Here is a 144,179-nt window from a genome sequence, read left to right as displayed (position 1 = left end):
GGAGGGAGAGGTAAGAGAGGTCAGGTCACCAGCTGGTCTGGTGTCATATAATATACACAGACAGGAACGCACGCACTCATACACACACACACACACACACACACACACACACACACTTCATGTTACAACTAAACCAAGGCAGCCACTCACCCAGTGTTCCAAGGACAATACGCAGCTCAGCTCCCATCACAGTGCCATTGCCCTCCTTGTCAAAGACGCGCAGACCCTCAACGTAGTCATCGAAGGTTCCCTTGTTTGGGTCGTTGACAATGTGCTGGAGCATGGGAAGGAAGGCCTCAAACTCCAATCGCTTGGCGGCCATGTCTGTGGGCAGCCAGAGTGAGAGGAAATGCACTATAAGTATACAGTACGCTACTGGGTGAAGTTTCGCCTAGGTACAGATCTAGGATCAGCTTTTTCTCCCCCTATCCTAACCTTAAACATTAGTGGGGAATATGACAAACTGACTCCAGATCAGTGCGTGGGCAACTTCACCCTGGCCCACATCATACAATACTAGCAGTTATACCATTGAGGTGTGTGTGTGTGTGTGTGTGTGTGTGTGTGTGTGTGTGTGTGTGTGTGTGTGTGTGTGTGTGTGTGTGTGTGTGTGTGTGTGTGTGTGTGTCTGTGTGTCAAAATATAACTACATACATAGATGGGCAGGTAGGTAGCCTAGTGATTAGAGCATTGGACTTGTAACCGAAAGGTTGCAACAAGGCAGTTAACCCACTGTTCCTAGGCCATCATTGTTCTTAACCAACTTGCCTAGTTAAATAATGGTAAAAAAAGAGATACTGTACATACATGGTGAAATAACATAAAGGTATATCACGTTTCACACTGGCAGGTATTGTAACCCAACTTCAAAGACCTTCTGCAGCTACTCAGGCTTAACAGCACCGATGGAGGGATCTGTCAGCTATTCAGGCTTAACACCACATGGAGGTCCATCATGACAGGTGCTGAATTGTTACAATGTGCTATAAAATGGATCTGACAAATGGACATTGTATCTGTCCCATTATGGCGTCTGTGAGAGCATGAGCAGCGACGGTAGTCAACTTTCTTCTTCTACTACTTCTATGAGTTGGCAAACAAACTGAAACGGTGCATACTGCCTCCTGGAGTATGTTGTTTGAACAGTTATAAAGCCAAGGTTGGCGATTTACTGCCACCTGCAGTTGTGGAATGTTTGCTCACGAGTATAATTCATTGGCTGATCCCTCCTGATGACCTCGGTTGAAATATATGATCCTTTCCTAACCCATAGGAAGTACTACTCAGTTGACTACTTCAAAATGGTGGAAGTCCTCAATGGCGCAGCCCATGCCAAAACCGTCCTTTGTCTTCTATCTATCTCTATGGTGTGGTCACTTATTGAAGGACATGTTCTCTTCCCTAGTGTGCTGTAGTAGGACAAACTTGTGTGTCCTTGTATCCGTTTGTGTATGAGTGTGTGTGCGTGTGTGTATGCCTGCACTTGTGTGTCCTTGTATCCGTTTACGTACTGCATATGTGTGTGTCTTACCTTCATCGGAGGGGTTGCCCAGGACTTTGCGCACCTCCTTGTTGGTGGGGTTCTGTCCCAGGGCGCGCATGATATCAGCGACCTGGTTGTAAGCCACCTTCGCGTCACCCACCCTGTCAAAGAGACCGAAAGCCTCCTTGTAGTCTGTGGTGTGGTGAAGTGAGATGAAAGAGAGAGAGGGTTTTATTATCCTCAGAGTACCTGGGCTAGAGGCCAACAGAAGCTATTATAATAAACCAAGAGATCTATGAAACAAGCATGCAGACCATTTGGTCTTTGGTGTTTTTGCAGGGATTATTGTAAAACTCTCAAATCAATGATGAGAGTTTCGCCCTATCCTTTTTATAATTGTATCTTGATGTAGAATTGCCTCCTGTTTATATTTGATTTAATCTGTACTTATCCAGGAAGTCCCATTGAGGTCAAAATACCTCTTTTACAAGGGAGACCTGGCCAAATATATCATTTCAATCAAGCAGAGCAGGTAATTTATGAGAAAATGGATCTAGGTAAATTGAGAGAAATATCTTTGTAGGGCTGCTTTCTGTGTCAGCACATGCGCACTTGCGCAGCAGCAAGCTGTTGCAATTATCTACTAGGTGGGGTGCGCACTTCACTCTTCATCCTCACTAACAGTAGTGGAAAAAATACTAAATTGTCATACTTGAGTAAAAGTAAAGCTTTAATAGAAAATGACTCAAGTAAAAGTGAAAGTCACCCAGTAAAATACTAAGTCTAAAAGTATTTAGTTTAAATATACTTAAGCATCAAAAGTAAATGGAATTGCTAAAATGTCATTAGGTATCAAAAGTGAAAGTATAAATAATTTCAAATTCCTTATATTAAGCAAACCAGATTGCACAATTGTCTTGTTTTTTTATGGATAGCCAGGGGCATACTTCAACACGCAGACATAATTTACAAAGGAAGCATTAGTGTTTAGTGAGTCTGCCAGGTCAGAGGCAGTAGGGATGACAAGGGATGTTCTTTTGATAAGGGTGTGAATTGGACCGTTTTCCTGTCAAAATGTACTTTTGGGTGTCAGGGAAAATGTATGGAGTAAAAAGTACATTATTTTCTTTAGGAATGTAGTGAAGTATAAAGTAAAAGTTGCCAAAAATATAAATAGTAAAAGTAAAGTACAGATACCCCCCAAAAACTACTTAAGTAGTACTTTAAAGTATTATTACTTAAGTATTTTACACCACTGCTCACTAACAATTGCGCACGTGCAATGGGGAGAGACGACACCAGCCCGGGGAGAAGATAACAAGAGTTACCTACCTAGCCTAAACATTTATATGGGCTTATGATGGAACTGGACATTTATATGGGCTTGTGATGGAACTCAATTGAAAGTGATCCGTTGAAAGATGAATAGTTCTTATGTGATTTCCTGCTCGCGCGAGCCCCAGCTGTCTCTTTCTATCTCTTGCGGGCCGCCCAGGACGAAAGCATTTAAAGCACCAACTTGGAATCGATACTGAAGAGAGAATATGAGCCCCGCTCCTTTATAAGGCAATGCTGTGAATGGCCTGAGTAAACCAAGAGAATGCTGACAGTTGCGTAACCAACAACCAGCCAGGGCGATGACTGAGCTATCGCCTGCTGACGAGGGACGTGAACAGGGTGCGGGACCAAAGTTGAACTTTATGCAAATATTCTACAACATCGGGTTGCTATTGACCAATCGAAGCTCACTATAGTTTCCAGCCCCTACTGGATTGGCTGTTGATATCTAGCACTACCTAGTCTGCTTGCTAGCTTGCTTGCTAGCACCAACATGAGGGCGAAGCAACTATGGATTTCCGAATTTAGGAGTTAAAAAGGATCTCAGTTGGCATCCTCCAGGGCATTCTTTGGTAATGAGCTCCGCTTTATCAAAGGGTGACAATATGAGACAGGATGCATTTAAGTCTTTGACATTTAGAATGTTAATGAGAATGGAATAAAAAATTGGAAATCCTACATGTGTTATTAGGCCTACGGATACATTTTTTTGCTGTTCCATATTGCTTGACAACTTTAAAACCTTTTACTGCTGTGAGCTAAATCAAGGTGGGCTTAACACATGGTTATGGGTTTTTAAAAAAGAGCACACCTGTACCATGTCAGATATAGAGTTGAAATATATTACATTTTGAGTTTGCATCCCAATATGACACTTTATATACAGTACCAATCAAGAGTTTGGACACACCTACTCATTCAAGGGTGTTTCTTCATTTTTACTATTTTCTACATTGTAGAATAATAGTGAAGACATCAAAACTATGCAATAACACATACGGAATCATGTAGTAAGCAAAAAAGTGACAAATCAAAATATATTTTATATTTGAGATTGTTCAAAGTAGCCACCCTTTGCCTTGATGTCAGCTTTGCACACTCTGGAATGAGTAGGTGTGTCCAAACTTTTGACTGGTACTGTACATCACAGAATACTTTATCACAAAAGCAATTAACATAGAAACACCGATTTTCAGCGTTTAAAAAAAATAATGTTAATTTATTATGAAATTATGACAAATATTTATAACATTCCACCCATGAGGCCACTGATTTGGTCAGTTGACTGCAATTAGCATTTATGTTAATTGCAGGTTATAACTCATTGTGACACAGTTTATAATGGGTCAAGTGGTTCCCTAATCTGTGGTCCAAACAGATATCAGATACCATGAATTTAATTGAATAGTTTTGTTGTTTGTTTATATAATATATCAGGCTTTTTCGCCCAGTGTTAATTTAGCCATAATGTTTTTACATTCATATAGAGGGGTGAACTGTGTCCTAAGAACCTTAGAGGCTTGACCATTGCAATTTTGGAAAATGTATTGAGATTGGCTGCAGGTGCATGTCATTTGAGAACGTTCACCTCCATAGGAAATATCAAGTTGTAAATACCCTCTCGAGGTTGTTTAATGTTACACGTTTTTTGGGTTATTCAGATCAAAAGTAAGCCTAGTCAAAATATTACTATTGCATTTTTTTTGTATTTGTTATATTTTTTAAACACTACTTAGTCCAGGTGTAGGAAAATTAACATTGAGATAGAAATTAGTGGCAGCTAATCCATGTTGGGTAAATACTATGTAAAAATACCTAAAGTGGATTTATTATAGTGGGTTTTATTAGGCGTCAGAGGTACAGACCTGGGTTCAAATACTATTTGAAATCTTTGCTCTAGCCTGCCTGGAGTGCCAGGTGAGCAAGGTTTGCGGTTCTGGGATTATTCTATTGGTCCATTAAGCCAGGCACACTCATAAAAAGTATTTGAAATGATTTCAAATAGTATTTCAACCCAGGTCTGCGAAAGTGCAGTGTTAGTGATCTGTTTTACAGCAGTGATAATGATCACTTTTTACAGCAGTGATAATGATCACTTTTTACAGCAGTGATAATGTTCACATTTTACAGCAGCGATAATTATCACTTTTTACAGCAGCGATAATGATCACTTTTTACAGCAGTGATAATGATCACATTTTACAGCAGTGATAATTATCACTTTTTACAGCAGCGATAATGATCACTTTTTACAGCAGCGATAATGATCACTTTTTACAGCAGTGATAATGATCACTTTTACAGCAGTGATAATGATCACTTTTTACAGCAGTGATAATGATCACTTTTAGAGCAGTGACAACGATATATGATATATATATTTTTTTTACAGTAATAGTAATATGGCCGGTTTTCAAGACACATATTTAGCCTATAGTATTGGCCTAAGAAACACTTTCAATAGATAATTTAACATGCTTTTTAAACTGTTCCTTAGTAATATGGTTTAGTGAACTTACCCTCCTGCTGGTCGGGAGTGAACTCCACCTATAGAGGAAAGCAGAGAAAAACAATCAGAACATTGAAAGAAAGTGGGGGCCCACTTTGGAACATTTACAGCCAGTGTAGTAATACCATCTCGGCACAATTCCACTGTCTGCTATCAGATCTGAGACTTTCTATGGACTTAAACGCTCCTATTATACTGTCTAGGGAAATTGTTGAGTAGCCTCAACTACAGCCTTTCTATATCTCCCCAGAACAGTTTCTCTCCTAAGCCTGATTCTGGAACGAGAGTCTTGGTACTGCAACCACCAGTGTAGTAGGCTAACTCCACTTTACGTAATTCCACTTCCTGGTCCAGATATTGACTTACAGGGGGCTTGGGTCATCTCCTTACTATTTTACAGTCCATCTCACACAACAATGAAACAGAGTGCCATAAGAAGGGGATGAGGTTTTGGGGTACCCGTCTGCAATAGTCTCCCAGTTTTACTTTAGGTCTCATACTGTCTAAAATGTGAGGCCATCTGCTATTGGGCTGTTGGAGTAGGCCTAGGCTATACACACTAGGCTCACTACCTTGAGATCAAACACATAACATTTTCAAGTGATTATATACCAGTAGATTTTCCTTTGACTCCCTACAGTGTAGAAAAACATTTGACAGTAATTTTGCAAATGACGAACTGCAAAAGGGATATATAGCCTAACATGCATCTCTTAATCTCGTATTGCTGCATAAACAATACTGGTTGTATTGTAGCCTGCTTTACTGTGTATAGGTTATTTTGACAATTGGATTTTGCTTGATAATAACAGTCAAATGGATTATAAATTGGACTAATCCAAGAAAAACACCACATATCCCACTCTGCAAAGACATAAATTCAACATCGATTCCACATTGGTTCAAAGTAATTTCGTTGAAATTATGTGGAAACAACGTTCATTCAACAAGTGTGGCCCAGTGGAAAGCAAGTAAAACAAATTTTTATAAAGAGTTATGGTCCCATCAGCTAAGAAATATTACCCTACAAATCCTAGAGACAAATTTAGCTCCACAGCTATACTCTTACGATTGTACTCGGTCTTTGAGGTCCATCTTTAGATACTTGAACATGTCCACATTTGGTGACAAGTTCCATTGCCATTTCACCTTGTTACAAACTCTTTCAGCCTATCAGGGGAGCCGAGGGGCATAGGGCGTGGCTTGATGAGCGCGAGCAGCGCCTCTCCGGAGCTATCCGAGGTTCTAATGTCTCAACATTTTTAATCCCGCTTCAGAATTACGTCCGTCTCAGAGAGCACTCTTAACATTTGCCATAGAATACATTATGAAAAAAACATGACAAAATAATCCCAACATAATTATTTGTCAAAATGCAACAGTAGGCATACTTTGTTCAAGTTAAACTATTTCAAAACTGTGGTAACTCCATAGGTTTAAATAGGTTGCCTAATAAGTAACATTTGCCTACAATATCCTAACAGCACACAAATAGATTGGTTATCAATGTGTATATTTACATTTAATAGGGATTTACATTCCCATACAATGTGTAGCCTAGGCCCATATGATTGTAGCATCAAGCATGTAGTGATATGGCCCTTCACTGGCAACCATACCATACTGTAGCTTCAGAAAAACACACTCCCAACGAACGACCAGGCCAAACACCGGCTACATCTCACATATACAACGGAGAGACTCTAAAGAAGCATAGTAACAAATAAAGCCTAGTAAATGTAAATATTGAAATTATATTGTGACTCATGAAAGAATAGCATAATCAACATTTTTATTTTGCAGACCGACAAAGTAGCCTATAGGATAGCGGGAGGATGCAGGGCATAGGCTAGAGGAGGTAGGGTAAGGCAGAAAAAACATAGTTACCTTGACTGTGGACAAGTCAAGTGGAGGGGGAGCAGCTACCACATCAGGCTCGGGTGCGGGAGCAGGTGCGGCTGCCTTTGCAGGCTCGGCTTTCTTGGCGGGTGCCTTAGCGTCCTTCTTGGGTGCCATTTTAGCAGAGAGTAAATTAGTTAGCTACTTCACCGACAATTCAGACAATTCCCGCGTAAGCTTGGAGAAGACTCGGAGCATGAAGGGAGCATCTGGTCGTATATATATGAGTATATTTTACACAGTAACCTCGTCAAAGCAGCCCAAGGGACGGGATTGGGCAGCGCCAAGAGAGGCGTGGGGGGCCGTTCTATACATGGAATAGGGACACCCCATGTAAGTCGCGGCCGAGGATGAGCGTCAGAAGATGCTTATTTTAAACAATGCTAGCTGTGGGAAAAAAGAAAAACATGGGAAGCGGTGATTGAGGTCGCCCGGGGTTACCCGGTAGCCTAAAGTAGCTTTCTATTCTTCCAGTCAGATGTGGGTTATGTGCATGCAGTGAGATCCACCTTTGTTTATCTCTGCCCGTTTTCTCATTCATGCATTTGCCCTATAGTCAAGGCTACTTGATGAACAGAATAGAAATAGAATAGAATAGAAAGCATTACAATAAGTGGGAATAGAATATAACTTTTTGACCAGCCAAGGGTGTATTCATCTTTCATGGGCTTCACCAAACCTTCATTTTTAAAACTACATAAGCTAGAGAATAGAGTCAAATAGGCCCAAGTAGAGAATAACAAATCAGGGATAGGACTACTTCTAATGTGGTCTATTTCTTATGAAAACCAGATACAGTAATAAGTATAAGGTGTACTCTTTCTATTTCATTTGGATTCTCAGCTTTGAAGGTAACAGATGATCATGATTAGTTCATAACATTTAGTAGATGTACTGTAAATGGTGATGAATGGACCATCCTTCTTCCTGTGGTGGTCCTAGCCACAATACTGTGTCATTGTCACTCAAGTTGATCTTGTCTGCGGTTCATTCCTCTATTTATCACATGCTATTAACCTTGACTTTCTTTCCTGGTAGTCTTCTTATTTCCTGACTGTCACAGCTCACTGTTTGTTTGTCAGTTGTCTTTAACTTTTTGACATTCTGAGCAGAGGCGCTATAGAGCAGCCTATGAGAAGACCAAGGATAAGTACAGCAGTGTGTTGGATGATCCTAGAAACCTCCTGGCTAAGGAGAACGCCAAGAATAGCCAGGTAAAGCTACGATTTGGCCTGCTGCGGAGTCACGCCCCTGTCCGCCTCCGCCTACTCTGGGCCTATCAGAACGCCTGCTTCTGAGCCCGGTGCATGAGGTCATCTGACTGCAGGCCTTTCGGGAGGTCGTAGTCGCATGGCTAAGATGTCAGCGTTCGTATTCACCTCTCTCTCTCTCTGTCTTTTTCCTTACACCGCAGGTGTCATACGCTGCTACTCAAATAGCCCTCTGGGGTGGTTTGAGTGAGCGGCTACACTCTCATTGATCTGTGCACTCAGTGTTGAACCCGTAAACTTGGTTGAACCCTTTTCTCATGTCAGTTCTAATGACAATTGTCAAAAACAAATTCAGCATTGTCAAAACCATGAAAGCTAATAAAAAGGCATATACATGGAATAGGGACACCCCATGTAAGTCGCGGCCGAGGATGAGCGTCAGAAGATGTTTATTTAAAACAATGCTACTGTAGCTGTGGGAAAAAAAGGAAAACATGGGAAGCGGTGATTGAGGTCGTCCTGGGTTACCCGGTAGCCTAAAGGGCAGCCGCCCGGTAACGATAGCCTAATTTTTACAGCCACTGTTTTATATCGGCTGAGCCAAGGAATGCATCAGTCTTGTGTGTGTGATGACACACAACATTGCGCATTATCTTTCCCGTGTCTCTCGGTATGAGGAAATGTATCTATAGGGCTATCAGTGACAATAAGATGGTTCAGTTTTCAATGTTAAAAAAATGTAGCTTTCTATTCTTCCAGTCAGATGTGGGTTATATGCATGCAGTGAGATCCACCTTTGTTTATCTCTGACTGTTTTCTCATTCATGCATTTTCCCTATAGTCAAGGCTACTTGATGAACAGAATATAAATAGAATAGAATAGAAAGCGTTACAATAAGTGGGAATAGAATATAACTTTTTGACCAGCCAATGGTGGATTTTTTTCATGGGCTTCACCAAACCTTCATTTTAAAACTACATAAGCTAGAGAATAGAGTCAAATAGGCCCAAGTAGAGAATAACAAATCAGGGATATGACTACATCTAATGTGGTCTATATCTGATGTCACTGCCCCTGTTATGTTATCACTTCTAGTATAGCCTAGGCTATTTTCATGTCTTGAGACGAAATGTAAAACCGGAATGTAAATGCCTTCTTTCTCCCTCTCTCTCTCACTCACACAAACACGTACACACAGTCAGAGACATACAATCCCACATTCGGTGACACATCTTATATCTCTCTATGATTAATGACAGTGAAATCAGCTCCTCACTCATTCGTGCTTCATGGGTTGTCAAAATGATTATGTGAAGGCAATCACTCTACTTGGTAGAAATCAATCAGAAGACCTCAGTTTTAAAAAAGGAACAGTTTCTATTTGTAGTTGACCTAATGACAGGGGCATGGCACTTCCTGCAGTTGACCTGAGGGGATGATGGGGGAAATGGGGGAGTGGGTCACACAAGTAGGTCTAGGCTACCATGTGCAAATTTCTATTTCAACTAGATTTTTATGGTAATATGTTTGTATGGACTTCACAAATTGTGTCCTTTATCTTTATTGTAGACTATTTGTTTCTCTTTGAAGATAAAAAACACACAAACACACACACATAGTAGATTTTAAAAAAATGTAATGGTGTCCAGATAGAGTAATGCATGTTTTAGATACTGTCTTGCTGCAATGGAAGAGAGTTTCATCAGTACATTTTGATAGCCTGTGAATGGAGTAATGATCCACCTCACTGATCTGTCTTCTGGGGATGAAAGTTAAGAGGGTGGACAGGGGTAAGCTAGTAATCTTGGAACCCAGAACCAAGACTAGGGCTACGACCCAAATGGCACCCCTTTATAGTTCACTACTTTTAGACCAGGGCCATAGTCACCCATGACTAGACCAGGGGAGGCAGGGGAGGATTGGCCAGCTCCCTTTGAATGACCCCATATGGGGTCGCAAGGCAAGGGAGGGGGTCAGAATGACCACTGAGCTTTGGGTGTCCTCCATGTCTGGGAGATGTGCGAGGTATTAGGGGTAGGAGACTCAGCTGCCGATGCCAGTAACTAGGCAGGACCAACGGAGCGAATTCTAGCTCCTTCCTCTTGTCTATATCAGTCCGAAGAGGCCGGCTGGGGCATTAACCCCACCCATTACAAGGGCCTCGTAAATATGATACCGAAGAAATACCTCCACCCTTCACCCTCCGCCCCCTGCTCACCCGCTTTCCCTGACCCCATGGCTGCATGGAGGCAGAGCCAGAGAAAGGCTCACTCCCTCAGCTGTCATCAGTCCTCTCTCCTGGCATCCTACAGCACCTTACTCCAACAGGACCCCCACCTCCACCACTCCCCCAAACCTTACACCCTCTCTCCCTGGCCTGCACCTGTCCCTAGGGTCCCAAACCCACTTTAGATGTTTTTATGATTTTAGCAGCTTTAATAAGGACGCAAGCAGAGCCTGCCAGCCTGGGGAGGGGGGTGGTGAGTAGCACACCTAACACCTGGTGTCCCAAGATTGCTTCTGCCCGGTATTCCACCGGAATTGTCCACTAAAGTGGAATGGGTTTAAAAATAAACAGTCGCAAGCCGTCACCAAACTGTAGTGAGGAACACCTGCTATGTTATTATGGGCAGGGGAGAAATTACAAATCAGCGCATTCCTAAAATGGGGGCTTGTAAACTAGAGCCTCCCAGACTATTAATGTGTTATGTTAAAAATGTCTTTACTTTTATTCAATGCACTGAGGGTGGTTTTGTATGATTGTTGCTCAGCCAGAATTGTCTTGATATTTATTTTGACACTTTTTTAAAGCCCTGAAAATAATAAAGAATTTGCATACCATCTGTTAGGAAGTTATTTACTGTTACTTTGTAGTTACTTGATTCTTTTAATATCTTCGAAGAATCAAGGGTGTCAACCATCAATAAACATCTTATAGGTAGTAAATATAGTATATTCTTTAAGATAGATATTCACAAGCAGCACTGCTCTTCCTTCAGTACTCATTCAAGGGTTTTTCTTTATTTTTACTATTTTATTACATTGTAGAACAATAGTGAAGACATCAAAACTATGAAAATAACCAAAAAAGTGTTAAACAAATCAAAATTGATTTTAGATTCTTCAAAGTAGCCATCCTTTGCCTTGATGACAGCTTTGCACACTCTTGGCATTCTCTCAACCAGCTTCACCTCAAATGCTTTTCCAACAGTCTTGAAGGATTGTTGGCTGCTTTTCCTTCACTCTACAGTTCAACTCATCCCAAATCATCTCAATTCGGTTGAGGTCGGGTGATTGTGGGGCCAGGTCATCTGATGCAGCATTCCATCACTCTCCTTCTTGGTAAAATAGCCCTTACATGGCCTGTGGGTGTGTTGGGTCATTGTCCTGTTGAAAATCAAATGATAGTCCCACTAAACGCAAACCAGATGGGATGGTGTATTGCTGCAGAATGCTGTGGTAGCCATGCTGGTTAAGTGTGCCTTGAATTCTAAATAAATCACTGACAGTATCTCCAGCAAAGCACCCCCACACCATCACACCTCCTCCTCCATGCTTCACTGTGGAAACTACACATGCGGAGATAATCCGTTCACCTACTCTGCGTCTCACAAAGACACAGCGGTTGGAACCAAAAATCTTACATTTTGACTCATCCGTCCAAAGGACAGATTTCCACTGGTCTAATGTCCATTGCGTGTGTTTCTTGGACAAGCAAGTCTCTTCTTCTTATTGGGATCCTTTAGTAGTGGTTTCTTTGCAGCAATTCGACCATAAAGACCTGATTCACAGTCTCCTCTGAACAATTGATATTGTAATGTGTCTGTTACTTGAACTCTCTGAAGCATTTATTTGGGCTGCAATTTCTGAGGCAGGTAACTTTAATGAATTTATCCTCTGCAGCAGAGGTAACTCTGGGTCTTCCTTTCCTGTGGCAGTCCTCATAAGAGCCAGTTTCATCATAGCGCTTGATGGTTTTTGCGACTGCATTTGAGGAAACTTTCAAAGTTCTTGAAATCTTCCGGATTGACTGACCTTCATGTCTTAAAGTAATGATGGACTGTTGTTTCTCTTTGCTTATTTCAGCTGTTCTTGACATAATATGGACTTGGTCTTTTAGGTTACGGACAGGTGCAGTCAGGTGGCAGGAGGGGTGGAGTGCATGACACTCCATCCTGGATATTACAGAGTTTTCCTTAACCCATGATTCCACCAGGTAGAGTTCAATAACTAAAGGCACATGTGAGATGCAGGAGGATGGCACTCTTCTCAGATCACTCTGTAGGCTACTGACCAAGGAGGAAGGAAGCTTTGCATCGGACAGTGTCCTACAGAGTTTTATGAGAAGAGAGCAATTGCTGAATTTATGTAGATATTCTAAACTAAGTGTTTCCTTTAACTTTCAAATAAAATAAAATGTTATTGGTCACATACACATATTTAGCAGATGTTATTGCGGGTGTAGCGAAATGCTTGTGTTCCTAGCTCCAACAGTACAGTAATATCTCACAACAATACACACAAATCTAATGTAAAATAATGGAGTTACAAAATATATAAATATTAGGACAAGCAATGTCAGAGTGGCATTGACTAAAATACAGTGGAATAGAATACAGTATATACATATGAAATTAGTAAAGCAGTATGAAAACATTAAAGTGACTAGTGTTCCATTATTAAAGTGACCAGTGATTCCATCTCTATGTATATAGGGCAGCAGCCTCTAAGGTGCAGAGTTGAGTAACTGGGTGGTAGCCGGCTAGTGATGGCTATTTAACAGTCTGATGGTCTTGAGATAGAAGCTGTTTTTCAGTCTCTCGGTCCCAGCTTTGATGCACCTGTACTGATCTCGCCTTCTGGATGGTAGCGGGGTGAACAGCCAGTGGCTCGGGTGGTTGTTGTCCTTGATTATATTTTTGGCCTTCCTGTGACATCGGGTGCTGTAGGTGTCCTGGAGTGAAGGCAGTGTACCCCCGGTGATACGTTGGGCAGACCGCACCACTCTCTGGAGAGCCCTGCGATTGCGGGTGGTGCATTTGCCATACCAGGCGGTGATACAGCCCGACAGGATGCTTTCAATTGTGCATATGTAAAAGTTTGCGAGGGTCTTCGTGGCCAAGCCAAATTTCTTCAGCCCCCTGAGGTTGAAGAGACGCTGTTGCGCCTTCTTCACCACACTGTCTGTGTGTGTGGACCATTTCAGATCGCAAGTGATTTGTATGCCGAAGAACATGAGGTGTTGTTTCCTACCTTCACCACGTGGGGGAGGCCCATCAGGAAGGACCCAGTTGCACAGGGTAGGGTTCAGACCCAGGGCCCCCTAGCTTAATGATGAGCTTGGAGGGTACTATGGTGTTGAAGGCTGAGCTATAGTCAATGAACTGCATTCTTACATTCCTCTTGTCCAGATGGGATACGGCAGTGTGCAGTGCGATGGTGATTGCATCGTCTGTGGATCTATTGGGGCGGTATGGAAATTGAAGTGGGTCTAGGATGTCAGGTAAGGTAGAGGTGATATGATCCTTAACTAGCATCTCAAAGCACTTCATGATGACAGAAGTGAGTAATATGGGGTGATAATAATTTAGTTAAATTACCTTTGCTTTCTTGGGTACAGGAACAATGGTGGACATCTTGAAGCAAGTGGGGACAGCACACTTGGATAGGGAGAGATTGAATATGTCCGTAAACACTCCAGCCAGCTGGTCTGCGCAAGCTCTGAGGACCCGGCTAGGGATGCTGTCTGGGCCGGCAGCCTTATGAGGGTTAACGCGTTTAAGTGTTTTACTCACAGCAGCCACGTAGAACGAGAGCCCACAGTCCTTGGGAGTGGGCCGCGTCGGTGGTACTGTGTTATCCTCAAAGCAGGCGAAGAAGGTGTTTAGCTTGTCCGGAAGCAAGATGTCGGTATCCGCGACGTGGCTGGTTTTCCTTTTGTATTCTGTGATTGTCTGTAGACCCTGCCACGTACGTATCGTGTCTGAGCTGTTGAATTGCGACTCCACTTTGTCTCTGTACTGACGTTTTTCCTGTTTGATTGCCTTACGGAGGGAATAACTACACTGTTTGTATTCAACCATATTACATGTCACCTTGCCATGGTTAAATGTGGTTGTTCGACACTTTTCAGTTTTGCGCGAATGCTGCCATCTATCCATGGTTTCTGATTTGGGTAGGTTTTAATAGTCATAGTGGGAACAACATCCGCTATACACTTCCTGATGAACTCAGTCACCGTTTTCAGTGTATACATCAATGTTATTCTCAGAGGCTACCCTGAACATATCCCAGTCCGCTTGATCAAAGCAATCTTGAAACATGGATTCCGATTGGTCAGACCAGCGTTGAATAGACCTTAACACGGGTACTTCCTGTTTGAGTTTCTGCATATAGGAAGGGATGAGCAAAATGGAGTCATGATCTGGATGGTGTGCACGCCTCCTGAGTCGGATTAGAAGTCCACTCCAAATACCTCTTCTCCGACGGCGGCGTCTTGGAGCAGCCTCTGGGGTAAGTTCAATTACCTTAAGGTGTTGGAACAAAGGATCCAAATCGGGAAAGTCGTATTCCTGGTCGTAATTACCGCCACTCTGACATCCAAAAGTTACTTCCGGCTGTATGTAATAACACAAAAAACTTTCTGGGCAAATAATGTAAGAAATACCGCGCAATAAAACAAAATACTGCAAAGTTGCTTAGGAGCTAGAGCTGCCATGTCTGTATGCGCCATCTTGACCAATATCCTATAGTATGACTATTTGTCTAGTGTAACAGTTCCATGTAGAATAAATCACACTTCACATAATACTGTAGAAGCAGTGCTCTGCTAATATAACAATGTGCAAATAATATACGTCTCTGTATAGTGTCCCATATAAGACAGGTGTTCCCTGACATGTTTGAACATTTACATTACATTTACGTCATTTAGCAGATGCTCTTATCCAGAGCGACTTACAAATTGGTGCATTCACCTTATGATTTCCAGTGGAACAACCACTTTACAATAGTACATCTATATCTTTTTTGGGGGGGAGGGTTTGAAGATAGTACCATTTGATTCAATAATAACAAATGACAATAAAAAGTAATAGATGTGTCTTGTATCATTTTAATACTGAGTGCAAGGTCTCTCCTAATTCAGACATCAGTATCAACCTTTCTTTCAGTCAGAGAATTCCATTTCAAAACTATCTCTTCTGCCCATCTGTAGAAAGGCGAGGTGCAGTTGATGAGTGACACCTATTGAAAGGGTGATATTACTAAACACGTGTGATGTACTGTCTTATTAGTAATCCCCTTTTGTCCCTTCGGTGGTGTTTGCCAACGCCTGACGGGCATGGCAGCATAGATCAGCTCCAGTCTCTTCTCATCACAGAAACTGGTAATAATAAGCCCGACCTTGGCTGCTATATCCCTATATAAGACCCAGCGCCTGTATCACAGAGGGATGGGGAGAGAGTGAGAGAAAGACTGTCACCATACAGTCATGGAAGCCAACAGTAAATACACGGTTGAACATAGCCAATCAGAGATCCTGATTCACAGCTAATTCCAAGAGTACTTCATTGGCACAAGTGGAAGAGGGGATCTGTCATGCCTACTCCTGCTCCCTCCCTCCCTCCCGCCGGTCTACTATCCAACGGTCCTGGCAACCCACATTATGCACATCTGGCAACCATATTTGCACACACCTGCTCCCCATCGTTACGCACACCTGGAATTTATCATCTCCCTGATTACTCTTCCTTTATTTAGCCCTTCAGTAGTATCAGTCATTAGGTTGTATTGTTTCTTTTCACGTTCAGTACGCTTCTTATGTTTGTTGATATGCATTGTTTCACCTTCTGCACCTGCTTCCTGACTTCCGGCGTATACATTGTAGCACCGCCTTACAACATACAAGACACACATATACACACAGCACTGACTACAGGTGAATTGGTTAGGTGACTTGGTTAGGTGAATTCCAGGACAAATAGTATTTGACCATTGACCAGATCAAATGTGACCAACCTGATTCAAGTGTCCTCCATTACTCTGAAGCGGGACTGGTGTCTGGCCACTGCCTCAGCCTTGATTGTGAGTTGAAAGGAGTTGGCTAGCAAGCTAACGTTAGCTTGCCAGTTCGAGTTGAAACACTATTGAAAGCAAGCTGACTAAATCCTATGATTAGCTAGACATTTTACATTTCCATTTTAGTCACTTATCCAGAGCAACTTTCAGTTACATTTTACAATTCAGTAATTTAGCAGACGCTCTTATCCAGAGCGACTTACAGTAGTGAATGCATACATTTCATTTCATTTCATGCATTTTTTTATTTAAATTTTTTGTACTAGTGCATTTATCTTAAGATAGCTAGGTGGGACAACCACATATCTCACTAATTTTTCCCTCAAAGTAGCTGTCAGCAAAGTCAATGCAAGTAGGGGGGAATGTCAAGTGCGACTGTTATTTTTTTGTTAAATTTTTTTTGAGGGGGGATGTGAGCGGGCAATGTGGTCTCAGATCATTTCGTATTATTCTATACGTACACCCGAGACACTCCATTGAAAATGATATGTTACGTTTCGTTTCATATTGTATGTATTAATTAGTGTGTATGTATTAATTAGTGGATGTCCATCATCCATTTTGAATGATATGTTATAAATTACATTTTGTATGATATGTTACAAATTGTAATTTACAAAATATGTTGGGAATTGCAATTTGTACAATATGTTTCAAATTTGCAAAACATATATTATGTTATGAATTCAAATTTGTTGTGGCTAACGTCATCAACATATGCATGAATTTTAACCACTTTAAAATGGACATATATCAATAATTTCAAAGCTCAAAAACACATACTGTACAATGAACAAAAATATAAATGCAACATGCAACAATTTCAAAGATTTTACTGAGTTACAGGTCTTATAAGAAAATCAGTCAATTGAAATAAATTCATTAGGCCCTAATCTATGGGTTTGTATGTATTTGTATTTATTATGGATCCCCATTAGCTGCTGCCAAAGCAGCAACTATTCTTCCTGGGGTCCAGCAAAATGAAGGCAGTTTATACAATTTAAAACATTACAATACGTTCTCAGATTTCACAACACACTGTGTGCCCTCAGGCCCGTACTCCACCACTGCCACATACCACTACCACACACCACTACCACATATCTAAAACCTTCCCCAACCAGAAACCGTGGATTGATGGCAGTATTCACCACAAAACTGAAAGCGCGAACCACTGCTTTTAATCAGGGCAAGGCGACTGGAAACATGACTGAACACAAACAGTATAGCTATTCCCTCCGCAAGGCAATCAAACAAGCTCAGCGTTAGTATAGAGACAAGGTAGAGTCGCAATTGAACGGCTCAGACACGAGTGGTATGTGGCAGTGTCTAGAGTCAATCACGGACTACAAAAAGAAAACCAGCCCCGTCGCAGACACCGATGTCTTGCTCCCAGACAAACTAAACAACTTCTTTGCTTGCTTTGAGGACAATACAGTGCCACTGACATGACCCACCACCAAAACCTGCGGGCTGTCCTTCACCGCGGCCAACGTGAGTAAAACATTTAAACGTGTTAACCCTCGCAAGGCTGCCGGCCCAGACGGCATCCCTAGCCGTGTCCTCAGAGCATGCGCAGACCAGCTGGCTGGTGTGTTTCCGGACATATTCAATCAATCCCTATCCCAGTCTGATGTTCCCACATGCTTCAAGAGGGCCACCATTGTTCCTGTTCCCAAGAAAGCTAAGGTAACTGAGCTAAACAACTATTGCCCCATATTACTCACTTCCATCATCATGATGTGCTGTGAGAGACTAGTCAAGGATCACATCACCTCTACCGTACCTGACACCCTAGACCCACCCCAATTTGCTTACCGCCCCAATAGGTCCACAGACGACGCAATCGCAATCACACTGCACACTGCACACTGCCCTAACCCACCTGGACAAGAGGAATACTTGTGTAAGAGTGCTGTTCATCGACTACAACTCAGCATTCAACACCATAGTACCCTACATAGTTCCCTTCAATGCCATAGTACCCTCCAAACTCGTCATTACCCTGGGTCTCGACCCCGCCCTGTGCAACTAGGTCCTGGACTTTCTGACGGGCCGCCCCCAGGTGGTGAGGGTAGGAAACAACATCTCCACTCCGCTGATCCTCAACACTGGGGCCCCACAAGGGTGCGTTCTCAGCCCTCTCCTGTACTGACTGTTCACCCATGACTGCGTGGCCATGCACGCCTCCAACTCAATCATCAAGTTTGCAGACGACACTACAGTAGTAGGCTTGATTACCAACAACGACGAGACGGCCTACAAGGAGGAGGTGAGGGCCCTCGGAGTGTGGTGTCAGGAAAATAACCTCACACTCAATGTCAACAAAACAAAGGAGATGATTGTGGACTTCAGGAAACAGCAGAGGGAGCACGCCCCCTATCCACATCAATGGGACTGTAGTGGAGAAGGTGGAAAGTTTTAAGTTCCTCGGCGTACACATTACGGACAAACTGAAATGGTCCCCCCATACTGACAGCGTGGTGAAAAAGGCGCGACAGCGCCTCTTCAACCTCAGGAGGCTGGAGAAATTTGGCTCGTCACCAAAAACACTCACAAACTTTTACAGATGCACAATCGAGAGCATCCTGTCGGGCTGTATCACCGCCTGGTACGGCAACTGCTCTGCCCACAACCGTAAGGCTCTCCAGAGGATAGTGAGGTCTGCCCAACGCATCACCGGGGGCAAACTACCTGCCCTCCAGGACACCTACACCACCCGTTGTCACAGGAAGGCTAAAAAGATCATCAAGGACAACAACCACACGAGCCACTGCCTGTTCACCCCGCTGTCATCCAGAAGGTGAGGTCAGTACAGGTGCATCACAGCTGGGACCGAGAGACTGAAAAACAGCTTCTATCTCAAAGCCATCAGACTGTTAAACAGCCATCACTAACATTGAGTGGCTGCTGCCAACATACTAACTAAAATCTCTAGCCACTTTAATAATAAAAAATTGGATGTAATAAATGTATCACTAGTCACTTTAAACAATGCGACTTTATATAATGTTTACATACCCTACATTACTCATCTCATATGTATACACTGTACTCTATACCATACTGTACTCTACTGCATCTTGCCTATGCCGTTCGGCCATCGCTCATCCATATATTTACATGTACATATTCTTGTTCATTCCTTTACACTTGTGTGTATAAGGTAGTTGTGAAATTGTTAGGAATTGTTAGATTACTTGTTAGATATTACTGCACGGTCAGAACTAGAATCACAAGCATTTCGCTACACTCTCATTAACATCTGCTAACCATGTGTATGTGACCAATAAAATGTGACTTGATTTGATTTATCTACAGTACTAAATCCATGTGTATGTATAGTGCGTATGTTTTTGTTTGTATGGTGTGTGTGTGTGTGTGTGTGTGTGTGTGTGTGTGTGTGTGTGTGTGTGTGTGTGTGTGTGTGTGTGTGTGTGTGTGTGTGTGTGTGTGTTTATGCATGCTTCTGTGCCAATGTTTGTGTTGCTTCACAGTCCCCGCTGCTCCATAAGGTGTTTTTTATATCTGTTTTTTTAAATCTAATTTTACTGCTTGCGTCAGTTACTTGATGTGGAATAGAGTTCCATGTAGTCATGGCTTTATGTAGTACTGTGTGCATCCTTTAGTCTGTTCTGGACTTGGGGACTGTGAAGAGACCACTTGTGGCATGTCTTGGGAATACAGATATGCATCTGTTGGATCGGTATTTGTCTGTGAAGAGCACACTTCTCCAGCATGCCGGTGGCCATCGAAGGTGAGCATTTGCCCACTGAAGTCAGTTACAACTGCAGTCAGGTAATAATGACGCCGGAGGAGATGGCTGCCGTTTTACGGGCACCTAACCGATTGTGTTATTGTGTGTATTTGTTCGTGTTATTTGTAACTTATTTTGTACCATCTCTTATGCCCGAAAAGAACTTCTGGATATCAGAACAGCGATTACTCACCTCGTACTGGACAAAGATTTTGTTCTGTAACAAGGCAGACAAAGAATTTACTTCAGACACTGGACAAGGCTCAAATCCCCATAATTTGTATACAGAAGAGACGGCGATATAGGGGTCATAGGTCGGGGTGCCTTGCAAGAATCAGACGGTGAGTGGGTAACCCGCCTCCACCATCTCTCCTATTAGCCAACGTGCAATCATTGGATAATAAACTGGATGAGCTCCGATCAAGACGATCCTACCAACGGGACATTAGCAACTGTAATATCACCGAGTCGTGGCTTAACGACGACATGGATAACATATAGCTGAGTTTCCGTACATCCGCAAGATAGAACAGCTGCCTCCGGTTAGACAAGGGATGGCGGTCTGTGTCTATTTGTCAATAACAGCTGGTGCATGATATCTAATATTAAGGAAGTAGAGGTAGACTATCACATGATAAGCTGTAGACCACACTATTTAACAAAATACTTTTCATCTATATTTTCATAGCTGTCTATTTACCTCTACAAACCGATACTGGCACTAAGACTGCACTCAACGAGCTGTATAAAGCCATAAAAAGAAAGAAAATGCTCATCCAGAGGTGACGCTCCTAGTGGCTGGGGACTTTAATGCAGGGAAACTAAAATCCGTTTTCCCTCATTTCTACCAGCATGTCACATGTGCAACCAGAAGAAAATCCAACCTTTACTCCACACACAGAGACGCGTACAAAGCTCTCCCTCGCCCTCCATTTGTCAAATCTGACCATAACTCTATCCTCCTGATTCCTGCTTACAAGCAAAAACAAAAGCAGGAAGTACCAGTGACTCGCTCAATATTGAAGTGGACAGATGACGCAGATGCTAAGCTACAGGACCCTTTTAGCTAGCACAGACTGGAATATGTTCCAGGATTCTTCCGATTGCATTGAGGAGTACACTACATCAGTCACAGGCTTCATGAATAAGTGCATCGATGACGTCGTCCCCACAGTGACCATACGTACATACCCCAACCAGAAGCCATGGATTACAGGCAAAAAAGCTCATCACTAAGCTAAGGACCCTGGGACTAAACACATCCCTCTGAAACTGGATCCTGGACTTCCTGACGGGCAGTAGGAAACAACACATCTGCCACGCTGATCCTCAACACGGGGGCCCCTCAGAGGTGCGAGCTCAGTCCCCTCCTGTACTCCCTGTTCACCCCTGACTACATGGCCAAGCACGACTCCAACACCATCATTAAGTTTGCAGATGACACAACAGTGGTAGGCCTGATCACCGACAACGATGAGACAGCCTATAGGGAGGAGGTCAGAGAACTGGCAGTGTGATGCCAGGATACCATCCTCTCCCTCAATGTGAATAAGACAAAGGAGATGATTGTGGACTACTGGAAAAGGATTGCCGAGCACGCCCCCATTCTCATCGACGGGGCTGTAGTGGGGCAGGTTGAGAGCTTCAAGTTCCTTGGTGTTCACATCACCAACAAACTATCATGGTCCAAACACACCAAGACAATCGTGAAGAGGGCACGCCTATTCCCCCTCGGAGACGGAGAAGATTTGGCATGGGTCCTCACATCCTCAAAAAGTTCTACAGCTGCACCATCAAGAGCATCCTGACTGGTTGCATCACTGCCTGGCATGGCAACTGCTCGGCCTCCGACTGCAAGGCACTACAGAGGGTAGTGCATATGGCCCAGTTCATCACTGGGGCCAAGTTTTCTGCCATCCAGGACCTCTATACCAGGCTGTGTCAGAGAAAGGCCCAAAAAATTTCAAAAGACTCCAGCCACCCTAGTCATAGACTGTTCTCTCTGCTACCGCACGGCAAGTGGTACTGGAGCGCCAAGTCTAGGTCCAAAAGGCTTCTCAACAGCTTTAACCCCCAAGCCATAAGACTCCTGAACAGCTAATCAAATGGCTACCCCCCCACCCCCACCCCACACACACACACACACGCTACTCTCTGGTATTATCTATGCATAGTCACTTTACCTCTACCTACATAGAAATATTACCTCAATTACCTCGACTAACCTGTGCCCCACACATTGACTCTGGACCGGTACCCCCTGTATATAGCCTCGTTACTGTTGTTTTGTTGTTACTCTTTAATTATTTGTTATTTTTCCATTTTCTTTTTTAAAAACTTTTTTACTTCAGTTTATTTTAGTACATACTTAACACTTATTTTTCTTAAAACTGCATTGTTGGTTAAGGGCTTGTAAGTAAGCATTTCAGTGTAAGGTTGTATTCAGCGCATATGACAAATAACATTTGATTTTGATTTGACCCTGGTGAGGATGACAAGAATGCAAATGAGCTTCCCTGAGACAGTTTCTGACAGTTGGTGCAGAAATTCTTCGGTTGTGCAAACCCACAGTTTTATCAGCTGTCCGGGTCGCTAGTCTCAGACGATCCCGCAAGTGAAGAAGTCGGATGTGGAGGTCCTGGGCTGACGTTGTTACAAGTGGTCTGCAGTTGTGAGGTCAGTTGTACGTACTGCCAAATTCTCTAAAACGACGTTGGCCATCTGGCAACCTTCACACCTTGTAGAGTACATGCCCTGATGAATTGTTCTGAGGGCAAACGGGGTGCAACTCAATATTAAGAAGATGTTCCTAATGTTTTGTATACTCAGTGTAAGTAATCCATACCCAACTCTCCAGTAAAGTCGTGACAAACTAATTTACAAAACTCAGTTTTGGATGAGACTGATCAAAATTATCCTATTTACACTTTGGTCAATTTTGACACTCGAATGAAAGTGTTTGACTCATATAGATGCCACGAGAAGTTGGTTCTTAGGGGCAGTTGACATTTAAGCAAACAATATACTGCACTTGAACATTTAGCCTGGTCCCAGATCTGTTTCTGCTGTCTTGCCAACTCCTTGTCACTCATTGTCACACCAATGTTTGGAGAAGAGCAAGAGAGCAGAAACAGTCCAGCATCCAGGCTTTTGAATATCAGGGTAGATGAAAAAGTGGTTCAGGTTTTGTATACCAAGTTACCAACCATGCAAACAAAACACCAAACTCGATTCGAGTGTACAGTACGATAAGGACTAGACAAGTCAGCAGCCAGCCCTCTATCTTTGTTGTGTTGAGTTGTTGGTGGTGAGTGGTGGGTGTATTGCTGTATTGCTTTTGGACTGTGGTTCGGTTCTCCCCCTCCCCTTCCACCACCACCCACCACCACCTGCCTTCATGCCCCCCATCAATCCCCAACTCCCATCCCCAAGCCATTCAGGCGCTCCAAAAGGAATGAGGCTGTAACTGAGTCTAGGGGACAGATGGGACCTATTTATAGGGCACTGCGGAGAGGTGTGAAGTTTCTTGGGATTTCTAAGAAAGGGGCCATGACTCCTTAAGGGGGCTGAATGATGCAGTCTCTCTGGCCTGCTGTAGGGCTGGTGGCTGGTTACACTCACAGCCCCTCAACTGGCCAGACAGTGATTAGACAGGGCCGGGCTAAACAAAGCACAAATCTGCCCTTTGCCTGTGACTGACAGAGAGAAAAAGAGAGAGGAGGGGGGAAGAGAGAGAGAGGGGTGGGCAGGGAGAAGGAGGGAGTGATATATATATATATATATATATATATATATATAATAGAGAGAGAGAGAGAGAGAGAGAGAGAGAGAGAGAGAGAGAGAGAGAGAGAGAGAGAGAGAGAGAGAGAGATTAAAGCCAATTAGAGATTAGACACAATTAAACCCAACCAAATCATGAGAAAACAAAAAGATAATTACTTGACACATTGGAAAGAATTTACAAAAAAACAGAGCAAACTAGAATGCTATTTGGCCCATAACAGAGAGTACACAGTGGCAGAATACCTGACCACTGTGACTGACCCAAAATTAAGGAAATCTTTGACTCTGTACAGACTCAGGGAGCATAGCCTTGCTATTGAGAAGACAGGCTATGTGCACTGCCCACAAAATGAGTTGGAAACTGAGCTGCACTTCCTAACCTCCTGCCAAAAGAAAGACCATATTAGAGACATATATTTCTCTCAGATTACACAGACCCACAAAGAATTCGAAATCAAATCACATGTTGATAAACTCCCATATCTATTGGGTGAAATACCACAGTGTGCCATCATAGCAGCAAGATTTGTGACCTTTTGCCACAAGAAAAGAGCAACCAGTGAAGAACAAAACCATTGTAAATGCAACCTATATTTATGTTTTTTTATTTTCCCTTTTGTACTTTAACTATTTGCACATCATTACAACACTGTATATCGATATAATATGACATTTGAAATGTCTTTATTCTTTTGGAACTTTTGTGAGTGTAATGTTTACTGTTACTTTTTTATTGTTTGTTATCTATTTCACTTGCCTTGGCAATGTAAACATATGTTTCCTATGCCAATAAAGCCCTTAAATTGAAATTGAATTGAGAAATGGGGGGGGGGGCAGTGGTAACCTAACACTAAACTGAGGAATGGTCGGAGGGAGGGACATCCACCACCACAAGTGAGTTTATCTTTCACTCCAAGAATGAACTGAGGTCCTTTGGGTATAAATGATGTCCTCTGGATGCTTCCCTTGATGTTATCCTCCAGTCACGACACAGGGCTTGGTCCTAACTTGATGTTGGCTCATGTACAACTCAGACTTTCACAGGAATCCAAGGTTGGTTTTAGTGGTACTTGTGCACAAGTTAGAAGATAAGAGGGGCTCTCCATTCAATCACTTAGATGTTTTTTTTATAGAACCCTAATGATCATGAAAAACAAACAATGAAATACAATTAATAGGAGCATGCGACACATGTATGCAGCTATTGATAGTATCAGCTGCTGCAGGTACTGAAAAACTATTGCAACAAGTAAGTAAGTGCAACTAGGCCCACCAGTGTGACATTATAGTGTTAATTAAGAGAACCATATTTCAGCCAGGTTGAAAGTCACACTGGATCTTCACAGGATGCTGCCTGCTTTTCCACCGGTCTCACCTGTTGTGGCGCAGTCAAACCAACCCTAACCGACAACAGGCCTAATCTAAGTGCTGCCATCTAGTGCTGTACATCAGTCCTGTATCAGATGGTTTCAGTACTTAGAGAAGTAAAAGCTACTTAAGTTATACTCATACCCGTATATGGGTTGAAAATGGCAGATTTGGGCACTGATAAGCACCTAAATTGGAACACGGTGGCTGTACGGTAACATGCGATAAATGACATCAGAGCTCAGGCTCTGCACTTCACAGCTCTGTAGGGGTTTTGACTGACAGCCGTTCTGAACTTGAGCACCGCACGCAACAAGAAGTTGCAACCATCCCTCTCATTAATTGGGAAACTTTTGCAGGGAAATGCTGTAAATTAAAGCCTAAAACTGTAAGACCATGTTTTATAACTTAGCTAGCTATGTTGGAAATAGAACAAGCTTTCAAATGATTCCCCCCTGACCCAGTTTGCGATTTAAAATGGGTTGTTTTTGGATTGCGTAAACAACAACAGTAATTGTGTGATGGCGGGATGCAGGATTGTGTTCTAAACAAAACAAACAAGTGTGCTTGCTCTAGTTCCTCAACGGCACAGCTAGGCAAGTTTAAAAAATAACCTTATGGTTAAAGACTCTTCTTTTAGTCATAAAAGTGCATTGAAATGACTTAGAAACTGTACACACTTTGGAGAGGTGTGTGGCTACTTGAAGACACCAGTTAGTCCTCTCACCCTGGTCATGTCTTTGTCTTACGTTGCACTTACCCCACATTGTCTAGGAATATTCTTATCATGTCACTGAATGTATCCAGAGTATTTTCAGATTTAGTTATCAACAAATACGGTGAAAAGTACAGTAAATGTAAAATGCACATCAAATCAACAAGTAATTTTTGGAGCCAGTCTTGTGTCAGGTGAACTGGTGTGTCCTCAATTTTGGTCTAACACTTTTCCCATAATCTCCAAACTGTTCCCTGTCAGTTGCTAAGATAAGATCCATAAAGGCCAATTCCCACGAGTGTGAAGGGTTAAGTGAAACCAACTGGCCACCAGATATTATCATTGTGAAAGTTTCCCCCCTGCCATAACATTCCTGTATTGTCTTCAATAATTGTCTACTATTCATCTAACTTGAATTCATGTTCAACCTGAATGTCCATACTGAAATTAGGAAAGTTATTGAAAAGTAGGCTAAATGTTCTATGAAACTTCAACTTATGGTGTATTCTACTGTAATACCTGCTGTTATGTATATTGGTGAACTGTCCTGTCTCTGAATTTGTATAGTTCAAGCCAAACCCAGCAGCAAAATGGTCAGTGAGGGAGAAAGACGGGGATAGAAGGGATTAGGAAGCTTATTGTTGAGCGGAGAGCAGAGCATAGCAGAACATACCACAGGCTAATGAAGGCTCTCTTCTCTACTCCCTGTTGCTGTTACTATTCTCAGAGAACCACTGTGACTGTACCCCCTGTCTGTATCCCTTCTCTGCATTCCAGATGGCATACTTTTGACCAAGGTTTTGACCAAAACTAGTACACTACATTGTCACGGCTGTTCGAACGAGCGGACCAAAATGCAGCGTGTTCGTAGTTCCACATATTTATTAAACGTGAAACTGAATGCAATACACTTAAATACTTGAAAAAAACAAACAAAAAGTGACACAGCGAAGACAACACACTACTCAAAAGATAATAACCCACAAACAGGAAGAGAATAACCCCTACTTAAATATGATCTCTAATCAGAGGCAATGAGGATCAGCTGCCTCCAATTAGAGATCAACCCCAAACAATCCCAACATAGAAATAGAAAAACTAGAACTTAAACATAGAAATAGAAAACATAGAACAACCTAAAACACCCCTTGTCACGCCCTGCCCTACTCTACTATAGAAAATGACATCTTACTAGGGTCAGGACGTGACATACATAGAGAATAGAGTACTATTTGCGACTGAGCCCTTCTCTACCAGCAAATTCAAGGCTGGCCATAATGCTGCTCATAAGATGGAAAATTGCTTAGTGACTGGATGGAGAACATGAGAAGGATGAGAGCTGAAATGCATAGGGCATTTACTGACTGTAGGATCTGTATCTAGATTGTATCATATTCCCTGCAGTGCACTACTTTTGACCAGGGCCCATGTACTGTATAGTGCACTGGTAAAAAGTAGTGCACAATGTAGGGGATAAGGCACCATTTGGAGGAAGCCTAGCTGTAATTAGCAACTGTTAGCAATGGACTGATTCCCCTGTGTTGATTGGTTGTCCTTGGTGCTAATGAGGGTCCAGTGTCTTATTGGAGGCCCCTTCACATTATCTGCTAGCCAAGTTACTGTTTTCAGATGTCTGTCATGCGTGAGTGCCTGAAAATAAACCAGGGTAGGCTTGTTCCTCCTTGTTGCCAGATTTCCAAGCACTGCCTTGTCTGGTGTTGGAGAAATGATAGATGAGAAGGTAGGTTTATGAATGTTTTACGATGATTTAGTATTGTCCCAAGATAGTAAAACAAAGCAGTATGTGGAGAGATATTATTTAAAAAATTTATTCAACATGTAGATTAATGTTTAATCAACATAACGTTTTATTATCAGGAATAATCCTCTTACATGTGTCATATAACTTATGTCAATGATATACAGTTGAAGTCGGAAGTTTACATACACTTAGGTTGGAGTCATTAAAACTGTTTTTTCAACCACTCAACAAATTTTTTGTTAACAAACTATAGTTTTGGCAAGTAGGTTAGGACGTCTGCTTTGTGCACGACACAAGTAATTTTTCCAACAATTGTTTACATACAGAATATTTCACTTATAATTCACTGTATCACAATTCCGGTGGGTCAGAAGTTTACATACACTAAGTTGACTGTGCCTTTAAACAGCTTGGACAATTCCAGAAAATGATATCATGGTTTTAGAAGCTTCTGATAGGCTAATTGATCATATTTGAGTCAATTGGAGGTGTACCTGTGGATGTATTTCAAGGTCTACCTTCAAACTCAGTGCCTCTTTGCTTGACATCATGGGAAAATCAAAAGAAATCTGCCAAGACCTCAGAAAAAAATTGTAGACCTCCACAGGTCTGGTTAATTCTTGGGAGCAATTTCCAAATGCCTGAAGGCGTTCTGTACAAACAATAGTACGCAAGTATAAACACCATGGGACCATGCAGCCGTCATACCTCTCAGGAAGGAGACGCGTTCTGTCTCCTAGAGATGAACGTACTTTGGTGCGAAAAGTGCAAATCAATCCCAGAACAACAGCAAAGGACCTTGTGAAGATGCTGGAGGAAACAGGTACAAAAGTATCTATATCCACAGTAAAACAAGTCCTATATCGACATAACCTGAAAGGCCGCTCAGCAAGGAAGAAGCCACTGCTCCAAAACCGCCATAAAAAAGCCAGACTAAGGTTGGCAACTGCACATGGGGACAACGATCATACTTTTTGGAGAAATGTCCTCTGGTCTGATGAAACAAAAATAGAACTGTTTGGCCATAATGACCATCGTTATGTTTGGAGGAAAAATGGGGAGGCTTGCAAGCCGAAGAACACCATCCCAACCGTAAAGCACGGGGGTGGCAGCATCATGTCGTGGGGGTGCTTTTCTGCAGGAGGGACTGGTGCACTTCACAAAGTATATGGCATCATGAGGAAGGGGAATTTTGTGGATATATTGAAGCAACATCTCAAGACATCAGTCAGGAAGTTAAAGCTTGAGTCTTCCAAATGGACAATGACCCCAAGCATACTTCCAAAGTTGTGGCAAAATGGCTTAGAGACAACAAAGTCAAGGTATTGGAATAAATCCGTGGGCAAAACTGAAAAAGCGTGTGCGAGCGAGGAGGCCTTCAAACCTGACTCAGTTACACCAGCTCTGTCAGGAGGAATGGGCCAAAATTCACCCAATTTATTGTGGGAAGCTTGTGGAAGGCTACCCGAAACGTTTGACCCAAGTTAAACAATATAAAGGCAATGCTACCAAATACTGATTGAGTGTATATAAACTTCTGACCCACTGGGAATGTCATGAAAGAAATAAAAGCTGAAATAAATCATTCTCTCTGCTATTATTCTGACATTTCACATTCTTAAAATAAAGTGGTGATCCTAACTGACCTAAGAGAGGGAATTTTTTTACCAGGATTAAATGTCAGGAATTGTGAAAAACTGAGTTTAAATGTATTTGGCTAAGGTGTATGTAAACTTCCGACTTCAACTGTACCTTACAGTCTTGGGTATGAAGGGAAGGTCCATGTGCAAATCTGTCATAGTGACAAGCTGGCAGCTATGTAAGTAGCCTCTTAATTTTCACCCTATACCTCATTAATCTACTTATCTTTACATCCCTTACTCTACTTTTCTTTACATTGCTGCCATTGTAGCCTACAGTGGCCAGACTGACCATTCGTTATTTAGTCTTCTCTGAGAATGGCCACTGGAGGACACTAGTGCACTACAAGTGAATTGACTCCATTTGCTTCCCAAATGGCACCCTATTCCCTTTATTGTGCACTACTTTGGAATAGGGTGCCTTTTGGGACTGAATCCATGTGGATAAACTTAGATACAAGGGGAAACCTGACCTGTGTAGTGGAAACCTACTAGGGTTTATAAGTGATCCCATGTCTCTAGAGGTCCGTACAAACTGTTGCTGAGGGAATGGAAAGTGGACAGTAAATGAGAGAAGGAGATTAAGGATGCAAGGTACATGATGAGTGTATTGACATTTATATAGTATCTAATACCAGATAGTGGTGGTGAATGAAATCTTTCTTAGCCCTTTTTTATTCACTCAAAGTAGGTGTGAGAGCAAAACATGGAGGACTGTATAGGTGAGTCACTCAGATTTTATTTGGATGTTCGTTCTCCCATCTGTTTTGGAGTGGATCTGAACGAAGAAGGAGGGAGGAACTTTTGAATCCGGAACTGATATATTGGAACTTGTTTCTCATCATCATGATGTCTACCTAAGGGTCATAGGTCAGGTGACCTGGATTATACCAAAAAGGGTCACAAACCACTCATTGTCCAGAGTGTCTTTCTTCTCTCTTTCTGTCTCTCTCTACCTCTCTCTCTCTTTCTTTCTTTCTCACTCGTTCTAATCTCTCTTTCTAATCTCTCTTTCTCTATCTCTCTCACTCTCTCTTTCTATGTCTCTCTTCTGTCTCTTACTCTTTCTCTCTCCCCCCTCCCTCTTTCTCTTTGCTGACTTGCCCCAGCATTGTTTTGTTTAAAACAGGTTTTAAATGCTAATTTCTTGTGACTTTTGAGAAAAGAATGCACTTGCAAATGGGCAAAAGGGGGCCTTGCAGAGGAGCACTTATTCTGGTACAGTCCAATCTGTTTTAGGACCATGGCCATTCATATTGTACTGAATACCAGTGTGACTGTTAATGTGGATATATTATATTTAACAATCATTTTGTACACTTTCTCTACTGCTGTAAGATTAATTTCCTAGTATTTTCTAATTTCCACTGTGTCAGGTTGTTAAAACTGCTGCTCTACATACTGTATGGTTTGAAACTTAATGTAATATTGTCAACTTATAATACAGTTATTACACTTTAATAATAACCAACAACATACACAGTTAAAAACTGTTTTAATAAAAAAAAGTAGGTATGAAAGGTCAAACTGAAAAGAATCCACACTACAAAATGATCAAAAATAAAATATAATCATGGCTGTCTCTGCCCTGCATGAAGTTAACACATGAATGACACCCTATAGATCAGGGATGGCCCCCTCTTGACAGCGGAGAGAATTTGTTTTAGTTTTACAGTTCATTTCTACACTTTGTCATAGGGTGGAGAGAAATGTTTGCAGTTTTTAATATGACCCCAAAAAACTATGGGGGTACCCCGGTCAGTAATCCGACCATGATTGCTACAAGTTTAGTACCCTTCAAGCTCATCATTAAGCTCGGGGCCCTGGGTCTGAACCCCGCCCTGTGCAACTGGGTCCTGGACTTCCTGATGGGCCGCCACCAGGTGGTGAAGGTAGGAAACAACACCTCCAATTCGCTGATCCTCAGCTCAGCTCCCTCCTGTACTCCCTGTTCACCAATGACTGCGTGGCCTCTCACGCCTCCAACTGGATCATCAAGGCCTACTACACAACAGTAATAGGCCTGATTATAAACAATGACGAGACAGCCTACAGGGAGGAGGTGAGGGCCCTGGGAGAGTGGTGCCAGGAAAATAAACTCTCACTCAATGTCAACAAAACAAAGGGGCTGATCGTGGGCTTCAGGAAACAGCAGAGGGAGCACGCCCCTATCCAAATCAACGAGACCGCAGTGGAGAAGGGGGAAAAAGCTTCAAGTTCCTCGGCGTGCACATCACTGACGATCTGAAATGGTCCACCCACACAGACGGTGTAGTGAAGAAGGCGCAACAGCGCCTCTTCAACCTCAGGAGGCTGAAGAAATTTGGCTTGGCCCCTAAAATCCTCACAAACTTTTACAGATGTACAATTGAGAGCATCCTGTCGGGCTGTATCACCGTCTGGCACGGCAACTGCACCACCCACAACCACAGGGCTCTCAAGAGGATGGTGCGGTCTGCCCAACGCATCACCGGGTGCAAACTACCTGCCCTCCAGGACACTTACAGCACCCGATGTCACAGGAAGGCCAAAAAGGTCATCAAGGACATCAACCACCCGAGCCACTGCCTGTTACCGCTGTCATCCAGAAGGCGAGGTCAGTATAGGTGCATCAAAGCTGGGACCGAGAGATTGAAAAACAGCTTCTATCTCAAGGCCATCAGACTGTTAAAAAGCCATCACTAGCCGGCTTCCACCCGGTTACGCAACCCTGCACCTTAGAGGCTACTGCCCTATATACATAGGCTTGGAATCACTGGCCACTTTAATAATGGAACACTAGTCACTTTAATAATGTTCAAATAATGTTATCATACTGCTTTACTCATCTCATATGTATATACTGTATTCCATTCTACTGTACCCAAGCTTTTTTAGTCAATGCCACTCCGACATTGCTTGATCAAACATTTGTATATTTCTTAATTCCATTCTTTTAATTTTAGATGTGTGTATTGTTGTGAATTGTTTTAGATACTACTGCACTGTTAGATCCTACTGCACTGTTGGAGATAGGAACACAAGCATTCCGCTACACCCGCAATAACATCTGCTAAATATGTGTATGTTACCAATAACATTTGATTTGATTGGAGTTTTAATAGCTGGTTGGACTATTTTACCAATCTAAACACATTTAGCTGACATGGGCTAATTGAGTGACTGTCAGTGACTAACATAACAAGAGAAAAACTCCCTATGCAGAACCAAATGTCAAAATTGCACCTTTTTTTTTTATTCCCCGAGTGAGTTGATTGGGTGGAACCGTTTTACCGGCTTCTAACATGGACACACACACACACACACACACACACACACACACACACACACACACACACACACACACACACACACACACACACACACACACACACACACACACACACACACACACACACACACACACACACACACACACACACACACACACACAGGGAGAGAGATAATGCTGAACCCAGCAGAGTGGCAGGCAGAGGCACAAGGTTGGTGAAAAAAGTAAAATGCAATTTATGTCAAAGCACCAAAGCAGTGTTAATAATATATGGTTAATTGGACTTATTTTCTTGTTATCTGCTCCATTAGACTATAGCCGATGATTCCCCATGGAGACGAACCATCCTGAAATGCAATCACATATAAACATGTACCACACATGTAATAAAGTGCCATGTTTGATGGAACTCACTAAATAAAGAAGAAACCTTTCTGCTAGTAGGTTATATTTAGATGTAGGATCTTAAAATGATCACTCTTTTGTAGATGGAGATGTAAACCTGTAGTGTATTTTAGTTTTAAAAGGGCTTCTAAAGTTTGTAGTGACCACTTTGATATTTCAGACTGGATTTTTTAAATGTATTTTATTTAACCTTTATTTAACTAGGCAAGTCAGTTAAGAACAAATTCATTATTTACAATGACGACCTACCCAGGCCAAATCCTTCTCTAACCCGTACAACGCTGGGCCAATTGTGCGTCACCCTATGATTTGACCTAACAAAACATGTATCAACCCCTACAAAAGTGTCCATTAATTATAATCCACATAATAATGAATATTTCCTGTTGCTGCAGAGTTATTTTCCTGCTGCTGTTGCAAACTGGCTCAAATTAAGATCAGCATCTGTAACCTAGACCCTATTATATGGAGCGAAAGGTCAAGTTAGTCATGTTACAGTGAACTGAGTTCACATTAAAGTAATTTTTTCGTTGAGGGTTTATACATACTAGGAATATGTTGGAACCTAGTCGTAAAACAGCATACTTTATATAATACAAATATTCTGTGACTGTGACATATGCATCACGCAAAGCAAGCATGGCTGGTTCAATGCTAACAGGGCAGAATTTTTTACATTGTTTAATCCACCATGTTCACCGATTCACAGCCAATCAAAATGTTGAGCGGAAAGAAACGCGCCGAAAAAAACTACGTTGCAGCCAATTGCAGCCAACCCACGTTGATCGTCTGTTTGCATTCGGAGTTATCTGTCTGGAATCCTTTGGATGAGACACGCGGGCTGCTTGAGCCCAAATTCATTAATTTCAGTGGACCGCTCTTTCTCAATAGAAAAAACTTTGACAACAACACGTTCTGCACGGATTCATTTTTCCCTTGTAGGACAACACCTAACAGAGTCAGAATAAGTGAATTAAAGACGAAATATGACAAAAATATTGACAGCCTGCAACGTCGTCAAATCACTGAGGCAAGGATGGCTCGCAGCCAGAAGAAGTAGCAACCCTGCTTGTTTGAGGAGGTCTGCTAGGCTCTTCAGTGTTAAGGTAATACATTCGCCAGCTAGCTAACCAGCTATATTGCTTTTCTTTCATTCTAAAACGTTTTAATTGAGGAGTAGACTTGCAATAGTTTGCGAAAGTTTGATGTCATTGACCATGCATTATAGCTAGCTAGGAATAAGCTAACGTAAGTTGTCATTCATTGTCAATAATAGCTAAAACAATTCATTGTTGAGGTAACTAACGTTAGCTAGCTAGCTAGCCAGCCCACTAATAAAGCATGCTCGAACTTGCTTCAGTCAGCTAAATGCAGTTGACAACAGGTCAACTTTCTCTTGCATTTGGAAAAAAAACACATGTCATGGAAACAGTCGTGTTCTTGTGTTGCAGTGGGGCCAATAAAATGAATGGATGGTGGCCAATCCCCTTGTGGTGTTGCGTCATGTTGATTTACTCGTTTGGGGTGCAGTTTGGCAAATCTGGCTAAGCAAAGATATTGCTCAACATTGCATGATTACTCAATGCAATATATTTCCATGAACTTTATCTATATTGGCATAACATTAAATGCCATTTTGTGATTTTTATAAATATGTGTAGGATACGGTATTGGGCTTTAACACCACACACACACTCACACTCTCTCACACACTCACGCTCTCTCACACACTCACGCTCTCTCACACACTCACACACTCACGCTCTCTCACACGCTCTCTCACACGCTCTCTCACACACACACACACACACACACACACACACACACACACACACACACACACACACACACACACACACACACAGTGGATAATCCTAGGCTAGGCCATGAAAAATAGAACAAGAGAATAGTCTACCTCAGCATTCACAACTGACCAGGAGAATATGGCCCCTCATTGAGTGGGTCAGGAGCTGGTGGTAGATAGCTACCTCTAGTTTCCTTTGTTACTGATGAATTAGGCTAAGCCTTCTCTCCATAACGATTTAAGATAGACAATAATATGCTGTCTTCACAGAAATGTTCCTTGCGTCGTAAAAACACCTCATACAAACAGTAAGGATTACCTACAGTGCATTCGGAAAGTATTCTGACCCCTTGAACTTTTCTACATTTTGTAACGTTACAGCCTTATTCTAAAATTGATGAAATTATTTTTTCGCCTCATCAATTTTGTCACAGCGTCCACAGAAGGTGGCGCCCCTCCCCGGTCGGGCGGTGCTCGGCGGTCGTCGTCGCCGGCCTACTAGCTGCCACCGATCTACGTTTCTGTGTCTTTTGGTTTTGTCTGTCTAGGTCCGCACCTGTTCCTTGTTAGTCATTAGTGGGGGGGGAGGGGGGTATTTAGTTTGTCCTTTTTGTTTGGGAATTTGTGCGGGATTGTTTCATGTCAGGTCCTTTGTGACAGTTGGCATTTTGCGCTGCTTCAGCCACGCCGCGTATTTTTGGATTTAGGCATTAGGGTTGCCGGGCTGCGCCCCGTGTGTGTTGTATTTTGGAGCTGTCCTCCTGTCGGATATTCTGTGCACCCTGCCTTATGGCGACTTTATTTATCAGTGATTATTAAAACATCTGTTCAAACGGACCTCAGTCTCCTGCGCTTGACTCTACCCTTTCCTGCTATCAAGGAAAGCTCTGACAAATTTACACACAATCTATCCTATCCCATAAAGACCCCAAAAAATTTGGTTTTTAAAAATGTCCTTTGCTATGAGACTTGAAATTGAGCACATGTGTATCCTGTTTCCATTTATCATCCTTGAAATGTTTCTGCAACTTGATTGGAGTCCACCTGTGGTAAATTCAATTGATTGGCCATGATATGGAAAGGCACACACCTGTCTATATAAGGTCCCACAGTTGACAGTGCATGTCAGAGCAAAAACCAAGCCATGAGGTCAAAGGAATTGACCATAGAGCTTCGAGACAGGATTGTATCGAGGCACAGCTCTGGGGAAGGGTACCAAAAAATGTCTGCAGCATTGAAGGTGCCCAAGAACACAGTGGCCTCCGTCATTCTTAAATGGGAAAATGTTTGAAAACACCAAGACTCTTCCTAGAGCTTGCCGCCCCCGGCCAAACTGAGAAATCGGGGAGGTGACCAAGAACCCGATGGTCACTCTGACAGAACTACAGAGTTCCTCTGTGGAGATGGGAGAACGTTCCAGAAGGACAACCATTTCTGCAGCACCCCACCAATCAGACCTTTATGGAAGCCACTCCTCAGCAAAAGGCACGACAGCTGCTTGGAGTTTGCCAAAAGGCACCTAAAGGACTTTGACCATGAGAAACAAGATTCTCTGGTCTAATGAAACCAAGATTTGACTCTTTGACCTGAATGCCAAGCATCACGTCTGGAGGAAACCTGGCACCATCCCTACGGTGAAGCATGGTGGTGGCAGCATCATGCTGTGGGGATGTTTTTCAGCGGCAGGGAATGGGAGACTAGTAAGGATCGAGGGAAAGATGAACGGAGCAAAGTACAGAGAGATCCTTGAGCCAACTTCGCCAAACGGAGGATGATTTAACAAAAGCGCATTTGCGAAAAAAGCACAATCGTTGCACAAATGTACCTAACCATAAACATCAATGCCTTTCTTAAAATCAATACACAGAGTTATATTTTTTTAAACCTGCATATTTAGTTAAAAGAAATCCAGGTTAGCAGGCAATATTAAATTAGGGAAATGTCACGTCCTGACCAGTAAAAGGGGTTATTTGTTATTGTAGTTTGGTTAGGGCGTGGCAGGGGGTGTTTGTTTTGTGTGGTTCGGGTTGTTTGGTTTATGTTCTACATTTTCTATTTCTATGTGTTTATCTAGTTTTTCTATTTCTATGTTGGGGTTTTGGTAGGACCTCCAATTAGAGTCAGCTGGTTGTCGTTGCCTCTAATTGGAGGCCATATTTAGTTGGGGTTTGTTTCACTTGTGTTTTGTGGGTGGTTGTTTCCTGTATAGTCTGTGCACCTTACGGGACTGTTTTCGGCGTTTGTTTTTGTTTAAGTGTGTTTTCTTTAATAAATAAGAAGATGTTCAATATATCCGCTGCATTTTGGTCCACTCCTTACGACGAACGTGACAGGAAATTGTGTCACTTCTCTTGCGTTCATTGCACGCAGAGTCAGGGCATATGCAACAGTTTGGTATATTCAACAGTTTGGGCCGCCTGGCTAGTTGCGAACTAATTTGCCAGAATTTTACATAATTATGACATAACGTTGAAGGCTGTGCAATGTAACAGGAATATTTACACTTATGGATGCCACCCGTTAGATAAAATACGGAACGGTTCCGTATTTCACTGAAAGAATAAACGTTTTGTTTTCGAAATGATAGTTTCCGGATTTGACGATATTAATGACCTAAGGCTCGTATTTCTGTGTGTTATTATGTTATAATTAAGTCTATGATCTATGATTTGATAGAGCAGTCTGACTGAGCGGTGGTAGGCAGCAGCAGGCTCGTAAGCGTTCATTCAAACAGCACTTTACTGCGTTTGCTAGCAGCTCTTAGTAATGTTTGAAGCACAGTGCTGTTTATGACTTCAAGCCTATCAACTCCCGAGATTAGGCTGGCAATACTAAACTGTCTAAAAGAACATCCAGTAGTCAAAGGTATATGAAATACAAATGGTATAGAGAGAAATAGTCGACTCGTCATAATTCCTATAATAATGACAACCTAAAACTAATTAACTGGAAAAATTGAAGACTCGTGTTTAAAAGGAACCACCAGCTTTCATATGTTCTCATGTTCTGAACAAGGAACTTAAATGTTAGCTTTTTTACATGGCACATATTGCACTTTTACTTTCTTCTCCAACACTGTGTTTTTGCATTATTTTAAACCAAATTTAACATGTTTCATTATTTATTTAATATTGATTTTATTTATGTATTATATTAAGTTAAAATAAAAGTGTGCATTGTTCATTCAGTATTGTTGTAATTGTCATTATTGCATATTTATAAAAATCGGACGATTTTAATCGTTATCGGCTTTTTTTGATCCTTCAATAATCGGTATCGACATTGAAAAATCATAATCAGTCGACCTCTAATCCGGACTATTTACATTGACACCCCCCCTTTGATTTTACACTGCTGCTACTCGCTGTTTATTATCTATGCATAGTCACTTTACCTCTACCTACATGTACAAATTACCTCGACTAACCTGTACTCCCGCACATTGACATGTGTACCGGTACACTGTGTTTCTAGCCTCGTTAGTGAGTGATACTGAAAGTGGAAGATATGTCGTGGGGAAACTGCTTTTTTTTTACCTGATTTGTTCAATTTATCACCTCTAAATGCAAATAAAACTCTCTAAAGAGTTTTTATATAATGACTCATTACATACCTATCTGATGGTTTTTGTTGAATTTGAATTGGGGTTTTAGGGCGGCGCTAAAGTTATCTTCACAAGTAAACTTCGGCTGTCACGGCTTTTGAGTCATGATGGCCCGAAGTGATGACGCAAAAAACAAACTGTTGATTAAATGAATTGATGATTGATGAACTCACAAGAAATTTACACTTACTATTGATAATTTCTTGGTAAATAAATATACAGTGAAATGTACAAGTTACACAAAGTAGGGAACTTTATTTTCAGAGATATGAAGGAATATAATGTTACTTTATATAATGTTAATGAACAAAGCATGAGAATGATTAGGGTTAATACTATAACTTCCAATAGCACAAGATACAGTTGAAGTCAGAAGTTTATATACACCTATACACCCAAATACATTTCAACTCAGTTTTTCACAATTCCTGCCATTTAATCCTTGTAAAAATGCCCTGTCTTAGGTCAGTTAGGATCACCACTTTATTTTAAGAATGTGAAATGTCAGAATAATAGTAGAGAGAATTATTTCAGCTTTTATTTCTTTCATCACATTCCCAGTGGGTCAGAAGTTTACATACACTCAATTAGTATTTGGTAGCATTGCCTTAAAATTGTTTAACTTGGGTCAAACGTTTCGGGTAGCCTTCCACAAGCTTCCCACAATAAGGTGGGTGAATTTTGGCCCATTCCTCCTGACAGAGCTGGTGTAACTGAGTCAGGTTTGTAGGCCTCCTCGCTCGCACACCCTTTTTCAGTTCTGCCCACACATTTTCTATAGGCTTGAGGTCAGGTTTTGTGATGGCCACTCCAATACCTCGACTTTGTTGTCTCTAAGCCATTTTGCTACAACTTTGGAAGTATGCTTGGGGTCATTGTCCATTTGGAAGTCCCTTTTGCGACCAAGGTTTAACTTCCTGACTGATGTCTTGAGATGTTGCTTCAATATATCCACGTAATTTTCCTACCTCATGATGCCATCTATTTTGTGAAGTGCACCAGTCCCTCCTGCAGCAAAGCACCCTCACAACATGATGCTGCCATACCCGTGCTTTACGGTTGGGATGGTGTTCTTCGGCTTGCAAGCCTCCCCATTTTTCCTCCAAACATAACGATGGTCATTATGGCCAAACAGTTCTATTTTTGTTTCATCAGACCAGAGGACATTTCTCCAAAAAGTACGATCTTTTTCCCCATGTGCAGTTGCAAAGCGTAGTCTGGCTGTTTTTATGGCGGTTTTGGAGCAGTGGCTTCTTCCTTGCTGAGCGGCCTTTCAGGTTATGTCGATATAGGACTTGTTTTACTGTGGATATAGATACTTTTGTACCTGTTTCCTCCAGCATCTTCACAAGGTCCTTTGCTGTTGTTCTGGGATTGATTTGCACTTATCTCACCAAAGTACGTTAATCTCTAGGAGACAGAACGCGTCTCCTTCCTGAGAGGTATGACGGCTGCGTGGTCCCATTGTGTTTATACTTGTTTGTACAGATGAATGTGGTACCTTCAGGCATTTAAAAATCGCTCCCAAGGATGAACCAGACTTGTGGAGGTCAACAATTATTTTTCTGAGGTCTTGGCTGATTCTTTAGATTTTCCCATGATGTCAAGCAAAGAGGCACAGAGTTTGAAGGTAGGCCTTGAAATACATCCACAGGTACACCTCCAATTGACTCAAATTATGCCGATTAGCCTATCAGAAGCTTCTAAAGCCATGACATCATTTTCTGGAATTGTCCAAGCTGTTTAAAGGCACAGTCAACTTAGTGTATGTAAACTTCTGACCCACTGGAATTGTGATAATGTGAGTTATAAGTGAAATGATCTGTCTGTAAACAATTGTTCAAAAAATTACTTGTGTCATGCACAAAGCAGATGTCCTAACCGACTTGCCAAGTCTATAGTTTTTTAACAAGAAATTTGTGGAGTGGTTGAAAAACGAGTTTTAATGAAGTCAACTTAGTGTATGTAAACTTCCGACTTCAACTGTAAATACTTTTATAAACGACTTAACGTTAGTAAATTACTGTAAGGTAACTATATTAATATAAAAAATAAATATAACAATTAACAGTTCTAACATCATTTCACCTCTGTCCTCTCACTCCATCATACACACTGAGTGTACATGAACACCTGCCCTTTCCATGAAATATGCAATAACGTTATGTTGGATTCCATGGAAATGATATCCATATTTGTGAGTCCATTTCCTTGGCACCATCTTAATAAATTATGTTGCATGAACAAAACAAAAAAAACAAATAGAATTGTATTATGACAGTAGAAGGGAAAGGGAAAGGCCCAACGAGCCCAAGAAACAGCACTGCTACACCCTTGAACAACTACAGGTTCCTTACGAGGAGGTGAAGGCAGGGAGCAGCCTGAGGGAGGTGGTACTGCCTCCTGTCAGTACCTGTTTACAGGTAGCCAATTGTCCAAAAACATTCCACATAGTTCCACAACTATTGCAGTTGGGTAACATGCCTTTTGGGAGTCCAGTTCATTTTCTTCACCTGTGCACAATCAAGAGCAGAAAGAGAGGCACGCAGGAATGTGGCGTCTCAATTTGGGTTTGAGCATGTCATTTGCAAACAAGTTTAATAGATAGCACCCTTTGAGATTTTAGGACATGCGTTATTGAGATTTCACAATTATTGAACACACGGCTCTCGGGAATAGGTTGGCACAGCAAAGGTATTTCAAAACGTTAACACAGCAAACGTGAGAGCAAAAAATAACATCTTTGTCAGCAGGTGACGTTTGCTTGTTTAAATGCAGATCAGAGGTTGGCGCAGTGGTATTCTTTTTCTGATTCTGCACATCAGTCTTATGCAATTCATTATTGATTGATTCAGTGTTTGTGTAATTGATGACCGCATTGCTATTAGCACACTACTCATGACAAATTATTAATATATTTTTATTTGACCTTTAATTTAACTAGGCAAGTCAGTTAAGAACAAGTTCTTATTTACAATGACGGCCTAGGAACAGTGGGTTAACTGCCTTGTTCAGGGGCAGAACGACAGATTTTTACCTTCAGCTCAGGGATTTGATCTTGCAACCTTTCGGTTACTAGTCCATCGCTCCAACCACTAGGCTACCTGCCACACCTGAACAAGGCAATAATGGAATATTAGCCATAATAATATTAATACTAATGCTCATTTAAATGAAAGTCATGAATAATGAAGGTTTGTGCACTGGTTTATGGTTAAGCAAGTTTTTAATCTGGGAGAGAAGCACCACCCCTGGTGGAAAGACGCCTTACGGCACACAATGAGCGTCAGAGGGGTCAGTTTTTTTATATTTCCTCGAATACTATTGGTCCATTACCATGTCAATCAACGCTTCAATGGAAACATAGTTTACACCCCAGATTTTGATACCAACACAGTCGCTACAGTCCTATTAGTTTTCATTGCAGCCTTGTTTTGAATGCGGTTATGCGGCCGATAATTGCTAAAAATGCCAACATCGGCTGATGTGCAAAACCGATGACAAAGCTGATGTGCATACCTACATTTTGTACGTAGATGATGTTGTGACGCCACGAAAAATACAGCACTACACAGAACAAAAGCAGAAAAATACTAAGCGCACACTTCCAACAATTTATCAAGTTCAAGTCCAGCAGTCATTTGAAAGAGTAAGAATTTCAGTGAGACAACTCAAAGGTGAAATCCATTAACGCCAAGATAATGGAATTCATTGCCCTTGACAATCAACCATTCTCTGTCGTGGATGACGTTGGCTTTTGCCATATGGTCGAGCACTGGTACACACTAACAAGTAGGCACTATTTTTCAGATGTTGCCCTACCGGAGTTACACAGTATTGTTGAAACACATCCATGAGCTACTTGCTATGGGGGTCACTGCTATTAGCTTCACGACTGACATTTGGACCAGCGACGTCAGCCCCATGAGCATGCTGAGTCTGACAGCGCAGTGGGTCGAGGATTTCGTACTAAGGAAAGCCGTATTGCATGCTCAAGAATGTACTGGTTGTCATACCACTGCTGCCATTTCAATGGCATTTGAGAACATGTTTGAAACTTGGAAACATGAACACATTCCTAGCGCCATTCGAACAACTGACTGGAGAAATAAGCTAATCAAGTGCATCTGCAGAAGACGTGATACCCTCTCATGGCATTGAAACGCCTGCTCAACAAAACTGCCCACACAGACCGTGGGGTTAAAACTTACAAAAGTACTCGAGGCTGTGAACAAGCGATTCGGTGTAATTTGAGCCTCTTTACTGTGTCGCCACCATGCTCGATGCTAGGTACAAGGACCGCTACTTCGATGCAGACAAGAAACAGGGTTTATGTGAAATGTTACAGACATAGCTGGACAAGATGGAAACGGACACAGTGACCGTGTGCACCGAGGAAGAGCGGGACAGGCAGAGCTGAAACTTCACTGCTTGACATGTATGATGAAATCCTGGATGAGAATGAAATGACTGAACAAATGTACAACGAAACAACACAGCAAGTAAGTGAAATAAATAGGTTTTGATTCTGTTTTACTGGTAATGGGGACATGCGTAAATGCAAACAAAATAACTTTTTGGTCATTGTGTGTAACCTTTATTTAACTAGGGAAGTCAGAACAAATTCTTATTTACAATGACGGCCAACCCCGGACGACCCTGTGCCAATTGTGCGCCGCCCTATGGGACTCCCAATCCCGGCCGGATGTGATACAGCCTGGATTCGAACCAGGGACTGTAGTGATACCTCTTGCCCTGAGATGCAGTGCCTTAGACCGCTGCATCCATGTGTGTGTGCGTGGGTGTTAACCATTTAACTGTACTAGAATACTTAAAAGGCCACAAAAGTTTTTATATCAGGTATCGGTATGCCTTGTTTTTTGGCAAGGAAAATATCGGATATCGGTATCAGCCAAAAATGTAATATCGGTGCAGCCCTAGTACGGAACACTGTTAGGTACCAGTAACATAACACAATTTGGAAAGAGTCAAGGGGTCTGAACACTTTCTGAATGCACTGTGTAGCCTAGTTCAGTGGCCTTGTGATTAAAGTGCCCACCCTAAGGTTGGGAGTTTGATCTGATGCGTCTCTGCTTGAGACTCAGCATTAAAGAGATAGATGGGGGTAAGGCTCTGCGATAAACTAGTGTCCTGTCCAGAGGGTGTACTTGTACATAGGCTCCTGCTCCTATGAGCTGTTCCAGCTAGCACAAACCAAGGCTTGTGCAAGGCTGGCTACTTTTTTATAGCCTGACCTGGTCCTATTGAATTATTAACAAAGGGTCATTGTAATATAAAAAGGTGCCACTGCCATATAATAGGTCTGTGAATGTATTGTAGTAGTTTTTCCACCACGTTCTTGTATTTACTCAGTAGCCCAGTTACCAGTCCAACTCTTGGATGTGTTCTATACTGTGTAGGCTAACGTGAAGAGTAATTTACCAATGCTTTCCAACAGTTTAGTATAATGCTATGTCTTCTTTTTCTTCATCCTTGTCCCTCTCTTCCTGCTCCTCCTCCTTCACCTCCTCTCCCAGGCCCAGATAGCCCACCTGGTCCTGGAGGATGGTACCCGGATGAAGGGCTTCTCCTTTGGGGATGAACGCTCTGCTGCTGGGGAGCTGGTCTTCAACACTGGCCTGGTGGGGTAAGAGATCAGTCTTGTCTAAATCACCATTAACAGTCAGTCATCATCATTGCAAAGTGCATGGATCACAGTATGTTTACATTGTGGGAGACAATTTTGTCCTAACCAGGGGACAGGTAAGCAGTTTTTCCAACTCCTATGGTCACTCTCATACCAAACATGACAACAACCAGCACAAATAGGTTACCTATGTATATCTATAATAAGTACACATTTCTAAAGGTACCCAGAGGCTTTGACTGACCCCAGCTACAGAGGTCAGATCCTGACCCTGACCTACCCCATAGTGGGGAACTACGGCGTTCCAAACACTCAGGAGCTGGATGAGCTGGGCCTGAGGAGGAACATCGAGTCAGACCGTATACAGGTGTGTGTGTGTGTGTGTGTGTGTGTGTGTGTGTGTGTGTGTGTGTGTGTGTGTGTGTGTGTGTGTGTGTGTGTGTGTGTGTGTGTGTGTGAACATGTCTGTGTTAGTGATGTGCGGGTTGACTCATAACCCAGTGGGTATATCTGTGGGCGGATGGGTTTAGGGTCATGAAATATTGTGTGTATGAAGGGCGTGTGGGTGGCGGGCAGGTTCAATAAAGAGAAAACAATGCATTAAAAAAAATATCATAAATGTATAATTTTGGGCCTCCCGAGTGGCGCAGCGGTCTGTGTCACAGCCGGCCGTGACCAGGAGACCCATGAGGCAGCGCACAATTGGCCAAGCGTCATCCGGGTTTGGGGAGGGTTTGGCCTGCTGGGATGTCCTTGTCCCATCGCGCTCTAGCGACTCCTTGTGGCGGGCCGGGCACATGCATACTGACTTCGGTCGCCAGCTGTACAGTGTTTCCTCCAACACATTGGTGCGGCTGGCTTCCGGGTTAAGCGAGCCGTGTGTCAAGAAGCAGTGCGGCTTGGCAGGGTCGTGTTTCAGAGGATACATGGCTCTCGACTTTCGCCTCTCCCGAGTCCGTACGGGAGTTGCAGCGATGGGACAAGATTGTAACTACCAATTGGATACCACAAAATTGGGGAGAAAAAGGGGTACAAAACGAAACAAAAATAAATAAATGAATGTATAATTCTGGGGCCTCCCGAGTAGCGCAGTGGTCTAAGGCACTGCTGTGCGCCACTACAGCCGGGAGCCCCACAATTGGCCCAGCATTGTCTGGGTTAGGGGAGAGTTTGGGGGATTTCATTGGCTCATCTCGCTCTAGTGACTCCTTGTCGGGCCGACCGCCTGCAAGCCGATACATTAGTTTGGCTCGCTTCCGGGTTAAGCGAGCGGTGTGTTAAGAAGCAGCGAGGCTTGGTGAAAATGCACGCCAAATGCTTTTGGGAATTTGGTCAGAAATAGTTAACGTTGATCCACTGAGGCAAAAAGGACAATGTCAGAATTTAATTCAATAAGAGAAAAGCTGTGAAATGGAGAGTTGAGATAAATAGGAGGGCCAGAATAGTAGCCTAATGTTTGGGAAAGATGTGGTAAAAGAGCAGTGTTTTGTTATGCTATGTTTTAAAGTTGGCAGCTCCTTTGCTTCGCTGTTAGTCAAGTCAATCTTTCAGGGTATTTAAAGTGCATATTACAAGGTCTCATACTCTTTACAGAGGAAATAAATAATAGCTTTATTAGGTTGATAACTCAAGTGTTTGGTTTGTGTTGTGACTCATGTTGGGTTTGTGTTGTGATCTCTGTAGGTATCTGGACTCTTGGTGCAGGATTACAGTCATGAGTACAGCCACTGGAACTCTGTCAAGTCCCTGGGACAGTGGCTACAGGAGGAGAAGGTAGTAGAGACAGCATTACAGTCCTTAACGTCTTCTAACATAGTCAACATAAGTCCCCAGCGTTACAGTTCTCATTAGTGGTGGGTCTGCCCTCAAAAAGGAGATTTTCTTTTTATTAATTGAGAAATAAAATAACTTTTTTGAGTGCAGACCCACTACTAATGAATTTGATGTTTTACTTTTGGCTAATGCACCAGTTCTGATTACAGTGGTTTAAAGAACCTTTTGAAAACATGGCACTTCGACTCATTTTCTAACAGCACTGTCACGTCCTGGCCAGTATATAAGGTTAATTGTTTTGTAGTTTGGTCAGGGCGTGGCAGGGGGTATTTGTTTTATGTGGTTCGGGGTGGTGTGTTTGTGTAAAGGGTGTTTGATTTAGTAATTCCGGGTTTTGGTTTATGTTTAGTTAATTCTATGGTTAGTCTAGGTTGTGTGTTTCTATGTTTGGTTGATTGGGGTTGGGACTCTCAGTTGAAGGCAGGTGTTGTCTATCTGCCTTTGATTGAGAGTTCCATATATTAGGGTGTGTTTGTATGTGTGATTTGTGGGTGATTGTTCTGTGTTTCGCCTTGTGCCTTACCAGACTGTTTTTGTTGATCGTTCGTGTTTTTGTGTTTTGTATGTTCGTTTTGAAAGATAATTAAAAAGCAAGATGAGCATTCACGTACCTGCTGCGTATTGGTCCACATTTTCTGATGACGATTTCGCATTATCGTCAGAAGACGAAGACAACTGTGACAGAATCACCCACCACCAAAGGACCAAGCAGCAGAGGAAGGAGCAGACGGAGTTCGAGTTGGACTGGCGGGAGAAGTGGACTTGGGAGGAAGTTCTGGACGGGGCCGGACCCTGGCATCAGGCTGGGGATTATCGACGCCCGCAGGGGGAAATTGAGGCAGCCAAGGCAGAGAGGCGGTGGTACGAGGCCAAGTACGCGCTGAAGGAGAAGCACGAGAGGCACCCCCAAGAAATTTTTTTGGGGGGGCACACGGGTAGTTTGGCTAGGCGTAAGAAGAGCCGGAAGCCAGCTACTCGTGGTTATATGGAGGAGCGTATGGGGTGGAGAGCGCTATGTTTCGCTGAGGAGCGCACTATCTCACCCATACGCACGCACAGTCCGGTGCGCGTTATTCCAGCCCCTCGCAGGTGCCGTGCTAGAGCGGGCATCCAGCCTGGTAGGAGGATGCCTGCGCAGCGCATCTGGTCGCCGGTACGCCTCCGAGGACCAGGCTACCCAACTCCCGCTCTACGCACGGCTACCATCAGGCCCCTGCACAGCCCAGTCTGCCCTGTACGAGCACCCCGCTCGTACAGGGCTACTAGTTCCATCCAGCCAAGGCGGGTTGTGCAGGAGGTAAGATCTAGACCGGCTGTGCGCCTCCATAGCCCTGGGTTTCCAGCTCCTGTCTCTCGTGCGGACCCGGAAGTGCGTCAACCCAGTCCGACTCGTCCTGTTCCCGCTCCCCGCACTAGCCTGGAGGTGCGTGTACATAATCTGGTAAACCCAGTACCAGCACCACGCACCAGGCTACAAGTGCGTCAACCCAGCCTCGCCAGTCAACAGTCTTCATCAGAGCTGCCCGCCAGTCAACAGTCATCATCAGATCTGCCCGCCAGTCAACAGTCATCGTCAGATCTGCCCGCCAGTCAACAGTCATCGTCAGATCTGCCCGCCAGTCAACAGTCATCGTCAGAGCTGCCCGCCAGTCAACAGTCATCGTCAGAGCTGCCCGCCAGTCAACAGTCATCGTCAGAGCTGCCCGCCAGTCAACAGTCATCGTCAGAGCTGCCCGCCAGTCAACAGTCATCGTCAGAGCTGCCCGCCAGTCAACAGTCATCGTCAGAGCTGCCCGCCAGTCAACAGTCATCGTCAGAGCTGCCCGCCAGTCAACAGTCGTCAGAGCTGCCCGCCAGTCAACAGTCGCCAGAGAGGTCAGACTGCGCTGAACTGCCGGAGTGGTCAGACTGCGCTGAACTGCCGGAGTGGCCAGACTGCGCTGAACTGCCGGAGTGGCCAGACTGCGCTGAACTGCCGGAGTGGCCAGACTGCGCTGAACTGCCGGAGTGGCCAGACTGCGCTGAACTGCCGGAGTGGCCAGACTGCGCTGAACTGCCGGAGTGGCCAGACTGCGCTGAACTGCCGGAGTGGCCAGACTGCGCTGAACTGCCGGAGTGGCCAGACTGCCCTGAACTGCCGGAGTGGCCAGACTGCCCTGAACTGCCGGAGTGGCCAGACTGCCCTGAACTGCCGGAGTGGCCAGACTGCCCTGAACTGCCGGAGTGGCCAGACTGCCCTGAACTGCCGGAGTGGCCAGACTGCCCTGAACTGCCGGAGTGGCCAGACTGCCCTGAACTGCCGGAGTGGCCAGACTGCCCTGAACTGCCGGAGTGGCCAGACTGCCCTGAACTGCCGGAGTGGCCAGACTGCCCTGAACTGCCGGAGTGGCCAGACTGCCCTGAACTGCCGGAGTGGCCAGACTGCCCTGAACTGCCGGAGTGGCCAGACTGCCCTGAACTGCCGGAGTGGCCAGACTGCCCTGAACTGCCGGAGTGGCCAGACTGCCCTGAACTGCCGGAGTGGCCAGACTGCCCTGAACTGCCGGAGTGGCCAGACTGCCCCGGAGTGCCCAGACTGTCCCGAATTGCCAGACTGCCCAGACTGTCCCGAATTGCCAGACTGCCCAGACTGTCCCGAATTGCCAGACTGTCCCGAATTGCCAGACTGTCCCGAATTGCCAGACTGTCCCGAATTGCCAGACTGCGCAGACTGTCCCGAATTGCCAGACTGCGCAGACTGTCCCGAATTGCCAGACTGCCCAGACTCTCCCGAATTGCCAGACTGCCCAGACTGCCCCCCGGCGATGGAGGTTGTGTGTTTCTATGTTTGGTTGATTGGGGTTGGGACTCTCAGTTGAAGGCAGGTGTTGTCTATCTGCCTTTGATTGAGAGTTCCATATATTAGGGTGTGTTTGTATGTGTGATTTGTGGGTGATTGTTCTGTGTTTCGCCTTGTGCCTTACCAGACTGTTTTTGTTGATCGTTCGTGTTTTTGTGTTTTGTATGTTCGTTTTGAAAGATAATTAAAAAGCAAGATGAGCATTCACGTACCTGCTGCGTTTTGGTCCTCATTCACCAACAACAGCCGTGACAAGCACAAGTCTTACTGCAATTTTAATGTTGTCAAATGGCAATTAGTATTTTCTCATTGTTTGAAAGGTCCCTGCATTGTTTGGAGTGGATACTAGGATGCTGACCAAGATCATCAGAGACAAGGTAAAATTGTTTTTACTGTAAGCCTTGTCAAAGCCAGAATGGCCTATAGGGCAGGAGCCTATCTGCTGTCTATGTAGCTTGAGGCAGCTTGATGTACAAGTACACTCCCTGGACAGGAAGCTAGTCTTGTTACTGCTTTACTCTGATTGTATTTAAAGAAACATGACTAGTTGTCCTCTTGAAGAAAAAAGCTGTTTTTGACAGAAAATGTATCTCTTTATTTTGTGACCAGGGTACAGTGTTGGGGAAGATCGAGTTTGAGGGCCATCCAATAGAGATATCAGACCCTAACCAGCAGAACATTGTAGCAGAAGTCTCAACAAAGGTACGTTCTGACTGCTATACGATCAAGTGTATGCTGTTATTATGGATATGATTCTGCTGCAAAACATATTCCCCGCTGTTGATGATGATGATATACTTTCATTTTTCTTGTGTTTCCAGGAGACCAGAGTGTTTGGGAAAGGTAACCCCATCAAAGTGGTGGCTGTTGACTGTGGCATCAAACACAACATCATCAGGCTGCTTGTTAAGGTGAGAAAGGGAGACTAGAGGAGAAAGTTCAACATTGATCTAATCTGGCTAATCCAAGATGGCGTAGCAGTCAGATGTGTTTGTCCTTCGTCCTGTTGTGTCCCATGAATATATATTTTTATATATTTTTCTTCGCATGTCTTTTTATATTTTTCTAACCCCTTACTTCAAAATACTCTCCTGCAACCCGCCTCACCCAATGTGGTGTGGACCTGCTTTTTCTCTAAAGTATTTTTCTCTTCCTCTATTACTGGAATCTCCAACATAAACTAGCCAGCTAACGGTCATCAGCTAACCGTTAGCTCGGAAAGCTCTCGCCAGTTTGTACAACGCAATTCAACCAGAGCATACCGGACCTATTTTTCTCTCCATATCCCCGGATTCCTACCGCAAGCTCTGAACCTTCTCATCTTCCGACCTTCTCAGCTAACGTCCCCTGAATGCTACCTGTCTAGAGCACAACGGACTGTTAGCTTACGAGGCCCATTGAATACATTCCGAAGCTACTAGCTAGCAGTCAGCTATCCTTTGCTAGCGGTCATCAGCTACCTTTATCCCGGACAACTCTCGCCAGTCTGTACAGCGCGACTCAAACCAGAGCTAGTCGGACTTATTCTTCTCCATATCTCCGGATTCCTACCGCAAGCTCTGAACCTATTTTAAATTTTTTATTATTATATGTATATATGCATTTTTTTTCACCAAGAATTATAGCAGCTAACGTCCCCTGACGTCCCCCGCTTATCCACGGCCTGCTAGCTATCTAAAGCACATTGGACTGCTGGCTTAAGAGGCCCTAAGGACATATTTCTTTGGCCACTATACATATTTTGCCAATTGGCCTGGTTTACCACACGGAGCCCTGCTGATCCGTCCGCTGATGTAACTGCACGAGGAGGCCACAACAGACTTTCCTCCATCGCGTCGCCCATCTAAGGCCTTTCTGTTAGCCTGCTAGCCCGCCGGAAGCTGCCTGAAGCCACGCACTGGACTCTTATGATCACCCGGCTACGCATGCCTCTCCCTAACGTCACCATGCCTTGTCCATTGTTGTTTTGGTTTGTAACTATTGTTTTATTTCACTGTAGAGCCTCTAGCACTGCTCAAAACGCCTCGGCTAACAATTTAGTTCCACCTCCCACACACGCAGTGACATCACCTGGTTTAAATGCTATTTCTAGAGACAATATCTCTTTCATTATCACTATATGCACAGGTTTACCCCCACTGTATTCACATCCTACCATACCTTTGTCTGTACATTATGCCTTGAATATATTCTACCGTGCCCAGAAATCTGCTCCTTTTACTCTCTGTTCTGAACGTGCTAGACGTCCAGTTCTGTTAGCCTTTAGCCGTACCCTTATCCTACTCCTCTGTTCCTCTGGTGATGTAGAGATTAATCCAGGCCCTGCAGTGTCTAGCTCCACTCCCATCCCCCAGGCTCTCTCATTTGTTGACTTCTGCAACCGTAAAAGCCTTGGTTTCATGCATGTTAACCTCTCTGGGCTAGGTGGGACGAATTCGTCCCACCTACGCAACAGCCAGTTGAATCCCGTGGCGCGATTTTCAAATATCTTAGAAATGCTATTACTTCAATTTCTCAAACATATGACTATTTTACAGCATTTTAAAGACAAGACTCTCGTTAATCTAACCACACTGTCCGATTTCAAAAAGGCTTTACAACGAAAGCAAAACATTAGATTATGTCAGCAGAGTACCCAGCCAGAAATAATCAGACACCCATTTTTCAAGCTAGCATATAATGTCACATAAACCCAAACCACAGCTAAATATAGCACTAACCTTTGATGATCTTCATCAGATGACACACCTAGGACATTATGTTATACAATACATGCATGTTTTGTTCAATGAAGTTCATATTTATATCAAAAACCAGCTTTTTACATTAGCATGTGACGTTCAGAACTAGCATACCCCCCCGCAAACTTCCGGGGAATTTACTAAATTACTCACGATAAACGTTCACAAAAAACATAACAATTATTTTAAGAATTATAGATTCAGAACTCCTTTGTGCAATCGAGGTGTCCGATTTTAAAATAGCTTTTCGGTGAAAGCACATTTTGCAATATTCTCAGTAGATAGCCCAGCCATCACGGCTAGCCATTTAGACACCCACCAAGTTTAGCCCTGACCAAAGTCAGATTTACTTTTACAAAAGTTTGATTACCTTTGTTGTCTTCGTCAGAATGCACTCCCAGGACTGCTACTTCAATAACAAATGTTGGTTTGGTCCAAAATAATCCATCGTTATATCCAAATAGCGGCGTTTTGTTTGTGCGTTCCAGACACTATCCGAAATGGTAAATCAGGGTTACGAGCATGGCGCAATTCGTGACAAAAAAATTCTAAATATTCCATTACCGTACTTCGAAGCATGTCAACCGCTGTTTAAAATCCATTTTTATGCAATTTTTCTCGTAAAAAAGCGATAATATTCCGACCGGGAATCTCCGTTTTGGTAAACAGAGGAAAGAAAACAAAGCATTCGGTCGACGCGGGCACGAGCCTGAGTCTCACAGTACTGTGACCAGCCACTACCCAAACGCGCTACTTTTTTTCAGCCAGAGCCTGCAAAGCCACGATTCAGCTTTTTGCCACCTTCTGAGAGACCATGTGAGCCGTAGGAAGTGTCACGTAACAGCAGAGATTCTTTGTAATGGATAGAGATGGCAAAGAAGGCCAAGAAATGGTCAGACAGGGTACTTCCTGTACAGAATCTTCTCAGGTTTTGACCTGCCATTTGAGTTCTGTTATACTCACAGACACCATTCAAACAGTTTTAGAAACTTGGAGTGTTTTCTATCCAAAGCCAATAATTATATGCATATTCTAGTTACTGGGCAGGAGTAGTAACCAGATTAAATCGGGTATGTTTTTTATCCAGCTGTGTCAATACTGCATTTAGTGCTGCATTTAGCTGTGGTTTTGGTTTTTGTGACATTATATGCTAGCTTGAAAAATGGGTGTCTGATTATTTCTGGCTCGGTACTCTGCTGACATAATCTAATGTTTTGCTTTCGTTGTAAAGCCTTTTTGAAATCGGACAGTGTGGTTAGATTAACGAGAGTCTTATCTTTAAAATGGTGTAAAATAGTCATATTTTTTAAAAATTGAAGTAATATCATATCTAAGGTATTTGAATAACGCGCCACAGGATTCAACTGGCTGTTGAGTAGGTGGGACGCAAGCGTAGAGAGGTTAACGATATCATAACCACCATCGATAAGAGACATTACTGTGCATCTGTATTCATCGACCTGGCCAAGGCTTTCAACTCTGTCAATCACCACATTCTTATTGGCAGACTCAACAGCCTTGGTTTCTCAAATGATTGCCTCGCCTTGTTCACCAACTACTTCTCTGATAGAGTTCAGTGTGTCAAATCGGAGGGCCTATTGTCCGGACCTCTGGCAGTCTCTATTTGGGTGCCACAGGGTTCAATTCTTGGGCCAACTCTCTTCTCTGTATACATCAATGATGTCTCTCTTGCTGCTGGTGATTCTCTGATCCACCTCTACGCAGACGACACCATTCTGTATACTTCTGGCCCTTCTTTGGACACTGTGTTAACTAACCTCCAGACGAGCTTCAATGCCATACAACTCTCCTTCCGTGGCCTCCAACTGCTCTTAAACGCAAATAAAACTAAATGCATGCTATTCAACCGATCATTGCCCGCACCTGCCCGCCCATCCAGCATCACTACTCTGGACGGCTCTGACTTAGAATACGTGGATAACTACAAATACCTAGGTGTCTGACTAGACTGTAAACTCTCCTTCCAGACTCATATTAAGCATCTCCAATCCAAAATTAAATCTAGAATCGGCTTCCTATTTCGCAACAAAGTATCCTTCACTCATGCTGCCAAACATGCCCTCGTAAAACTGACCATCCTACCGATCCTCGACTTCGGCGATGTCATCTATAAAATAGCCTCCAACACTCTACTCAACAAACTGGATGCAGTCTATCACAGTCCCATCCGTTTTGTCACCAAAGCCCCATACACTACCCACCATTGCGACCTATACGCTCTCGTTGGCTGACCCTCACTTCATACTCGTCGCCAAACCCACTGGCTACAGGTTATCTACATGTCTCTGCTAGGTAAAGCCCCGCCTTATCTCAGCTCGCTGGTCACCATAGCAGCACCCACTCGTAGCACGCGCTCCAGCAAGTATATGGAGGTCAGCCCCAAAGCCAATTCCTCCTTTGGTCGCCTTTCCTTCCAGTTCTCTGCTGCCAATGACTGGAACAAACTGCAAAAATCTCTGAAGCTGGAGATTCCCATCTCCCTCACTAGCTTTAAGCACCAGCTGTCAGAGCAGCTCACAGATCACTGCACCTGTTCATAGCCCATCTGTATACAGCCCATCTATCTACCTCATCCCCATACTGTATTTATTTATTTATTCTGCTCCTTTTGCACCCCGGTATCTCTACTTGCACATCCATCTTTTGCACATCTACCATTCCAGTGTTTAATTGCCATATTGTAATTACTTTGCCACCATGGCCTATTTATTGCCTTAATTCCCTTATTTTACCTAATTTGCACTCACTGTAAATATACTTTTTTCTTTTTTTTCTACAGTATTATTGACTGTATGTTTTGTTCATTCCATGTGTAACTCTATGTTGTATGTGTCTAACTGCTTTGCTTTATCTTGGCCAGGTCGCAGTTGCAAATGAGAACTTGTTCTCAACTACCCTACCTGGTTAAATAAAGGTGAAATATAAAATTAAAAAAAATTGATCACTGACCTCATCTCTTCTGGTCCGTAGATGGTACAACTTAGACTACAGTAGGGCTGTCCCAACTTAAAAAAAATCTTCGTTGACTGAAAGTGGTCTGTTCTTTCTACCAATATATTGGTCGACATTTTTAAACCTGTATTTTTCCGTATATAGACACACATTGTGTTTTGATAAAATAAACTATATGCATTGAGCTTGTCCGATGCTTAAACCTTACGCTTTGATGAAATAAGACAAATGCCTCAAGAGGGCACCAGAGATCTAGATAACCAGACCCAACTATTCTCCTCCCGCTCCTGCTGGCTTTCGCAGGTTCTGCCATTACTCTCCTGAAGTTGCCGGTAATAGGCTACACGAGGAGTCTGCAACCTTTCTCATGTGGAATGCCAGTTTGTCTTACAATTTATACCGATCTGCCTGCCAGTTATGGTTTTCATATGCACATTTTTGTGAAACAGTTTCATTTAATTTATAATAACGTCTCGATATCTCAATCATTGTCATGTGGTTAATCTAAATTAGATCATTTCAGAAGAACAGAATAGCATACTTTGAGTTGTCCTGATGTGGCTATGACAAATGGCTGTGGGCTACACTAGTTCATTTAGCAGACAACATTTGCTTAGAATTTAATGCCATTATTTTATATTATTTCATAGTATGAAGAATACAATTGAACAAAGCTGAATAAAATAGAAAGGATATTTTCTCCAAACGATTTGAGGGAGTGCGGACATGCTGTTATTCTGTGTTGAGCGATTAACAGAGAAACAGGTCCTCCTATATGCTTTATTTAGAGTTATTAATGCAACTTTAGTTGTTCTACAAATGTTGGGCTATATGTTTTGATTTTTAATACATTGTGAGGCTGCATGATGCGATGATTTGAAAAAGTTGCTTGAAAGGCATGAGCTCTGCTTTCTTATTTGCGCAGGCGGTACACACTAAATTAGTCTCTCATTCACCATTTGAGAAGTACTTGATAATGCCTCAAATTGCACCCTAAAAATGTTTTATTTTGCAGCCAGTGGCCGTTGTGCCCTTGGCCCGGAGTGCTGCTCGCTCCTAAGCACCTCCCACTCACATGGCTCTCCATCACGTGATGGGGTCTTTCTCACATGCTACAAGTGAAGATGGACACAACTGCGCGCGTCCTTATCTAATTTCGAGGTGCATATTGAGAAACTGTCCACATTTGCTTTTCGTCAGTCAACAAGATGAGTAGCCCTAACGAACAGCAAAAGCACTAGCCTATGTCAATCTATTATACCCCCCATAGTACAAAAGTCAACCTATTCTGTGTGATAAATAAATATTCCAAACATAATCTGGGATAGTAGTGGCATACGGTAGATCCAAAATTAATACAACCACTAGCATCAAAACACATTTTTTTATGCAATGTTGCTGACGCAACAGAGCAGAACATTTAGCTTAAGATGTTGATAAACTATTAGGCTATTTCTTCACATTATAAGCGCAGCAATACTTACATGGCAGGAGGCTATAAGAGCAAATATTCCATTAGCAGGAAAACTCCATTATCAAAAGTGACTGCAAATGCGATTACACATGTAATGCTTTTACTATAAAGGTGCCTTTTTATTTCGAAGATTATCTTCCCAAACTTGAAATTCACACCCTGGTTATGTATGCCAGTTAGGCGCTAAACCTCTTGTAAAGTGGATTAATGTGCTTAATTTTAAGAAGTTATTAGGACACTTCAGTTATGACACAAACCTTATCAAAACATATAGGCCTATTGGCAAGGCTACATGAGTTGTGGCTCGGGTGGTTGATGTCCTTGATCTTTTTGACCTTCCTGTGACATCGGGTGCTGTTGGTTTCCTTGAGGGCAGGTAGTTTGCCCCTGGTGATGCGCTGGGCACCACCCTATGGAGAGCCCTGCGGTTGTGGGTGGTGCAGTTGCAGTACCAGGTGATGATGCTCTCAATTGTGCATCGGTAAAAGTTTGTGAAGGTTTTAGGGGCCAAGCCAAATTTCTTCAGCCTCCTTAGGTTGAAGAGGCGCTGTTACGCCTTCTTCACTACGCGGTCTGTGTGGGTGGACCATTTCAGTTTGTCATTGATGTGTACGCAGAGGAACTTGAAGCTTTCCAACTTCTCCACTGCGGTCCCGTCAATGTGGATAGGAACGTGCTCCCTCTGCTGTTTGCTGAAGTCCACGATCAGCTCCTTTTTGTTTTGTTGACGTTGAGTGAGAGGTTATTTTCCTGGCACCACTCTCCCAGGGCCCTCCACCCCTCCCTGTAGTCTGTCTCGTCATTGTTGGTAGTCAGGCCTACTACTGTTGTGCCGTCTGCAAACTTGATGATTGAGTTGGAAGCGTACGTGGCCATGCAGTCATGGGTGAACAGGGAGTCCAGCAGGGGGCTGAGCACGTACCCTTTTGGGGCCCCTGTGTTGAGGATCAGCGAAGTGGAGGGGTTGTTTCCTACCGTCACCACCCTGAGGGTGGCCTGTCAGGAAGTCCAGGACCCAGTTGCACAGGGCGGGGTTCAGACCCAGGGCTTCAAGCTTAGTGTTGAGCTTGGAGGGTACTATGGTGTTGAATGCTGAGCTATAGTTAACCTGTTGGGGATAGGGGGCAGTATTTGCACGGCCGGATAAAAACCTTACCCGATTTAATCTGGTTACTACTCCTGCCCAGTAACTAGAATATGCATATAATTGTTTGATTTGGATAGAAAACACCCTAAAGTTTCTAAAACTGTTTGAATGGTGTCTGTGAGTATAACAGAACTCATATGGCAGGCCAAAACCTGAGAAGATTCCAAACAGGAAGCGCCCTCTCTGACCATTTCTTGGCCTTCTTTGTCATCTCTATCCAAAACAAAGGATCTCTGCTGTAACGTGACATTTTCTAAGGCTCCCATAGGCTCTCAGAAGGCGCCAGAACGTTGAATGATGACTCTCCAGTCTCTGGCTGAAAAACAGTAGCGCATTTGGTAAGTGGTCGATCTGAGAACAATGAGATGGGTGCGCGCGTGCACGTGAAGAGTCCATTTTACTTTCTCTGTCTTTGAACGAAAACAACGACTCCCGGTCGGAATATTATCGCTTTTTTACGAGAAAAATCGCATAAAAATTGATTTTAAACAGCGTTTGACATGCTTCGAAGTACGGTAATGGAATATTTAGAATTTTTTTGTCACGAAACGCGCCGGGCGCGTCACCCTTCGGATAATGTCTTGAACGCACGAACAAAACGCCGCTATTTGGATATAACTATGGATTATTTGGAACCAAACCAACATTTGTTGTTTAAGTAGAAGTCCTGGGAGTGCATTCTGACGAAGAACAGCAAAGGTAATCCAATTTTTCTTATAGTAAATCTGAGTTTGGTGAGTACCAAACTTGGTGGGTGTCAAAATAGCTAGCCTGTGATGGCCGGGCTATCTACTCAGAATATTGCAAAATGTGCTTTCACCGAAAAGCTATTTTAAAATCGGACACCGCGATTGCATAAAGGAGTTCTGTATCTATAATTCTTAAAATAATTGTTATGTTTTTTGTGAACGTTTATCGTGAGTAATTTAGTAAATTCACCGGAAGTGTTCGGTGGGAATGCTAGTCACATGCTAGTCACATGCTAATGTAAAAAGCTGGTTTTTGATATAAATATGAACTTGATTGAACAAAACATGCATGTATTGTATAACATAATGTCCTAGGAGTGTCATCTGATGAAGATCATCAAAGGTTAGTGCTGCATTTAGCTGTGGTTTTGGTTTTTGTGACATATGCTAGCTTGAAAAATGGGTGTGTGATTATTTCTGGCTGGGTACTCTGCTGACATAATCTAATGTTTTGCTTTCGTTGTAAAGCCTTTTTGAAATCGGGCAGTGTGGTTAGATTAACGAGAGTCTTTTCTTTAAAATGGTGTAAAATAGTCATATGTTTGAGAAATTGAAGTAATAGCATTTCTAAGGTATTTGAATATCGCGCCACGGGATTCCACTGGCTGTTGACTAGGGTGGGACGCTTTCAGTTTTGCGGGAATGCTGCCATCTATCCATAGTTTCTGGTTTGGGTAGGTTTTAATAGAGACCGTGGGTACAACGTATCCTATTGTCGTGTCTTTGACTGATTAAATTATATGACATGCTATTTCATCAAATCAATTACCTAACATTTAATTGATTACGTGATTTAATTAAAGCATGCAATAATTAAACCATTAATAACCTGGGGCACTACGGAAGAATTCATTTATATAGAGCGGTTATCTCCCAAATCCACTCTCTTAAAGATCTGAAGATCTTTTATATCAATAGCAGTCAATTATTAATCGTCACCTCGATCGGTCTCATTCTGATTGTCGTAAGTACTTGGTTTTCTGCTTGAACCTTAGCAAATAAGTTGAATCAGCAATACACAAATTGGCTTATTATTTATTTACTAAATACCTAACTAATCACACAGAATTACATATGTATATATATACACAGGATAGATCACGCATCGATTACTAATCATGTCATGAAAAGCCCCTAGTGGGCTAACCCGATATGACGGCTGGTTACACAAACGAAGGGGTTGAGTTTGAATAAAGGAGCGGGTAGACTGAGGGACAAACGGATTGAATCTCTATCGGACCTTGAGAAGCTATGCTACAGTAAATACAGAATCTTATGCATTCTAATAACCGCCCATTCGGAAGAGGAAAATGCAAGATTTATATATTTATTCTGAGCTGCGCTTCGATAGATGGGTCGAAGATGGAAGATCACCATTGTCCTTTGAATAATCTTTCTGATGGTAGTGTTGTAGAGCGGATACGTTAAAATACCCTGTCATTCTTCGGAGATTGTCTGTCCTTTCCTAGGCCACGTACGTTTACAGCTGCAGCTGCTAACTCGCTGTCTAGGATGTATCACTTCTTTAGTGAATAATCGTTCAAAGTTCATACCAAGTTGCCATAATCAGCTCGTGCTATATTCTGGCTGGTCAAAGTTGAAATTCACCATTCCAGCGGGGTGATCGTCACCCCCACATTGAAATTTGCCCTTTTAAACGCATGGACACCAGTCCTCACGTCGTTGTGAACTAAATGTTAGTTTCGTTAGGTTGTAGTTGAAATTCGCCCTTTTAAACATATGAACACCAGTCCTTACATCATCGGGAACTGAGTTTGACTTCTGTCAACGGGCTTTTGTACTGGAGAAGAGAAGGGTATGTTTCATAGTTCTCAACCAATGTCTGTTCACTTGGGCAGGGCCACTGAGTGGGCCTACGGTTTACTTATTTAGGAGGCTAAAATTACATTTGAACTTTTCACAAATAGTTTCATATTTAAACATTTAAATTGCACAACAATTACATGTGAATCTGATAACTAAAATATGTAGACTTTCCAAGAAACAATTTATGTCGTCCTATCATCAGATATAATGTCCCAGACACTAAATGATCTGAGATAATTTTCTTTAAGTACCAACGGACACTTTCAACTGGTTGAGAAAGGGAAATATTGTTCCATTCCCCAACCTTTTGATGTTACTATACTCTCTCTATGTTAACAAAGGGCTTTCCAAGAGTCTGTTCTGTAGAGTGGAGAGAAAAGGGGGAAAGGTATTTATGGGGGGGGGTCATAAACCTCACCCAACAGGGCAACATCATGACACTATACACTTCCTGATGAACTCAGTCACCGTATCCGTGTATTCGTCAATGTTATTCTCAGAGGCTACCCAGAACACATCCCAGTCTGTGTGATCAAAACAGTCTTGAAGCATGTATTCCGATTGGTCAGACCAGCGTTGAATAGACCTTAGCACGGGTACTTACTGTTTGAGTTTATGCCTATAGGAAGGGAGAAGCAAAATGGAGTCGTGATCAGATCAGAAGGGAGAGCAGGGGAGGGCCTTTTAGGCATTTCCAAAAGTTGAGTAGCAGCTGTCCAATGTTTTTCCAGAGCGAGTACTACAGTCAATGTGTTGGTAGAACTTCGGTAGCGTTTTGCTCAAATTTTCTTTGTTAAAATAGCAGTATGAATAGAATTGATGATAATAAGTGTCTCTCTCTGTCTCTCTGTCTGTATGATGTAGCGTGGTGCTGAGGTCCATCTGGTGCCCTGGAACCAGGACCTGATGAGTCTGGAGTACGATGGCCTGTTCATCTCCAACGGCCCTGGGGATCCCTCTCTGGCAGGAGACCTCATACAGAACGTCCGCAAGGTAACATTACCTGCTGCCCATTGCACTACAGAGGGAAGAGAATTAGATGAAGAGAACAGTTTACAAAGGACTTATAAAACCATTTAGGTGTGAAGTGTTACCATGATAAAAGATGTGATTGCTCAAAATACATCTAAGTCATACTTTATTAGAGAGTGCTTGCCGCATTTTGATTTCTTTTAAACTAATTGTTGTAAACTAGTTGGAAGGTGGTTTCATATGACTACATTATTCTCATCATTGCTCTCCCTCTGGTCTATTCCCCTTCATCCTACCACCTCCCTGGCTGTGTTGTTCATCTCTAGGTCCTGGAGAGTGACCGGCCACAGCCTGTCTTTGGTATCTGTATGGGCAACCAGATCACAGCACTGGCTGCAGGGGCCCAGTCCTACAAACTGCCCATGGGTAACAGGTAAACTACACATGCATTGCAGGTAGGGCTGTTTTGGTGACCGTATTACAGACTGTCATTAGTTATGACCGCAGTAAAATTCCATGTGACCGTTGAGTCAGTGTTCTCCTCTGACTCAACGGACATGTGTTGGTTGTACCCAATGACCATCATGTCGCTAATGGCCTGATACTCAGGGCTCTATTGTCCCTATAACCCAGGGATGGGCAACTGGTGGCCTGCGACCCCCCCCCCTTTTTGAAGGCCCTCTGATCAATTCCATGAAGACTGCAGCCCTAATTGCAGGACACGTGTTAGCGTCCTTCTTGCCAGCTGATTCTTTCATCATTAGGGTCTTGCTCTGTTGAAGTTAACCCTCTACCTTAGGGGAATTGAAGAGATATTAGAACTCTATAGGCTGGTTTCCTGGACCTAGATTAAGACTAATTCTGGACTAAAAAGTACTTTCAATGGAGATACTCTATTTAGCATTATTTTTAGTGTAGGAGTAGATTTCATCTAAGTCTGTGGCTACGAAGATGTAACTGCATATACTTTTTAATGATGTTTATTGTTCTCCAGAGGTCAGAACCAGCCTGTACTCAACGTGATGACGGGCCAGGCCTTCATCACAGCCCAGAACCATGGTTACGGCATTGACAGCACCTCTCTACCACCTGGATGGAGCCCGCTGTTTGTTAACGCCAACGACGGAACCAACGAAGTCTGTTTTGTGTTCTTAATTACTTACTTAGATGGCCCATCACTCTTCAGGGAGCATAGGCCACCGACGACACGAAACACACTCTCTTGGGTTTTGTGATAGATACAGCATGATTGTTTTGAATGATTAGGTTCAGTTGTATTTATTTGTCTTAGCTCCGTACTCTCTAGAAAACAAACATTGTTACCGAATGGATGAACTTTACTGGTTAAACAAAGATTAAGTGAACTTCTACCTAAGTTTATAGCTATGTTTTTTTTTTTACAACAAACTTAGTCGTTCAAAACTGTGTATCTTGTTGTTGTGTCCCAGGGCATCATGCACGACACCAAGCCAGTCTTCACGGCTCAGTTCCACCCAGAAGCTAAAGGAGGACCTACAGACACTGAGGTAAAGTTGCTCTACAAACGGATACAATTAAACTATTGATCACTGCAAAACACCCCTGCATCCATTAAAACCCCTGTTGTGCCTTGGCTATTTAAGTACACAGGAAATACTTTTTCCTGCGCAGGATGCACAGTCCACAGTAGAAGTCAGACAAAACTATATTTTCTGTGATTCATAGTTAATTTTCACTGTCTTTTTTGCAGTTCCTATTTGATGCATTCATATCCCTGATAAAGAATGGGAAGGAGGCCAACATTGTGTCAGTCATGCCCAAGAAGCCTGCTATCCCACCTAGGACTCCGGTAAGATACTAACTAATGAAAGGTACAACACAGTCAAAAATCATTCTACTTCATCAAGATAGAGGGCCAAAAATCTGTATGCATTTTTCATCTGCGATTCTACTTTGTGGCTCAGTTGGTAAGAGAATGGCGCTTGAAACGCCAGGGTCATAGGTGAGGGACGGCTCATAATAATGGCTGGAACGGAGCAAATGGAAACCATGTATTTGATACATTCCGCTCCAGCCATTACCATAAACGCATCCTCCCCAATTAAGGTGCCACCAACCTCCTGTGATGTACAGTATATAAACATACTAACATGTATGTACTAATACTCAGTGCTTGACTTTGACTGAAATAGGTGCCGTTAATCATTTTAGGTGCGGGTACTGTTTATATTTAGGTGCAGGAGCTCCACAATACTGTTGAGCTAATATTTTATAAGATGTGCAGGAACTCAAGCAGTAGAAAATTTGAGGTGCCCGTACTCAGCTCCGGTGAGCTCCTGCCCAAGTCAAGCGCTGCTAATACTGTATTATTAATGTGTCCTTGTGTTTTTCTTAATGCAGGTTTCCAAGGTGCTGGTGCTGGGGTCTGGAGGTCTGTCCATTGGTCAGGCTGGGGAGTTTGACTACTCTGGATCACAGGCCGTCAAAGCCATGAAGGTGAGAGGGCCTAGGAGAGCCAGTCAGGAGAGGCTGAACCAGATCTAGGAGAGCCCGTCAAGAGAGGCTGAACCAGATCTAGGAGAGCCAGTCAGGAGAGGCTGAACCAGATCTAGGAGAGCCCGTCAGGAGAGGTTGAACCAGATCTAGGAGAGCCAGTCAGGAGAGGCTGAACCAGATCTAGGAGAGCCCGTCAAGAGAGGCTGAACCAGATCTAGGAGAACCAGTCAGGAGAGGCTGAACCAGATCTAGGAGAACCAGTCAGGAGAGGCTGAACCAGATCTAGGAGAGCCCGTCAGGAGAGGCTGAACCAGATCTAGGAGAGCCCGTCAAGAGAGGCTGAACCAGATCTAGGAGAACCAGTCAGGAGAGGCTGAACCAGATCTAGGAGAGCCCGTCAAGAGAGGCTGAACCAGATCTAGGAGAACCAGTCAGGAGAGGTTGAACCAGATCTAGGAGAGCCCGTCAGGAGAGGTTGAACCAGATCTAGGAGAGCCAGTCAGGAGAGGCTGAACCAGATCTAGGAGAGCCCGTCAAGAGAGGCTGAACCAGATCTAGGAGAGCCCGTCAAGAGAGGCTGAACCAGATCTAGGAGAGCCAGTCAGGAGAGGATGAACCAGATCTAGGAGAGCCCGTCAAGAGAGGCTGAACCAGATCTAGGAGAACCAGTCAGGAGAGGCTGAACCAGATCTAGGCGAGCCCGTCAGGAGAGGCTGAACCAGATCTAGGAGAGCCCGTCAAGAGAGGCTGAACCAGATCTAGGAGAGCCCGTCAGGAGAGGCTGAACCAGATCTAGGAGAGCCCGTCAAGAGAGGCTGAACCAGATCTAGGAGAACCAGTCAGGAGAGGCTGAACCAGATCTAGGAGAGCCCGTCAGGAGAGGCTGAACCAGATCTAGGAGAACCAGTCAAGAGAGGCTGAACCAGATCTAGGAGAGCCAGTCAGGAGAGGCTGAACCAGATCTAGGAGAGCCCGTCAGGAGAGGTTGAACCAGATCTAGGAGAGCCCGTCAGGAGAGGTTGAACCAGATCTAGGAGAGCCCGTCAGGAGAGGCTGAACCAGATCTAGGAGAACCAGTCAAGAGAGGCTGAACCAGATCTAGGAGAGCCCGTCAGGAGAGGCTGAACCAGATCCGATCAAGCTTGTCCAAAAGTTACAAAAAAATAAAATAGTTACTTACAACAAACAAAGAAGCAGAGGCTCACATGTACAGTGCATTCGGAAAGTATTCAGACCCCTTGACTTTTTCCAAATTTTGTTACGTTACAGTCTTATTCTAAAATTGATTAAATAGTTGTTTTTCTTTATCAATCTACACCCCATAATGAAAAAGCTAAAACAGGTTTTTAGACATTTTTGCAAATGTATTAAACATTTAAAAAGGAAATATCACATACATAAGTTTTCAGACCCTTTAGTCAGTACTTTGTTGAAGCACCTTTGGCAGTGATTACAGCTTCGAGTATTCTTGGGTATGACGCTACAAGCATGGCACACCTGTATTTGGGGACTTTCTCCCATTCTTCTGCGATCCTCTCAAGCTCTGTCAGGTTGGTTGGGGAGCGTCGCTGCACAGCTATTTTCAGGTCTCTCCAGAGATGTTCAATCGGGTACAAGTCCGGGTTCTGGCTGGGCCGCTCAAGGACATTCAGAAACTTGTCCCTGAAGCCACTTCTGCATTGTCTAGGCTGTGTGCTTTGGGTCATTGTCCTGTTGGAAGGTGAACCTTCGCCCCAGTCTGAGGTCTTGAGTGCTCTGGAGCAGGTTTTCATCAAGGATCTCTGTACTGTGCTACGTTCATCTTTCCCTCGATCCTGACTAGTCTCCCTGTCCCTGCCACTGAACAACATCCCCACAGTATGACGCTGGCTCTACCATGCTTCACCATAGGGATGGTGCCAGGTTTCCTCCAGATGTGACGCTTGGCATTCAGGCCAAACAGTTCATCTTGGTTTCATCAGACCAGAGAATCTTGTTTCTCATGGTCTGAGAGTCCTTTAGGTGCCTTTTGGCAAACTCCAAGTGGGCTGTCATGTGCCTTTTACTGACGAGTGGCTTCCGTATGGCCACTCTACAATAAAGGCCTGATTGGTGAAGTGCTGCAGAGATGGTTGTCCTTCTGGAAGGTTCTCTCATCTTCGCAGAGGAACTCTGGAGCTTTGTCATAGTGACCATCGGGTTCTTGGCCACCTCCCTTACCAAGGCCCTTCTCCCCCGATTGCTCAGTCTGGCTGGGCGGCCAGCTCTAGGAAGAGTCGTGGTGGTTCAAAACTTATTTAGAGTCTCATAGCAAAGGGTCTGAATACTTATGTAAATAAGGTATTTGTTTTTAATTTTTTGATAGATTTGCGAAAATGTCCAAAAACCTGTTTACGCTTTGTCATTATGGGGTATTGTGTAGATTGATGAGGAAAAACATTTATTTAATCCATTTTAGAATAAGGCTGTAACTTAACAAAATATGGAAAAAGTCAAGGGATCTGAATACTTTCTGAATACACTGTATTTGCCTTGTTTTTTAGCCTGGTTTGTTTGTGCAGTACAGCCAACTCCTATAGTCATTGTCATGATAGCAGAGAACACAAACTGAGACCAGGCTATGTGTGTATGACAATCTCCACAAATGTCTTCAGTCAAATCGAACATCAACATTTCTATGTCCTGTGTGTGTGTGTGTGTGTGTGTGTGTGTGTGTGTGTGTGTGTGTGTGTGTGTGTGTCTTCCCTCCTTGCGTGTGTGTGTTCCAGGAGGAGAACGTGAGGACGGTGCTGATGAATCCGAACATAGCATCGGTGCAGACCAACGAGGTGGGGACTAAACAGGCTGACTCTGTCTACTTCCTGCCTGTCACGCCTCAGTTCGTCACAGAGGTCATTAAGACCGAACGACCTGACGGCATCCTGCTGTCTATGGGAGGACAGACCGCTCTAAACTGTGGTGAGTTAGGTGGTGTGTGTGTGTGTGTGTGTGTGTGTGTGTGTGTGTGTGTGTGTGTGTGTGTGTGTGTGTGTGTGTGTGTGTGTGAGCGGACCTGGACTGGAGCGCGGCGCGAGTATCCCAAAAGCTGGAGTGTTGGCCTTCTCGCCCGCTCCATTTTCACTCCAGTTCCGCTCCAGTAGCACTCATTTCACTTCACCAGCTCAGGGCATGCCCGGCACTGCTTGCATTTGTAGTCTACTTGTGTGCTGCTATAGCCCCTTGCTTTAGATACTGTCATGGAGTTCACTAAATATTTTCATAAAGAAACTGATAAAACACACAGGTGCAAAATCAAGGTGAGTTAATAAGATGAGGACCAAGAGAAAGAGTGAGTGGTGATGTAGTGTCCACAACTAAAGAATCATTGGGAATCTGAAAAGACACCTATCGTGAAAGCATGATGGTGTATTAGGTGCACATGTTAACCTCCCTGGCAAACGTCCCACCTAGTCAACAGCCAGTGGAATCGTGTGGCGCAAAATACAAATACCTCATAAATGCTATAACTTCAATTTCTCAAACATATGACTATTTTACACCATTCTAACAGAAAGGAGTGAGGTGGGTAGCTAGCTAAGTGTGTCATTGTAGCAAAATTATTTATAAACAAACAATCGGATCTCTTAAGTTTCGTTCATTTTGTTTCTATTATCTATACGATAGTGTCACGTAACTAAACAGAGAAAACAGCTCTCTTAGGTCAGAGCGTGACAGTACCCCCCCCAAAGGTGCGGACTCCCGGCCGCAAACCTGAACCTATTGGGGAGGGTCCGGGTTGGCATCTATAATTGGCGGCGGCTCTGGTTCTGGGCGTAGCACCCCCTCGCCCACTGATCCCCCCGCTTCTGTGTGTCCGGAGGAACCAGACCGTGGATCATCGCCAGAGGCTTTGGAACGCCAACCGCCACTGAGACTCTGGGCTGAAGGCCGCCGCTGAAGACTCTGGGCTGCGGACCGCCGTTGAAGACTCTGGGCTGCGGACCGCCGTTGGAGGCTCTGGGCTGCGGACCGCCGTTGGAGGCTCTGGGCTGCGGACCGCCGTTGGAGGCTCTGGGCTGCGGAGCGTCGCTGGAGGCTCTGGGCTGCGGAGCGTCGCTGGAGGCTCTGGGCTGCGGAGCGTCGCTGGAGGCTCTGGGCTGCGGAGCGTCGCTGGAGGCTCTGGGCTGCGGAGCGTCGCTGGAGGCTCTGGGCTGCGGAGCGTCGCTGGAGGCTCTGGGCTGCGGAGCGTCGCTGGAGGCTCTGGGCTGCGGAGCGTCGCTGGAGGCTCTGGGCTGCGGAGCGTCGCTGGAGGCTCTGGGCTGCGGAGCGTCGCTGGAGGCTCCGGGCTGCGGAGCGTCGCTGGAGGCTCCATGCCTTGGATCATCAATACAGGTTCCGTGCCCTGGATCATCACTACAGGTGCCGGGCCATGGATTATCCCTACAGGCTTTGTGCCATGGATTATCCCTACAGGCTTTGTGCCATGGATTATCCCTACAGGCTCCGGACCATGGATAATCCCTACAGGCTTCTTGCCATGGATTATCTCTACAGGCTCCGGGCCATGGATTACCTCTGGAGGCTTCGTGCCATGGATTATCCCTACAGGCTCCGGGCCATGGATTATCCCTACAGGCTCCGGGCCATGGATCATCACTAGAGGCTTCGTGCGATGGACATCACTAGAGGCTTCGTGCCATGGATCATCTCTACAGGCTTCGGACCATTGATTATCACTGGAGGCTTTATTCGTGGAGCTGGAACAGGTCTCACCGGACTGGGGAGACGTACTGAGGACCGAGTGCTCAAAGGAGGCACCGGCCGTACTTGACTATGGAGGCGTACTGGAGGAAGAGTGCGAGGAGCAGGCACAGGACGTACTGGGCTATGGAGGCGCGCTGGAGGGAGAGTGCGCGGGGCAGGCACAGGACGTACTGGGCTATGGAGGCGCACTGGAGGACAGGAATGCTGAGCGGGCATACTCCAAGCTGGCTGAGTGCCAACCTTAGCACGACAGCGGTGAGGAGCTTGCACAGAGCGCACCGGGCTGTGAGTGCGCATGGGCGACACTGTGCGCTCCACCGCATAACACGGTGCTTGTACAGTCACTCGCTCCCCATGGTAAGCACGGGGAGTTGGCTCAGGTCTTAAACCCGCCTTAGCCAATCTACCCGTGTGCCCCCCCCAAAAAATGTGCCTGTTGCTTTCTTAGCCGTTCTTCCCAGTATGGCCGTTCCGCCTTCGCTGCCTCTATCTCCTCCGGCGGGCGGCGATACTCTCCCGGCCTTGTCCAAGGTCCTGCCCCATCCAGGATCTCTTCCCAGGTCCAGTCCTCTGATCCACACTGTGTGGTCCCGCTCGTCTTCCTGGTGAGCGCACGCTGCTTGGCTTTCTTTTGGTGGGATCTTCTGTCACGTGTGCTATCTTAGAATTCCCTGTCATAAATCAGCCAAGGCGCAGCATGCCGGTAGTTCCACATATTTTATTAGTGAACCCGAACAAAACAATAAACAGGTGAAACTAAAACAAACGTGACGTTCTGGGGCTGCTCAAACACAGCTGCACAAAAACAAGATCCCACGAAAACACAGGGAAAAACAGGCTGCCTACGTATGGCTTCCAATCAGAGACAACGAATGACAGCTGCCTCTGATTGGAAACCATACCCGGCCAAAACATAGAACACAAAACATAGAATGCCCACCCACCTATCACACCCTGACCTAACTAAACAGAGAACACAGCTCTCCTAGGTCAGAGCGTGACAGATAGGCCTATTGGGCAGAAATCAATGATAGCCTGACATATTACCTCTTTCAAGGAGCTTTCTGTTTTGATAGGGTTTTTCTGCCTAAAACACTTTAGGTCTACCTATAGAAAAAAAAATCGAAACAACTCTGTAAGCACTGAGAGGATATTCTCCACTGCTGGCCTGCTCTCCAGGCACCATCGCATGAGCCTGAAGCTATAGACTCTGGCCAAACTCCTGTTTCTACAAGTGAATTCAAATTCATTAAGCCTAATGAGGCATGTTTCATTTCATTCTTATTTAATTCTAAGTAAGTCACAGCCTATATGCGCAATTTATAAACTATAATTATTTAATACAATGAAATGTTGTTTAAATGCTGAGCGTTTAATGTTCCTGCCAGCCTAGTGTGTTTCACTCGCAAATGCTTCACAATGTAATTCTTTGTCGGCTATAGCCTTGAAATAATAGGCTAATAATGTAGCCAAAACAATTCATTTTCTTTCCATCTCCTGACTTATTTAGTGTTTTATGTGCTGTTTTAATACAACATGTAGCCTATGTGAAATGATGAGCGCTTCTTACGGTCACCTTTTCATGTTTATTAAAATACTTTTCATTGAAATCAGAGGGTTTGGTTTCAATACTTCAAAACCAAATGGTAGGTCCAAGTAGTCACAAAAATAGATGGGTGTTGGTTAAATAGTGATTTGAATGAATGGAGTGAATTTGGAGTGGCAGTATTTTTTCCCTGTGAGCGAGGTGTGCTTTTTAGTGGAGCGGTTGAAAAGGGCGTGGAGCGCCAGTGCACCGCTCTGTGAGTGATGAGCGGGATTTCCAACCGCTCAACTCCGCTAACATACTCTGGTGGGGGGGTGGTGTGTGTGTGGCGGTATATTGCTACCCGTTGGAGGACAGACCGCTCCCAACTGTGGTGAGTGTGGAGGTGTGAATATATGTGCCTTCTATCTGACTATTACACATACACTCTGAAGTCACATCCATTCTCCCATATGTTTGCTCAAGTGTGTGCATGTTTCCCTGTGTGTCTGTGTAGGAGTGGAGCTGTTCCAGAGTGGGGTACTGCAGAAGTATGGGGTGAAGGTGTTGGGGACCCCTGTAGAGTCCATTATGGCTACGGAGGACAGACAGCTGTTTGCTGACAAGCTCAACGAGATCAATGAGAAGATCGCTCCCAGCTTCGCTGTGGAGACGGTGAGGCTTCTGGACAAACAAAGCCACATCAACAACAATGTTCTGATTTAGTTTTTCACTCTCAACCTCACATCAGGGGTTGATCTCAAAATTCTTCCCTCTTTCCTTGCATCCACTCTCCTTGCTTCCCTTTTTTGTGAAAGGGAGGTGAGGAGAGGACGGCGGAAAGAACATGAGAAAATACATTTGAGATTCAACACTGGTGTAGGCATTTATAGGTGTAAGGTGCAGACCCGGGCTCAAAAACTATTTGAAATATTTTGATTTAGCCTTCCCAGAGTGTCAAATGTGTAGCATTTGGAGTTCCAGGACTTGTCTATTGGTCCGGTAAGCCTGTCAAGCTCAGTCAAGCACAGCTAAAGTATTTTAAATTATTTCAAATAGTATTTGAACCCAGGTCTAGTAAGTTGCAGAGCGGAGTTGAATAGTGTAGTGTGATGTAAGGACGTTGCTTGTCCTATAGGTGGCAGATGCCCTGAAGGCAGCGGATCAGATAGGCTACCCTGTCATGCTACGTTCTGCCTATTCCCTGGGCGGACTGGGCTCAGGACTCTGTGCCAACAAGGACAAGCTGGAGGAGACCGCTCGGAAGGTAGGTCAAAAGACTTGTTGAGGACACAAGACCCATTCAGGCCTCTTAGGCATGTATCTTTTTGACAAGCAGGCTAGGCCGGGCATATGAATGGCAAACAGTCTACTCAATCTACTTAGTAGGTCAAAGATCAATTCAGTGTTAGCCCAATCATGAATGCTAGGTTGTGTTCAGGCAGTCACAATGTAGCAAATTGTTTAAAAAAGTTATGAACTAGAAAACGTGTGTGTGTGTGTGACTGTAGGCCCTGGCGATGAGCTGTCAGATCCTTGTGGAGAAGTCTCTGATGGGTTGGAAAGAGGTGGAGTATGAAGTAGTCAGGGACATCGCTAATAACTGTGTCACTGTCTGCAACATGGAGAACTTTGACCCCCTCGGCATTCACACAGGTATTACATGCACGCACGCACACCCACACACAGACGACGAGACAGACGACGAGACAGCCTATAAGGAGGAGGTCAGTGATCTGGCAGTGTGGTTCCAGGACAAAACCTCTCACTCAACGTCAGCAAGACAAAGGAGTTGATCGTGGACTACAGAAAACAGAGGGCCGAGCTCGCCCCCATCCATATCGACAGGGCTGTAGTGGAGTGGGTTGAGAGCTTCAAGTTCCTCGGTGTCCACATCACTAAGATCATAACATGATCTACACACCAACACAGTCGTGAAGGCACAACAACGCCTCTTCCCCCTCAGGAGGCTGAAAAGTTTTGGCATGGGCCCTCAGATCCTCAAAAAGTTCTACAGATTCGACATTGAGAGCATCTTGACTGGCTGCATCACCGCTTGGTATGGTAACTGCTTGGCATCACTGGGGCAGAGCTCCCTGACACCCAGGACCTCTATACCAGGTGGTGTCAGAGGAAGACCCTAAAAATTGTCAGACTCCGGCCACCCAAGTCATAGGCTGTTCTCTCTGCTACTGCACGGCAAGTGGTACCGATGCACCAAGTCTGGAACCACCAGGACCCTGAACATCTTCTACCCCAGACCCATAAGACTGATAAATAGTTAACCTAATAGCTACCCAGACTATCTGCATTGACCCTTTTTGCACTCTCTTTTTACTCATCACATATGCTGCTGCTACTGTTTATCTATCCTGTTGCCTATTCACTTTACCCTTAACTGTATGTACATATCTACCTCAAATAGCCAAGTTATCTTTACTTATTGTGTTTATTCCTTGTGTTATTATTTTTAGATTTTTCTCTCTGCATTGTTGGGAAGGGTCCGTAAGTCAGCATTTCACTGTTAGCCTAGACCTGTTGTTTACAAAGCATGTGACAAATACAATTTGATTTGATTTTGACAGACAGACACCCACATACACATTCTTTCCATTCTAAATCAAATCAAGTTAAATCAAATTGTATTTGTCACATGTGCCGAATACAACCGGTGTAGATCTTACCGTGAAATGCTTACTTATAAGCCCTTAAACAACAATACAGTTCAAGAAATAGAGTTAATAAAATATTTACTAAATAAACTAAAGTAAAAAAAATGACATAACCATAACAAGGCTATATACAGGGGGCACCGGTACCGAGTCAAACGGGGGTAGAGGTTAGTTGAGGTAATTTGTAAAGTGACTATGCATAGAATCTATCCTCTCATTGGTCTGTCCACTCTCTCTCCCCCCAGGTGACTCTATTGTGGTGGCCCCCAGCCAGACTCTGTCCAATGAGGAGTACCACATGCTGCGTGAGACGGCCATCAAGGTAGTGCGTCACCTGGGCATCGTGGGGGAGTGTAACATCCAGTACGCCCTTCACCCTGGCTCTCTAGAGTACTGCATCATAGAGGTCAACGCTCGCCTCTCACGCAGCTCTGCCCTCGCATCCAAGGCCACCGGGTGAGACGCTTATTCTGCCAGCCTGATCACTAGAAATACACTTTGATTTCGGACACTAGAAAAGGTCCTTAGAACATCGATATACAGTGAATTTACTTTTTCTAAATTTTGTTTCGTTACAGCCTTATTCTAAAATGTATTAAATAGTTTTTTCCCGCTCATCAATCTACACACAATACCCCATAATGAGAAAGCCAAAAACCTTTTTTTATAAATGTTTGTAAATGTGTGTGTGTGTGTGTATATATTTTACTTAGTACTTTTTTAAAGCCCCTTTTGCAGTGATTACAGCCTTGAGTATTCTTGGGTATGATGTTACAAGCTTGGCACAAATATATGGTAGTTTCTCCCATTCTTCTGCAGATCCTCTCAAGCTCTGTCAGGTTGGATGGGGAACATCGCTGCACAGCTATTTTCAGGTTTCTCCAGAGATGTTCGATCGGGTTCAAGTCCGGGCTCTGGCTGGGCCACTCAAGGACATTCAGAGACTTGTCCCGAAGCCATTCCTGCGTTTTCTTGGCTGTGTGTTTAGGGTCATTGTCTTGTTGGACGGTGACTCTTCGCCCCAGTCTGTGCGCTCTGGAGCAGATTTTCATCAAGGATCTCTCTGTACTTTGCTCTGCTCATCTTTCCCTCGATCCTGACTAGTCTCCCAGTCTCTTCCGCTGAAAAACATCCCCACAGCATGATGCTACCATCACCATGCTTCACTGTAGGGGTGGTGCCAGGTTTCCTCCAGACGTGATGCTTGGCATTCAGGCCAAAGAGTTCAATCTCGGTTTCATCAGACCAGAGAATCTTGTTTCTCATGATCTGAGAGTCCTTCAGGTGCCTTTTTGGTGGCCTGTCATGTGCCTTTTACTGAGGAGTGGCTTCCGTCTGGCCACTCTACCATAAAGGCCTGATTGGTGGAGTTCTGCAGAGATGGTTGTCCTTCTGGAAGGTTCTCCCATCTCCACAGAGAAACTCTGGAGCTCTGTCAGAGTGACCATCGGGTTCTTGGTCACCTCCCTGACCAAAGCACTTCTTCTCCAGTTGCTCAGTTTGGCCAGGCGGCCAACTCTAGGAAGAGTCTTGGTGGTTCCAAACTTCTTCCATTTAAGAATGTTGGAAGCCACTGTGTTCTTGGGGACCTTCAATGCTGCAGACTTTTATAGGTACCCTTTCCCAGATCTGTGCCTCGACACAATCCTGTCACGGAGCTCTACGGACAATTCCGTCGACCTCATAGCTTGGTTTTTTCTCTGACATGCACATGTCCAATGTATTGAATTTACGACAGGTGGATCAAGTTGTAGAAACATCTCAAGGATGATCAATGGAAACAGGATGCACTGAAGCTCAATTTCGAATCTCATAGCAAAGGGTCTGAATACTTAAGTAAATAAGGTATTTCTGTTTTTAGTTTTTTATAAATTTGCTAACATTTCTTAACCTGTTTTCACTTTGTCATTATGGGGTATTGTGTGTAGATTGATGAGGAACAATAAGGCTGTAACGTAACAATGTGGAAAAAGTCAAGGGGTCTGAATACATTCCGAATGCACTGTATTCCTTCCTCGGCTCTCACAAACTAAAAGAAAAATGGTTGCCCACCAAACTCGTGTTGCCCGGATCTGAAGTGCACTGCTTAGACCACTGTGCTACGGCAGTTGAAAATGCTTTAGCAAGCTGTGAGAATACTTGATGTTTTGAAGTTTTAATGCCTAAAATGTTATTGTTTCTGTTTCAACCCTGTAACCATTCAGAATTAATGTGTCAAAAATAGATGTTTATAATAAAGAAGGAAAATATATCTAAATCGTTTACTCCAATTAGGGTATGAGTGATAGGGTTAGGGGAAAATAAACAAATAAAATATATTTCAAAATATATATATTTAAAATTATTATATATATATAAAATTATATATATTAGTTACAAAAAAATATATGGGGGATTGGAAATGAGGCAGACAATTACATTGATGGAAGCCACAATCTAGCTGCAATATTAATGCTGACCCCCCCCACCCCCTGAAAAAAAGGGTAATCCATAAAATATTCCTTACATAGTGCACTACTTTTGACCAGGGCCCATAGGGTCTGTCTAAAGTACAGTATCTCAACTCTCTCCTAACCCACTCCCCATGCTCCCTCAAGGTACCCCCTGGCGTTTGTTGCAGCCAAGCTGGCTTTGGGCATCCCTCTGCCGGAGATCAAGAACACGGTGTCAGAGAAAACCACAGCCTGTTTCGAACCAAGCCTGGATTACATCGTCACTAAGATCCCTCGCTGGGACCTCGACCGATTCCAGGGCATGTCCCGAGAGATAGGCAGCTCCATGAAGAGTGTTGGAGAGGTACGGGACACACGCGCTCCGCTTCAAGGGGGATACTACCATATTGCTTTCACACCTATTTCATCCTCTCATATCTACACGTAGTGCTTAGGGGGGTAGGAGCTAGGGGTTGATTTGGGATTCAGGGATAGCCTACTTAATCTTGACTTACTTCTGTTCAGTCCATTAATAGATGTAGGGAGTGATGGAGATGACTCTAAATGAAACCTGTCTGTCTCTTTATCTTCTTGTTTTAACGTCTCTCTCTCTCCCCCCTGTCCTCTTAGGTGATGGCGGTTGGGCGTACGTTTGAGGAGAGCATGCAGAAGGCTCTGAGGATGTGCCACCCCTCTGTGGACGGGTTCATGCCCCGCCTGCCCCTCAACAAGCCTTGGTCTGCTCAGCAGGACCTACAACAGGAGCTGGCTGTACCCTCCAGCACACGGGTTTTCTCCCTGGCCAAGGTAGAGACAACACATACAGGGCCTTCAGAAAGTGGCTGTACCCGTGGCTGCACCCCTTGACCTTTTCCACATTTTGTTGTGTTACAGCCTGAATTAAAAGATGATTACATTGAGATTTTGTGTCACTGGCCTAAACACAATACGCCATAATGTCAAAGTGGAATTGTGTTTTTAGACATTTTTGAAAAGGTGGAATGTCAATAAGTATTCACCCCCTCTGTTATGGCAAGCCTAAATAAGTTCAGGAGTAAATATTTGCTTAACAAGTCACATAATAAGTTGCATGGACTCTGTGTGCAATAATAGTGTTTAACATGATTTTTATATGACTACCTCATCTCTGTACCCCACACATAGAATTATCTGTAAGGTAACTCAGGATGGATCAATGGATCAACAACATTGTAGTTATTCTGCAATACTAACCTAAATGACAGAGTGAAAGAAGGAAGCTTGTACAGAATAAGGCATCCTGTTTGCAATAAGGCAAGAGTAGCACGCTTCATATTTTCAAGCAGGGTGGTGTCTGTATCATGTTATGGGTATGCTGTATCATGTTACGGGTATGCTGTATCATGTTACGGGTATGCTGTAGCATGTTACGGGTATGCTGTAGCATGTTATGGGTATGCTTTTATCGGCGAGGACCACAGAGTTTTTCAAAATGAAGGGAATAGAGTTCAGCACAGGCAAACACTTCCTAGAGGAAAACCTGGTTGTCTGCTTTCCAACAGACACTGGGAGACAATAACCTAAAACACAAGGCCAAATGTACACTGGAGTTGCTTACCAAGAAGGCAGTGAATGTTCCTGAGTGGCTTAGTTACAGTTTGACTTTAATTGGCTTGAAGATCTATGGCAAGACTGCTGTCTAGCAGTGATCAACAACCAACATGACAGAGCTTGAAGAATAAAAAAATAATAAAAACAATATTAAAATAACAATGGAACTTGTACAGCCAAGTCAAATGGTGGCAAATGTGTGGGAGAGGAACGGAGTGAGGAATCCATCATTGAGTGCAGGATGAAGTGATTGATGCTTGTACGATGTATTAAGAAGTAATGGGCCCAATCGTATCACGCTATGAGACGCCAATAACACTCAAGGTTAGCCTGGCAGCAGAGTCTGTGTCTGTGTGTGTGTGTGTGTGTGTGTGTGTGTGTGTGTGTGTGTGTGTGTGTGTGTGTGTGTGTGTGTGTGTGTGTGTGTGTGTGTGTGTGTGTGTGTGTGTGTAATTTCAGCATTTTATTTTCTCTCAGTGCCTAATTTCATTGTGAGCTGGTTATGTCTTCTATTAAACAGCCTGTCCATGTGAATCACACATGGCTGAAAGGCACCACTTAGTGCTGTGTGTGTCCTTCTGCCTTGTGCTGAGTCCCACACATGCCCAGGTAACAGACAGAGCAGTGCTGGAATGTGTGTGGGTGTTGGAGCTGGGCCCGTCACGGCTCATTGGGCCCTGCTTTATATTCCGAAGGCACCGCAGCAGACACGGCTCACAATTACACTGCATCATTCCCTGTATGAGAAGGACTCCACTCGACAATGCCTGATTAATCCATCGCACAACTCAACTGAATGTTTTCTTATGTTCTGCATAGGTTGTGTTTTTATCATCATGGTTTTCAGTCGTGAGACTTGAATGTCTCATCATAATTGATTGACTGGTTGTTCTTACCAGCAGGTGGTAGCTCATTTAAATGCACAGGTGTTAGAACAGGTTGAATTGTGTTATTATCATGTGTTTAGAATGATTTGATTCTCTGTGTGTGCGTGTGTTTGTGTGAGTTGAGAGTAAAGCAGAAAGTGAGATGAGTAAAACCGTATTGTATTGACTGACCCTCTCCCGGCATCTCTCTAGGCCCTTCACAGTGGTGTCACTGTAGACCACATCCACCATCTCACTGCCATAGACAAGTGGTTCCTACACAAGCTACGACGCATCACAGAGCTGGAACAGCACCTGAGCCAGTTTAACAGGTAGGAACACACACACGCATGCATGGCGGCACACACACACACATGCATGCACACACACACACACACGCAAGCACACACACGCAAACATACATATGCATCGTTGCACGCACACACTCATGCATGCAAAGATACGCACACACATACACGCATGCATGCACGCACACACACACACACACACACACACACACACACACACACACACGAATTTCACTGTTATGAAAAAAAACTTGATGCATTTAACACTTCTACCACTAGGTGATGCTATGAGGGCACAGTTAAACTGAGACTGTTAGTCCAATGGGGATGTGTTCTTGATGCCTCTTAGCAGCTCACCCACTACTCTATCCCTCCTGCTGTAGAAATACACTCCTCCCTCTCAGCCAGTCCACCTCTCCTCCTCCAGTCTCTCAGTCCTCCTCTCCTCAAGTGTCTTAGCACCTCTCTCCACCAATCGTCTTCTCTAGTCTGTCTCTCATTCCATCCACCCGCCTCTCTTCTATTCAAATTTGTATCGACCCTCCTGCCATGGCCCTGCCATGGCTCTGCCCAGGTTGGAGGGATGCTGGAGAGGAGCGATGGAGGGCTAGAGGAGATTTTGGGCCCTGTGTGGGAGGAGATGCAGAGCAGACACGGGTGTGCATCAGGAATGTCAATCAACTTAGTCATATAACCCATGGCCTGGCTGTGGAAATAAAATTAACATAATAACAAAATCCCCATCAAAATCCATCAGTTTAAGCTAGAGATATCAGTTTCTTTGATGGGCTGCGTCTCAATCCACCGCATCTGCCGATATCGCTCTTCCGCGTCTGCAGTGGAAGGTGACAGAGCTAGAGCGGTGTTTGTCAGACCATAGACATTCCCGAAAATCGGTCTTCTCAACAAAACGTGTAAATCATCCGAACGGTTTGTCTCAGGAACACAATGGTGTTCTCTGTTTTGCTTTACGGCCCCCGCAAACGTCACAGGACTCGTCTGAAGTCAGTACAGCCTCTTCTGCCAAGTTCTGTCTGTAGCGTACGAACAGTTTAGGCTACACACTAATATGACCCCTCTGTAGAAAGGTGAGTCTCTCACGAACACATACATGTCGGTTGTTTTGCTCTAGGACGCCCAGTTAAAAATGAATAGAGGTGTGTATATGGAGATAGTTTAGTGCCAAAAATAAGGGGTTAAATACAGTGCATTTGGAAAGTATATAGACCCCTTCCCTTTTTCCACGTTTTGTTACATTACAGCCTTATTCTAAAATGGATTAAATAAATGTTTATTTCATGGAACTTGTCAATCAACACACAATACCCCATAATGACAAAGCGAAAACAGGTTTTTGGAAATGTTTGCAAATATATTTCAAATAAAAAATAGAAACCTTATTTACATAAGTATTCAGACCCTTTGCTATGAGACTTGAAATTGAGCTCAGGTTTATCCTGTTTCCATTGATCATCCTTAAGCTGTTTCTACAACTTGATTGGAGTCCACCTATGGTAGATTCAAGTGATTGGACACGATTTTGAAAAGCACACACAGTATATAAGGTCCCACTGTTGACAGTGCATGTCAGAGAAAAAAACTTAGCCATGAGGTTGAAGGAATTGTCCATAGAGCTCCTAGACAGGATTGTGTTGAGGCACAGATCTGGGGAAGGGTACCAAAACATGTCTGCAGCAATGAAGATCCCCAAGAACACAGTGGCCTCCATCATTCTTAAATGGAAGAATTTTGGAACCACCAAGACTCTTCCTAGAGCTGGCTGCCCGGCCAAACGGAGCAATCGGGGGAGAAGGGCTTTGGTCAGGGAGGTGACCAAGAACGCGCTGGTCACTGTGACAGAGCTCCAGAGTTTCTCTGTGGAGATGGGATAACCTTCCAGAAGGACAACCATCTCTGCAGCACTCCACCAATCAGGCCTTTATGTTAGTGGCCAGACGGAAAGCCCCTGAGTAAAAGGCACATGACAGCCCGCTTGGAGTTTGCAAAAAGGCACTTAAAGGACTCTCAGACCACAAGACACAAGATAGGCTAGTGCTTTTTCTGTTCATTAAGTACAAAAGCTATGTCAATCTACTATCCCCCATATTGTGGATACATTTTAAGAAGTTATTTGGCCACTTTAGTTGTGATACAAACCTAATGAAAACATATAGGCCTATGGGCTAGGCTACAAGTCGCAAAAAAAAGTTATGCGTTGCTTCTTGCCTTAGTCTGGACATCATTCACAAGTGATAATATATACATCACAAGTGACAGGCTAATATTGTCATCCATCAGACTATTCTTGATTTAATCTTGTCTTTACATATACTAAATAATATAAGTGACATGTATTTTTACATAGAATATTGTGCACCTGTCTCGAAACAGGGGCAGCGGGAAAAAATACATGTAATCTATGCACTTAAATACCGAATGGAGGACACTTTTCCCTGTGGTAAATTTTCATGCCAGCCAGGTATGCTAAACTCCTGCTGTAAAAATAAACAATGTGCTTAATATTAGGAAAGTGGAGGAATAAATATAATAGCCTAGCCTATAGAAATCTGATGGGATCCTCCTTTTTAATAGAGGCCATCACTCTTGTTTCCCCAATTTTCAATTGCATAGCCTATAGAAATGTTGAGCAACATGAGCTCATGGGCTCTAGTGAAGTGTTTGGTTAGATTTTCAATCACATTTGCATTGATGTCAGAGTGATTAGAGGGACAATAGAGTGCTGAGTACCAGGCAGTTAGCAAGTTTGGTAGGCTACTAATGACCATCAGCAGCATCAGAGCTTGGAGAAGCCTAGTTACCTTGACTAAAAGGTCTTGTGGAATTTGACTGCCTTCTTGACTGCCGGTGTGGCAGTAATACGGTCACCGTAATAGCCCTAGTCGCATCTGGAGGAAACCTGGCACCGTCCCATGCTGTGGGGATGTTTTTCAGGGGCAGGGACTGGGAGACTAGTCAGGGTCGAGGGAATTATAAACGGAGCAAACTACAGAGAGATCCTTGATGAGAACTTGCTCCAGAGCGCTCAGGACCTCAGACTGGGGTAAAGGTTCACCTTCCAACAGGACAATGATCCTAAGCACCCAGCAAAGACAATGCAGGAGTCGCTTCGGGACAAGTCTCTGAATGTCCTTGAGTGGACTTGACACCATCGAACATGTCTGGAGAGACCTGAAAATAGCTGTACAGCGATGTTCCTCATCCAACCTGACAGAGCTGGAGAGGATCTGCAGAGAAGAACGGGAGAAACTCCCCAAGCTTGTAGCATCATACCCAAGAAGACTCAAGGCTGTAATCGCTGCCAAAAGGTGCTTCAACAAAGTACTGAGTAAAAGGTCAGAATACTTATGTAAATGTGATATTTCAGTTTTATTTCTTTTTTATACATTTGCCAAAAAATGTAAAAACCCTGTTGTTGCTTTGTCATTATGGGGGTTTGAGTGTAGATTGATTATGGGGGGAAAAACGATTTAATCAATTTTATAAAACTGTAACGTAACAAAATGTGGAATAAGTCAAGGGGTCTGAATACTTTCCCGAATGCACTGTACATGTCAACAAAAACAATACAAACTTCCTTTAGATTTGTTTTTATTTTCATGTAGTGAATCTGTTATTCAGTGCATTTCAATGAGCTAATAGGAGTAATGCCAAAATATATATATAATTAGTTTATTATTTTGATACCTTAAGGGGCCTTAAAATTCTAAATCAAAAAGCTTAATGATCCATGGTATGACCATCTTAAAACAATTCCATATGTTAGCTTAGTAGAACCCTCCCCCCCGGCTTAGACTAGAGGGTTAAACGGCTCCAATCACTGACCTGGTGCAGAGGGAGGGGCCCAACACACACTAGATGTTTTCTAAGTGCTACATTCAGTGTGTGTATGTATTTAACCTTTTAAGCTCAGATCTTGGTTTCTCTCCTCAGTGCAACATTACCCCAGACCCTGCTGCTGAAGGCTAAACAGGACGGCTTCTCAGACCGCCAGGTGGGCCAGGCCCTGGGCTCCAGTGAGGGGGAGGCCAGAGTGTTGAGGCTGGGTCAGAACATTAAACCCTGGGTGAAACAGGTGAGCAGCCTCCCCTGGGTCCTGGTCCATGTATGCGTCCCAAATGGCACCCTATTCACTACCCTACATAGTGTACTTCTTAAAAGTAGTTCACTGTATTGGGAATAGGGTACCATCTGGGACGCGTTGAGTATCTCCCACCTGAGTTGAAATGAACTTTCAGGCTAACAAACGTCCCTCACCACCACGTGATACCTCTCTGACATCGCTCTCCTAGCGACAGACCCTCAGACTTACCTTGGCCTATTAAACAAAAGCATTGTGCACAGAAATATCACATTGTCACGTGTTCATAGTATTCTAATGAGTAGGTTCTGTATTGTAGGAGACATCAGTTTTTATTTTCTGTTCAGATTGACACCCTTGCTGCAGAGTATCCTGCTGTGACCAACTACCTGTACTGCACCTACCATGGACAGGTGAGTCCTTATCCTGCTTAACTCATGTGAATTCATAATGTATCTGTCCAATGTCCAGTCATTTTCTGGTGCCGTACGTTAGCTCCTGAATTGGAAAAATGTTATAAGGCCAATCTGCAGTATAAACAACAATAAAGTGGACACCCACTTTTTTGGTAAACGGCTGAGGGATGTAAACACACTGCAATTCTTAATAGTATAAGCGATACCTTTATTTGAGAAGATATGAGTAAGTGGTCCTTAATGGTGTTTTCCCATGAATTGTGTTTGTCAAAGTTTAGTTAGACACTTTTTCAATCTTTCTAACCTGTGTCATTGTGTCCATTCAACAGGAGCATGACTTGGAGTTCAAGGACCAGGGTGTCATGGTGCTGGGATGTGGTCCCTATCACATTGGTGAGATGCATTATCATGGTGTTTTCAACATACTAATGACTGGTTTTGCTCTAGCCATATTTATATTTTGTCATTTTTTATTTAACCTTTTCTATGGTAGCTGATCTGTTTGCGATCCGCCAACTCCTCTGTCATGGGTGTTCGTTGTTGTAACTAACATGTATCAAACCAAAATAAATTAAATCAAATCAATATTCGAAAGTTGTGAGTTATAATAATACAATAATTACGTTTTTGTTATCCCTCCTGTCCACTAGGGAGCAGTGTGGAGTTTGACTGGTGTGCAGTGTCCAGTATCCGAGCTCTACGTCAGATGGGCAGGCGGACAGTGGTGGTAAACCACAACCCTGAGACTGTCAGCACGGACTTTGACGAATGTGACCGCCTGTACTTTGAAGAGTTGACTCTGGAACGCATTCTGGACATCACACAGCAAGAGGTGAGAAGTCAACACACACACATGAACGTTCGGAGACACACAGATGTGCACACATACACGTATACGCACACACATTAGTGATGGGGGGAAAAATCAATAGTTACATAACGGGATGTTATTTTTGACGGTATATCGTATCGTTTTGACCATATCGCAATATTATTTTGGTGCTAGTTAGCTGTACCTGCACCAAAACAAACATTTTCTTTAACAGCTTGTTCTCCATCTTCTTTTTAAATAGGGAGCCAAATTTTTTCAGCACTTTGATTTCCATTACTGTTATAAACTAGTTTTCTCATTGCTCTGTCTTGTCCCTCTGCAGCAGACATATAGAGCTTGCCAGCTTGTAGTCCTAAAACCCGGAAATGATTTATCTCTGGTTTGTTCAGCCCTTCCTATGGGGAGAATGAATGGGGAAAGAATAGGGTTTTGGGATAAATCAGGAATTAGGTTAACACAGGCTTAGGCAATCTTATAAGTTTAGTTCTATGAGATAAAATTAGTCAGATTATATGACCTTTATGAATTATGAAGCTTTTATGTGCTTTTTTTATTATAGAAATGCTTAAAAATTCACGAAAAGTGACGTTAGCAGAACTTATAAGATCTCCTAACATGCTGACCAAATCGGCCACATTGCGTGCGTGAGCATTGCTAAATAAATGTATACATACAGTACCAGTCAAAAGTTTGGACACACCTACATATTCCAGGGTTTTTCTTTATTTATACTATTTTCTACATTGTAGAATAATAGTGAAGACATCAAAACCATGAAATAACACATATGGAATCATGTAGTAACCAAAAAAGTGTATATTTGAGATTCTTCAAAGTAGCCACCCTTTGCCTTGATGACAGCTTTGCACACTCTTGGCATTCTCTCAACCAGCTTCACCTAGAATGCTTTTCCAACAGTCTTGAAGGAGTTCCCACATATGCTGAGCATTGTTTGCTGCTTTTCCTCACTCTGCGGTCCAACTCATCCCAAACCGTCTCAATTGGGTTAAGGTCAGGTGATTGTGGAGGCCAGGTCATCTGATGCAGCACTCCATCACTCTTCTTCTTGGTCAAGTAGCCCTTACACAGCCTGGAGGTGTGTTGGGCTATTGTCCTGTTGAATGAGATCCACACACACTTTTTTCATCTTTCAATCACCCACATGGGTATATGCTCGTGAGTACATGGGAGAGGAGGGACTTGCAGCGCATCAAACGTCTTCTCAAAGTAACTTCTTAAAGTATTGCAATACAGGACTTCGCTGCTATTGCTTGCCTTTTTCTGAAATATTTCTAACTGTTAACGATGATGATGTAGTGGTGGTGAGTCGACTCGAAAATAATTGATTCCTCGACTCCTTGCACGTCGACTCCTGGTGTCCACTCCCATTTCTGAGTGTCAAAATTTGATTCCACTAGGAAAACACAAACACTTGCATCTTTCACAGCGAGCTAGCGAGGGACGGAAAGAGAGGGGAACGGCACAGTATAGGAAGGTCGGCTACCAGGCTCATTCTGTTCAGAACATCCAAGGGTATGACGCCATGTCATCTTGTAACTGTACATCAAACATAGTGATCATAAACATTGACACTGTATATGACATGAGTTTTATGAGATGGAAATGTGAAGTGCACATTTGGAGTCATGGATGTATGTCTGTAGCGGTGGTGGTTTTAGTTCGTAGCCCAACTGGATTGAAGCCCAGAGGAGAACCCACTCAGAGCTTGCAGCCAAGTGTTAGCCTCCTGGCAGAGGCAACCAGGTTTTTGGCTAAAATGTCCTGGTACTTGGTAAAAAAAAAGAAAAAAAGAAAGAAGTTAATGACGCCACTGAACTTAACAAGGGCCCCAAGACAGCTACGAGACACCCTATAGGGAGGTGGTCAGAGACCTCGCAGAGTGGTGCCAGGACAGAAATCTCTCCCTCAACGTGATCAAGACAAAGGAGATTGTGGACTGCAGGAAAAGGAGGGCCGAGCACACCCCCATTTTCATTGATGGGGCTGCAGTGGAGCAGGTTGAGAGCTACCAACAAACTAACATGGTCCAAGCACACCAAGACAGCCGTGAAGAGGGCACGACAAAACCTATTCCCCCTCGGAGACTGAAAAGATTTGGCATGGGTCCTCAGATCCTCAAAAGGTTCTACAGCTGCACCATCGAGAGCATCCTGACTGGTTGCATTACTGCTTTGTATGGCCTCTGACCACAAGGCACTACAGAGGGTAGTGTAAACGGCCCAGTACATCATAAACGGCCCAGCCCTATAGGCCCTGTTCAAAAGTAGTGTACTAAATACTGCACCAAATATGGAATAGGGTGCCATTTGGGATGTACCGTTGACTTTTCCCTCCAGAGGAATGTACTCCAGTTAAAGTGGATATGAGATCAGCCTGGTGATTTAACTGGTTGTTAATTCAGGGAGATAACATTACCACCATCCCTCCTGTCCTTTCCTCTCTTGGATGAAGGTTTATTGAAATGTATGAAACCTTTTATCAGACAAATAATTGTTACAAAACATCTCAACAAGCACCCAGTAGCCTATTCACAACCACCTTATTTCACCTTATTATAAAAGTAAAACACATTTTAGTCTGTGATTCCAGAAACAGGAGAAAAATGGCAGATTTCATTTATAGATATAAATAATGTTGTAACCTGACTAAAGTCCTACTTCTCTACCGTGAGTCTCCAGGGCTGTACAGGCAGCATCGTGTCTGTAGGGGGTCAGATCCCCAATAACCTGGCCATGCCTCTGCACCTGAACGGGGTGAAGATCCTAGGAACCAACCCCCAGCAGATCGACCGAGCCGAGGAGAGGTCAGTGTTCTCCACCATCCTGGATGAACTGGGGGTGGCCCAGGCCCCGTGGAAGGCCCTCAGCTCACTGGTGAGACATGCACACACACAACACAAACAAACTGTCCCCTTAGTGTCCGAAGTGTAGAGACGTGTAGACAGACCGACTTGCTGAAATGTGTCTGACTCTCCATTCCCTTAGTGTTGCACTGCTCATGTCTCTCCTGGACCTACAGGGAGAGGAGTGGAAAGGGGATAGGCTGTCTCGGCTTAGACAGGGCTATGTACTCTAGAAGGAAGAAAACAGGGTTAGCGAAGACATGCTGATATTAGAATGAAGGAAAGAGACAGAGTGAGAGGAAGAAAAACAGAGGACTAGACTTCCTCCTAGACACTTCCTACACATTCCATATTAGTTTTTTTTCTCTCACACCTTCTCTCTCCCTAATTATCTACTTACTTCTTTCTAGCGCTCACTTGTATTTTAAGTGGTGAGTCGTTTTTAGACTTAGAGCCGACAGAGCCCAGTATCCCTAGGAACCAATCTGTTCATCCCACCAGGGACTGTTGTATTATGATGGAGAAAACAAAGAGCAGCGAGAGAGAGATGGAGAGAGAGATTGTGACAGAAAGAGACTGAGTGAAATAAAGACAGAATGACAGAGGGTCAGGCAGACAGGCATTTGATGCTATAAGTATAAGTTGTAATTGGAACCAATGCTTTAACCCTCATCTCCTCTGATTCTGTTTGGTTCAGGAAGATGCCTTTACCTTTGCCAATAAAGTGGGCTACCCCTGTCTCCTGCGCCCCTCTTACGTACTCAGGTAAGCTACCCCTGTCTCTTGCGTCCCTCTTACGTACTCCGTTAAGCTACTCATGTCTCCTGAGTCCCTCTTACGTACTCCATTAAGCTACCCCTGTCTCCTGCGCCCCTCTTACGTACTCAGGTAAGCTACCCCTGTCTCTTGCGTCCCTCTTACGTACTCCATTAAGCTACTCATGTCTCCTGAGCCCCTCTTACGTACTCCATTAAGCTACTCATGTCTCCTGAGCCCCTCTTACGTACTCCGTTAAGCTACTCATGTCTCCTGAGCCCCTCTTACGTACTCCGTTAAGCTACTCATGTCTCCTGAGCCCCTCTTACGTACTCCATTAAGCTACTCATGTCTCCTGAGCCCCTCTTACGTACTCCGTTAAGCTACTCATGTCTCCTGAGCCCCTCTTACGTACTCCATTAAGCTACTCATGTCTCCTGAGCCCCTCTTACGTACTCCGTTAAGCTACACCTGTCTCCTGAGCCCCTCTTACGTACTCCGTTAAGCTACACCTGTCTCCTGAGCCCCTCTTACGTACTCCATTAAGCTACTCATGTCTCCTGAGCCCCTCTTACGTACTCCGTTAAGCTACTCATGTCTCCTGAGCCCCTCTTACGTACTCCGTTAAGCTACACCTGTCTCCTGAGCCCCTCTTACGTACTCAGCTAACTGTTGGGGAGGGGACAGCACTCTCATAACCATAGGTTGGAGTCAACTTCATTTCAAATCAGTAATTGGAATTTCAGTTTACTTCCTGTATGAACTGAATTGAAATGGAATGGACTAATCTTTCCTTGTTTATGTTGGCCAGTCCTCTACAGTATATCCACAGTAATGTGATGTATTTTCTAATATGATAACTTGTTTGTACAGCCACACCATATGTCCAACTAGAAAACACATTTTTGAGTAATTGAATGCATCTCAGAAGAATAAATAAATACGACCGTCAGCGTGAAGAAACACAAAATGAAATATGGAAGGGAGGGTATAACAAACAGCGAGAGACTGATTAGCTAAAGCGGAGGCTCAATTTAGCCTTTAATATTTTGTCACGGCTACCACTGTGATGCTACTCAATTACCAGAATGAAAAGATGGCCTACATCCTGAGAAGAACACAACACAACTTATTACAGTGTGTGTGTTAATACGGGGCTGGTATTGGGGAGGTCTGGATTGCTAATTTGCACATAATCAAGCAACAGCGTGGTTTTGAAAGTGTATTGAAAGCATATTGTGTGGCTAATTTTGGTACTCGAGTCAACACAGCTCCCCCACACACACACACACACACACACACACACACACACACACACACACAGCTCACATGCTCAGGAGAAGAGCAGCGTCAGACAGGTGGGTTAGGCTGTTAGGCTGTTAGGCTGCTGCTTCTTGTTTTAGTTTGCAAACAGTCATCCATGATGGAGTGATTAGGAATCTCAGGTCCCCAAGGGTTGTCTATGGTCTTGTAGGAACTGAAGGCACCACCCTGTTAACTGTATTACCTTATTGGTTTGTGTACATGGAGAATGAACCTCTTCCCTCAACTCCCTTTCTCCTCCCTTCCTCCTCTCTTGCCTGACTGCCTGGCTGTCCATCTGTCTGTCTTTCTCTATTATTATGTCATTGCGCATAGTGTGTTTGGGCCTACCTCTCATCATACCATTACTAATTATGATTAGCTTGGAAGATGATTGATCTCTAAATGCAGTTCAGCCACTCACACTAGATATCCATTGTTTGAGTATGTTGTAATTCAAAGAATGAAATCACTAAGCCAATGATTGTGATATGCCCATTTAGCCAATGATTTTGTCCAAAGCGATTACAGTCATGCGTGCATGCATTTTCATATGGGTGGTGGTCCCAGCGGTAATCAAACCAACAATCCTGGCTCTTCAACCAACTGAGCCACAGAGAAATATTTTCTCCTTGAACCCCGTATAATGTCCATGGCTTTTTAAAGACAGGTGTGGTGTCTGGCTGTTTGGCCATATGTGTGCCTTGCAGCAGTCAGGCCAAAGGAGGTAGGAGTTGTGACTGAGCCTGACCCTCCCCTGTCCCTCTAGTCTATGCCTGTGTGCCAAATAGCACCATATTCCATTTATAGTGCATTACTTTTGACTAGGGCCTATAGTGAAACCCATAGGGCTCTGTTTAAAAGTAGTGCACTATGTTGGGAATAGGGTGCCATTTGGGACAGAGACTATCCACTCTCCCTCTGGCTGCGTTCAGGAGCATGTGGATGCCCAACTAGCCGGCCAAAAGAAGAAGGGAGAAAAACATAAATACCCTGAATACATCTTTTTTAATGACTCAGCTCAGAAAGCAAACTCATTCTGTAGAGCCTGGAGTGTTAGCTGACCTAAATCTCTCTTTATTTTTCTCTACTTTTTTGTTTTGCTGTTTAAAACCTTTCTTCATCTTGATTATAATGATGCAACTGGGAGATATCAACATTTGAGCTAAAAAACCTTATTATTTTTCTAATTATTTTCCTCTCTCTTCCTCTTCAGTGGCTCAGCAATGAACGTGGCATACGGTGAAGAAGAGATGAGGGGCTTCCTGGATGAGGCGACTCAGGTGTCTCAGGTGATCCAGGGAACTTTATTATCTGTGTCCCGACTTGAACCCTATTCTCTGTAGGGTGCATTACTTGAAGTAATCAGTTGAAAACCTCTTCCTACTCAACATACACAATCGTTTCAACACATGCACACTCAGACTCACCCACCCTGTGAGTTACAAATACAATTTCTTCATTATGCACACGCACATATAACCCCCTCTCTTATAAAAAGGATTACATGGAGAAATGAAGTGTATTTGTTCTCCCTAGCCAACCACATATAAAACTCTCTCTTTGTGTCCCAAATGGCAACCTATACTTTTAAACAGAGCCCATTGGGCCTTGGTCAAAAGTAGTGCACTACATAGGGACTAGTTTGCAATTTGGGATGCAACCTTTGTCTAATGTCTACTCACCTACTGCACACACACACACACACACACACACACACACAGTTCCTCTGAGTTCAATCAGCTCGTGCCCCTCACTGGCACCTTCTCAGTATGGATGAGTGTAGTATGTTGCCTGTGGGGCAGAGCTGATTTTGTTGTTTACCTGTCTCTCTGCCCACACATACAAACACACTCCCTCTGGGTGCTGGTGGTCCACCTGGCCCCTCAACATGCCCTTGCCTGGGGCTGACAGAGCAGCCGGCCTCCCTGTCATGCTGCTCACACTACACCAGTCCTGGTCATATGCACACACAAACACACACATACACCTCCCGTTGCTTACTGTCAGCTAAGCAGCACTTCTCTAGCTAGGAGGAGGAGAAACGGCCCTCTGGCCTGTGACCTGAATAGACATGGCCTGCCTGGCTTTTGACAGAACACAGCTTCACACGCCTGTCTCTTAGGGGCAGCACACACACACACATACCACTCACCACGCCAAGAGGAGCTCTACCACAGGAGGTTGGTGGCACCTTAATTGGGGAGGACAGGCTCGTGATAATGGCTGGAGTGGAATAGTATCAAATAGATCAAACATATGGTTTCCATGTGTTTGATGCCATTCCATTAACTCCGTTTCAGCCATTATTATGAGCCGTCCTGTCCTCAGCAGACTCTACTGAGCTCTGCTCATGGCTTTGTGACTCACTGTGCCCACCCGGCTAGCTGTACAAATCACATGTGTAACTGGTATGATAGTATGTATCAGGAATCTGGGGAGTTGAGCTGGGTTGCTGTAGAATCCCAATATAAACTGGATGCAGCCCCCTACTCCAACATAGTGCAGCAGAGCACACTTCAATTGTGCATCTAAAATGGAATCCTATTCCCTATACAGTGCACTACTTTTGATGAGAGCCCTATGGACCCAGATTGAAAGTAGAGCACTATATAGGGAATAGGTGCCATTTGAGAGTTAGATATCCAATGTTATTTTTCCTACAGGAGCATCCAGTGGTCATCACCAAGTTCATCCGTGGAGCCAGAGAGGTGGAGGTGGATGCAGTGGCCAAGATGGGAAAGGTAAGCCAGTTTGATATGCCTCTCACACACTCACACACCTCACATCATTATGCTATGTGCACTATATGCTACTTAGAAGACACTTGCTTTCAGTGCCTTGCAGTACAGTGAGTGCATGTGCATGTTTTCAGTATGTGTATGTGATTCCTGCTGGAATTGAACCCATTACCTTTTTGAACCCATATTATCAACTGTGCCATACAGGACCTAGATGTGTGATCTCTCTGCCTCACGTGATGGAGCAGGTGGAACACGTGGGGGGCTTTCATAGGAGCTCTCCTCATCCCCCTCTCTTCCCTCCTCTCCTCTCTTATTTCCTGAATGAAGGGCAAGGTGAATGATTTGCTTCAGCAAGCAAAACACTCACAGGCTATATTACTTAGCATCACATTTAGACTGTAATGAATTGAATCAGTTCTACATCAACATAGTATGTCCTAATCCTAGTACTAAAGCAGTTTTGTACTTTTACCTTCACATTTGTCTCATTATATCTTCTTACATTCATGACTCAATCTTTAGTATGTGGATGTGACCTCTGGGGGAATTTAACCCCACGACCTTGCATTTGCTAGCTCCACGTTCTTACCAACTGAGCCACACTGGAGCATTACTCCACTCTGCTTTAATGTAGCATTTTATTCCTCCATTATATTACCTCAGTCTGATAAGGCCAAGTTCCAAATGGTACCCTATTCCCTACATAGTGCACTACTAAGGCACTCATCAAAAGTAGGGCACTATTAGGAATTTAGGACACAACCTAAGTAGAGAATAGATCATTTCTCCCATCCTATCAGCAGGGAAACATATTACAGCTGCTTTGAAAGGAACAGAGAATTGGCAGATACATATCAGACAGACAGTGGAAATGGAATATATTAAATTGAAAGATGGGTGGGGGAAAACAAATTTCAAAAATCCTGGGGTGTTTTGTAGGTTGTGTAAAGAGTACTGAGTCAATTAACCCCTTTTTATTATCACATTTTGAGACCAGTTCTTAAAAGAAACTGCATAATAATGTTCTCCATTGACCTTTGATCCAATAAAGCCTTAGATTTGACCACTCTCTCACTCACATACTGTATGAGGGAAGATAGACCAACACGAACATTGACATGAACACCTGCTGGGTGCTGACGAACGGTGGTGATCAAACGTGTACAATGGCGCCGGAAGAAATGGCAGCCGTTTTACGGGCGCCTAACCGATTGTGCTATTATGTTTGTTTTTTCCACTGTTTTTGTAACTTATTTTGTACATAATGTTTCTGCAACCGTATCTTACGGCAAACAAGAGCTTCTGGATATCAGGACAGCGATCACTCACCTCGGAATAGACGAAGATGCACAGGATGTAACTTCAGACACCCGACATGGCCGAAATCCCAGTCATTGGCAAGAGAAAGAGACGCAGGTATAGAGGACACAGGGCGGGGTGCCTCGTAAGGATCCGCCGACGGCGAGTGGGAAATCTGCCCTTACCATCAATATTACTTGCCAACGTACAATCATTGGACAATAAATGAGACGAGGTACAATCACGAATATCCTACCAACGGGACATCAAAAACTATAATATCTTATGTTTCACCAAATCCTAGCTGAATGACGACATGGAAAGCATTCAGCTAGCGGGATATACGCTGCACCGACTAGACAGACCAACACACTCCGGTAAGACAGAGTGTACATTTGTAAACAACAGCTGGTGCACGAAATCTAAGGAAATCTCTAGATTTTGCTCGCCTGAAGTCGAGTATCTCATGATAAGCTGTAGACCACAGCCAAGAGAGTTTTTATCTATTATTTTCGTGGCTGTTTATTTACCACCACAGACGGACGCTGGTGCTAAGAACGCACTGAGTCAGCTGTATAAGGAAATAAGCAAACAGGAAACCACTCACCCAGAGGCGGCGCTCCTAGTGGCCAGGGACTTTAATGCCCTCCTTTACTCCCTGTTCACCCATGACTGCATGGCCAGGCACGACTCCAACACCATCATTAAGTTTGCAGATGACACAACAGTGGTAGGCCTGATCAATGACGAGACAGCCTATAGGGAGGAGGTCAGAGACCTGGCCGGGTGGTGCCAGAATAACAACCTATCCCTCAACGTAATCAAGACAAAGGAGATGATTGTGGACTACATGAAAAGGAGGACCGAGCACGCCCCCATTCTCATCGACAGGGCTGTAGTGGAGCAGGTTGAGAGCTTCAATTTCCTTGGTGTCCACATCACCAACAAACTATCATGGTCCAAACACACCAAGACAGTTGTGAAGAGGGCACAACAAAACCTATTCCCCCTCAGGAGACTGAAAAGATTTTGCATGGATCCTCAGATCCTCAAAAGGTTCTACAGCTGCAACATGGAGAGCATCCTGACTGGTTGCATCACTGCCTGGTACGGCAACTGCTCGGCCTCCGACCGCTAAGCAGTACAGAGGGTAATGCGTACGGCCCAGTACATCACTGGGGCTAAGCTGCCTGCCGTCCAGGACCTTTACACCAGACTGTGTCAGAGGAAGTCCTTAAAATTGTCAAAGACCCCAGCCGCCCCAGTCATAGACTGTTCTCTCTGCTACAACATGGAAAGTGGTACCGGATTGCCAAGTGTAGGACCAAAAGTATTCTCAACAGCTTTTACCCACAAGCCATAAGACTCCTGAACAACTAATCAAATGGCTACCCGGACTATTTGCATTGTGTCCCGCCACTTCCCACCCTCGCACACGACACCGTACACGCTGTCTGCCATCTGCCCGGTACAGTTTGAAACATTGGCTTAATCCGTGAAGAGCCCATTTCTCCAGCGTGCCAGTGGCCAATGAATGTGAGCATTTGCCCTTTGATGCTGGTTACGACGCCAAACTGCAGTCAGGTCAAGACCCTGGTGAGGACGACGACCACGCAGATGAGCTTCCCTGAGACGGTTTCTGACAGTTTGTGCAGAAATGTTTGTGCAAAGCCACAGGTTTTATCAGCTGTCTGGGTGACTGGTCTCAGACGATCCCGCAGGTGTATAAGCCGGATGTGGAGGTCCTGGGCTGGTGTGGTTACACGTGGTTTGCGGTTGTGAGGCTGGTTCGACGAACTGCCAAATTCTCTAAAACGACGTTGGAAGTGGCTTATGGTAAAGAAATTAACATGACAGCTCTGGTGGACATTCCTCCAGTCAGCATGCCAATTGCATGCTTGCTCAACTTGAGACATCTGTGGCATTGGGTTGTGACAAAACTTTACATTTTAGAGTGGCCTTTTATTGTTTACAGCACAGTAATGATCATGCTGTTTAATCAGCTTCTTGATATGCCACACCTGTCGGGTGGATGGATTATCTTGGGAAAGGAGAAATGCTCACTGACAGGGGTGTAAATTAATTTGAGCACAACATTTCAGAGAAATACCCTTTTTTTTGCAAATGGAACATTTCTGCAATCTTTTATTTCAGCTCCTAAAACATGGAACCAACACTACATGTTGATTTTATATTTTTGTTCTGTAAAGAAAATAATTAAACTAAATAATGAGGATTTCTATCAGCCTAATCGAGGTGTAGAGTACATGTCACATTCCAATGTTCATTCCAGTGGCATAATGCCAGGAGCCGCTTGTGGATTTGACAGCTCTAAAGCAGTTCCACCTCCGACATTGCGAAAACAGCCACTTAAGAGGCCTTATTAGAAATGTCAAAGCTAGGGATTGGTTAAGAAGTTAACATGGTGCCATGGAGATGGGTATGAGTATATAAGCCTTAGTTCAACCTGAATAGCTCATCATTATTCCCTTAGTTTCATGTGTCTCCATTGGATCTGCCATTGTAATATTTTAATGTTGTAACATGATTAAGAAAAAAAGACACACATGGATGGATCCGATGCAATACATTTAATAAATATCGAAGTTTTGACCGCTAAGCTGCACTTATATATGATTGAGACCCTGTATGGACATGTTTAGATTTCTGATTATAGACTAAATCCTAACAACTATCAAGGAAAGAGTAGTCATATGTTCTATATACATGGTAATCTTCTTCTTCTCCTCTCCCTTTTTTCTCTTTTGTATATCTCCCTCTTTGTTTGTCTCTCTCTTTTAGACAAAAACTAGCATACAGATGAGTCCATCAAACAACATTACTTGCATAATTTCTGATCCCACTTTTTTTACTCTACCACCCCCGCCTCTGGTTGGAGGACCTGGTGTAAAACATAAACATTCAATATAGATTACGAGTCAAAAGTTTGGAAAAACCTGCTCATTCAAGGGTTTTTCTTTATTTTTACTATTCTCTACATTGTAGAATGATAGTGAAGACATCAAAACTATGAAATAACACATATGGAATCATGTAGTAACCAAAAAAGTGTATATTTGAGATTCTTCAAAGTAGCCACCCTTTGCCTTGATGACAGCTTTGCACACTCTTCACATTCTCTCAACCAGCTTCTTGAGGAATGCTTTTCCAACAGTCTTGATGGAGTTCCCACATACAGTTGAAGTCGGAAGTTTACATACACTTAGGTTGGAGTCATTAAAACTCATTTTTCAACCACTCCACAAATTTCTTGTTAACAAACTATAGTTTTGGCAAGTCGGTTAGGACATCTACTTTGTGCATGATACAAGTAATTTTTCCAACAATTGTTTACAGATTATTTCACTTATAATTCACTGTATCACAATTCCAGTGGGTCAAAAGTTTACATACACTAAGTTGACTGTGCCTTTAAACAGCTTGGAAAATTCCAGAAAATGTCATGGCTTTAGAAGCTTCTGATAAGCTAATTGACATAATTTGAGTCAATTGGATGTGTACCTGTGGATGTATTTCAAGGTCTACCTTCAAACTCAGTGCCTCTTTGCTTGACATCATGGGAAAATCTAAAGAAATCAGCCAAGACCTCAGAAAAATAAATTGTAGACCTCCACAAGTCTGGTTCATCATTGGGAGCAATATCCAAACGCCTGAAGGTACCACATTCATCTGTAAAAACAATAGTACGCAAGTATAAACACCATGGGACCACACAGCCGTCATACCGCTCAGGAAGGAGATGCGTTCTGTCTCCTAGAGATGAACGTACTTTGGTGCGAAAAGTGCAAATCAATCCCAGAACAACAGCAAAGGACCTTGTGAAGATGCTGGAGGAAACAGGTACAACATTTTCCATACGTACAAAAGATTTTGCGCACTGTCAGTGAGCATTTCTCTTTTTTGCTGGTTACAATAAAAGGCCGCTCTAAAATGTGCAGTTTTGTCACACACTACAATGCCACAGATGTCTCAAATTTTGAGGGAGCGTGCAATTGGCAGGTTGACTGCAGGAATGTCCACCAGAGCTGTTGCCAGAGAATTGAATGTTAATTTCTCTACCATAAGCCGTCTCCAACTTAGCTTTAGAGAATTTGTCAGTACGTCAAACCGACCTCACAACTGCAGACCACGTGTAACCACGCCAGCCCAGGACTTCCACATCCAGCTTCTTCACTTCTTCATCTGCGAGCTTGTCGTTCTCACCAGGGTTTTGACCTGACTACAGTTTGGCGTCGTAACCTACTGCAGTGGGCAAATGCTCACCTTCAATGGCCACTGGCAGGCAGGAGAATTGTTCTCTTCACAGATGAATCACAGTTTCAACTGTACTGAGCAGATGGCAGACAGCGTGTAAGGAGACGTTTGGGCAAGCGGTTTGCTGATGTCAACATTGTGAACAGAGTGCCCCATGGTGGGGTTATGGTATGTGTGGGTAGGCATAAGCTATGAACAACGAACCCAAATGGCATTTTATCGATGGCAATTTGAATGCACAGAGATACTGTGACGAGATCCTGAGGCCCACTTTCGTGCCATTCATCCGCCGGCATCATTCATGTTTCAGTACGGCCCCATGTCGCAAGGATCTGTACACAATTCCTGGAAGCTGAAAATGTCCCTGTTCTTCCATGGCCTGCATACTGTTTGGGATGCTTTGGTTCGACGTGTACGACAGCGTGTTCAAGTTCCCGCCTATATCCAGCAACTTTGCACAGCCATTGAAGAGGAGTGAGACAACATTCCACAGGCCACAATCAACAGCCTGATCAACTCTGTGAAGGAGATATGTTGCATTGCATGAGGCAACTCACTGCTCATACTTTTTCTTATAAGGTATCTGTGACCAACAGATGCATATCTGTATTACCAGTCATGTGAAATCCATAGACTAGGGCCTAATTAATTTATTTCAATTTACCGATTTCCTCATATGGGCTCCCGAGTGGCGCAGTGGTCTAAGACACATCTCAGTACCTGGTTCGAATCCAGGCTGCATTACATCTGTCCATGATTGGGAGTCCCATAGGGTGACACATAATTGGCCCAGCATCGTCCGGGTTTGTCTGGGGTAGGTCGTCATTGTAAATAAGATTTTTTTCTTAACTGACTAGTTAAATAAAGGTTAAATGAAAAAATATATACACTGCTCAAAAAAATAAAGGGAACACTTAAACAACACAATTTAACTCCAAGTCAATCACACTTCTGTGAAATCAAACTGTCCACTTAGGAAGCAACACTGATTGACAATAAATTTCACATGCTGTTGTGCAAATGGAATAGACAACAGGTGGAAATGATAGGCAATTAGCAAGACACCCCCAATAAAGGAGTGGTTCTGCAGGTGGGGAGCACAGACCACTTCTCAGTTCCTATGCTTCCTGGCTGATGTTTTGGTCACTTTTGAATGCTGGCGGTGCTGTCACTCTAGTGGTAACATGAGACAGAGTCTACAACCCACACAAGTGGCTCAGGTAGTGCAGCTCATCCAGGATGGCACATCAATGCGAGCTGTGGCAAGAAGGTTTGCTGTGTCTGTCAGCGTAGTGTCCAGAGCATGGAGGCGCTACCAGGAGACAGGCCAGTACATCAGGAGACGTGGAGGAGGCCGTAGGAGGGCAACAACACAGCAGCAGGACCGCTACCTCCGCCTTTGTGCAAGGAGGAACAGGAGAAGCACTGCCAGAGTCCTGCAAAATGACCTCCAGCAGGCCACAAATGTGCATGTGTCTGCTCAAACGGTCAGAAACAGACTCCATGAGGGTGGTATGAGGGCCCGACGTCCACAGGTGGGGGTTGTGCTTACAGCCCAACACCGTGCAGGACGTTTGGCATTTGCCAGAGAACACCAAGATTGGCAAATTTGCCACTGGCGCCCTGTGCTCTTCACAGATGAAAGCAGGTTCACACTGAGCACGTGACAGACGTGACAGAGTCTGGAGACGCCGTGGAGAACGTTCTGCTGCCTACAATATCCTCCAGCATGACCGGTTTGGCGGTGGGTCAGTCATGGTGTGGGGTGGCATTTCTTTGGGGGGCCGCACAGCCCTCCATGTGCTCGCCAGAGGTAGCCTGACTGCCATTAGGTCCCGAGATGAGATCCTCAGACCCCTTGTGAGACCATATGCTGGTGCGGTTGGCCCGCCCGTTCCCCAGACCTGAATCCAATTGAGCACATCTGGGACATCATGTCTCGCTCCATCCACCAACGCCACGTTGCACCACAGACTGTCCAGGAGTTGGCGGATGCTTTAGTCCAGGTCTGGGAGGAGATCCCTCAGGAGACCATCCGCCACCTCATCAGGAGCATGCCCAGGCATTGTAAGGAGGTCATACAGGCACGTGGAGGCCACACACACTACTGAGCCTCATTTTGACTTGTTTTAAGGACATTACATCAAAGTTGGATCAGCCTGTAGTGTGGTTTTCCACTTTAATTTTGAGTGTGACTCCAAATCCAGACCTCCATGGGTTGATAAAGTGGATTTCCATTGATTATTTTAGTGTGATTTTGTTGTCAGCACATTCAACTATGTAAAGAAAAAAGTATTTAATAAGATTATTTCTTTCATTCAGATCTAGGATGTGTTGTTTAAGTGATCCCTTTATTTTTTGAGCAGTATATATAAAAAAACAGATATGAACTGGAGCGGGTCGAGAGTTTCAAGTGTCCACATCACCAACGAACTATCATGGTCCAAACATACCAAGACAGTCGTGAAGAGTGCACGACAAAATCTTTTCCCCCTCTGGAGACTGAAAAGATTTGGCATGGGTCCCCAGATCCTCAAAAGGTTCCATAGCTGCACCATCAAGAGAATCCTGACCGGTTGCATCACCGCCTGTTATGGCAACTGCTCGGCATCTGAGTGTCAGGCGTTAAAGAGAGCAGCCATCCAAGACCTATATAATAGGCGGTGTCAGAGGATAGCCCATAAAATTGTCAGAGATTCCAGTCACCCAAGTTATAGCAAGCGCCAAGTCTAGGACCAAAAGGCTCCTCAACAGCTTCTACCCCCAAGCCATAAGACTGCTGAACAATTCATTAAATTGCTACCAGACAATTTACATTGACCCCACCCCTTTTGTACACTGCTGCTACTCGCTGTTTGTTTGTTATCTATGCATAGTCACTTCGCCCCCACCTACATGTACAGATTACCTCAACTAGCCTGTACCCCAGCACACTGACTCGGTACCAGTGTCGCCTGTATATAGTCTCGTTATTCTTATTGTGTTTACTTTTTATTATAACTTTTTTATTTTAGTCTACTTGGTAAATATTTTTCTTCTTCTTGAACTGCACTGTTGGTTAAGGGCTTGTAAGTAAGCATTTCACGTTAAAGTCTACACTTGTTGTATTCGGCGCATGTGACAAATGAACGTTTGATTTGACAATGCTGGGGGAAAAGGCCCAAAGAACTATACAAACAACACTGTTTCACGATGCGTCAGTGACATGGCTGGAGATGTTTTGAAACAATTACTGCTTCGCATACAATCCTGTGAATTCTATGCGTTACATCTGGATGAGTCAAAAGACGTGGCGGGCCTGGCACAGTTCCTGGTATATGTCTGTTACGTTTATGGGGGGTCAATTAAGGAAGACATCCTCTTTTGCAAACCACTGGAAACCAGGACAACAGGAGAGGATATTTTTAAAGTACTCGACAGCTTTGTGACATCAAATGGACTTTGGTGGTAAAGATATGTTGGTATCTGTACTGATGGCGCAAAAGCCTAGACAGGGAGACATTGTGGAGTGCAAGTATTTGCTCCCGACGCCACTTGGGTACACTGCAGCATTCACCGAGAGGCTCTTGCTGCCAAAAGATTGCCTGACAGCTTGAAAGACGTTTTGGACACCACAGTGAAAATGGTTAATTTTGTTAAAGCAAGGCCCATGAACTCCCGTGTATTTTCTGCAGTATGCAATTTTATGGGCAGCGACCATGTAACACTTTTACAGCATACAGAAGTGCTCTGGTTAACAAGGGGCAAAGTATTGACAAGTTTTTTTTAATTGAGAGACGAGCTTAAAGTTTTCTTTACTGACCATCATTTTCACTCGTCTGACCGCTTCCATGATGACGAGTTTCTCACACAACTGGCCTATCTGGGTGATGTTTTTCTCTCGCTTGAATGATCTGAATCTAGGATTACAGGGACTCTCCGCAACTATATTCAATGTGCGGGACAAAATTGAGGCTATGATTAAGAAGTTGGAGCTCTTCTCTGTCTCCATTAACAAGGACAACACTCAGGTCTTTCCATCATTGTATGATTTTTTTGTGTGCATATGAACTCAAGCTTACAGACAATGTCATGTGATATAGCGAAGCACCTGAGTGAGTTGGGTGCGCAATTACGCATGTACTTTCCGAAACGGATGACACAAACAACTGGATTCGTTATCCCTTTCATGCCCTGCCTCCAGTCCACTTACTGATATCTGAACAAAAGGGCCTCATCGAAATTGCAACGAGCGGTTCTGTGAAAATTTTATCAGAAGCCACTGCCAGATTTCTAGATTGGGCTGCGCTCAGAGTTTCCTGCCTTGGCAAATCACACTGTTAAGACACTGATACCCTTTGCAACCACGTGCCTATGTGAGAGTGGATTCTCTAGCATGACAACTAAATACAGGCACAGACTGTGTGGAAAATGATTTAAGACTGAGACTCTCCAATACAACCCAACATTGCAGAGTTATGTGCATCCTTTCAAGCACACCCTTATCATTAACCTGTGGTGAGTTATTCACAATTTTCAATGAACAAATAAGGTTTTATATGTAAGATGGTTAAATAAAGAGCTAAATTATTGATTATTATTATTTGTGCCCTGGTCCCATAAGAGCTCTTTGTCACTTCCCACGAGCCGTGTTGTGTCAAACTCACACTCATTCTTATGTTTAATACATGTATCGTATAGTGTGTGTGTGTGTGTGTGTGTGTGTGTGTGTGTGTGTGTGTGTGTGTGTGTGTGTGTGGCAGGCTTACAATGATGGCAAAAAAACAACATTTGAGAGTGCGCTGACCCTGGTGCTGGAGGGGGTACGCAGCTGGAGGTTGAATGTTTGAAGGGGTACGGGACTATAAAAAGTTTGGGAACCACTGTTTAGCGAGAGACCCAATATGTAATATAGTACACTTACCATAGTTAGGTTTTGAGAAATTTTGAAATTAGAGAATTTTTGTACATTATCCAGGTCCTCAATAAGGCCCTTCAAGGTTGAAGGACTCAAGAGAACTTGAATCATTTAGTCCCTTAAAATTATCATCAGACTTTTATTGCTAAAACTTCAAAGGCCATAATAAATAGGTATGGTGATAAAGGGCAACCTTGTTTTACACCTCTTGACAGCTCAAAACTTTCAGAGAAGTATCCGTTGTTGATTATTTTACATATAGGGTTGTTGTTCATTATTTTTACCCATCTTATGTGAGATTTTCCAAAGTAAAAAAAAATCCAGGCACTCATAAACAGATTCTAGGCATACTGTACCAAAGGATTTCTCAAAATCTGCTATAAAGATCATATCTGGTTTCCTTGTATTCTGTATTTCAGTCTGTCTTCTCTTTATCCTCCCACATTACTGATCCATCCATTGACTGAATGCCAAATAGGTCTCATTAGTGTGTGTGTGTGTGTGTGTGTGTGTGTGTGTGTGTGTGTGTGTGTGTGTGTGTGTGTGTGTGTGTGTGCTCTTCATATGCCTTCCCCCGTATTAACTACAGGCTTTATCAAGAGTGTGTGTTCCTCCAGGATTGTGTGTGTTCTCCTGTGTGCCGCTGTGTGTGTGTGTTCATCAATTAGTGTGTTGCTAATGAGTGCTGCAGTTATCGGGGGTTTAATGTGTACTAACGACAACGCAGTTCATTGAAACTCTACTCCCTTTTGATTGGTGGGAAGGGGAAAAGGAAGGGGTGGGAGAGTTAAGTGTAGTGTACCAAATGGCTCCCGATATAGTCCACTACCTTTGACCAGAGCCCTTTCAGCAATTCATCCATTTAAGGTTTTATATTAACGTATTACCTGCTATCAATTATATAGTTTATCTATTGATGAGTTCCTTTGTACACTTTTGTGTGAAAGGGCTGCTTATCGTGATGACTTTAAATAATAATGTTACTTTTGCATATATAGTGTATTAGTGGATTCCGCTATTACTGAAGAGCTCAGTAACTTTCAATATGACACCGTCATAGGATGCCACCTTTCCAACAAGTCAGTTTGTCAAATTTCTGCCCTGCTAGAGTTGCCCCGGTCAACTGTAAGTAATGTTATTGTGAAGTAGAACCGTCTAGGACGAACAACGGTAGGGCACACAAGCTCACAGAACGGGACCACCGAGTGCTGAAGCGCGTAAAAATTGTCTTGTCCTCGGTTGCAACACTCACTACCTAGTTCCAAACTGCCTCTGGAATAGGGCTGTTGCGGTGACCGTATTACTGCCACCAGCGGTCACGAGTCATGAACGCAGTCAAATTCCACATTACCGTTTTGTCACGGTAATTAGGCTTCTCCAAGCTCTCTTGCTGCTGATGGTCATTAGTAGACTACCAAACTTGCTAACTGCCTGGTACTCAGCACTCTATTGTCCCTCTAATCACTCTGACATCAATGCAAATGTATTCGAAAAACTAATCAAGCACTTCATGAGAGCCCATGAGCTCATGTTGCACAACATTTCTATAGGCTATGCAATTGCGGGAGAAAACACAGTGATGGCTGCTAATAAAAATATGAGGATCCCATCAGCTTTCTATAGGCTAGGCTTACTATACTTTTTTTCTCTACTTTCTTAATATTAAGCACATTGTTTATCTTTACAACAGGAGTATAGCCTACCTGGCTGGCATGAAAATAAACCACGGGGGAAAGCGTCCTCCATTCCTATGTATTTTTTCCGGCTGCCCCTGTTTCGATACAGGTGCATGATAATAGTCCATTCTAAATCAAAACAAATGTCACACATATATATTATTTAGTATATGTTAAGATATGATTAAATCAAGAATAGTCTGATGGGTGACAATATTAGCCTATCACTTGATGATATATTATCACTTGTGAATGATGCCCAGCATAAGAAACAATGCCTTTTTTTAAATCATAGTCGCTACTTTTTCTAATCATTTTTTATTTTATTTATTTCGCCTTTATTTAACCAGGTAGGCTAGTTGAGAACAAGTTCTCATTTGCAACTGCGACCTGGCCAAGATAAAGCAAAGCGGTTCGACACATACAACAACACAGTTACACATGGAATAAATAAACAAACATACAGTAGGAAAATCTATATACAGCATGTGCAAATGAGGTAGGATAAGAGAGGTAAGGCAACAAATAGGCCATGGTAGCAAAGTAATTACAATATAGCAATTAAACACTGGAATGGTAGGATGTGCAGAGGATGAATGTGCGAGTTGAGATACTGGGGTGCAAAGGAGCAAGACAAATAAATACAGTATGGGGATGAGGTAGATTGGATGGGCTATTTACAGATGAGCTATGTACAGGTGCAGTGATCTGTGAGCTGCTCTGACAGCTGGTGCTTAAAGCTAGTGAGGGAGGTAAGAGTCTCCAGTTTAAGAGATTTTTGCAGTTCGTTCCAGTCATTGACCGCAGAGAACTGGAAGGAGAGGTGGCCAAAGGAAGAATTGGCTCTGGGGGTGACCAGTGAGATATACTTGCTGGAGCGCGTGCTACGGGTGGGTGCTGCTATGGTGACCAGTGAGCTGAGATAAGGTGGGGCTTTACCTAGCAGAGACTTGTAGATGACCTGGAGCCAGTAGGTTTGGCGACGAGTATGAAGCGAGGGCCAGCCAACGAGAGCATACAGGTCGCAGTGGTGGGTAGTATATGGGGCTTTGGTGACAAAACGGATGGCATTGTGATAGACTGCATCTAATTTGTTGAGTAGAGTGTTGGATGCTATTTTGTAAATGACATCGCCGAAGTCGAGGATCGGTAGGATGGTCAGTTTTACGAGGGTATGTTTGGCAGCATGAGTGAAGGATGCTTTGTTGCGAAATAGCCTCCGATTTAAGATTTAATTTTGGATTGGAGTTTAATGTGAGTCTGGAAGGAGAGTTTACAGTCTAACCAGACACCTAGGTATTTGTAGTTGTCCACATATTCTAAGTCAGAACCGTCCAGAGTAGTGATGCTGGACGGGCGGGCAGGTGCGGGCAGCGATCGGTTGAAGAGCATACATTTAGTTTTACTTGCATTTTAAGAGCAGTTGGAGGCCACGGAAGGAGAGTTGTATGGCATTGAAGCTCATCTGGAGGTTTGTTAATACAGTCTCCAACGAAGGGCCAGAGGTATACAGATTGGTGTCGACTGCGTAGAGGTGGATCAAAGAATCACCAGCAGTGAGAGCGACATCATTGATGTATACAGAGAAGAGTCGGCCCGAGAATTGAACCCTGTGGCACCCCCATAGAGACTGCCAGAGGTTCGGACAACAGGCCCTCCGATTTGACATACTGAACTCTATCGGAGAAGTAGTTGGTGAACCAAGCGAGGCAATCGTTTGAGAAACCAAGGCTGTTGAGTCTGCCAATAAAAATGTTGTGATTGACAGTCGAAAGCCTTAGCTTGTCGAAAGCCTTGTTGGCAATCACAGAGGACAGACGTTTCTTGTAGTTGGCCACCAGGTTTGCACACATCTCAGGAGGGATTTTGTCCCACTCCTCTTTGCAGATCTTCTCCAAGTCATTAAGGTTTCGAGGCTGACGTTTGGCAACTCGAACCTTCAGCTCCCTCCACAGATTTTCTATGGGATTAAGGTCTGGAGACTGGCTAGGCCACTCCAGGTTCTTAATGTGCTTCTTCTTGAGCCACTCCTTTGTTGCCTTGGCCGTGTGTTTTGGGTCATTGTCATGCTGGAATACCCATCCACGACCCATTTTCAATTCCCTGGCTGAGGGAAGGAGGTTCTCACCCAGGATTTGACGGTACATGGCCCCATCCATCGTCCCTTTGATGCGGTGAAGTTGTCCTGTCCCCTTAGCAGAAAAACACCCCCAAAGCATAATGTTTCCACTTCCATGTTTGACGGTGGGGATGGTGTTCTTGGGGTCATAGGCAGCATTCCTCCTCCTCCAAACATGCCGAGTTGAGTTGATGCCAAAGAGCTCCATTTTGGTCTCATCTGACCACAACACTTTCACCCAGTTGTCCTCTGAATCATTCAGATGTTCATTGGCAAACTTCAGACGGGCATGTATATGTGCTTTCTTGAGCAGGGGGACCTTGCGGGCGCTGCAGGATTTCAGTCCTTCACGGCATAGTGTTTTACCAATTATTTTCTTGGTCACTATGGTCCCAGCTTCCTTGAGATCATTGACAAGATCCTCCCATGTAGTTCTGGGCTGATTCCTCACCGTTCTCATGATCATTGCAACTCCACGAGGTGAGATCTTGCATGGAGCCCCAGGCCGAGGGAGATTGACAGTTCTTTTGTGTTTCTTCCATTTCCGAATAATCGAACCAACTGTTGTCACCTTCTCACCAAGCTGCTTGGCGATGGTCTTGTAGCCCATTCCAGCCTTGTGTAGGTCTACAATCTTGTCCCTGTCATCCTTGGAGAGCTCTTTGGTCTTGGCCATGGTGGAGAGTTTGGAATCTGATTAATTGATTGCTTCTGTGGACAGGTGTCTTTTATACAGGTAACAAGCTGAAATTAGGTGTGCTCCTAATCTCAGCTCATTACCTGTATAAAAGACACCTGGGAGCCAGAAATCTTTCTGATTGAGAGGGGGTCAAATACTTATTTCCCTGATTTAAAATGCAAATCATTTTATGACATTTTTGACATGCGTTTTTCTGGATTTCTTTGTTGTTATTCTGTCTCTCACTGTTCAAATAAATCTACCATTAAAATTATAGACTGATAATTTCTTTGTCTTTGGGCAAACGTACAAAATCAGCAGGGGATCAAATACTTTTTTCCCTCACTGTAAGCAGTCTGAGTTTCAAGTTTGGGAAAGATAATTTTCTCCATAAAAATTTAACATTTGCGCTTATAGTCTACTACCATGTGCACATTGCTGCGCTTATTATGTGAAGAAATAGCCTACTAGTTTAACAACATTTTAACATAAATGCTCTGATCTGTTGCGTTAGCCACATTGCATAATTTTTTTTTTCATGCTAGTGGTTGTAATAATTTGGGATCTATCGCATCCCACTACTATCCCAGACTATGTTTGGTATATTTATTTATCACACAGAATAGAATAGGTTGATTTTTATACTATGGGAGGATAATAGATTGACATAGACTAGTGCTTTTGCTGTTCGTTAGGCCTATTCATTTTGTTAGCTGACGAAAAGTAAATGTCGTCAGTTCTTCCAATATCTTCAATATGCTCCTTGGAATTGGATAAGGACATGCGCAGTTGTGTCCCCGATGTGTATGTTTTCACTTGTAGCCTGTGAGAAAGACCCAATCACGTGACGGAGAGCCATGTGAATGAGAGGCGATTCGGGTTGCGCAGCACACTCAGGGAGAAGGGCACAACGCAGCACTCCGGGCCGCAAAAGGCATGGATTTTGTTTTAGGGTGCATTATGGCCACAAAGGGTATGCCGCCGTGAAATTCGAGGCATTATCAAGTGCTTGTCAAATTGTGAATGAGAGACTATTGTTGTGTGTACAGCCTGCGTAAAAAAGAAAGCAGAGCTCTTGCCTGTCATGTGACTTTTTACAAATCATCATTAGTCTCATCATGCAGCCTTACCATGTATTGAAAATCAAAACATATAGCCCAACGTTTGTAGAACAGGTAAAGTTTACATTAATAACTCTAAATTAAGCATAAAGGAGTACCTATTTCTTTGTTAACCGCTCAAAACAGAATAGCCACGTGTGCGCACTCCCTCAAATCGTTTGGGGAAAATATCCTTTCTATTTTATTCCTTTATTTTATTCAGCTTTGTTCAATTGTATTCTTCATAATATAAAATAATGCCACGGAATTCTAAGCAAATCTTTTCTGCTAAATGAACTAGTGTCGCCCACAGCCATTTGGCATAGCTACATCAGGACCTAACATAAGGACAGCTCGTGTATGCTATTCTTTTCTTCTGAAATAAACTACATTTTCTTCATATCATGCTTTTTTAGACCTGTCTAAAATAAATAATGGATTTATTGTGAAGGTGTAGGCTATATTACATGGATTTATTAGACTTTTTAAAATGGCTTGTGTGGAAGCCAGGAGATGCTAAATATGTTTGTTAATTAACAGTCAATTACCGTGAGAGACAGTTATGTGCTTGACAATCACCAGCTGACGGAATTTTGTGACCGCCACAGCCCTATTCTGGAAGCAAAGTCAGCACAATAACTGTTCGTTGAGAGCTTCCTGAAAAAGCAGACTGCGAGCCAGGCCTAATCGCCCAACATCCCCAATGCTCTTGTGGCTGAAACAACACAGAATAAAACAATTAATAAGTCTCATTATGGTAGTGACTGCCCATTACTGCTTATCACTTGTTAACCATCATTTATTTACATTACGTTAATAAAATGTTTAAGCATACTTTTATAATATATGCCATTTAGCAGTCACTTTTATCCAAAGCGACTTAGTCATGCCTGCATACATTTATACATTAGTTATACATGTCTGACTTCATGTATTTTCAGGTAAAGATACCTCCCTCTCGGTTGTCAATAGTTACCACAGCCACATAGTCATAAAGCCTGCATATTTCTACAATTTATCTCCTTAAAGTGTGATTTTTAAACCTAACCCTGCTTACCTTATGCCTAACCCCAACTTTAAATTAACAACAAAAAGCAATTTTTACGATATGGACAATTTTAACTTTGTGGTTGTGGTAACTAGTGGAAACCCTCCCTCTCTGTGACTGCCCCACACAGACCAGACAAGTAAGCGTGCAATGGATTGCAGTTAATTACCACATTTTTTGTGCTAAACTATGTAGATATTGGCCTGTTGGAACCTACAACTCCCTACTACATTGCACAGTTCGGGCTTGATCTGAGTTCTGTCTAGAGAAACTGTGCATTGATCTCACAGAAACCCCCCCTGAACAAATTATAATTCAAATAATGGAACCAACGTTGATCAATTAGTTGTTTAAAAAACAGAAAATAATCATTTATGTTAATTGATCAGCACTAGTTATAACCTCTTCTCAGGTGCTGTGCCATGCTATAACATGTTAACCTCTTCTCATGTGCTGTGCCATGCTATAACATGTTAACCTCTTCTCAGGTGCTGTGCCATGCTATAACATGTTAACCTCTTCTCAGGTGCTGTGCCATGCTATAACATGTTAACCTCTTCTCAGGTGCTGTGCCATGCTATAACGGAGCATGTGGAGGATGCTGGGGTCCACTCTGGAGATGCCACCCTCATGCTACCTACCCAGAGCATCAGCCAGGGGGCCCTAGAGAAGGTGTGTGTGTGTGTGTGTGTGTGTGTGTGTGTGTGTGTGTGTGTGTGCATGCTGTTTTTTTTACCCACCTACTAGGGGCTGACTCACTCAAAACATGTCTCACATCCATCGTGAAAGTGTGCATCGTTATGAAAAGTTTCCACATTTTATTTGTTAGACAGTTAGTCTGTTGGCCTGCCTATATTTAGGATCACTGACTCCTGACAGGGAATTCATTATTAGGCTGTGGTTTATATTTATTTTTCACTACTGTAATCTATTGCCCAGGCTGTGAATATGTAAATAATTTATACTGAGTTATAGGTTCGTCTTTGATGGAAGCTTCATATTTTGTATTTGTCCTCCATTACTCTCAGGTGAAGACTGCCACACGGAAAATTGCTAAGGCGTTTGAGATCTCTGGTCCGTTCAATACTCAGTTCCTAGTGAAAGGCAACGATGTCATGGTAAGTGTGTGTGTGTGTGTGTGAGACGCATGACGGAATACGTTAGAGAAAGCTACAAATGATCACTTGACGTTTTCACAGTCGTAAAAAAAAATAAGCAATTTGGTCATGAATTGAAATACAGAATCTCGGTGTGGTGTGGTCACAGTGAATTCCAAAGATGAAAAGATGGATACAGTGCCTTCAGAAAGTATTCATACCCCATGACTTAATCCACATTTTGTTGTTAACAGCCTGAATTCTCAGCCATCTACACACAATACCCAATAATGACAAAGTTAAAACATGTTTTTAGAAATGTTTGATAATTTATTGAAAATTAAATACAGAATCATGTCATTTACGTAAGTATTCACACCCCTCAGTCAATACATGTTAGAATCACCTTTGGCAGCTATCTTTCTGGGTAAGTCTGTTAAGAGCTTTGCACACCTGGATTGTACAATATTTGCAAATTTTTCTTTTAAAATTTCTTCAAGCTCTGTCAAGTTGATTGTTGATCATTGCTAGACAGCCATTTTCAAGTCTTGCCATAGATTTTCAAACCGATTTAAGTCAAAACTGTAACTAGGCCACTCAGGAACATTCAATGTCAAGCAATTCCAGTGTATATTTGGCCTTGTGTTTTAGGTTATTGTCCTGCTGAAAGGTGAATTTGTCTCCCAGTGTCTGTTGGAAAGCAGACTGAACCAGGTTTTCCTCTAGAATGTTGCCTGTACTTAGCTCTATTCTGTTTCTTTTTATCCTTAAACTCCCTAGTCCTTGCCGATGACAAGCATACCCATAACATGATGCAGCACCACCATGCTTGAAAATATGGTGGTACTCAAATATGTGTTGTTTGATTTGGACCAAACATAAGGCTTTGTATTCAGGACATAAAATGCATTTCTTTGACAGATTTTTTGCCTTATTGCAAACAGGATGCATGTTTTGGAATATTTGTATTCTGTACAGGCATCCTTCTTTTCACTCTGTCATTTAGGTTAGTACTGTGGAGTAACTACAACGTGGTTGATCCATCCTCAGTTTTCTCCTCTCACAGCCATTGAACTCTGTAACTGTTTTAAAGTCACCTTAAGCCTCATGGTTAAATCCCTGAGCGGTTTCCTTCCTCTCTGGCAACTGAGTTGGGAAGTACGCCTGTATCTTTGTAGTGCCTGGGTGTATTGATGCACAATCCAAAGGGTAATTTGTAACTTCACCATGATCAAACCAAATTCAATGTCTGCATTGGAAAACCTCCCTGGTTTTTGTGGTTGAATCTCTGTTTGAAATTCACTGCTCGAATGAGGGACCTTACAGATAATTGTATTGTTGGGTAAAGAGATGAGGTAGTCATTCAAAAATCATGTTCAACACTATTATTGCCATGCAATTTATTATGTGACTTGTTAATCACATTTTTACTCTGAACTTATTTAGGCTTTCCGTAAGAAAGAGGTTGAATACTTAAGACTCAATACATTTCAGCTTATTTCATTGGTACAAATGTCAAAAAGTTTGGTGGTTGGCGTGGCAGAGGTCATGGCAATGAGCGAAGTCTAAATTTTAGAGGTTTCATCTTGCTAATGTAGATTTTTTTGTTGTTGCATTTTTAAGCCAATTTCCTGCAATTTACACATTTCACCATGGAGCTGAGAAACAATGTTGTAATTTTGAAGCACATTTCCTGTTAGTTGCCATGGAGCTGAGAGAACTTTGAAGTTTTAAGCTAGTTTCCTGCAATTCTGTGTGTTTTGACATAGCTAATGTTGTGTTATTTTGCTCAAATATAATAACAAAATTAAAACTATTGTTCAACATAAAATAATAGTAATTTAGCAGACACCCTTACCCAGAGCAACTTACAGGAGCAATTAGTGTCTTGGTCAAGGGCACATCGACAGTTTTGTTTACCTAGTCGGCTTGAGAATTTGAACCAGCGACGTTTCGGTTACTGGCCCAGCACTCTTAACCGCTCTTAACCACAAATTCCATTGCTTTATGGGTTTTCAATTCTCCTTGACTGTCTAGCTTTTATTTTGGTTAGCAGAGATTATATTATTAAAAAAATAAATAGGTCCATTATCTTTTCTAAAAACCTGTTTTCGCTTTGTCATTATGGGGTATGGGGTGTAGATTGATAAGGATTTAATCAATTAGAATAAGGCTGTAACGTAACAATGTGGATAAAGTCAGGGGGTCTGAATACTTTCTGAATGCACTGTATTTGGTTTACACTAAAAGCCTTTTTCCATCCCAAAAATGATTTATTTATGTATTTTATTTTTTACACTGTTTGGATTTAGGCGACTTGGAAAAAAAGCTTAGGCGGATTAAAATGGCAGAAGAATCCCAGATTGGAATCATAGTTTCTTTTTTGAAATGTTATTTTAAGCATTCGATAAACATGTGAAAGCAACAAAAATAAAACATTAAGACGAGAGGTGACGTAATACTCTTTTCATAGTGCACTATAGCAGTTTTTCCCAAACTCTGTCCTGGGGCCCCTGCTGGGTGCACATTTGGGGTTTTACCCTAGCACTACACAGTTGATTCAAATAATCAAAGCTTGATGATTTGGTTATTTGAATCACACTATGTAGTGCACTACATAGTGTGGAAATGGTTAGTTTAAAGGACACATCATTCAATTAATCAAATTGAGCCTTTGTTACAGTTGCCACTAAGTGCTTAACGGTAATAGTAACTCCTCCCATCCTCCTCCAACTGTACTGGGTTAGAATGAAAATGTCAGCAAGTGATAATTAATGTGTGTGTTCCTCCCTGCCAGGTGATAGAGTGTAACCTGCGAGCATCCCGCTCCTTCCCCTTTGTGTCTAAGACCATCGGAGTGGACTTCATTAGTGTGGCTACACGGGTCATGGTGGGTGAACCCCAGGATGAGGCTGCCCTGCCCTCTCTGGAGAACCCCATCATCCCTGTTGACTATGTGGGAATCAAGGTGAGGCTCTCTGACTACAGGGCTCTGTCCCAATATCCACACTAGCACACTACTTAGAATGAAGCAATACATCTTTTTTGTTGTTGCTATAATAAGTGTCTTACTATGCAATAGACTAAAGAGTAGCAGAGGGACCCTGATTAAAAGTGGTAATAGCACCAACCTGTAAGGGCTGTCTTCAGGAATGGACCAAAATGCAGCGGAGTTAGTATTCATCTTTCAATTTAATTAGAAAGAACACTATAACAAACAAAACAAGGAAACTGACAGCCAACAGTCCTGTCAGGTGCAAACACACTAAACAAGAAACAATTACCCACAAACCCCAGTGACAAACAACTCCTACATATGTGACTCCCAATCAGGAACAACGATTCCCAGCTGTTCCTGATCAGGAGTCACAAGACACACAGACTGCCACGTCCTGACCCCCAAACTACTACACCAGCTCCATCTGCTGGTCAGGACGTGACAGTACCCCCCCCTCAAGGTGCAGACCCCGGAATGCACCTAACCACAAGAACAAAAAACCACCAACAAACAAAATCCCCAACAAAACCCTAAAACAGTAACCCTAAACAATAAGGGAGGGAAGGGAGGGTGGCTGCCGTCAACGACGGCACTGTGCTACACCCTCCCTCCCCAACCCACCTATCCTGGAGGCGGCTCAAGCTCTGGCCGTTCCAGGCAGTCTGGGCAGTCTGGCAGCTCGGGGCAGTCTGGGCAGTCTGGCAGCTCGGGGCAGTCTGGCAGCTCGGGGCAGTCTGGCAGCTCGGGGCAGTCCGGCAGCTCGGGGCAGTCCGGCAGCTCGGGGCAGTCCGGCCACTCCGGCAGCTCGGGGCAGTCGGGGCAGTCCGGCAGCTCGGGGCAGTCCGGCCACTCCGGCAGCTCGGGGCAGTCCGGCCACTCCGGCAGCTCGGGGCAGTCCGGCCACTCCGGCAGCTCGGGGCAGTCCGGCCACTCCGGCAGCTCGGGGCAGTCCGGCCACTCCGGCAGCTCGGGGCAGTCCGGCCACTCCGGCAGCTCGGGGCAGTCCGGCCACTCCGGCAGCTCGGGGCAGTCCGGCCACTCCGGCAGCTCGGGGCAGTCCGGCCACTCCGGCAGCTCGGGGCAGTCCGGCCACTCCGGCAGCTCGGGGCAGTCCGGCCACTCCGGCAGCTCGGGGCAGTCCGGCCACTCCGGCAGCTCGGGGCAGTCCGGCCACTCCGGCAGCTCGGGGCAGTCCGGCCACTCCGGCAGCTCGGGGCAGTCTGGCCACTCCGGCAGTTCGGCGCAGTCTGACCTCTCTGGCGACTGTTGACTGGCGGGCAGCTCTGACGACGACTGTTGACTGGCGGGCAGCTCTGACGACGACTGTTGACTGGCGGGCAGCTCTGACGACGACTGTTGACTGGCGGGCAGCTCTGACGACGACTGTTGACTGGCGGGCAGCTCTGACGACGACTGTTGACTGGCGGGCAGCTCTGACGACGACTGTTGACTGGCGGGCAGCTCTGACGACGACTGTTGACTGGCGGGCAGCTCTGACGACGACTGTTGACTGGCGGGCAGCTCTGACGACGACTGTTGACTGGCGGGCAGCTCTGACGACGACTGTTGACTGGCGAGGCTGGGTTGACACACTAGACTCCTGGTGCGTGGTGCTGGTACTGGGCGTACCAGATTGCGAACACGCACCTCCATGCTAGTGCGGGGAGCTGGCCTGGGGCTCCATTCTTGCCCCGCAAAACTCCCCTTGTGCCCCCCCCTAAACATTTCTTGGGGGTGCCTCCCGGTCTCCCTTACCTCGCCAGCCTTCTTCCGCTGCTTGGTCCTTTGTTGGTGGGTAATTCTGTAAGGGCTGTCTTCAGGAATGGACCAAAATGCAGCGGAGTTAGTATTCATCTTTCAATTTAATTAGAAAGAACACTATAACAAACAAAACAAGGAAACTGACAGCCAACAGTCCTGTCAGGTGCAAACACACTAAACAAGAAACAATTATCCACAAACCCCAGTGACAAACAACTCCTACATATGTGACTCCCAATCAGGAACAACGATTCCCAGCTGTTCCTGATCAGGAGTCACAAGACACACACCAGACTGCCACGTCCTGACCCCCAAACTACTACACCAGCTCCATCTGCTGGTCAGGACGTGACACAACCTCTCCTATTGCCATTTTCACCTATTATACCGTCCATAATAGTCTTAATAATGACTATGTCTTCTGTGGCCTGGGCTGCAGTAAACTGCAGGGGGACTATTGTACTGCTTTAGGCATGGTAGAACAGTCCCGGCCCACACAGGGAGGAGGGTGATATATGTACAATAAGTATGATTAGCCATATGAAGCCTATTATTTAGGCCCTGTGTTTTGGTTAATCATGTCACATGACCTGGAGTTGAACCTTTATTTATCGAGATTTTTCACCAAACAATCTCATTTTCTTTTCATGACAATTGCTTTTATTTTTGGTCTAATTCTAATTCCGGGAAAAGGCTTAAAATAAAAGTTTAAATCCAGGTCATGTGACAACCTAAACACAGGGACACTCGCTCCCGAGTGGTGCAGCGTTCTAAGGTACTGCATCTCAGTGCAAGAGGCGTCACTACAGTCCCCGGTTCGAATCCAGCCTGTATCACATCTGGCTGTGATTGGAAATACTTATTTCTCTCATTAAAATGCAAATTAATTCATAAAATTTTTGACATGTGTTTTTCTGGATTTTTTTGTTGTTATTCTGTCTCTCACTGTTCAAATAAACCTACCATTAAAATTATAGACTGATCATTTCTTTGTCAGTGGGCAAACGTACAAAATTAGCAGGGGATCAAATACTTTTTTCCCTCACTGTAGATGACGCTCACCTGACACACTTGTGTGTTTCCTTCATGTGGAGGAAATGCTATAACCACCCCTCAAACACATCTAGCTAAGTGGATGTGTCACTATTGTCTAGACATGTACTCTTACTCGTATACATGGATGAACGCTTCACGGGAGACTGGAACCATTTAACTCAGCTTTGTGTCAAGTCACTCCGGTTTACACTGACTGTGGCGTGTGCAGAAAGTAGCCCATCACTTTATCCTACTGATCTGTCGATAGCGCCTGCTAAATTCAGGGCATCAAATGTTGTTGAGAAAAGTAGCGAAACGTTTGTTGTTCTCGATGGCTAACGTTATATCTTTCAAAAACGGCGAGGTAGAAAGGGCTGTCAACACATTCTGAACAGCTCACATTATAGACAGAAGCGTGCTACATCACAGTTCAATCCAAACTCATCTCCCGGGATGTCCAGACCATACATTATCTCAGCCAATCATGGCTAGTGGGAAGGTTCCTGTTAATTTCCATGGCTAAACCAACTAGGCTTGTAATTTAAAATGTTTATTAGTATTTATGGATGGAATACAAGTTTGTTATTAAGGCACATGAAAGTTCACATGTTCCAGAAGGCATTTCTGCCCCAAAAAATGCTTTTTGATAAAAAATAAATATTTACATTTAAATGCTGTTCCTGTGACATACGCCTAGTTTCCTGAAACGAGTCACACATTGCTCAATTTAATGTAATATTTTGTGACCTGTGTCTTTTAACCAAAATATCACAGATGAGACGACAATGTTCAGCTGCCCCTTTAACATTACCGTTGTCATAACTCTCTCTCCTTGATGAGGATCAAAGGTGCCACATCAGCTTGGCACATGGCTGACAGATAGGGGGGGGCTGGATTTATGACTTTACAGCCGACCATAAATAGTTTGCAGAAACTTTATCTTTCTTGCCCTGCAGTATTGGAGGACTGAAACTCCTTTGTTACAGAGAGTGTGGCTGACCTAAAAACTCTAACATCAAAAGATTGGACATTGGAACATTGTTTCTGAAATCCGAATGGTTGATGGGGACTTAAAGAATAATCCTGTCACGTTGTTTATCATTGTGTGATGTCATTAAGGATGGTATATCAAGGTAACGGTAACTCTGAAAGTGTACGCTTTCTATGTGTCAGGTTTACATCTAAATGTTGTAAAGATTATATGATTAAATATGAGAATACTTTTGTGAAGACAGCAATGTGATTTTAGCCCTCTAAATGAGTTTTTTTTTTATATATATAAACTTGTGCCCAGTCAGTAGCCACGCCAAGGTGAGCACAGAGTTCAGAATGTCCCTTTGGCCAGAGTGCTTAAAAGGACTCGCTAAGAATTAACATACAGACCAGAACGTGTGGAGAGGTGGCTACACGTTGAAATGGTTAGAAACGTTGTACTGACGCCAGACTGCGTGGAGCTGTGGCTACACGGCTGAAAATGGTTTAAACTCTACAGACCAGCCGACGTACAGCGCGAGCTCACCGTTACGAAATGGTTAGAAACGTTGTACTGACACCAATGGAAAGGCGGAGCGAGCTGAATGTTCTGGTCTAGTCTACCTACTTCACTCGTGTTGAAAGTTTCTAACCATTTCGTAAAGTTCAGCTCGCACTGTACGTTGGCTGGTCTGTAGAGTTTAAACCATTATCAGCGAACACTCCAAGACCAGAGAAGCTCTACAACTAAGAAGGACATTGTGACCTCTGGTAGACAACCAGAGCCTTATATTGCGTAAATATATATTGCATTTCTAATCTGAATGAGCGATGGTTAGGGGGCTAAGTATTCTGGTTACTGTGACCGTAGTTTCCAAATGTATGTACGATAAGTTGTCTCTCTCTCACTTTATCTTTCCCCACCGCCTTTCCATTGTGTAACGAGCTGTCATATCGTGTCAGTCCACTAGGGACTTTTATCTCATGTAAGTGTGTATGGTATTCTGTGTTATTATTTAGTTAATAAATAAATTATTAAATCAATTTGTGTGGTACTGAATATTCAAAAGGGCTAGGGTTCTTGTGCATCCACGGATTATGCGACATTCAGAATAAGACTGATGAGGTAATAATTAATAATCGACTATTATTGTTGTAAGAGATATACAGATATCTTTAGAGTTTAAGTCGGGAGATAGTAACTCGTTAAACAACTTTTCCCGTGGTGCCCCAAATTCCTAATGAGTTAATTGTTACATGATTAATTTAATCGAGTAACAATTAAACATAGTTAGTTTGATTCAATAAATAACAGTTATCAGATTAATGATAGTCACGACACCGTGGTCACTGTGCCTTTGAGAATCTTGACTAGTAGAGGCCGACGACATCTCTTCGATAGCAGTGGAAGCAAACTCAAACATTTAAAAACAACCTAACTTGTTAACAAAACAATGTAAATAGCCAAGAAACCCAAGGATAAAGTCTAACTTTAGAATACTGAACAAAAATATCAACACAACATGTAAAGTGTTGGTCCCATGTTTCATGAACTGAAATAAAAAATCCCAGACATTTTGATATTGACTCTTTATGAAATGCTCGCACTGTAAAGCCCTGAGACTGACCACCCGCCAACGTGGCTGGTGAATTAGACATTCTTACCCGCCAGTGGCAAAAATATACCCGCATTTGGCGAGTCTTAATTTTAGGCCCTGGTTATGGCAGTGACTAACTAAACTGTTACTGGTAGATTGAAATGTGTGCGTGTGGAGTCAGCCAGCCAGCTGGTGCTTGAACGCTGTTTTCTCCCAAAGTAATTTCCTGTTGTAATTACAAAGGAGAGGCAGCACAATAGCTGTGGTTGGGAGGAGGGAGGGGGCAATGGGCCAGGTATAATCCCTGTCTCCTCTCCTCTCTGTAACTTCTCAATATCCAGGCTTGTGTAGAAGAGAATATTAAACAGTAGTGAATAGTCTAGTCTGCTGTCTATACGTGAGCCAAGCTCTAACTTCTTACATTTACTTCAGAGTTGAGGGTATGACAGTTCTGTGTCGCTCTCTCTAACACTTTCCTCTCTCTCTCTCTCTCTCTCTCTCTCTCTCTCTCTCTCTCTCTCTCTCTGTCTCTGTCTCTGTCTGTCTCTCTATCTCTCTATCTCTCTCTGTCTCTCTCTCTCTCTGTCTCTCTCTCTCTCTGTCTCTCTCTCTCTCTCTGTCTCTCTCTCTCTCTCTCTCTCTCTCTCTCTCTCTCTCTCTCTCTCTCTCTCTCTCTCTCTCTCTGTCTCTGTCTGTCTCTGTCTCTCTCTCTCTGTCTGTCTCTGTCTCTCTCTCTCTCTCTCTGTCTCTCTCTCTGTCTTTCTGTCTCTCTTTTTGGTGCAATCACTACAAAGATTGAGCAGCCGTAACTTTGAATACCCATAAGTTGTCTCCGACACTGGTTGAGAGGGAATACCCTCTTGGCCAAGTGGTAAAGATGTTGGCATCCCGAGCGGGAGACCGGGTTTAGATCCCAGCCATGACATGTACAACATGGTTGATCCGGGGGTTTGAGAGATTTTCTACCTCTAGATGGCAGCCTTGTCACAAAACCTGTTTGATTTGAAGCACTAGTCCTGATGCTCCATTTCCTCTCGGTTGTTGAGTGTAGCAAATAAGTGTGATTGAATTTCCAACCAAAGCAACATTTCTTACTCACAGGTAATCCCATGTCTTTTTATCAATAGCTTTCTGTGATACATCCTTTAACACCATTAAAAAGGTATTATAATGCTGATATAAGGATTTGAATCACCAGAACATGTGATTGCAGAAGAAAAGTTTGCAGTGCTTTTTTCAGTAATGCCTATACTTTAGGTTACACTAAACACATTTGAGACCTTTCCATCCATTCCATTCTTCCAGCCACAATATAGGGTGAAGTTGCCTCTAGACACTGATCTTGGGTCAGTTTAGCATTTCCCACCACTAATGGTTAAGATTAGGGTTGGGGGAGGTCTCCACCACTAAGCTCGACAGGTTAAAATACCAAAATGGTCTGTCTGTTTGTATCTTCTCTGTGATAGGCTCCTATGTTCTCCTGGCCTCGCCTTCGTGATGCCGACCCAGTCCTGCGCTGTGAAATGGCTTCCACAGGAGAGGTGTGCATGCGCACACACACACAAACAACCTTGTATAAACAAACACACACATATATATAGGCACTTGCACGCATACACATACATTACACAGACACACACACAGATTACACATGTACACGCACACACACACACACACACACACACACACACACACACACACATATATATATATATATATATATATATATATATATATATATATATATAATACACACTTAACAGGTGTCTGTCTGTCTCCTTGCAGGTGGCTTGTTTTGGACCAAATATCTACTCTGCCTTCCTCAAGGCTATGCTATCCACTGGCTTCAAGCTGCCAACAAAAGGCATCCTCATTGGGATCCAGGTATGTGTGTGTGTGTGGTTCAAGAGAGTACACATCAGGGTTAACAAGCCTCCGTCCACTGACACTTCCCTTTTTCAAACACTCTCAAATTATTCAATCCACAATTGTCAGGATTTTTTTTGTTCTTCCCAAGTCTCTTTCCAAAGTGCTTTGCTCTGTAAAAAGCTGTTTTCAGGTACATTTCAGATACTAAAACAGAGTAGACAAAAGCGGTTAAAAAGAAGTGCGTCCCAAATGACACCCTATTCCTTATATAGTGCACTACTTTTGACCAGAGCCCTATTAGCCTTGTCAAAAGAAGTGCACCATATATGAAATAGGTTGCCATGTGGGACGCAGTTTTAAAAGGTTGCTGTTTCTCATATGTGTGTCAGAAACAGCCATGCGTGTGCAGCTAGTAAGATTAATGTAGTGTTCATGTGTAATATGTAGCTAGCGCTCCTCAACGAGCCAGTCAGTGGGGTTATGAATGAGTGCCTCAGGCCTGCTCCTAGCTAGCCACACTAAAGCTGAATAGCAGGATCTGTAAAAGGCTGATGCATTCATATCATAAATGATCATCGATCCAAGGACTGGTCTCCCATGGCTGCGACAGCAGTTCTGATGGAAAGTTAAGTGTGTGTGTGTATGTCTGTGCCTGTGTGTACATCAGATACTTACTTACATAGAGGTATTTTATTGAGAGAGGAAGGTCTTGTTTATAAAGTCTTCTGTGTCTATGTTTTCATCGGGTAGAGAGAGAGATGGATAAACAGGGCATTATGAGCTCTCTGTAGAGTCCCCACATCCTCCTCTCTTCCTTCGCCCTCCCTCTCGCCCCCTCTACATCTTCCCCCCTCTACATCTTCCCCCCCTCTCTCTTCCCCTGTCTTTCTTCCCCTGTTTCTCCCTCCTCTCCTTTCACTCTCCTTCTCTTTTCCCTCTCTCCCTCCTCCCCTCGCTTACCCCTCCCCCTGTCCTCTCTCTCTTCCTCCCTGTCTCCTCCCTCTCTCTGGTGACACTCTTCTTCTCTCCATCTCTTTCTCCCTCCTTTCCTTTCACTCTCTCCTTCTCTTTTCCCTCCCTTTCTTCCTCCTCCTTTCTCTTCCCCTCTCCCCCTCTCCTCTCACTCGTTCTCCCTGTCTCTGGTGACAGACTGTCTGTGTGTGAGGAAGTCCTTTGAGGGCCAGATGAAAGTTGACAGTGGTTATTTCTCATCATGGCATTCAGCTCCACATGTCACAAGTGCTCAGTGCAGGTCTGATGGAAGAATATGTCTAGCACTATGAAGGCCTAGTACCTAGTAATGGGGGAAGAAAATCCATACAGTTACATATCAAGATATTATTTTTGACGATATATCGTATAGTTTTGACTATCGCAATATAATTTTTGCTCTAGTTGGCTGTACCTGCACCAAAACAGTATTTTCTTCATAGCTTGTTCCCCATCTTCTTTTTAAATAGGGAGCCAATTTGTTTTCAGTACTTTTATTTCCATGACTGATCAACATTTTTCTCATGGCTCTCTCTTGTACCTCTGCAGCAGACATGGTGAGCAGTATGTTTAGAACAGCGAATCGCACTAAAATCACAGTTTTCAATCACAATATAGAATTGTGAGAATAACAATACATATCGTATCAGCACCAAAGTATGGTGATAATATCATATCGTGAGGTCCCTGGCAATTCCCGGTGGTACTAGTACTCCAGGAAGCCTTGGTGCTGCTTAAAGATCTGACAATACCAATGTCATGTCCCATCCTTTTATCCTCCTCGCCACTGTGGAACTTACTGGTGTCCAAATGACCACTGGATTCTCTTCACCCACCCGGAGAGCAGGGTTTCCAATAGGAGAATTTGGGGCCAGACAAGTGGCCAGGAAGAGATTAATTTATCGGACAGTTGAGAAATGGACCAGACATCCATATGCGTTTGGTGCGTAACCCATTATTGTGTCTACCCACGCAGCCAACGGCATCAATAAACCAGGGATATTACTTTCCTAAAACAATAATTGTCCACCTCACAGTTCAACTGTCGGAGATTTGAGCACTAAATGCATCAGCACATTGCATGCATAGGCCTATAGGCTTAGTGATCCACTATAGTCAGGGTTAGAAATTAACACCCGCCAAATTGGGTATATTTTGACATTGGCGGGTAAGAATGTCTATTTCACCAGCCACGTTGGCGGGTGGTCACACAGAGCAAGGCCACATGTAGAGGTTTGGTCGAATTGACTAGAAAGGCTACTAAAGTGTGACTTTATTGGGACAGTAAATCATTTTTTTCTTATTTTTACTCTATACTTCAAAAGTTTTGATTTGAAATCAAAGAATGTCTATGAGGTTAAAGTGCAGACTGTCAGCTTTAATTTGAATTTTCATTCATATCGGGTGAACCATTTAGAAATTACAGCACTTTTTGTACATAGTCCCCCCATTTTATAGGAGCAAAAGTATTGGGAAAAATTGACTGATGTGTATTAAAGTAGTAAAAATTTAGCTGTTTGGTCCCATATTCCTAGCACGCAATGACCACATTAAGCTTGTGACTGTACAAACTTGTTGGATGTATTTGCTGTTTGTTTTGGTTGTGTTTCAGATTATTTTGTTCTCAGTAGAAATTAATGTCATTTTGGAGTCACTTTTATTGTAAGTAAGAATGCAATATGTTTCTAAACACTTCTACATGAATGTGGATGCTACTATGATTACAGATCATTCTGAATGAATCGTGAATAATAATGACTGAGGAAGTTAGATGCACAAATACACTATATATACAGAGTATGTGGACACTCCTTTAAATGTGTGGATTTGGCTATTTCAACCACACCCGTTGCTGACAGGTGTATAAAATCGAGCACACAGCCATGCAATCTCCCTAGACAAACATTGGCAGTAGAATGGCCTTACTGAAGAGCTCAGTGACTTTCAATGTGGCACCGTCATAGGATGCCACCTTTCCAAAAAGTCAGTTTGTCAAATTTCTGCCCTGCTACAGCTGCCCCGGTCAACTGTAAGTGCTGTTATTGTGAAGTAGAAACGTCTAGGAGCAACAACGGCTCAGCTTGCGAAGTGGTAGGCCACACAAGCTCACAGAACCTGACCGCTGAAGTGCGTAGAGCGTAAAAATCGTCTGTCCTCGGTTGCAACACTCACTACCGAGTTCCAAACTGCCTCTGGAAGCAACGTCAGCACAATAACTATTCGTTGGGAGCTTTGTGAAATGGGTTTCCATGATCGAGCAGCCGCACACAAGCCTAAGATTACAATGCGCAATGTCAAGCGTCAGCTGGAGTGGTGTAAAGCTCACCGCGATTGGACTCTGGAGCAGTGGAAACGTGATCTCTGGAGTAATGAATCACGCTTCACCATCTGGCAGTCCAACAGACTAATCTGGGTTAGGCTGATGCCAGTAAAACGCTACCTGCCCCAATGCATAGTGCAAACTGGAAAGTTTGGTGGAGGAGGAATAATGGCCTGGGGCTGTTTTTCATGGTTCCGGCTAGGCCCCTTAGTTCCATTGAAGGGAAATGTTAACGCTACGGTATACAATGACATTCTAGACAATTCGGTGCTTCCAACTTTGTGGCAACAGTTTAGGGAAGGCCCTTTCCTGTTTCAACATGACAATGCCCCCGTGCACAAAGCGAGGTCCATACAGAAATGGGTTGTCGAGATTGGTGTGGAAAAACTTGACTGGCCTGCACAGAGCCCTGACCTCAACCCCATCGAACACCTTTGGGATGAATTGGAACGCCGACTGCAAGCCAGGCCTAATTGCCCAACATCAGTGCCCGACCTCACTAATGCTCTTGTGGCTGAATGGAGGCAAGTCACCACAGAAATGTTCCAACATCTAGTGGAAAGCCTTCCCAGAAGAGTGGAGGCTGTTATGGCAGCAAAGGGGGGACCAACTCCATATAATGCCCATGATTTTGGAATGAGATGTTTGACAAGTAGGTGTCCACATACTTTTGGTCATGTAGTGTATCATACCCCCCAAAAACATGCAAACCTCCCCTGTTATTGTAATGGTGAGAGGTTAGCATGTCTTGGGGGTATGGACATAGTTTTCCGAACAGTAATTAACAGTTTCAACATTTCTACATGCCATGTCGCATTATTCCAGACTGTGTTAACTTCTGTGCAGCATTACCGGGGACCTAACATGATGCAGCCTCCCAGTGCAGGCTAGCAGTGAGTAAGTGGACCTAACATGATGCAGCCTCCCAGTGCAGGCTAGCAGTGAGTAAGTGGACCTAACATGATGCAGCCTCCCAGTGCAGGCTAGCAGTGAGTAAGTGGACCTAACATGATGCAGCCTCCCAGTGCAGGCTAGCAGTGAGTAAGTGGACCTAACATGATGCAGCCTCCCAGTGCAGGCTAGCAGTGAGTAAGTGGACCTAACATGATGCAGCCTCCCAGTGCAGGCTAGCAGTAAGTAAGTGGACCTAACATGATGCAGCCTCCCAGTGCAGGCTAGCAGTGAGTAAGTGGACCTAACATGATGCAGCCTTCCAGTGCAGGCTAGCAGTGAGTAAGTGGAGCAGGCAGGGTGCCCACTATAATAAGGGGTCCACTGTGCTGATAGACCGGCTTGATCCGTCAGACACATTTAGAATTACCGAAAGTAACAACCTTTCTAGTATCGAAGAAGTACCGAAGTTTCAGTATACCGTGCCACACTTGTCCCACTGTATGATAGGCAGGAGTAAAACTGACTAGACAATCAGGATAGATAATAAACAGAGTAGCAGCAGCGTAAAGGAAAGGGGGATACCTAGTCCTTTGTCCAACAATGTATTCAACTGAAATGTATCTTCCGCATTTACCCCAACCCCTCTGAATCAGAGAGGTGCAGGGGGCTGCCTTAATCGACATCCACGTCTTCGGCGCCCGGGGGACAGGTGTGTGTGTGTGTTGGCGTGTGTGTATGTTGGCGTGTTAGTGTAGTATGTGAGTGTGGTTAGAGTCCAGTGAGTGTGCGTAGAGCCAGTTAAAAAAAAATGTATAGAGGGGGGGAAGGGGGGGTCAATGCAAATAGTCGGCGTAGCCATTTGATTAACTGTTCAGCGGTCTTATGGCTTGGGGGTAGAAGCTGTTCATAAGCCATTTGATCCCTGGCTTGGCACTCCGGTACCGCTTGTCGTGTGGTAGCAGAGAGATGACTTGGGTGGCTGGAGACTTTTAAAATGTTTAGGGCCTTCCTCTGACACCACCTTGTATAGAGGTCCAGGATGGCAGGGAGTTTGGCCGCAGTGATGTACTGGGCGTACACACTACCGTCTGTAGCGCCTTGCAGTCGGATGCCAAGCAGTTGTCATACCAAGCGGTGATGCAGCCTGTCAACATGCTCTTAATGGTGCAGCTGTATATCTTTTTGAAGATCTTCGGGCCAGTGCCAAATCTTTTCAGCCTCCTGCAGGGGAAGAGGCATTGTCATGCCCTCTTTTACATTTTAGTCATTTATCAGACGCTCTTATCCAGAGCGACTTACAGTAGTGAATGCATACATTTCATTTAAAAAAAATTCTGTCCTGGTCCCCCGTGGGAATCGAACCCACAACCCTGACGTTGCAAACACGATGCTCTACCAACTGACCATGATGGTGTTTGGACCATGATAGGTCCTTTGTGATGTGGACACCAAGGAACTTGAAGCTCTCGACCCACTCCTCTACAGCCCCATTGATGTGAATAGGGGTGTGCTTGGCCCTCTGTTTCCTGTAGTCCACAATCAGCACCTTTGTCTTGCTGACGTTGAGACAGAAGTTGTCCTGGCACCAAACTGCCAGGTGTCTGACCTCCTCCTTGTAGGCTTTCTCATCGTCGTTGGCGATCAGGCCTACCACCGTCGTGTCATTTGCAATGTTGCCATCTTGCGCGGCCAAGCAGTCGTGGGTAAACGGAGGGGACTAAGCACACACGCATTGAGGGTCAGTGTGGCAGATGTGTTGTTGCCTAACCTTTACCACCTGGGGGCGGCCCGTCAGGAAGTCCAGGATCCAGTTGCAGAGGGAAGTGTTTAGTCCCAGGGTTCTTAGCTTAGTGATGATCTTGGAGGAAACAATGGTTTTGAACGCTGAGCTGGAGTCAATGAAAAGCATTCTCACGTAGGTGTTCCTTTTGTCCAGGTGGGAAAGGTCACTGTGGAGTGCAGTAGAGATTGCGTCATCAGTGGATCAGTTGGGGCAGTATCTGAATTGGAGTGGGTGTCTGGGATAATGGTGTTGATGTGAGCAACGACCAGCCTTTCAAAGCCTTTCATGGCTACAGATGTGAGTGCTACGGGGCGATAACCTGTCTAAATGACTATCTTAGCATTCTTGGGCACAGGGACTATGGTGGTCTGCTTGAAACATGTAGGTATTACAGACTCGGTCAGGGAGAGATTGAAAATGTCAGTGAAGACACTTGCCAGCTGGTAAACCTGTTTAGAAATCTTACTCACATTGGCAAGGGAGAGTGTGATCACACAGTCATCTGGAACAGCTGGTGCTCTCATGCATGGTTGGTTCAGTATTGCTTGCCTCAAAGCGAGCATAAAAGGCATTTAGCTCATCTGGTAGGCTTGTGTCACTGGGCAGCTTGTGACTGGATTTCACTATGTAATCCGTGATAGTTTGCAAACCCTGCCACATCTGACGAGCTTCAGAGCCGGTGTACTAAGTGTCGATCTTGGTCCTGTATTGACGTTTTGAATGTTTGATGATTCCTCAGAGGACGTAGTGGGATTTCCTATAAGCGTCCAGATTAGTGTCTTGCTCCTGAATGCGACAGCTCAGTGTGGATGTTGCCTGTAATCCATGGCTTCTGGTTGGGGTATGTACATACTAGAGGTCGGCCGATTATGATTTTTCAACGCCGATACCGATTATTGGAGGACCCGGGGGGGAGCCGATGCCGATGAAAAAATAATAATAATAATAATATATATATTTTTTTTTTATTCTTCTTATATATTTATTTTTTTTACATTTTTTTATTTATTTGTAATAATGACAATTACAACAATACTGAATGAACACTTATTTTAACTTAATATAATACATCAATAAAATCAATTTAGCCTCAAATATATAATGAAACATGTTCAATTTGGTTTAAATAATGCAAAAACAAAGTGTTGGAGAAGAAAGTAAAAGTGCAATATGTGCCATGTAAAAAAGCTAACATTTAAGTTCCTTGCTCAGAACATAAGAACATATGAAAGCTGGTGGTTCCTTTTAACATGAGTCTTCAATATTCCCAGGTAAGAAGTTTTAGGTTGTAGTTACTATAGGAATTATAGGACTATTTCTCTCTATACGATTTGTATTTCATATACCTTTGACTATTGGATGTTCTTATAGGCACTTTAGTATTGCCAGTGTAACAGTATAGCTTCCGTCCCTCTCCTCGCTCCTACCTGGGCTCGAACCAGGAACACATTGACAACAGCCACCCTCGAAGCAGCGTTATGCAGAGCAAGGGGAACAACTACTCCAAGTCTCAGAGCGAGTGACGTTTGAAACGCTATTAGCGCGCACCCCGCTAACTAGCTAGCCATTTCACATCGGTTACGCCAGCCTAATCTCGGAAGTTGATAGGCTTGAAGTTATAACCAGCACAATGCTGTTTGAATGAATGCTTACGAGCTTGCTGGTGCCTACCATCGCTCAGTCTGACTGCTCTATCAAATCATAGACTTAATTATAACATAATAACACACAGAAATACAAGCTTTTGGTCATTAAAATGGTTGAATCCGGAAACTATCATTTCGAAAACAAAACGTTTATTCTTTCAGTGAAATACGGAACCGTTCTATATTTTATCTAACGGATGCCATCCCTAAGTCTAAATATTGCTGTTATATTGCACAACCTTCAATGTTATGTCATAATTAATTACAGCCTTTGTTAGGAATAAATGGACTTCACACAGTTCGCAATGAGCCAGGCGGCCCAAACTGCTGCATATACCCTGACTGCTTGCACGGAACACACGAGAAGTGACACAATTTCCCTAGTTATAAGAAATTCATGTTAGCAGGCAATATTAACTAAATATGCAGGTTTAAAAATATATACTTTGTGTATTGATTTTAAAGAAAGGCATTGATGTTTATGGTTAGGTACATTGATGCAACGACAGTGCTTTTTTCGCAAATGCGCTTGTTAAATCATCACCTGTTTGTCGAAGTAGGCTGTGATTCAATGAGAAATTAACAGGCACCGCATCGATTATATGCAACGCAGGACACGCTAGATAAACTAGTAATATCATCAACCATGTGTAGTTAACTAGTGATTATGTTAAGATGTATTGTTTTTTATAAGATAAGTTTAATGCTAGCTAGCAACTTACCTTGGCTTCTTGCTGCCCCCGCGTAACAGGTAGTCAGCCTGCCACGCAGGCTCCTCGTGGAGTGCAATGTAAGGCAGGTGGTTAGAGCGTTGGACTAATAACCGGAAGGTTGCAAAAACGAATCCCCGAGCTGACAAGATAAAAATCTGTCTTTCTGCCCCTGAACAAGGCAGTTAACCCACCGTTCCTAGGCCGTCATTGAAAATAAGAATGTGTTCTTAACTGATTTGCCTAGTTAAATAAAGGTGTATAAAAAATATATATATAAAAAAAATACAAAAACCTGCAAATCGGTGTCCAAAAATACTGATTACCGATTGTTATGAAAACTTGAAATCGGCCCTAATTAATCGGTCGACCTCTAGTACGTACAGTCACTGTGGAGACGATGTCTTAGATGCACTTGTTAATGAAGCCAGTGACTGATGTGGTAAATTTCTCAATGCCATCGGATGAATCCCAGAACATATTCCAGTCTGTGCTATCGAAATAGACGTATAGCTTAGCATCCGCTTAAAAGGACCACTTCCATATTGTGCATGTCACTGGTACTTCCTGATTTATAATTTTGGGTTGTAAGCAGGCATCAGGAGGATAGAGTTATGGTCAGATTTGCCAATTGTAGGGCAAGGGAGAGCTTTGTATGTGTCTGTGTGTAGAGTCAAGGTGATCTAGAGTTTTTTGCACCTCTAGTTGCACAGGTGACATGCTGGTAAAAATTAGGTAAGAAAGATTTCTGGGTAATCATTTTCTTGTTTGCTTATGGCCCTACAGTATACAGCTTGTTGACTGCGGTCTTAAGTGCCAGCATCGGTTTGTTATTATAAATAGACAGTTACGAAAAATATAGATGACAACGCTCTTGGTAAATAGTATGGTCTACAGCTTATCATGAGGTATCTAACTCAGGCGAGCAGAACCTCGAGACTTCCTTAACATTAGAGATTGCGCACCAGTTGTTGTTAACAAAGACAAACACACCACCCACCCTGAGCTTCCTCGACGCTGCCATTCTGTCCTGCCGATGAAAAAACAGCTATATTTTTATTTTCCATGTTCTTGTTCAGCCACGACTCAGAGAAACATAGGATATTATAGTTCTTCAGATCACCTTGAAAGGATAGTCTCGAACCAAGCTTTTCCAGTTTATTTTCCATTGATTGCATGTTCGCCAATAGATCGGAGGCTAGAGGTGTTTTATCCACTCGCCGATGTAGTCTCGTCAGGTATTCCGCACGCCTTTATAACGGCGCCTCTTCCTTTTTCCGAGTGTCAGGAATTTGGGCCTGATCCGGGATGAGCAGTAGTTCTCCTGCCTCCGACTCATTGAAGTACAAATCTTCATCCAAGTTGAGGTTAGCAATCACTGTTCTGATATCCAGAAGCTCATTTCGGTCATAGGAAACGATGGCGGAAATGTTATGTCCAAAAAAAATCTGAAAATAGCACAATTGATCAGGAGCCTGTAAAACGGCTGCAGGATATTATATTGCGACAAACACAACACAACATTACATTTGGAAAACATTTTCCAAGAAAACAAAATGAAACAAAACACTTGCAAACTGGTTTAAACCGTTTTTGTTTTACTTCAATGAAAAAGGCATCCATCTTCGCAAGCAACAGTAGCCCAAGGCTCCTCTCTTGCTCTCTCTCCATCAGCAGCAGGCGCATAAGGCAGCGCACAAGGAGTGAGAAAATGGTGCTGAAGCACGAAATCGGGATGTATGATATGCTGCTACGGACAATTTGGCCAGCTACAATTTTATTTATCGACTTTTCATTTATTTTATCGGCCAAAAGACTTCAATTACCGGCTTACGGAAACCCTGCAAGAGAGGGCGAGAGATGGAAGGATGAAGGGAGAGAGAGGGATGAAGAGAGGTTGTTAAAGGGTCATCGTCCATATCCGTCTCTAATAAGACTTCAGCAAGGGGTGGACACTTGTGTGAAATCGGCATATCTGTGTGTGTGTGTCTTCAGGTACTAGGGACAGAGAGGAGGGTGGTGTGAAATCAGAATTAGCGACCGAGGCTGTGTTTCTCTTCTACCTTTCCCTCCTAATGACCAGCCTACATGGCTGTGAATCTGACACACCTTTACAAACCTGATTACTTGGTCCTGTTTAACACAGTGTGATGACACAACTCTGCCGTTGATCTGGCTCACAGAGAGGAGAAGAGGAGGAAAGAATGAACAGATTGAATCTTAGAGAGGTGTTTCTACTGTTTCTCCTCTATTGATGTTCAAAGGCTACCGAGGATCAGAGACTCAGATGCGCCCCAAATGGCACCCTATTCCCTATGTAGTGCAATACTTTTTCATCAGGGCTTAGTTTGTGATTCTGATTCAGTATTTACCTCCCTCAGCATTCGTTCCGGCCCAACTTCTTAGCCACAGCATACCAGCTGAATGAAGAAGGCTTTAAGGTGAGTACTACTGCTCGCTCTCAATTACTACTCTTCAAATCAAATTTTGTTGGTCACATACACGTGTTTAGCAGATGTTATTGCGGGTGTAGCAAAATGCTTCTCTCCTATTGGAATTTCAGTCATGAGTTAGACGGCTTGTCGACCGGATAGTCTATGCACAACCCAACACAACACAGAGGAACTGAAGAGAAAGAGAACAAACTGACATTTGCTTCTCTCCCTCCCTGTGTGTGTGTGTCTCCTCCAGCTCTTTGCTACAGAGGCCACCTCGGCCTGGCTCTCTGCCAATGACGTGCCCGCCACCCCTGTGGCATGGCCCAGCCAGGAGGGAGGAGACGCCAGCTTGCCCAGTATTATCAGGTGAGAGGGGATAAGGGCAAGTGGTGACTGTCTGGAATAGAGGGATGAAGAGAGGGAGGGGAGGGATAAAGAGTTTTACGTTTTATTAGTCGTATGTACAGGATACTCATGGTATACATCGTCCAATGAAATGCTTTCTTGCAGGTTCTCGACAAAGCAACAACAATAAGAAATAATAAAATATAAGAATACGAACATAAAGTAAATGTTTCAATAGAATAAACATTTTAGCATAATTATAATACAGGATGGTACGATTTCTAGTCCAATATTTACATGTGTATTGGGGAAGAGGGGGAATGGGGGCCAGTGTATAAACTGAGTCTGGTAGCAGCAGTTGTGATGTGTGTGTGTGTGTGTGTGTGTGTAGTATGAATGTGTATGTCTGTGTGTGTAGTGTGAATGTATGTGTGTGTGTATGTCTGTGTGGGTGTGTGCATGAATGTGTGCTAAGGTGTGGAGAATCAGAGCAGGTGGTCAGTCCAATTCAAGTGTTCAGTAGTCTGATGACTTGTAGATAGAAACTGTCTCTGAGCCTGTTGGTATCAGACCTCATTCTCCAATACCGTCAGCATTACGGAGAACAGCTTGTTTCTGGGGTGTGTGGGGTCCTTGATGATGCTGCGTGCCTTCCTCAGGCACCGTTTTGAGTAGATGTCCTGGATGGGTTGGAGCACGGTCTCAGTGATGGACTGGGCCGTCTTCACCACCCACTGGAGGGCCTTACCACACACTGGAGGGCCTTGCGGTCGTGAATGGAGCAATTCCCATACCAGGTTGTGATGAAACCGGTCAGGACGCTCTCGATGGTGAAGCGGAAGTATTTGGAGAACACCCGGGGCAGCATGCCAAATTTCCTTAGTTGTCTTAGGAAGTCGAGACACTGTTGCGCCATCTTGTCAAGAGTGGTGGTATTGATGGTCCGTGACAAGTTCTCTGTGATGTGGACACCGAAGAACTTAAAACTCGTGACTCTCTACTGCAGTCTAGTTTGATGTGGATCGGGGCACCCTCCATTCAAACGTTAAGAATCTACCTTCCGAAAATACTTCTCATCTTTTGTGACAACTAATGTGTCCTCTCCTTCAGTGTCGAACTAAGCATGTAACTGTGTTGACAGTCATTGATCTACAAGTAATTTTGCATGCCGAACAACCCCAGGCAATCAAATCAAATGTTATTGGTGTTTAGCAGATGTTATTGTGGGTGTAGCGAAATGCTTGTGTTTCTTGCTCGTACAGTGCAGTAATATCTAAGTAATATCTAACAATGTCACAATACACACAATACGCACAAATCTAAAGTAAAGGAATGGAATTAAGAATATATAAATATTTGGACGAGCAATGTTAGAGCGACATAGACTAAGATACAATAGAATAGAATACAGTATATTATTATTATTTTAAATCTTTATTTAAGTAGGCAAGTCAGTTATGAACAAATTCTTATTTTCAATGACGGCCTAGGAACAGTGGGTTAACTGCCTTGTTCAGGGGCAGAACGATATATTTTCACCTTGTCAGCTCGGGGGATTCGACCTTGCAACCTTCCGATTACTAGTCCAACGCTCTAACCACTAGATAAACTAGTAATATCATCAACCATGTGTAGTTAACTAGTGATTATGATTGATTGATTGTTCTTTATAAGAAGTTTAATGCTGGCTAGCAACTTACCTTGGCTTCTTACTGCATTCGCGTAACAGGCATGCTCCTCGTGGAGTGCAATGTAAGGCAGGTGGTTAGAGCGTTGGTTCATAAGGTTGCAAGATTGAATCCCCGAGCTGACAAGGTAAAATTCTGTCGTTCTGCCCCTGAACAGGGCAGTTAACCCACCGTTCCTAGGCCGTCATTGAAAATAAGAATGTGTTCTTAACTGACTTGCCTAGTTAAATAAAAGTGTCAATTATTTTTTATTTTTAAATAATCGGCCAAATCGGTGTCCAAAAATACCGATGTCCGATTGTTATGAAAACTTGAAATCAGCCCTAATTAATCGGCCATTCCGATTAATCGGTCGACCTCTAATCTAGATGCGTATGGAATTGTCTTGAAAGGGAAAGATGCACATCCCTAGTATTTTGCTAACATCTCACTCCTTACAGCTCTTACTGCTTCATCACTATAATATATTTGGCATGTGATTAAACTCTGAATGATGTCTCAGAACACATAGTCCAATTACACAGAATTATAAGGAATTATGAAATATAACAAAGAGGAGTGCGCACACACACCTCCTTACACACAGTGCTGCTGTCAGCCTCAGGAGAGAGGCACGTGATGTGTGAGACTGTGGACAGAGGATTTGATGTCACCTTTATTTTAATGTGGTTGTCATCTGTGTCCCCTCCATATTATCATTAGCATTCCATCCTGATGTGTCTCTGTCTGACAAAAGGCTTCAGATAAAAAGGTATCTTTAGATGCTTTACCTTGTCTGTTTATCCACAGCCCTGTTTTCCTTTTCTCCTCATATTTCCTCCTCTCTTTCCCTTTCTCTCCTCTCCTATTTTCCTCGGTTCACTGTAACCTTTCTCTGTGTATGTGTGTAGGCTGATCAACGAGGGCCACATTGACCTGGTGATAAACCTTCCCAACAACAACAGCAAGTTCCTCAGGGACAATTTCCTGATCCGCAGGATGGCTGTGGACCACGGGGTGCCTCTCATCACCAACTACCAGGTACACAGACACAGTGACAAGGCACACACACACACACACACACACACACACACAGAGGGACAAATGCAGGTACACAAACATGCATACTCCATGCCATACAGACACACACGCAGACACACACACACAGAGACACATGCAAGCTCTCTCACACACACACACACACACACACACATCCAAAGCAACTTACAGTACTTACAAGAATTGAACTGACAATCATATTCTTAAACCGATTGAGACACCTTTCCAGGGTCAGTTTCAATTCAGGAAGTGAACTGCAGTTCCAAGTTTTACTCATAGAAAAGCATTATTTGGAATTGGAGTACTTCCTGAATTGACTGAATTGAAATTGAATTGACCCCAACCCTGAACCTTTCCCTGTGGTCCCGTCAGGTGGTCAAGCTGTTTGCTGAGGCCATAAAGTATGCCAGCGAGTTGGACACCACCAGCCTGTTCCACTACCGCCAACGGGACGCTGACCGCCAACGGGACGCTGACCTCGAAAAGGAAGCTGACCGCCTTAGGGACGCTGCCGCCGGACTGCAGGGCTAGAGCTGCACCCTTCCTTCCCCCCGCCTCTCGTCATCTCTCCCGCTATCCCCGACCCCATCTCTGACCCTCCCTCATCCTCCTCCCCCCATCCCTTCCCCAAAGGGCCCAGACACAGCACAGTACAACACACTCCATCAGGGTCCTCCAACACCAGGAAAGAACATGATGACCCTTGACCTTTCACGTGACATGCTTCTTTACAGAGTAGCGGTGTATTTGTCCCCTTTCCCCTGAAGTGTGCACTCACGCACTCCTCCCCATTGATTTAATGTGTTGGATTGGTGTAAGAATGTTGGGCCAGAGGGAGTTTCCACCATATTTCTTACATCAGTCGACTCCTCTGAAATCCATGAAGGGAAGCAAACACTTTAGGAGGAAGGACAGAGATTTGGACACAGGGCTCGTCTTCCATGACAACTGTTGCTGCCTGTCTCTTTTCCTCTGTGATGTCTGGCGGATACTGTACCAAACATAGTTACTTTAGCAAAGATAGTTACTGTAGCAAAGATAGTTACTGTACCAGAAGTTAAAGGGGGTAAGCCATTGTTATTGACACCTGTAAATGTAGCCCATAATTATATGCCAAATCTTTATACATGTGTTTTAAAGACATTTCACATCTATGGATAGAGGACATAGTATGTTGGTTTGTGATCTCATTAAACCACATCCAAGGGCAGTATCTTTCCTGTTTACACTCCACAAACACATAGTTCTTTCTCTTAGTATGGCTGTATTTTCCTCATACTGAAAACGCATAAAAACCCTTTGATATTTTGTTCGCCAGTTGAGAAGCCTTCAACATTTTTAAGTCTAAAACAGACCTTGCTGACAAACTTTTAAAAGCAGCGGGTGGCCATCCTATTGTCTCTGACCGGAACATCGGGCATCATTTTCTGTTCATTTTCCGGTGACTCTACATGTTGACTCACCACTGATCGTCTCTAACTGACCCACCGCGGCCAGCCGCTGCTTTCAGCCGCTGCTTTCAGCCGCTGCTTTCAGCCGCTGCTTTCAGCCGTTGGTCGGCACGGTGTGATTTGTACGTAGTAATGCCTGCTACATTAAAGGACTCAGTTTGGCCAGTGACCCACACTACTGCTTCATGCATTTTGGTTATGGACTAAAGATGGTGCTATGGACCCAACTAGGATTGTATGTGTGTGCTGAGTGCAGTGTTGGAAAAAGTACCCAATTGTCATACTTGAGTAAAACTATAGATACCTAGAAAGTTACTCAAGTACAAGTGAGTCACCCCGTAAAGTACTACTTAAGTAAAAGTCTAAAAGTATTCGGTTCTAAATATACTTAAGTATCAAAAGTAAAAGTATAAATCATTTCAAATTCCTTACATTAAGCAAAGCAGACGGCACCATTGTCTTGTATTAAAAATGTACAGATAACCAGGGGCACACTCCAACACTCAGACATCATTTAGAAAAGATGCATTTGTGTTTAGTGAGTCCACCAGATCAGAGGCAGCAGGGATGACCACGTGTTCTCTTGATAAGTCCGTGAATTGGACAATTTTCCTGTCCTGCTAACCATTCAAAATGTAACGAGTACTTTTGAGTGTCAGGTAAAATGTACATTATTTTCTTTAGGAATGTAGTGAAGTAAAAGTTGTCAAAAATATAAATAGCAAAGTAATGTACAGATACCCCCCACAAAAACTTCTTAAGTAGTACTTTAACGTATTTTTACTGCAATACTTTACACCACTGGTTGAGTGTGTGTGTGTTGAGTGTGTTTTACTAGGCACCCTTCCAGAAAGCTTCTACATTCTTGATATTTTGAAGCGGATATCAAGTTATGAATTTATCCAAAGTGCTTCTGTCTTAAAAAAAGACTATCTGAAAGTTTAGTTATTCTGGTGACAATTTTAGTTAACGATCCTAGCAGCTGATTTGTTATATTTTACATGTATTTGTGTGTCCATGTTATTAATAATATCAGCTTACATTTCAAAGTACTCTCCCTTTTAAAAACATCTGCATTCTGCATACATACAAATCTAATAAAAGCAGTATTCACCATGTGTTAGCTGCAGTCTATTTTTACCTAAAGTATATTTGACTGTATCCCTGCTGTATAGAAGTTAGACAGTTTTAGTGCCCTAGGGAATCAGGTTTTGCAGGACCATAGAGGGCTGTTTTAGTCTCCCTCCCCTGACCTGGTATTAACACTACTAATCAGGTGAGTACATGTTTGATTGATTGATTGGGTTTATATAGCACTTTTTCAGTTGCACAAAGCGCTAAGTGGGAAACACCTCATCCACCACCAATAGTGATTAATTTGTTTTGTTTGCCTTTCAGATGTTTTTCAAAGACAAATTGTCTTTCAAACACTTTTGTTTACCACATGTAAATGACTGTACTTTGCCTGGGGCTGGGAGGAGATCACTGTATCACTTTTGCTGCTTTTAAACAGGCAGCCCAATTCTATACTTTTTCCCCCCACTAATTGGTCTTTTGACCAATCACAGGAGAGTAGGACAGGGGGGGAGGAAGGGAGGGGAACAAACTGTACATGGAGCCCTGCTGGGGCCAGCCACAGAGATGGGCTCTGCTTTTTGCAGATCTGTTGCATGCTATACTCATTGTGAGTTAAAACATATTAAGAGGAAATGAGATACATGTAAGCTATTTGTGTGAGGGTACAAATTACTAGATACAGCAGAGAACAACCTCTGATCTCTTCAATAGCAGGTTAGTCACACACTCAGGCCTTAATGACAGTTTAATACAACAGCATGAAGATTACATTGCCTGTAGTGTTCCATGTGGCTTTTGTTGTCAGTCCCTGTGTAAGTCTTGTTATGCTCTCAGTAAATACCTCTTTTGCTGACACGCTAGTCACACACACCTCTGCTGACTTCAGACGCTAGCCATGAGCTTTGATGCTTTACCCCAGCAATGATAATTGCACGCTTATGTGTGTTCTGAATGGCACTCTATTCCCTATATAGTGCACTACTTTTGACCAGGGCCCTATGGTTAAGTAGTGCTCTATAAAGGGAATAGGGTGTCATTTGGAACGTAGACGTTTCCCCAGCTGCCATAGAGTTAGACTTTCCATCACATTTACCTACGCAAAGAAAGGTTTGCCATATGCCTGTCTCTGCTGTGACAGCACAGCCACCTGCTGTTTGACAGGTTATATTGATCTCAAACTTACGTTTCCTGCCATCGTTAATAACAACAAACACACACACACACACACACACACACACACACACACACTGACCCTAAGCTCTGCAAATAATACCATTGAGCTAAGATCTAACATAAACCACATGTATGATAAGAACATATAGATTTGTTATGTCTTGGAATGCATTCCTGTTTGTCTTAAGTATATGGGTCCTATTGGCCCAGGTCCCAAGTAGGGCACTGCATAAGGAATAGGGTGCAATTTTTTATTATACTTTTTTTTTTTACCTTAACTGACTTGCCTAGTTAAATAAAGAACAAATTATTATTTTCAATGACAGCCTAGGAACAGTGGGTTAACTGCCTGTTCAGGGGCAGAATGACAGATTTGTACCTTGTCAGGTCGGGGATTTGAACTTGCAACCATTCGGTTACTAGTCAAAAGCTCTAACCACTAGGCTACGCTGCCGCCCCAGGTGGGAAGTTGCTGGGTCTTTTTTTTTCTCCCAAGCTACAATCGTGGGAATCAGAACCATGGCTGAGAAGCTCATTGAGGCTCCATTTATTTATGACAATCTAAAACCCAACCAGTCTCTTGACGCCTTGGTAAAATCTACATCTTACCGGAGACTAGAGGGCAAATGGGTGAACCTTTGTAATAGACCACAGCTGCCTGTTCCATGTGTATCCTTTCTGCTGCTGAGCTGAACACAGCCCATCCAGATCCATATACAACATCCCTCGAATTTACTAAACTGGCTTCATCCCAAATGGCACCATGTTCCCTATATAGTGCACTACTTTTGACCATAAAGTAGCGCACTATTTAGAGAATGGGCTGCCGTTTGGGACGCCACACTCTGTTCACATGTTACTGTAATTACCTCTGAATCATATCATACCTAACTACCATGTTCTTTAGCATGCTTGACTTGAACACTTAAACTACTTGTCTTTTCAAATGACAGTCTTTGTGTTTACGTTCCATTCTAATTAGCTATACTTTGTGCAGAGAAAAGGGAGAAGATGCGTTCAGCCATTTCCCTTTGTAAAGTTTCAAGGGGAGTTATTTTTTTATTGCAAATTTTTCAATTTGCATAACAAAACATTGCTGGGGTTTGATCAAGTCCCTTGTTTAGCTGGATAAAGTGCAATTACACATAATAGAGAATGTTTTTTTTAGTATTCAGATGGCTATGGAGAGAGAGATTTCCCTACACGCTCCTGTAAGGCCTTACCTCAAGCCTCTCCTGGAATGTCAAAGACCAGCTGTGTTCTGTATTCTCTGTTCTTAATTCTAGCAAGGAGGGCCGGTACTGTGTAAAATAGTTATGTTTAATCTGATAAAACTGAGGTAGTTCTATTGATTCTGATGAAGGTTATTACCGGCCGACATGACATGATTTTAATGTCTAGATAAATAAAGTATAAAAAAGCCTACTGTCCTGCTCACTGGTTAAGTTCTTTATTTCTCTTGCTGCCCTCTCACGACCCAGCACACTTGGGTTGTACTAGCGCTGACGTTGATGTTAGTGAGGATCATCTTTAAGTTCTTGCTGTACAGATCTGTGTATGTTTCGAGAGGTACTATGTAGGTAGATTGAGGACTCATTTTCTTGAAATTACAATAATGATACAATCGTGGGAATCAGTTCCATGGCTGAGAAGCTCATTTAGAATACATTTATTGATGACAATCTAAAAACCCAACCAGTCTCTTGACGCCTTGGTAAAATCTACATCTTACAGGAGACTAGAGGGTGATTGGGTGATAATGTTATCATTGGGAGAATGTGTGGAATGAGCTCATATGCAGAAAATACTACTTTGTGTGTCAGCGCCAGTGGTAAGTTTAGAACAACACCAGATCATATTAAATATTCAACAGGATCCCACTTACGTAACTGGCAAAAATAAGCATTTTTATTTTTTTACTCATTAGATATGAATCCAGGACAAGTAACTATTTTACCAACCATAGGATACTGTTGTCTGATCTGTCCCTCCGTGTCTCTCCCTCTTTGTCTCTGTCCCTCCGTGCCTCTCCGTCTTTGTCTCTGTCCCTCCGTGCCTCTCCGTCTTTGTCTCTGTCCCTCCGTGTCTCTCCCTCTTTGTCTCTGTCCCTCCGTGTCTCTCCCTCTTTGTCTCTGTCCCTCCGTGTCTCTCCCTCTTTGTCTCTGTCCCTCCGTGTCTCTCCCTCTTTGTCTCTGTCCCTCCGCGCCTCTCCCTCTTTGTCTCTGTCCCTCCGTGCCTCTCCGTCTTTGTCTCTGTCCCTCCGTGCCTCTCCGTCTTTGTCTCTGTCCCTCCGCGCCTCTCCCTCTTTGTCTCTGTCCCTCCGTGTCTCTCCCTCTTTGTCTCTGTCCCTCCGCGCCTCTCCCTCTTTGTCTCTGTCCCTCCGTGCCTCTCCGTCTTTGTCTCTGTCCCTCCGTGTCTCTCCCTCTTTGTCTCTGTCCCTCCGCGCCTCTCCCTCTTTGTCTCTGTCCCTCCGTGCCTCTCCGTCTTTGTCTCTGTCCCTCCGTGTCTCTCCCTCTTTGTCTCTGTCCCTCCGCGCCTCTCCCTCTTTGTCTCTGTCCCTCCGTGTCTCTCCCTCTTTGTCTCTGTCCCTCCGCGCCTCTCCCTCTTTGTCTCTGTCCCTCCGTGCCTCTCCGTCTTTGTCTCTGTCCCTCCGTGTCTCTCCCTCTTTGTCTCTGTCCCTCCGCGCCTCTCCGTCTTTGTCTCTGTCCCTCCGTGTCTCTCCCTCTTTGTCTCTGTCCCTCCGTGTCTCTCCCTCTTTGTCTCTGTTGCTCTGTGCCTCTATCCCTCCATTTCTCCAACCTTCCCTCTATCCCTTCCTCTCTCTCCATCCTCCTCCTTTCTCCTCTTCGGAGGGGGCTCAAGGTAAGGTTCCCTCATGCTGCAGGTTGCAGGTTTAAATCTGAAGTCGGGGGCCATTTTCAAAGACTTGAGTGTAGTTGGTTGTAACTCTGCTAATATTTAAAGCATATACCTCGCTGATGGTGTTGAGGAACAGTGTTGAAGTAGCTCTCTTCAGACGGTTCTAAAGTACTACTACTTCAACCCTGAAGAAGGCACCGTGTGTCAATGTTGGTTTACCCTTTAAATTGTTGGCAGTGCATTCGGAAAGTATTCAGACCCCTTGACTTTTTCCACATTTTGTTATGTTACAGCCTTATTCTAAAATTGATACAATAGTTTTTTTCCCCCCTCATCAATCTACACACAATACCCTATAATGACAAAGTGAAAACAGGTTTGTAGAAATTTTTGCTAATTTATTAAAAATAAATACCTGAAATACCTTACTTACATAAATATTCAGATCCTTTGCTATTAGACTCAAAATAAATTGTGTTTAGGTGCATCTTGCTTCCATTGATCATCCTTGAGATATTTCTACAACTTGGAGTCCACCTGTAGTAAATTCAATTGATTGGACATGATTTGGAAGACACACACCTGTCTATACATTTATATTTTAGTCATTTAGCAGACGCTCTTATCCAGAGCGACTTACAGTAGTGAATGCATACATTTTTTTCCCCATACTGGTCCCCCGTGGGAATCGAACCCACAACCCTGGCGTTGCAAACACCATGCTCTACCAACTGAGCCACACGGGACCACAATAAGGTCCCACAGTTGACTGCATGTCAGAGCAAAAACCAAGCCTTGAGGTCGAAGGAATTGTCCGTAGAACTCTGAGACAGGATTGTGTTGAGGCACAGATCTGGGGAAGGGTGCCAAAAATGTCTGCAGCATTGAAGGTCCCCAAGAACACAGTGACCTCCATCATTCTTAAATGGAAGAGGTTTTGAACCACCAAGACTCTTCCTACCACCAAACTGAGCAATCGGGGGAGAAGGGCCTTTGTCAGGGAAGTGACCAAGAACCTGATGGTCACTCTGACAGAGCTCCAGATTTCCTCTGTGGAGATGGGAGAACCTTCCAGAAGCACAACCATCTCTGCAGCACTCCACCAATCAGGCATTCATGGTAGAGTGGCCAGAGGGAAGCCACTCGTCAGTAAAAGGCAAATGACAGCCCACTTGGAGTTTGCCAAAAGGCACCTAAAGACACTCAGACCATGAGAAACAAGATTGAAGAGAGGTCTTTGTGTAAGGTCAGAAGGTCAGAAGGAAAGGTCTTTTGTTTCTGGCCATTTTGAGCCTGTAATCGAACCCACAAATGCTGATGCTCCAGATACTCAATTAGTCTAAAGAAGGCCAGTTTTATTGCTTCTTTAATCAGGACAACAGTTTTTAGCTGTGCTAACATAATTGCAAAAGGGTTTTCTAATGATCAATTAGCTTTTAAAAATGATACACTTGGATTAGCTAGCACAATGTGCCATTGGAACACAGGAGTGATGGTTGCTGATAATGGGCCTTTGTACGCCTATGTAGATATTCCATAAAAAATCTGCCGTTTCCAGCTACAATAGTCATTTACAACATTAACAATGTCTACACTGTATTTCTGATAAATGTTATGTTATTTTAATAGACAAAAAATGTGTTTTTCTTTCAAAAACAAGGACATTTCTAAGTGACCCCAAGCTTTTGAACGGTAGTGTACGTAACCTACCATCTCAAAGTAGGAGTACTGATCTAGGATTAGGTTCTCCCCTGCCCATCTTATCCTATTCATTATGATCTACAATCCTAAACTTATCCTAAATCAGCAATCCTACTCTGATATGCTTGAAACATACAGCCCCTGATCTCCTAAAAGACAAAACAATAGATTTGAATATTTTGTTTCAAAACCCTAACGAGTTACACAAAAAAAGAAAGAGCGGAGGGAGAGGGAGAATCAGCTTCCTCCATTTCCAACCTAGGCAGATAGATGAATCTATTTTCAATTTAACACTCCCTGACTGACTAACAATAACATTTAGAACACCTCCCACCACCATGGCAACGGGGGGTGGCAGGCCCAGGCAGGTACTATATGACAGGGCGGCGTAGCGGAGGGGTGGGTAGTGGCTAGTGCTCTGACTGGAGGAGAGTAATGGTCGCTTGCAGACCGAAATAAATGCATCATAAGATCATAGCGCCCTTTGATTACTCTGGTTAAGATACAGATGATACTCACTATTCACACTCAGCACTCCCTTCCCATTAGAGGATGGAATATAGGATGTCAAAGAAGCACCCAGCACTTTAGTCAACACCCCCCTCCCCATGCTCCCCTCTCCTATCCTCTCCTCTGATGCAAATGTTTTTCAGTTATTGAAGAGGTGTCTGGATCCATTTAATTATAAGCAAACATTGTGTCTCAGACAGTCTTCCCCCTACGTGTCTGCCAAGGGCAGGAGGAGGAGGGAGAGGAGGAGGATGGAGAGGAGCAAACTCAAATGAGGAAAACAGCTCTATTTGAATTTTCCTTTCCTTGGACCAACTCTCTTCTCCACTCTTTCCACATATCTTCTCCTCTCTTTCCACATATCTTCTCCTCTCTTTCCACATATCTTCTCCTCTCTTTCCACATATCTTCTCCTCTCTTTCCACATATCTTCTCCTCTCTTTCCACATATCTTCTCCTCTCTTTCCACATATCTTCTCCTCTCTTTCCACATATCTTCTCCTCTCTTTCGACATATCTTCTCCTCTCTTTCCACATATCTTCTCCTCTTTCCACATATCTTCTCCTCTCTTTCCACATATCTTCTCCTCTCTTTCCACATATCTTCTCCTCTCTTTCCATATATTGCCTCCCTTTTACCACCTATCCTTTCCCCTCTTTCCACCTCTCCTCGACCCTCTTTCCACACCTCCTCTCCTCTCTTTCCACCTCTATTCTCCAGCCTGTCTGTTGTGCTGTTGATGTGTAGCAGCTGATGAACTGTGTCAGATAATTGACCATAAAGCAGGTAATCAATACCTGGGCAACAACACTATTAAGACCGCTGTTGAGGCAGTCGCTCCTTCACTTCACACGCACGGACACACACATGCACACACACAAACACGCATATGCAGACACCACACGCATGCACACACACACAAATGGACGCACGCAAACAAACATTCACATACACACACGCATACAGGTCGTTCCACCAATTCGGTGCCTTTTGAGAAGTAGACCTTAGTCACATTTTATATATTTTTTGACATTCTGTCCTGAAGACCACATGTTCAACACTTAAAAACACTATTAAGTGCCAAATAAAGTAACAGGGTTGACCATAACAGGGTTGATGACTTCATCTTAAATCAGCCATAAATCCCCTTGACAGAGGAAATGGAAGCAAGTTGTGTGCAACAGGAAGTGGCAATTGAATGCTGGGTACAGATGTCATTTCAACGTCTAGTTTTGATTTACATTTGGTGGAGTTATCAACTACCGTGAATTCAACGTGAAATCAAGGGGAAAAAAACGTCACTGTGTCATTGGATTTGGGTTAAAAGTTAGGTGAAAAAAACTAAATTCCCTTACGTTGATTACTTCTTTCAAATCCAAGCAGTTTTCCATGTTGATTCAACGTCATCACATAGATTTCTTTGTTTGAAATGACATGGAAACAACATGGATTCAACCAGTTTTTGCCAGGTGGGAAGCGTCACAAAAATATTGAAATTGTAAAAGAATTCTAGCCTGTCTATGGGTAACAGGGTGACCCGTTATCCTCGACTTAGTTTTCCAACACAAAACACCAGAAAATTGCCAAAAAGAGTAGAATCAGCTCACCTACTTTTACACTAGGATTTCACTGTTTCTTTTTTTTTTTAAGGAATAGTTTCACCATTATTAAAATGAGGGTTCAGTTCACGTAACAGGGTTGACCTTAAATGAGGGACAGATGTAAATGAATCACTAATCACATGAAATAAATAATAATCTTCATAGCAACAAAATAACTAGGGCTTTTCAATGATGTTGAAAAATGAGAGAAATGTTGGGTTTAAGTGGGTTCAAATCTTCCAGAGGTCACAGATGGTGCACGGAGAGACATGTCAACATTATTAATGTTGTCTTTATTCATATACAAAATGTACAGATTACAAATTGATTGATTCTTCCATGTGGTCAATATTAAAGGGCACTTCATTGAATTAAATAGTCTTTATAATGTCTATTGGTGCACAATTTCTACTTAAAATATCAAAGGGATGCAAAAGGCACTCTTTTCGTGGACAACCCATGCGCACACACCCCTCCTGCTACTCTGCCTTTTTCTCCCATCTGTCAGAAAGGGAAGACTATTTAATCATACAGATTTGCAACATGACTATTCAAATCACATACAGGACATGTTGGAATTTGTCTGATGTGGTTATACAGTATCTTCCTTCCTTCACCATAGACTTATTTTTCCTTTCACACAGCAAAGTTTGGAACCAATGCAGAGTGTTATTGTTGCAAGGATTTCTATTCTAATTGCAAAGAAAAATTGGTAGCCTTGCAGAAATGTCTGATTTTTTTGTTAGTTTTGAAAAACAAAATGATGACATTGCTATAACAGAACCCTATTGCTTTACTCTGAGAACTGCCATGGCATATTGTGGTGACTAAGAATGTGCAAAAACACTGACAATAGACAATATTAATAAACCTCTCCCCCTGGCCAAGCAACCAATGACACCAATAGGAGAAACAGTACCAACCATATTTACGAGCCGAGACCGAGAAAGAGGGAGAGAAAGGAAAGAGAGAGAGTTGAAGAGCGAGATAATTATGGGAATTGTTAGAACATGAGAGTCAATCGACAACATAAGCTGAAAAGCCCCCCCCCCAAGTGCTGAAACATTAGAACAAAACCTTGCATCCAGGTCACCTCTT

At 43.6% G+C, this 144,179-nt stretch overlaps 2 protein-coding genes across 2 annotated transcripts in view; one reads left to right on the top strand and one right to left on the bottom strand.

Moving 5' to 3' along the window:
- Positions 1–7,424, bottom strand: part of myl1 (myosin, light chain 1, alkali; skeletal, fast) — a 9,537-nt gene extending 2,113 nt beyond the window's left edge. The window contains exons 1-4 of the mRNA NM_001139746.1: positions 7,218–7,424; positions 5,341–5,368; positions 1,532–1,675; positions 151–324 (exon numbers count right to left, since the gene is read on the bottom strand). Of these exons, the coding sequence (NP_001133218.1) occupies positions 151–324; positions 1,532–1,675; positions 5,341–5,368; positions 7,218–7,346 (475 nt within the window). The 5' untranslated portion in view covers positions 7,347–7,424. The remainder of the gene's footprint in view (positions 1–150; positions 325–1,531; positions 1,676–5,340; positions 5,369–7,217) is intronic.
- A 26,580-nt stretch (positions 7,425–34,004) lies between these two features.
- cps1 (carbamoyl-phosphate synthase 1, mitochondrial) lies at positions 34,005–135,275 on the top strand. The gene is made up of 38 exons (XM_014173741.2): positions 34,005–34,327; positions 44,167–44,276; positions 44,499–44,643; positions 45,960–46,049; positions 49,269–49,325; positions 49,558–49,650; positions 49,770–49,859; positions 60,724–60,852; positions 61,158–61,264; positions 61,826–61,967; positions 62,280–62,357; positions 62,561–62,659; positions 63,211–63,306; positions 66,054–66,243; positions 70,071–70,228; positions 70,692–70,820; positions 71,065–71,209; positions 72,471–72,681; positions 74,823–75,021; positions 75,288–75,464; positions 77,327–77,445; positions 81,373–81,514; positions 81,868–81,933; positions 82,266–82,329; positions 82,587–82,768; positions 85,468–85,662; positions 86,329–86,396; positions 88,906–88,981; positions 90,356–90,433; positions 108,091–108,198; positions 108,555–108,644; positions 111,421–111,591; positions 118,454–118,528; positions 118,773–118,871; positions 129,581–129,640; positions 129,891–130,003; positions 132,561–132,690; positions 133,081–135,275. The coding sequence occupies exons 1-38, from the start codon at positions 34,208–34,210 to the stop codon at positions 133,237–133,239; spliced, it is 4,560 nt and encodes a 1,519-aa protein (XP_014029216.2). The 5' UTR covers positions 34,005–34,207; the 3' UTR covers positions 133,240–135,275.
- The last annotated feature ends 8,904 nt before the right edge of the window (positions 135,276–144,179 follow it).

The sequence above is a fragment of the Salmo salar genome, chromosome ssa25, assembly GCF_905237065.1.
Source record: "Salmo salar chromosome ssa25, Ssal_v3.1, whole genome shotgun sequence".
NCBI lineage: Eukaryota > Metazoa > Chordata > Actinopteri > Salmoniformes > Salmonidae > Salmo > Salmo salar.
The sequence above is the reverse complement of the archived record's forward strand: the minus strand, read 5'-3'. Positions and strand labels throughout refer to the sequence as shown.

Bases quoted from the DNA above. Each gene is read 5' to 3' on its own strand.
- cps1 (XM_014173741.2), top strand. From the start codon at position 34,208: ATGACAAAAATATTGACAGCCTGCAACGTCGTCAAATCACTGAGGCAA. The intron at 62,660-63,210 runs GTAAGATACTAA...TTCTTAATGCAG, and splicing joins CTATCCCACCTAGGACTCCG to GTTTCCAAGGTGCTGGTGCT. The intron at 108,645-111,420 runs GTAAGTGTGTGT...CCTCCCTGCCAG, and splicing joins TGAAAGGCAACGATGTCATG to GTGATAGAGTGTAACCTGCG.